The following is a 144179-nucleotide window of genomic DNA, read 5'->3' as shown; positions in this document are numbered from 1 at the left end:
ACCAGTGTCTTTTGAAGTAGCGCAAATTATGTAAACAGTCTGTAGTGAAAACAGTATGCTGCCGTTACTTTAATGTGAAAGATGGTCAATTAAGAACGAATGTTTCCGTGCACTTCCACTCTGAATCATATTGACATTACTCAGCATTTTCTCTTGAATTTCCCATTGGATCAAACAAGTGGAGTGGAAAGGGGTGCACATCCCATCTTGAAGCTGAACACTGCCCAACAGCTTATCAACTTGGTAGAACAGAACTTCATCTGCCAGCATCAGCTATAAAATTAAGATGTCACATATCTCAGGTGGAATGCAAAGGGTAGTCAGCATTTCAAAGGGACGTGTTGTTGCAAGTTGTAGCTCACTTGCCAGATTTTTTACGAAGGGTAGTGACGCAGAGCAAATTAGTGTCCCAGGTAACAGCAAACTTGTCCTTTCAGTGTCTCTCAAGCATGCCTCACATATGCCCCTCCTTTTCTGGAGCTTTGTCATTTGCATGACTTTTGTCACAATTAATAACAACAAGATCACTAATAATTTTATTATTTATACCCCACCCATCTGGTTGGGTTTCCCCAGCCACTCTGGGTGCCTTACACATATAAACAACATAGTAAAACGTCCAACATTAAAAACTTCCCAATACAGGACTGCCTTCAGTTGTCTTCTAAAAGTTGTGTGTAATTCTTTATCTCCTTGACATCTGATGGGAGGGCGCCATTGCCGCAAAGGCAGTATATATAAACTGTGTATATTATTTGTCACACACTGCAACAGAACATACTTTCACGTATGGGTGTAACCTTTAAACCGCAATGAGAAATACAGCCTTTACATTAGCAGAGAAATACCAAGGCTCCCTTGTGTACTTGGCAAGAAGGTATATTGGTGCCCCTAGTTACTTGTGACAGCCCACGCCAGTAACAGGATTCCTCCACCGAGGCACCCAGAGGAGCCTGTGCACCTTGCCCAGCTGCCCAGAGCAGCAGAGGAGCAGCCCAGGGAATGTGCAGTCAGGTGGGCTCATAGCCACTCCAAGCCAGAGTGGAGAGGCATGATTTTGTCTTCCCCCCGGCCACTGGTCTGTGCTCTTGGCAGGGGCCAACCAAGCCAACTCCTAGGTACACCCCTGTACCTCAGGGTTAGGGAACCTATAGTGCTCCCGATGTTGGACTACAATTCCATAATCCTTGACCGTTGGACATTTGCCTGGGGCCAATGGAGTTGGAATTCAACAATTGCTGAAGAGTAACAGGCAGGGCCCCTGTGGCAGAATGGTGCTCCCCCCCCCCCCGGGGAAGCTCTATTCAGTCACATCCCACCAAAGTCAGCCTGCACAATGAAAGCTGATTCCAAGCTCTTGCAAAACAAACCTGCTTCCCCAAAAGATCAGACTTCTTGCAATAAGGAAAGTGATGAGAAAATGCACTGGAAAGTGTGGGATAACGCTTGGCAGAAGGTTGTTTCACCACCCCACAAACAAATAGGATGAATGCTCATTAAATAGATGAGAGTCGTGTAATCTCTCCACAAACAACTCAGTCTGAATGCTCATTAAACAGGCAATCCGGAAGCAAGCTAGAATCCCTTTGAGTTGACTCAAGTCCTGTTGCATTCTTAAGCCCACTTACCTGAAATAATCATTGAAATTAATTGACTGGCCTCTGAGTAAACATGGCTATAGAGCTGTAAACTTTGTATAGCAATGCTGTGTCTAAATAAGGACTTATGAGATCCCTTTTGCTGTTGTGTTTCTCTGCAGTACCAATGATAAACATTGGGCTCAGCCATACATTGAGTCAGTGCTTTTTATGGGGGTATGCTGGGGTACGCATACCCCTAAACATTTTGTACTTTTGTCCATTTACTGTATTCATTTTCCCCGATTTGAACTATGAAATGGTGATTTTCTTGAGTCAAAAAGAGAGTACCCCTGAACATTTTTAAAGAAAAAAAGCACTTCATTGAGTTAATGTGAACAGTAAATTACCTCTACCTCGATTATCTGTTGTTCATAAGCAGGTTTCCTCCAAATCACTGCCTCCTCACACTTCCTTCTCCCTCAATCCATATTTTCTCATACCCCTCCTTTTGGAGGTATCCCTGGTACGAGAAAATCTGGACTGAGGAAGGGGAAAGTGTTGGAAGGAAGGCAATGATTTGGAGGAGAATGTCATGGAAATTTAAGAATTAATGGTGGTACAGGAAGCTTGCCATCCACATTAAATGACAGGGTGGGTGAGTCCTTTAACTCAGGCTACTGACTGCAGCTTTCTTGTGTTACAATTTAAAAAGCAGGAGCTGACTCCAGTGAGTCACTTGTGTGTGTGTGGTATATCTGAGGCAAATATAAATATATATCTATGACTTAGAATGACAAAGGTGACTGCCTTCCCATGGGATGCATGAACTGAACAGAACTGGAGGTCAGTAGTCCACTTGCAGATAACACAGCTAATTCTTTCAGGACACCTTGCATATCCTTTCAAGAGAAAGGGGAGCTTTAAAAACTTGACATTAAACAGTAATGTGAGAAGCAGCCCTAAGATAAAGAGACAGCACTGTCTAGCTAGGCTAGTTTCTAATCTCTGCATCTAGTACAATGTTTACACATATGTCTTTTAAAAAAATAATGAAGCAAAATAGTCACCTTTACTTTGAGACTGGTTGCTCAACAGTATCAGGCTTTCTGTATTACACTAAAAAATGTTGAATGCTTTGGCATGAGCAATGATTTTGGACATTGTGCTTCCAAGAGCGGTCACTTACAGAGCTGCCACCGTTCTATATTTGAACAATTACAAGGCTGAGCCATATGGGAATGACAGGACTGTGGCTCAGTGTAGTATGAAATGCAGAATGCACAAGGTCCCCCTTAGAAGTTTCCCCTGATGTGTGGGATAGGATGGGTGGCATTCCTGCAGATCTGATTACAAGTTAATACTATTTCAGCTTCTGGCGTTCGTGTCTGTTGCACTGCCATTGGTCTCTGCTAAGTCAGTTGTGGCAGACAGCCTGTAGGTATGTATCAGTAACTCTGGAGATTGTCCTAGAAATGACCATGAGTTTGTTTATTAATATTTATTAAACTGGAATCCTATCCTTGCTCTAAGAAGCCCTTGGTGGTGTACATGGAGTAATCACATGGAGTGATCCAGTGAGAGTGAATACTTGCCAGAGCCGCCCACTGAGCTTTGTAACTGAGCAGGGATTTACTATATCCACCTTTTCTGCATCCATATCCAAGAGATTACAGTGGTACCTCTGGTTATAAACTTAATTCGTTCCGGAGGTCCGTTCTTAACCTGAAACCGTTCTTAACCTGAGGTACCACTTTAGCTAATGGGGCCTCCTGCTGCCGCCACGAAGAGGAAATAAGCTTCTAAAACCAGTGATACTTCCATGCATTTTACCTCAGGATGAGAACAGAAATCGTGCAACAACGAGCCTTTCCTCAGACAGTATCCAATATTCCTGCAATGCCACCTCAGACATTGCTGAAAAGTAATTCCTTTCCCATTTTCTCACCCTTGCAGCTGGAACATTCTGACACTTTGGAAACATAAAACTGCCCCAATCAGGAGCGTATTTGGGTTTACACACTTCTTCCCTTTCAATTTTGGTGTGTCACACCTGCATCAAGGTGTCACCAGCTTAGGTTTGCAAAGCTGCTTGCACCCATGCCTGCAAACAGGTTTGGTGCCAACTATGTTTAACAAAAACGTTGGTACACTTCAAACAGAACTGTAATTAGCTGCAAAACAAAAAAGGATGCTATCCTGAGAGGAGAGTGGAGGAAAACCTCAAGCTTTGCACTGCAGGGTGTTCCTGATTACCTAACCATGGTTTGGAGATCAGGCAGCAGCATTTACATCTGCACCATGCCTAACCTGCCTCTTCACAAGGAATCTGGTGCAATGGCATCAGGCTTTCCCAGGAAAACTGTCCTACAATCCAAATTGTGATCAATAGGTAAGCTTCACACATACACACACACAACATAATAGAGTACAAAGAAAAAAAAGAAAAGGTAGAACAGCAGAGAGAATGGTGAAATGTGTATAGTGGTACCTCGGGTTACAAACACTTTGGGTTAGAACAAAATCGAAAATTCTTTCTAGTAGCACCTTAGAGACCAACTGAGTTTGTTCCTGGTATGAGCTTTCGTGTGCATGCACACTTCTTCAGAGTTAGAGACTCTGCTAACCCGGAAGTAGTACTTTAGAATGGGGCTTATGTGGGTAAAATTGGTCTCAGAATTAATACAATTTGTGCTAAAGCATCCTTGAGATGCCCACTAATAATGGACAGTCATGACACTTTCCATATGAAATTAAGGTTTCAATCCTGTGTCTGTTTACCTGGGAGTAAGACCCATTGAACTCAGTGGGACTTGGTTCTGTGATGACAGGCATAGGGCTATACTATAAATGTTCCCCTCACCTGTTTGGCCACCATGACAGTAAGAAATAGAAACCAAAACATTTACATCAATGCAGTTCTCTTCTTTGGGTAAAGAATGAGCGGTCAGTACTCATACACGCATTGGAGACCTCATGCTATTAGTGTGAATGGATGTATGACATCTCTTATTCATGACCTGTAAGGATGAATCAAGCATAAGGCTATATTTGGCTTGGACATGTGTTCTTCTTCAGTGAGTGCTATTCTAAGAGTCACTGTAGAACAGGGAATAGTGGGGATGAACATGGGAGACTCCCCTTTAAAATTCCTGTTCTACCATTAATGTCTCCAAGTGGCTTTGCAAATGCCATTTATCTTTTAGCCTAAACTACCTCGCAGAGTGCTTGTAGACAAGTGTTGCAGTAGCTGAACCATATATACCACAAAATAAAAGGTGCTGGAGAACAGCCTGCCCTGAGGGATTTTTCCTGGCATAGAATTCTCCTCCCCGCCTCCTGCCAGGAAGAGGTCATGAACTTCTGGACAAGTTTTTCATTAAAAGCTGAGAGTGTGCTTTGGCCACAAGAGGGAGCCATCAACATGTTGTATTAATAGACCTTAAATCTTTTTGCTAGTACTAAATTTTTGTGACATCTCTAAGGTTTGATTTATAAGAGAAGGCAGTGCAAAGAAATGAAGAGAAAGCAGAAGAAAAATAAATTGACATCCTATATTTTCAGACAGACAAATAAATACAAAATATTTATTGTGACCAATCTTTTGAATTTTCATCTTGAATTGTGCCCGGAATCCTTCTGCAAGCTGTGAAGTAATGGGGAAAATGTGCTTCCAGAAATCCAGTCACATCTGCACCAAATGTTTAAAGCACATGGCTTCTGCCAAAGAATCCTGGGCACTGTAGCTTATCTCTCATAGACCCAGCGCCCTTAACTAACTACAACTCCCAGGATTGGCGGGGGAGTCACATGCTTCAGGTCTTTGCATTATCCCATTCAGGGGGTGCAAAATAGATGGCTGTGGAACCCCAAAAGGAGTATTCCAAAAACAATTAGATTACCTATCATCCTTATGCATTAAGGTAAGTAAGACAGCACATAACAATCATTATCAAAATGGCACAGAATATCAAAAAGGGGGGGGGGAATAGATTCCCTGCTTCAGAGAGTTTACCATGTATAATGGGCAAAAAGCAAGGGGAACGTGGGGGCTACCATTGCTTTAGGTGTCTGTCTTTAAAATCAGTGGGACTTCACTAAGGCTTGATTTTGTTGGGTGTGTGCCCATGATTTACTGCAGAAAGAAGAATGTAAATCTGCCCTCTGTCTTGAAATTGCCCATTCCACCTTTTCCTCTGTCAAAATATTCATGGTCTCTGGAGAAGGGAATTTAGCTTGAGACCAACTAGGTTTATTTTATTTTTTTTAATGAAGGAGGGCATTATATTACAAACAGGTTTGAACAGAAGATGCACATATTGGAATTTTTAAGTTTACATTCCACTGTTTTTTTTTCAGGCGGGCATTGCAAGGAAAGGCCACATTGTGTGCTGGTCCCAAGGGTTACCCAAGAGGCGAAGTCCTAGTCCGGTCCGTGGTTCGTAGGTTCAGGGTAGAGACAGTCCGAAGTAGCTGAAGCTGGGAGCAGGACAGGGCGTCAGGTGAGGTCAGGAACAGGTACGTAGGTCAGGAACTGAGGCAGGTCAGGAGCGCAGGCAGGGAAAGCAAGGCAGGAACACTGGTAGGGTCTAGCAACCAAAAATGTTGCTCCCACAACCCGGGGCGGGGTCTGGCTGCCTTTTATCTAGAACGGGGTAATGGACGGCCCCAATCCCCTGGCGACTCATTCCCTCGCCTCGCCTGGAGGCGAGCACTCCTCCTGTGAGTACTCGGGTCTCTCCTATCAGCCGTCAGTCTTTGCCGCTTGGGAGATGCCTGTGGGTTACAGGACCCAGGAGCCGCCTCAGCCCCAGCTGGCAGTGGGCCAGCTGCTGGTGACGAACCTGCTGATGGCAAAGAGGTATCCCCTGTATCTGGAACCAAGGCAGACTCAGGCCCTAGACTCGGCTCAGCTGAGTCTTGTTGCAGGGGAGGCTGAGCAGACTGAGGCTCCTCAGGACCAGGCCCCAGACTTGGTTCAGCTGATGTCCCAGGCAGAGGGTCCGGTGCAGGCTGTGACTCCTCCGCTCCGTGTCCAAGCCCAAGTCCCAGGCCATCACACATTGGTGCCCAGCACCAATTCTTATTTCCCAAGGCTACTGCTTTATTTAACACACACAAAATGATACAGTGAATGCCTATGAAAAACTGAAGTAACTTTGAGTGTTATATAGCCAAAGTAATATAACTTTAACATCAGGAAAGCTCCAGACAGTAATAACTGATCTTCATATAGTATATTCTATCTGCAGCAAGTCTTTCCCCTAATTTCAAATCTAGACAATTAGCTTGCTGACCTGGGGTTGAGGCAAGATTAGAGACCCCAACCTGTTTTGCTGCTAAATCTAGAGACTACTCTGCATACTATCTTGCTTCTTAAAAATGGCTTACTCCATCCAAAATGAGCAGGAGCTCATTCCAGCACTCAAGGACATGGTACAGGACTGTACCACTTCAGGGGGGGGGTTGTAACTAGTTTAAATTACTTTATATACCCAACCCACATTTTGAAGGCTTTCCCTGAGGTGATGAGCTGCTCCCTTGCCAGACATCAGAGATGAGAGATAGGTTGGGTGTAGAATGCATTTCCTTGCAGGCACAGCTCAGTGCATTATTATTAATTGCTATTAGGAAAGAAAGGTACATTTCAAACCTCTCCAGCGCTGCAGCGCTAGAAGAAAATGGTGGACACACATTTTATTTTCCCCACAGACAGATTTGAATCTGCTGCAAGCCAAGAGTTCTTCAGTCCTCCTTCTGCAGTGCCTGCCTAGTTTGAGAAATACACAGATTAGCACAGGATGCCAGAAAGAAAGAGAGAGGTTCATATGAGATGGAACCAAATGTAAATTGTAGCTTAAGTGCTGCTGCTGCACCAGTACTGAGTCAGCAGTGCATGCTTGGCCCTGTTACAGGCAGGCCAAAGGAGCAGCAGAGTATGCAAACTAGCTTGGCTTGTTTTACTTTGTATGCAGATACTGAGTTACATAAGAGAGAGAGGGAGAGGGAGGGAGACCTGCCATCAAGAACTTAGATTCCTTCTGAAAATAGCCAAAAATATTAAGGTAACGTCAATGAATCATTTATATTTGTTCTGGAAAGGGGCCATCAAATCACCTCATGTAGCTTTCTCCACTGACTCAATTAATTCCCTGCCTTTTAAAATACCTGACTGTGCCCTTAAAGAAAACTGACATCCACTTAACCTCCCTGGAATGCCATGTCAGATAAATTGAGACTGTGCTGAACAATGGATAATGGAATGAGAAACCTGCCAAACACTTGAAATTTAAATGAGGGATTTCCCAAGTGCCCTTTAGGTAAAAAACAAACAAACAACAACAACAAACTACAGCTAGGGACTTTCCAGATGACCCAAAAGGCCAGTTTTTTGTGCTACGGTTGTGTTTGGGCTGACAATGCCCGCAGAGAAGTGGGTGGGTAATGTTACCGTAAGAATGTAGGAAGCTGCCTAGCACATAGAGGCTGACCATTGGTCCATCTAGCTTAGTATTGTCCATGTTGATCGGCAGTGACTGCAGGGTTTCAGCCAGGAGCCTCTTTCTCTTCACCCTACCTGGAAAGGCCAAGGGCTGCAAAGGAGTAGGGCTCTTATTCACTGCTTAAAATAATAATCAAAGGAAATGTGTGCTGTATTCCAGTGCCAGAGAAGGGAAGCCCACACTCTTCAGAGAATAACTAACTTCTGCAGCCATAATCAGCACTGTACATGTACTTCCCTTCACAATGAACATGAAGGAAAATGTGTGTTTTCTCAGGGTCAAAATACTACAGGGTCAAATACTGAGGAAAATAATTTACCTCATAGCAAAATGGTACCTTGAGGAATGATAGTTTGAGTCACTTACAGCAAATATAACAAGTTCACATTTATTGCCTTATAATTAGTGTAATTAATCCTGATTGAAGATGCCACATGAGTATATTTTATGAAGGCAGGAGTGGGTTGATAATGCAGGGATCATACTGCTAATCAGTTGCTATCATGGCTTTGGCAAAATTAGGCCCCGAGCTGATTTCTTTTCTTTCTTTTCTTTTTTGTATTATTCTTCACGAACAAATTCAGCCTTACTGTTTATGTATTTATTTCCCCCCACCCCTTCACCATAACGTTCCAGGGTGGGTGATCTCAGAGGGTAGGGGGAAAGTTTCAACAAATATTATGCAGTGCAATAAAGCCAATGTAGACTCTGAATATGGGATGCGCCATACAGTTCTGAAATCAAAGTACAAATATGTATGTGTAAAAGGTGGTAGCAAATATACTGAGAAATGGGGCCCACCCACACTTCCTTTTCTCCCACATTTGTAGGCACGGTTCTGGGCTTTCCATGTCCATGTTAGTGGGCTTCTTTTTTTGTGCTAGCGCTTTCCCCCTGAAAACCCAAATTTTACTGCTGAATCGGAGCAAATGGCCTTCAGATTTTCCTCAGTGGTAAAACGCAAGTTTTCCCGAGGAAAGCGCTGGACCAAAAAAGCCCACCGCTTGGACACAGACCTGGAAAGCCCAGTCCTGGCCCTAGAAAGTGTGGAGCAAAGGTAAGTGTGGATGAGACCATGGTCTTCGTTCATTTCTGGAAGTCTTACATTTTAAAAACTCTTTTTGGTGTGCCTATACATGATAAACAGACTTTGTTGGCATAGGTGTGCATATACTCCCAAAAAGCTGAGAAGCAGGGGACAATAAGGGTATGTCATTAGGAAACCTTTAACCAAGAACTGCATAGAGCAGTGGTTACCAATTAGCTAAGTACTGCGGACCCTTGTTTTTCAAAAGCCAAGCCATGGTTTTTTGAAATTTTTGATAGATTTTGTTATGTGAAAGGTGCCACAGAGTCAGTATACCACCACTTGGGAACCACTGGCATAGAGCAATGTCCGTGCATTGGGAAGTCATCAGTCTTGATCACACTGGTAGCAGTTAGACAAATCCACATCTCAGGCATGTATACATGCTTAGCTTTTTGGGTGTGCCATATTTCGGCCCAGATGCAAAAGGCCTTGGCAGCTGGCAGGTTCAGGAGGAACAGCCAGGGGGCACAGACACTTCCTCACAGTATCTGACATCTGAGGAGATTGCCTCACTCTGTCTAATGATAGGACTGGTCCTTTCCTGCTGAAACTCTGGGGAGACTCTGGTGGTCAGTTTAGACAAGTTACCGGTAGATTGCCCAGTGGCTTGACTTGATACATGGCAGGTTCTTATATGCACCTGAACGTATGATTGCAATATAGCAATGGTAGTTGATCATTTCCCCTGCAAGGGCTGCATGTACCCTTTGACAACTCTCCAGGGGCTGCGTGCCAAAAGTGGATGTGGCCACCAACACATGTGTTTCTTAACGGCTCTGCACTTAACTAGCCTGGCGAAGCTGGTTTGCATGAGCCAGCTCAGGGATTCCTTGTTGGGCACAATTCTGTAGCTTGCATTTTCCCTTCATATCCCAAATATTAGTTAGATTCTGACATTCATTAATTTATTGGGTTTAGGGGAGGTCTCCCCCCCCAAACATATAACAGTATTTTGCAGCACATGCTTGTAGTGGATGAAGCGTTCTTGCATGCCATAGCTGTGAGCAAGACTGTAGCCATAGGCACTTACAGAAAACCATTAAGTGTGTTAAAAGTAGAAGGTGTTTTTTTAAAGTGTTTTACAGTCCTCATAATCCCCTGGAGTTTCAGATGTAATATACTATAATTAATATGGGCTTTATGTTGCTATCATTATCTGAGTACCACATGCTTCTAAGCTATATATAATGAGAGAATGAAACCTAAAGTCTTTGGAGTTGAGCAAAAGCATTCACAATCTAGATGCCCTTTTTAGCCTTCAAACAACACACTGCATTAGCTCCTTGTCTAGCCCACATATGAATGTATGGTATAACCAGGATCTCATGGGCAAGGTAAGCAGTGATGAGCAAGCAAAACAATTAGCCAGCCAATCTACAGAAGAGCTTTAAAAAAGTTGTTTTCACTGATGGACTCATTCAGCTAACAATTCAAAGTTCAATGCAGACTTTTCATGTGCTTATTTTGAAATTATTTATCACTGCTGTGGGGGACCTTATGTAACAAATGAATGGCCATATAGTGCAAAAAAAAAAAATCAACACCTTGAACAGGAATTGAATTGAATTGGAATTGGAATTGGAAGGATGTGGACCCCAGATATTACACTTCCATACAGAAGAAGAGGTATCATGTAGCACACAGGGAGAGGAACAGCAAAAGATGAAAAGTGATGTGTTGATGGATGGAACTGAGGGAACCAGGAAGTAGTGGGGAACATAAATTATGTAAGCTTGGTGTCATTGCTCAAGGTCTTCTATCAGCTTGGTGCTAATGACTTGGAATTGTAGTTTCCCTGTCTTAACTAATCTGAGATGTACAATTTATCTGGAGTCAACAGATCCAAAAGACCACCCATCTTTAACTAAACCATAGGTGCACATCAGATAAACTAAGCTGCTTTTTTTCTTGCAGAGGGGGAAGGTATTGGTAAACATTTGGCATTTATTGGGGCTTTTAGCACCTTTTTGGATTGATACATTTCCCAGAAATATGGGGGAAGTCGTAACTGTTTAAGTGGTATAAAATGTATGGTATGGATGTAGCCCTAAAGAGTAGTCCTAGGAAATTCATCAGGGCAGACTCCCCCTGCCATTGGGCTATCTATGCTGCCCTCCCCCTTTCTTAATAATCTAAAATGAAATGGAGCCACAACAGTTAGTCAATTAATCCAACTGATTCATCAGTTAAATACCTTTGTGTTGTTAAAATGCTGCCGCCGATTCAATGCTTTGCACCAACATGGAGGTAAAAAATCATGAGGGTCCACCTCCTTATTAGATCTGGTTTAGAGATGCATAACTTGTAGATCTCTAGTGACAGATTTTCCTACTCTACTTGTATTTTTTTAAATTTATTTGTTGAATATAAGAATAACATATAATCAAATACAAGCAATCAAATACAGTGTTCCCCTACCCCCCCCAAAAACAGCCCCAACTACATCATTGCACATACATGCTATTGTGCAACAGGACATGTATTTCTCCCTCCCCCACATTTCTTCTTGGTGCTGTTGCATGTGCCCTTCATCTCAAGCTGAGAGCGAGAGCCTAGAGCTTGTTTACAAAAGCGCCCCTAGACAGCTCCCTGCCCCCTTGCCCTTCTCATTGCTAGTGCTTGTTCATCATCACTCTTGCTAAGGCTCAGGTCCACCCGCCCCAGCCTTTCCCAAATGTCAACACTGGCATGCTGAGATAGCCCCCCCCACCCCTAATATTCCTAGTACTATTGTGCATGTGTCTCAACCCATGTTAAGACAAGAGAGTCTTCCTGGCAGTGACATGCATGCATCTCAACTCATGCCATGGCAGAGAAATCCAATACCACCACTGACATGCCACATTTGCTGTTTGCCCTGTGCCCAGCTGGCATACATTCTCAACCCAGACCCGGACAGTTGGACCTCCACTCTTTTTAATTTTGCCTTGCTGGGCTGGAGAGTTCTGGCTAGGGAAGACTCAAGAGCCAGTGTGGTGTAGTGGTTAAGAGTGGTAGACTCGTTATCTGGGGAACCGGGTTTGTGTCTCTGCTCCTCCACATGCAGCTGCTGGGTGACCTTGGGCTAGTCACACTTCTCTGAAGTCTCTCAGCCCCACTCGCCTCACAGAGTGTTTGTTGTGGGGGAGGAAGGGAAAGGAGAATGTTAGCCGCTTTGAGACTCCTTCGGGTAGTGAAAAGCGGGATATCAAATCCAACCTCTTCTTCTTCTTCTTCTTCTTCTTCTTCTTCTTCTTCTCAAGGAGTACCAAGTGCTGCCACAAAAAAGGTCATACGACAAGGGCTCTGAGGTGTGCGTGTGACTCTGACTGAGTAGGTCTGTTGTCCTTTATGTATATTAAATACACATAAAGAGGGGGCAGTGAAAATCTCTTCCTGGTGTTGATGTTTCTCTTAATACTTAAATACAACTTTAATAATTGTACAGATTAATCGGCTGAAAATAAAGAAAGCATGTTCCCATTAGAATTATTGGTTTTATGCATGTAATGCCAGTTTAATACATGAATTATTCTGTAATTCTGTTAATTCTTTAACTGAATAACAGCCCTACTATTGATAGACACACAGCAATGCCGAAGTGCTTTAGTTCTAGCTCAGGAAGACAGTTACACCATTCTCATGGTGTAATCTAAACTTGGACTTAGAAGGTGAAACATCCACTTATCCCTTAGTACCATGATCTGTAAATCAGATTAGATTCAATTTCTCCTGCCTGCTCATTTTCAACAAACCCAGAAAGAATAAACAAGGCAGACTTGTTTCATTTTCACTTGAAGCAGGGCTCCCCAGATGTTGTGGGACTCTATCAGCCCCAGCCAGCAATGCTAATGGTCAATGATCATTGGATTTAGATTCTAACATGTGGAGGACCACAGGTCCCCTCCCCCTGATTTAGAGCATCTCAACACATTGAAAGTTGCATGGCATCCATGCAGATAAAAGATCAATGGGTTATCTGTCCATATTGGTGACATAAAGATTCACAAGCCATGTACAATGGATACTGTCCACACTGAGGGAAGGAGCGTATCATGCCTGCGCTATATTCCTGTTCTTTTCCTAGTCACTGCATCTTCTTTTATTGTGCCATTAACAATATTGTGCTATTGACCTTACAGCTCAACCCTAGAACATGCCCACTGAGAAATAAGTTCCACTGAGTTTACAGGGCTGCCACTTACATTTTGTTTTGGGCCTGGATGTACTCTTCTCTTGTTTGAAATGAGCAAACTACCTCATGCTAGCTTTGTGCAATGAAGCAGAAGGATGAAGACAGTTTGCACTGTGCCAATAGGGTGGAGGATAACAAGGAAAGTGCTCTGATTAAAGAGAGTGTCAGGAAAAGATCATGAATGAGATGAATGTCAATAGATGGGAATGCTGCATGGCACATAGCTGTAGACCCCTGGTATTATTGTAGTAAACAGATCTTTGCATATATCATCCTCTTGCTGATCACCAAACCAGTTGGAATTGTTTAGCAGATGCTGTTAATTTTCTTTTAGTTGTGTAATTTCTTATAAGGAAGTACAAAGTGTACCCATGGCGTTTAAACAAAAACCTGTCAGCAAGTGACAAAGCTGCAATAAATGTTCCGCCAGATTATCAACGGTGCTTGTGATGATAGATTTCTCGATGAGAAACCATCTCATCTTAGGCAAAAAGTGCTGTTTTGGTATTCCTCAAAAGGCTCAGAACAACACAACTAATGTACACAACCACAACGGAAAACCTATAGTATGTCAGCAATAATTCTAATTTTACATAAATTGCTCATGGACCTGAGTTTCCCCACATCAACCCTATGTGAGCAACTGCGTGGCTCCAGGCTTGCAAGGCCCTTTATGACATCAGAGCAGCTGAGCCAATGGGAAACAGCTAGTAAATCCACTTTCAAGAGTAACACAGACCCATATTTTAGTGATGATACGTAGGTGTCTAGAAGTATCTTTCATCAACTTCATCTGACAAGAAAGTTGTGGCCTCTTTTGACATTTCAGACCTGGCAAAATGATTCATGCTTTTATAACCTCAAAACAGACAAGTGTAATGGACTCTATACAGGTTGCTCAGAAGCTTCACTGAGGACAGAATGGAGCAACCTGCCCCCTGATGAGGATGGGCAACCAAGAACATGTCATACTAGCAATGCTCCAGCATTTGCACTGGTTTTCTGGGCATGACTCACAGTCCTTGTTTTGACCTATCAAATGTTAAACAACTTACGCCATACAGCACTTGCTTCAGGAACAATAATGTCTACTAAATTCTTGGTAATTGCACTCAGACTGTGCAACTCCTTTCCCCTGGAGGCAATGATGACCCCATCCTTGACGGCTTTCCTTCACCAAATTAAGACATTCTTGTTCTCCCAGGTTACTGGAGGTGCTGGTTAAATTAACTCTGTTCTTAGTGTTGTTGTCAGCTGCTGTTTTATTTAAGCTGTTTTTAAAAGTGTGCTTAATTCTTTAAAAGCACATTTTTAAAAAAATGTATTGTAGTATTGGTATTGTTTAATTGGGCTGGAAAATTATTTGGGACCACTATTGGTGTAAAAACCGATATAGAAGCAATAATATAGAAATAAATTCTGTCAAATCATTTAAGAAGTACTATACCTTTTTGACTCATCTGTTGGGTTTGATTAGTGAGGGAACCTGTTATTATAATGGATTATTTATGTAAGTGCCACCTGTATACATGGCACTTTATAAGTAACGTAAGCAAAGGAAAGGTTCACTCCCCAAGAATCCTGCAATTTACATTTAGAGTGAGACAGAGATGGGTGAATTTATTTTTATTATTTATTTATTGGATTTACTGTATATACTGCCCTATACCCGCAGATCTCAGGGCAGTTCACAGAATCAAATCAGAATCAAAGTAAAATAAAATGCAAGCAACAGATCCACACCATATGTTTCAAGTACATTCCACACACATGACTCCCCCCAAAGAGTCTTGGGAACTATAGTTTGCTAAAGGTGCTAGGAATTGTAGATCTGGGGAGAAACTACAGTTCCCAGGGTTCTTTGGGGGAAGTCATGGAGTGACTTCCCCCAAAGAACGGAAGTGAGAGCTGGACCATCAAGAAGGCTGATCGCCGAAGAATTGATGCTTTTGAATTATGGTGCTGGAGGAGACTCTTGAGAGTCCCATGGACTGCAAGAAGATCAAACCTATCCATTCTCAAGGAAATCGGCCCTGAGTGCTCACTAGAAGGACAGATCCTGAAGTTGAGGCTCCAGTACTTTGGCCACCTCATGAGAAGAGAAGACTCCCTGGAAAAGACCCTGATGTTGGGAAAGATGGAGGGCACAAGGAGAAGGGGACGACAAAGGATGAGATGGTTGGACAGTATTCTTGAAGCTACTAACATGAGTTTGGCCAAACTGCGGGAGGCAGTGAAGGATAGGCGTGCCTGGCGTGCTCTGGTCCATGGGGTCACGAAGAGTCGGACACGACTGAACGACTGAACAACAACAATGGAGTGATTTAGATGTCTGGTGTAGATCTGCCCTACATGGATAGGTTTAATTAGGCTTTGTTTCTGATGGGGACCAACAGCAGATCTAATCATGACATACAAACACACTTGAGGCCCCGACACACATTTGTTGTTCAGGTTTGTGTGTATCCTGCAACATGCCATTGACGCAATAATGATGCCTTAGTAGTGAATTTATACCGCTGTCCACACATCATTCCGCTTTATTTTTCTGCAACGCTTCCTCAATGTACAGTAATTGCATTAAATATTTCTTTCTGGAGGGGCACTCTAGCCCTTTAGGCCAACAAATGCCGGATCAAAAATAAACTGAAACATTTGTGGTATAAAAAGTTACAGAATTGTAGCAGAAACGCATACACGGATTGGAAACAAAGCAGTGTGCATGCCCGAAAACTTTTGCAGGCACAGCTAAAAGCAGGATTCCGGATACAGTAATTGCCCCAATACCAGGAATGTGAGGGAAGCTGCTTCTGTGCTTGTTCTTTTGGCAGCCCTAGGGTTGAGAAAAGCAGGTGCCCTGAGTCTCCCTACTCTTTGACACTCATCTGCACCTCTGCCTTACTTGCTGCTTATAGTCTGCCAAAGGATGTCCACATTTGGAGTAAGATGACCATACTAAGCAGTTATTAGCTAGTGTGTTGTCCATGCTGAAAGCTCTTTGCCCTAAATCCTTATAACAGACCTTTAGGGCGGTATTATTATCTCTATAGAACACAAATTGAGAGGTCAGACTGAGAAAGTTGCTTGCTTAAGGCTACCGAGCAAAATTTGAACCAAAGGCTTCTCAGCCTACGGTTCACAGTGGCTACACTGAATTACATGCCCATGGTCCAAAATAAAACCTATGCTGCAGTCCTTCGCATGCAGTACTGACCCACTAAGCTCTGTGAAATGGACTTCTGTGTAAGCATGCATTGGATTGGACTGCACTGCAAGAAAAAAAAGCAACAGGCCTGTTGGCTGTGGCTTGAGAGCCATTCTGATTTAGGCAGACAGAGATGCTCAAGCTTACCTAGCGATTCTTGCTCATAATATACCTCATGAGGCTCTGGTTGCTGGAAAAAGCTGTCTGACCCTGAATAATAAGTTCTCAGGGTTCTTAGAGGCAAGCCACTTCTGTTTAAAGTGGTATGATACTTTTTTCAATGTATAGTGCAGATGCCCTTTATGACCTTTTAAAAGGGCTGTAGTTATTCTTGGTGGCTTTTGTAGACTGGTAGTGGGGGTTTTCTGCATTACTATGTTTCAGTTACTGAGCTGGATTATTTTGTTCTAATGTTCTAATTGCTTATTGTTTTAAAGATAGCTCTAAATGTTACTGTGTTTTTATGTAAACTGTCTTGAACCTGAAAAGGCAGAATACAAATATTATAAATAAATAAGAATATGCATTCTTAACCACTGTCCCAGACTGCATTTATGTGAAACTATATCTAGATCGGAGCCTGCGAGTCTAGCCGTTAAACAGAGAAGGGATAAAGCATCTCGGATGACAGCTTTTAAAATAGGAGAGATCTCTCCAATGTGAAAGCTTGCCCTGCCCTGTCCTCTTCTACCAACACAGTCAGCCTAATCAAAGGTATAGCCTGGGTCACATTTCCTATGTGTTTTTCACTGAGGCTATCCAGCCAACACTCTTCTCTTCCTAATAATGATTTCACTTTTACCTAAAAACATCTAATTCCCATCTCTTACTTTTAGCATTGCCCACAGAGGAGCACAGTCATGATGGGAAAAACTTTGCATCTGTTTACAAATGTAGGAGAGTTGACAGTGTGGGAAACAATCTTTCACAGAGATTAGTTGCAAGGCACTGTTTATTGGAAGAGATAACACAGCCCATAGAAATGGGGGCCTTAAAGAAAACACACTTGTACTTTGCCGTATAGCAGTAGAGCTGGTGTTTACACCAGTGAGCAAGATTCACTATAATTATAAATATTTACATATCCAGTGTTTACAGGCTTTGTGGGTGTCCGCTTCACTCATCAATTTACCACACTGTGATATTTATGAGCAGAGGTGTAATGAATCGTTCATTTTAGAAGTCATATTTTGGCTGCGTACACACTAACCCATTTGTAGCAGCAAAAAATGTAGTTTTTCTCAGTCTGGAATCATTTGTGCTTGTCCTCAGCATGCTGCTTTCAATCTAGATTCATCCACAAGGGTGAGTGTAGTTACTTGATAACACATTTGAAAACCTTTCCCTTGATGAGGTTATCCATGCCTTTTGCCTCCTGGCACATGTCACAAGTGAATTAAGAAGGAAGTGGTGATTGTAGTCTTGGTCTACGGCCACCCACAATGTCATTGGGCAGGTGTGGACACCTCCCTGCCCCCCATTGCTGGGACCACCTACATCTGTTTTCAGATGGACACACACATAGAATCATTGAGTTGGAAGGGACACCAAGGGTCATCTAATCCAGCCCCTTGCAATACAGGAATCACAACTAAGGGTAACGCAGAATCAATCTGCAATGAGCTTTTACTTTCAGAATGAAACCAGTTTTTCAAGAAGTGCAAAAAAATATGCAATAGATTTAGATTGTGTATGGACTACATAGAAAAAAACAAGTGCATGGTCTCCATTGATCATAGAATCATAGCATTATAGTTGGAAGGGATCCCAAGGGTCATCTAGCTCAACCCCCTGCAGTGTAGGAATCTCAACTAAAGCATATATGACAGATGGCCATCCAACCTCTGTCCCACTGTCAAACAGCTCTTACTGTCAGAAAATTATTCCTGATGTTTAGTTGGAATCTCCTTTCTTGTAACTTGTATGCCTTGGTTCGGGCCCTGGCCTCCAGAGCAGGAGAAAACAAGCTTCTTCTATCCTCCAGGTGAAAGCCCTTTAGATATTAGAATATGGCTATCATATCTCTTCTCAGTCTCCTCTTTTTGAGGCTAAACAAACCCAACTCCCTCAATTGTTTCTCATAAGGCTTGGTTTCCAGACCCTTGATCATCTTGGTTGCCCTCCTCTGAGCACATTCCAGCATGTCAATATCATTCTTAAATTGTGGCACCCAGAACTGGGCACAGTATTCCAAGTGTGGTCTGACCAAGGCAGAATAGAGCAGTACCAGGTGGCGCTGTGGGTTAAACCACAGAGTCTAGGGCTTGCTGATCAGAAGGTCGGCGGTTCGAATCCCTGCGATGGGGTGAGCTCCCGTTGCTCGGTCCCAGCTCATGCCCACCTAGCAGTTCGAAAGCACGTCAAAGTGCAAGTAGATAAATAGGTACCACTCCAGCAGGAAGGTAAAAGGCATTTCTGTGTGCTGCTCTGGTTTGCCAGAAGCGGCTTTGTCATGCTGGCCACATGACCCGGAAGCTGTCTGCGGACAAACGCCGGCTCCCTCGGCCTATAGAGCGAGATGAGCGCCGCAACCCCAGAGTCGGACACGACTGGACCTAATGGTCAGGGGTCCCTTTACCTTTATTACTTCCCTTGATCTGGCCACTACAGTTCTGTTGATGCAGCCTAGAGTAGCATTAGCTTTTTTTGCTGCTGCATCACACGACTAAGATCTCTAGATCCTTTCACATGTACTACTGGCAAGCCATGCGTTTCCCCTCTAATATTTGTGCAGCTGGTTCTTCCTTGCCCAAGCGTAGAACCATCTGTCCATATTGAAATTCATTTTGTTGGTTTGGATTCATAAATCCATGTGGACCAATCCCTCTGCATGGCTCCTTTTGTTGATATTAATGAGAAGGTATTCTGGATGAGGGAGCTCTGTGCATAGGTCTCAGGCTCGGGATGACATATAACAACAGAAGCTCAAGCAGCCTTTCTGTTTTTCCTCTTTGGCTTCTAAATGAGATTGCATTTGGCGGAAAAGAGATAATGTCAGCCAAAACATTTAAAGAAGGGTTTGCTTCACTCCCAAAGAATTAGGGCCAATTCACACCATCTGCTTCTTCTTTTCTTCTGCTTGTGGTCATCTGAATCACTCACCACAAGCAGAATACACAAGGTTGGGTCACCCACTGGTGTGCTTGGCCTGTTCACATCTGGAAGGTTTGTGGTGGTGAGCAAAATGCCTGGTTTTGCTTATGGTGAGTAGTTCAGATGACCTGTTTGCCAAGAGCATAGGTCACCACAAGAAAAGGAAATGATGGAGTAGGCCCAGAGGAATCCAAAGATCACAGAATCCATAGGAAATCAAAGACCACAGCCTTTCCTGTCAGTGGTGCTTTAAGATTTGGTGGAACGCTTTCTACCATGGGCTACTGATGAGTGTTGCTAGGTGAACAAAATTTGACCTTGCCCCTAAATTTGTCACTACCTGGCAGACTTCTTTTGTTCATGGCCATTGATAAGGTGGAAATACACATCTCCAGCTGTGTTTGCATCAGCTACATTTCCTCAGGTAGGAGAAACTGCAACAGTGAGCTACTGCCCACTTATCCAGGAGAACTACTGTATATCTAAGATGATTTACTAGCTGGCACCATCCTTATGAAAATGTACATGCACTTGTTTTGTTCTGCTACCAGATGAATGTTAAAATGCTTTTCAAGGTATTCTGGTTTGATTTTGGAGTTCATTATGTGCCAGATTGGGTAGCAACGTTGCCTTATATCTGCATAATTGACCTCAGCATGCCACATAGATGCACCCAGACTTGCTCTGGTCCGCTGCAAGTCCTACATCCTGGTATCTCTCTGTTCATCTGATCATTGCTGCCCTGAACTAGTGCTGATGAAAAAGCAGCCTTGCATTGCTTTTAACAGCCTTGCCAGGGATGAGGAACCTCAGGTTCCAGGGGCCAAATGCAGCCCTCTTCCAGGCCTGTCTGGCCCTCAGAACTGTAGGCCACACACACTCTTTCCAGGCCACACCCATCCTCGCCCCTGCTTCGCACTCTGGGTGTTTTTTGACTAGCTGGAAAGTGCCCTTGAACTCTGAACATGCCTTTTGCTTGCCTGGATGGAGAACGGAAAGGGTCATGTGAGTGTGTTTAGAAGCTAGCCTACTGAACCAAGGTAAAATTTCCAATTATAAAATTTGCATGTGGCCCTTGGAAGGTTGTCCAGAAGGGAATGTGACCCTTGGGGTTAAAAAGACTCCCCACCCTGCCATATATCCTCCAAACTGCTTTCCTCCATTGTCCTTTCGGGCAGTCAATGGATGTGAAGCTCCAGCAACCTCACAGCCTCTGTGTCACCCCCATCTTCTAAAGATGCCATGATTAGGAGACTTGCAGCATCCTTTGTCTGCAACCTCATTTCTGCTGGTCTGGTAAAATACCGGCAAACCCATTTCTAGCTTGCCTTTTAAGGTGTATACATTCCAAGGTGGTTTACATAAAATCAATGAAATACCATATGAAAATTCCAAGATTTAAAAGAGAAGTAAAGAAAAGTAACCACATTAAAATTATAGCAACAGATAAAAGTGTGTGCAATTTCCAATACTCAGTATACATGGATTGCTCTCCTGCTAGAACTCTTTTTCTCTCTTCCACCAGCAAATCCTAAGGTCACTCTTTCATCTAAAGCTATTTTCTCTTCTACTGATCCTGATCTCTTTCTCTCTAGGCCTAGATGTAAAATGGAGGTTGTCAATGCTTTTGTTTTTTCCCAGTGCCTTCAAGTTGGTGCCCTCAGCAGCAGCATGCTGTCGAGGCCACAATTCCTGGCACTCAGGGACTTGGGATCCAGTTACATTTGCTGGTGTCATGCAGCCTCTGCAAGCCACTGTATTAAATTGACAATCTAAAAATAAAAGAGTGGGAAAAGCACAAAGTTAAAGAAAGCCAGCTTTTAAAATTGAGGGGAGCGAGTTGGGAGGAGGAAAGAATTGCAGGAGGGATTGTGAAAGACATGCAGCAGCTCCAGAGAGAAAATCTGAATACCTTGGATGGTATTTAAATTGATGCTGTGGCTTTACTGCCTTTTTAGTTTGTACCAGCCATGTGATCTGCTAATCTGCATGGGGAGCTGGGAAAGGCAAATTGAGCTGTCAGTCCTGGGCCCTTTCTGCCATCCTCCTGCTTAGAGTCAACATCAGCTACACCTTGTTTTCAAATCTGCCTATTCTCTTGAGCTAGTTTGTTAGATTTCAAAGCAAGTCAGATGCCGTCCTAAGAAGCTGTTCCTATTAGTTCTCCATGAAGAGAAAATAGGCTTTCAAGACTGCCGTTGGTAAGTCTCAGTAGAGCAGTTGTTTTCATAAACATTCCCAGATTTGTATAGTTTTGGGTTTTCTTTGCTGGGGTTGTGAAAAGCAAAAGGTAAATTTTGTCTAGAATATATCAACACTACATGCTAGGGGTTATTGCTGTGGATAATTAGCTGTGAATTAAACAAGTCTGAAAATGACTATGTAGCTATGTTTGTGCAACACGTTACGTGACCATTGTGTAATGTATTAGGTTTTAGTCTTTTGGGGGGTGGAGGGAAATCAGTCATATTTAAATATTGGTGGAATGCACATTTTCCCCCAGTGTGATGCTTGTGCTGTCATAACCACCAGGATTTGGGTGTGTTATTTATTTGAGCCATTTCTTTTCTCACCGTCCTGCTTCTATCAACTTCTTCTGAGAGGCTCAACTGCTGAGTTGTTCCTCTGGAGGAGGAATCTTTTTCATGCAGGATAATTTGATTGGCTTTTACATTTCACGCATCCCTAATAATTAGAGCATAACATTTACATTTGCAGGAATGTACATAAAGAAGGAGGGGAAAGCTTTCTTCAGCTTTTTATAGCTTTGTTGTTACAAATTACTATGTCACCAGTGTCGCTGGAGATCACTTGATGCAAACCAATTGTCTTTTATCAACATAATTGAATTTGAACTTATATGATTGGCCCTGGCATTTATGAAGTTTGTCTGACCATGTGCAGAGTTCATTATTTTCATCAGCAGAGACCTTTTCCATGCAAAGTGTGTGCTCTACCACTAAGCTATGGCCCTCCCCATAATGCAGGCAGCTCATAATGGAGGCCTGACTTAGAGATTAAAAAGTCTGGTGAATACAGTGGTACCTCGGGTTACATACGCTTCAGGTTACATACGCTTCAGGTTAAGAACTCCGCTAACCCAGAAATAACGCTTCAGGTAAATAACTTTGCTTCAGGATAAGAACAGAAATCGTGCTCTGGTGGCGCGGCGGCAACGGGAGGTCCCATTAGCTAAAGTGGTGCTTCAGGTTAAGAACATTTTCAGCTTAAGAACGGACCTCGGGAGCGAATTAAGTACTAGAGGTACCACTGTACTCTGGAATCTTCACAGCCATCTGTCCTCAGGGTGATTTTCTCCCAACTAGTCTAGCATCAGATCTGAAATCTCCTTGGGGGAGCCTTTCTGCAGAGTGATAAATAAGCCATAGGTGGCGATAACGTGTGTGTGGCTAACACATGGATCTGCCACCATCACATTTAGTATGGACCTCCATGTAAAGCAGCCTTTACATGTTCAGTTCTCATTGCAGAAGGCTCCTCCTCGAGAAACCATCACGTTCGTTATTGTTGTTGCTTTATATTGCCTGGAAATCGTAATCCTGAAATCAGTGCCCCAGTTTATTCCTCCCTCATTATGGTTTGTGTAGTATGGGAGCGAGGGTGTCGATTTCTCACCTGAGTGCAGAGAGCTTGTGCATGGGATTGACACCATAGCTGTCAACCTTCCCTTTTTTTGCGGGAAATTCCCCTATCAGTACTATAGTCTATAGTATAGTACTGATAGGGGAATTTCCCGCAAAAAAAGGGAAGGTTGACAGCTATGATTGACACAGGCATGTTAACAGGGTGGTGGAGTTAGATTCATTTCATACTTTGATTGCATTGCCAGCATAGCAATGTAAGTAGGTCTGTGCTAGTATGAAACACCCTGGGCACCTCTCATATTATAGACAATTCATTCCACTGTTTATACTGTAGCCAGGCACATGTGCAGTCTTTGGTAGCCTAAATTAAGACCCATTTCACAAGTTACAACTGGTTGGAACAGGGTCTGTATCTAATGCAGTATTCCTGCACAGACTATGATGTGTTGTTGGCCAATGGCTCATATCGCTTTGATGCAGAAGTAGGGAATCTCAGGACTGGGAGCTGAATGCAACTCACCAGGCTTCTCTATCTGGCCTTTGGAACAATCCCCAAGCCACTACCCACCTTCCTAGGCCATACTCCTCAATGGCCCTGATTTGTACCCCAGTTGTTATTGTCTGACTAGAATAAACCTTTGTCCCATCAGTGGTAAAGGCAAACCATTGGAAACTTACACCTCCTGCTGTGGCAGTAGAGACCAATACAGGAGAAACATATTTTATTGCAGGTATGGCAGATGAAGGCATCCAGTTTTGCTGTTACAGATGCACCATGGTGTTTCTTCTCTCTCTGTGCTCCTCCCAACGGTCATTTCTCTTCTGGTTACTCCTGTGGATACATGACCTGTCTGTCTGTCTCCAGGCACTGCGATTGTTTGCAAGGGATTCCCACATGGTGGGGTTAATGTTGCAAGCCTTCATGTCATTTTCACATACATCTTTATAACACAGAGTAGGTCTTCCGGTGGGCCTGGTGCCTGAAGCCAGCTCCCCATAAAGCACATCCTTGGGCATCCTGCCATCTTCCATTCTGTGGACATGATGAAGCCAGTGTAGATGTCACAGACAGGAGTGTGAACATATTGGGAATGTGGGCTTGGAAGAGCATATCTTTTTTTGAGTCTCTATCCTGCTGTATGATGCTCAAAGTTTTCCTGATGCAGCGCATACGGAAGATGTTGAGATGTCACTCCTGGTGGGTGTAAATTGCCCAAAACTCACTTCCATAAAGCAGTATGCTCAACACACAAGCCTGGTAGTCCTTCATCTTGGTATTGGTCATTAGCATCACATTCTCCCATACCCTTTTGGAGAGGCAAGCCATTGCTGTAGCTGCCTTAGCAATAATAAATAATAATAATAATAATATTTATTATTTGTACCCCGCCCATCTGGCTGGATTTCCCCAGCCACTCTGGGCGGCTTCCAACAAAAATCAGATACAAAAATATCACACATTAAAAACTTCCCTGAAAAGGGCTGCCTTCAGGTATTTTCTGAATGTCAGGTAGTTGTTTATCTCCTTGAGCTGTGATGGGAGGGCGTTCCACAGCGCGGGCGCCACTACCGAGAAGGCCCTCTGCCTGGTTCCCTGTAGCTTTGCTTCTCGCAGTGAGGGAACCGCCAGAAGGCCCTCGGCACTGGATCTCAGTGTCTGGGCTGAATGATGGGGGTGGAGACGCTCCTTCAGGTATACAGGACCGAGGCCGTTTAGGGCTTTAAAGGTCAGCACCAACACTTTGAATTGTGCTCGGAAACGTACTGGGAGCCAATGTAGATCTCTCAGGACCGGTGTTATGTGGTCCCGAAGGCCACTCCCAGTCACCAGTCTAGCTGCCGCATTCTGGATTAATTGCAGTTTCCGGGTCACCTTCAAAGGTAGACAATACACTTGTCAAGCTCAGGGTCAATTGAAAGGTTGCTAGTTATGGTGGAGTCCAGGTAGACAAAATCGTCTACCACCACAAATGTGTGGCCACTAATGCTGATGCATGGTGTGTTGGTCCTGACCCAGGTCATTGGTCTTCATCAGGCTGGTGGTAAAGTTGAACTTTCTGCAGGCTTGGGCAAAATGGTTGATGAGTAGAGCTTCCTTGGAGTGTACTGTCAAGGCTGTGTCATCTGCAAAAAAACATCTCATGGATAAGGAACTGCCACATTTTCGTCCTGGCATGGAGATGTGCTAGGCTTAACAGACCCCCGTCACGCCTTGAATCATCTCCAGTCAAGCTGAAGCCATGTGAGAACAACAGGGAAAAGAATATGCTAAAAAGAGTTGGGGCGAGAACATAGCCCTGATTCACACTGTGAAATGAACCCTTGAACTCCAATAATACCTCTTATTTGTCTGGATGGAGGTTAGAGAGGGTGTGTATAGAAATTACAAAGGTAAAAATTGCATTAATTGTCTTTCCCACTTTTGCCCTTGGCCCCACCTACTACTGGCCCTTGGAAAGTTGCCCAGAAATTAATGTTGCCCTCAGGCTGGAAAATGTTCCCCAACCTTGCTTTAGGGGATTTCCCTAATTTATGAAAGAAAAATATATCAATGGGTATTATGCATGATAGTTAAATGAAACCTCCATGTTCAGAGATAGTTTATCTCTAAGATCCAGGTGCAAGGGATTTGTCAAAAGGATCTGCCGGATTCTGTTGAAAGGTAAAAGAAAAAAGGTAAAGTAGGATTCTGTTGATGCAATGCTGGACTACCTGGATCTTTCTTTTGATGGTCTCAAGATGATAAATGAAAAGTAATTTCAGTGAAGGTTAATTGTCAGTAAATTAACTGTTCATCTAGGTAGGTAGGTGCCAAGGGATGTGAATCACACCCTAGGGCAGGCCTAGCCAACATGATGACCTCCAGATGTTGTCAGACTCCAACTCCCATCAGCCCCAGCCAGCATAACCAATGATTGGGGATGATGAGAGCTGGAGTCCAGTATCGTCTGGAGTGCACCAAGTTGACTACCCTGTACCTGGACTATAATCCTAACAGGTAGGTAGCCGTGTTGGTCTGACATAGTCAGAACAAAATAAAAAATAAAAATATCCTTCCAGTAGCACCTTAGAACCAACTAAGTTTGTTCTTGGTATGAGCTTTCGTGTGCATGCACACTTCTTCAGAGGTATGTAAATTAGTTTCCATGCAGAGCCTGACCTGTGCCCAATCACAGGTCTGAGCTTGATATCTCTGAAGAAGTGTGCATGCACACGAAAGCTCATACCAAGAACAAACTTAGTTGGTCTCTAACCATATTCACTGAATGTCCATTGACATCAGCAGGCTAATGAGCCCAGTCTGGCCCAGAACAGGTCCCACTTGGGCCTGTGTGGCAGTTTTCCTCAAACTATGCCCACCTGACATCATAGGGATGACACTGGATTGGCTGCACATGCGCTGGTGAGAGGTGACTTCAAGCCTTCATCTGATGTCAAAATGATGTGAGGTGACTGACAGGTGGATTGTCAAAGTTGGCCCTTGGATGGGAACAGATACGGATACAGCCCACTGAGCAAAAAAAAAAAAAAAAAAAAAAAAGTTCCCAGTCCTGGTGGAGGAGATAACTCAAGCTCAGACCTGTGATTGGGCACAGGCCAGGCTCTGCATGGAAACTAATTTACATTAAGTTGCCCAGTATATAATTTCTCATCTTATGTTTACTGTTCATTGAGCCCAATAAGTCATTATTGAAGTACTGCATTAAAACCCAACCCATTAAATACCTCTTAAGCCTCTGCAGCTACATTTTAAAATTGATGAGCTCTTTTCTTGCAGACATTCCAGGACCTTAAGTGGTTAGAGAAATACTGATTTACAGTGTCAGTACATTAATGGGCAGGCAACCTTGTATGTCCGTATTCTCTTATGACCTGAATAGCCTTGTTTAACCTAAATCTGAAGCCTAGTTACAGCCCTCCGGTAGTCATTTTAGGTGATGTCAACTCCCCAATCTAGTTCACGGTGGTAGGTTAGGAATTCTTTGGGTGTATCGGCCGCTTCATCTAGCTTTGGGCATGTGAGAGGAAAAATTACAGGTTAGTTAAGGCATTCAAAAAGGAAAGAAATGCAGCATAATTGGATCAGGTCATTATGATCAGTCGCACTGAAACCAGCTAAACGGCATTCTGGGAAGTTGGGCCGTGTTGCAAATTCCAGGAGAAGAAACAGGAGGGGCAGTGAGAGCTGTAAACGTGTTCTGCGCAGAGCTTTGGTTTTGAAATGACAGAAACATTTTTTTTAGATTCGACTGAGGCAGCAGATGTTTAGTTGCTACTGCATCTGGGGAAACCAAAACACAGTTTAGCCTTTTCTCGCTTGAGTCAGCATAATAAACCCAAGTTGCATTGGGAAAAAGCTACAAAGTTGGTACATTTAAGAGGAATGGTACATTTAGAGGTGGATCTAGAGTACTGTACTTGTAGCAGCAAGGCATTTGCAGCCACTACAGGTTTTATGGAATGTGAGTGTGGTTTTTCTGAGCTATGGTACGTGCAGGTCTGTCTGTCTTGTCTCCTCCTTACATGGCAGATTGTCTCCTTTGCAATTAATTAGTACTGCAGTGCAAAGAAAACATTATGGCTGACCTATATTCCAGGTTCTTAACATTTTTTATTGCCCAGGTAGCTTGCAATAAACACTTTAAAAACAACAACAACAACACTGCCCAACAGTATAACAAAGCACAAACCAACATTACAAACATATTTTTAAAAATGCTAAAAGAGTGAGAGACAATTTTGCTTGCATACCAAATGTGTGTGGTCTGGCATGAAGACAAAGTGATGGGAAAAGCTTCACTAGTTGGATGTCTGTGGCTGTTTACGCACTCCTGTTTACTCTGCATCCAATGCGTGCCCCACCACTGGCTTGTGAAGCAGTATATACATGACTTTACCACAATCTATATCTGTCTTTTATCTGTCCTGTTGTTTCTTATGAAATACTGTGCTTTCATGCATTTTCCCCAAACCAGCTTCGATCAAAATTTTAGATAAAAAAACAACCAAGCTGCATTGTAAGCTAGTAATGTGTGCACAGCCTCTGTCTTAGGCTGTTGTTAAAACCATACAAGAAGGGACAAAAAGAAGTTAGTGACCCTGTTTTAAAGGTTTAAGGCTGCATACAATCCTATAGCCACTGAACCTGGGTGCTGGCCTCCTTTAGCTCCGTGGGACTAAACAACCACAGGATTATGGTTTAAATGACATTTAAAAACCCTGCCCATCACTTACTATGCAAATTAGGTGCAATCATTAGCACATCTAATTTTAGAATTGGAAGGTATCCCACCATCATTCAAGTTCTAAGCCTTATTCTTAAGTCAAGACTCTTTGCACTTCGTAAACTTCTGAGGCACAGGTATAGACTTTTGCAAGTACCGGTATGTTAAACAAGTACCCCCCCCTCAAATCAAATATACTAACATTCTCAACAGCCTCCTACTTCACACAATCGAGAGAAGTGTTATATCACCTGCTAATGTCTGTAGTAGATCAAGTCACAATGGCAGTTGCACAACTGGCAACCCTATCACAACCCGAATTTTTGCATCATCCCACCTCACCCTGCCCCATATTGCTGATTTCATGTTCCCTCCAATTGTATCTTGTTAGTTGCTCATTGCTCTGTGGGTGTAAGGATAGTGCAATCATGATTATAAATAAATAGGTGACTGGATTCCAGCACTAGGAGCAGGGAGCATGCAGTAGCATAAACCTTTGCTTTTGAAAAGATTCATGAAGTCAGTTGCTGGATCTGAACAAAGCATCCTTGATGGTGATTGTCAAGGGAAATATCTCTCAATTCCCCACCACTGGGTACACAGCTATATGTTCAGTTATTCAACAAAATCAAGTTTTTTGGACAAACCCAATAAGGGCTAAACCACTCCTAAACGTGTCTCTATTTCCAGAAGGACAACTGTGTTAGTGTTGCAGGAAAAAAACATCAAAAAGAGTCTTGTAGCACCTTGTAGCAAATATAAACATGTTTTCATGAAATGTATAATTTGGGCCTGAGAAAGAGGAGGAAAGGGAATGCAGTAAGGAGAAGCCTTGTTTGCATGACACATCTAAAGTTAAAAACAAGCAATGGTTTAGTGTGAATGTGCAGCATTCTGATGCATGTTCCTGAAAAGTTCTCCCGGTGCCCCCCCCCCCCCAGCTTTTACTGCTGCTACACCACCAGGGAACAAGCCAGAGTCTGACTTGTCATGATGACAACCGAACCTGTGCTTGTGGTTTATTTCTCTCTAAACAAACCTTGAGTAATAAGCTAAGAACAAACCTTGGTTATTGCTCAAGGTCTTTTTTCGGGGGGGGGGGGAGAGAAACAAACCACAGGCCTGGGTTTGGAAATCAAGTCAAGCCATGCTTGTTTCTTGGGCAGAAGCAGGGCAGGGAGCAGAGTGATAATTTTTCAGCAGCATGAAGAAGCAGGCTGCATGTTCACACGAAACCATGTTTTTACCTGTGGTTTAATGTGCCATGTGAACAAGGCCTTTGCTTATTCCTCTGCTTTCTCAGGTCCAGGTTATGTGTTGCATACAAACATGCTTACATTTGTCTGTCTTCTGTTAATCTACCAATGGTTTAGTGTGCCGTTTCAACTGGGTCAGAGTTGGGTCAAGAAAGGGTGAGGGTCAAACTAGATGAGAGGGTGGGAGCTCTGTGAAGTGGTCTTCTGCACATCACAAATAGCTGGGGGTGGGTGGAATATTGGGTATTGTGCTCTGGTCCCTTTCACCAATCTAAATCCATTTCCTTCCTATCCTGAAGATGCTGTTTCCCCTGTAGAACAGGTAGCAGCTTCAGGGACCAATGATGGAAAGGCCTTCACATGGCACCAGAACCAAGACCCAGTTTTGGCTTTGTTTTTTCAATGCAGGAAATCCAGTCACAGATCTCCTGCCTTGTCTCGTTGGACTCTGCTGCTGATTTTAACCCTTATTCCAAACCTTGCATGAAGAGATGAGATGATAATGGTGAAAGAAAAGGCTTTGCAGAAGAAGTAGGTTTTAAAACAAGGAGAAGGAGCCTGATGGCTAAGTTGCTGTGGCTGCCTAGGGAGAAGCATGGCAAAAGGTGTGAATGAGCGAGCCAGTGGAGGAGAGATCAGAAAAGGGCTGACACGGAGAGATGTCAAACTATAGAAAAATAGGAGGAGAGCTTTTATACAGTACTAAAGGTCAAGTCATGTGATGATGACAGATGTGGGCCTGCCCCTATCACATGTAATGCAGGGTGTGGTAGAGTGTGATTTAAACCAGAAAAGATGTGTGTGTGTGTTTTTCTGAACCTCCTCCCGCCCCCCTCCATGCAGTCAGTTCCCCTTCTGTAAGCTTTCTCAAAGCTGGACTCTGGAGGTGAGCCTGGTTGAAAGAAAAACAAGGAAGGGTTAGTACCTCCCAGAACTTGTGCAGTCCTTTTGCACTTTAAATGGACAGGTGTGTGGCCACCTGTCATGGATGCTTTAGTTGAGATTCCTGCACTGCAGGGGTTGGACTAGATGTCCCCCCGGACCCTGTTATCTCTACAGTTCTATGATTCTATGAAATCACACCCTTCACTCTTTCCTGCTTTGTGTGTGAATGGAGCAGAACCATATCTGAGTACATGGGCCTACTGCTGTCCTGTGTGCTCAGGTGCACTTTTATCAAAGACCCAAGCAACATTCACACCATACATATAAAACACTATGATGCTACTTTAAACAGTCATCGTAAGAGCAGTTTGACAGTGGAACAGACTCCCAAGAGAGGGGATGGACTCTCCTTCCTAGCAGAGGTTGGATGGCCACCTGCCATGTATGATATAGCTGAGATTCCAGCAGTGTAGGGAGTTGGACTAGATCAGGGGCGTCCAACTCCCAATACGCTGCGATCTATTCACAGTATAAAAGAACTTGCAGTGATCTACCCATTGTCATTGGATGGACGAAAGTGGTTGTCTTTTTTTAGGAAGCCAAAGATGTTGAGCTTTTTTTTTTTTTTTTGGAAAGGCAAAGTTGAGGGGCCAGAGATCTACCAGGAACACCCAGTGATCTATCTGTTGGACACGCCTGGACTAGATGACTGATGACTATCTTACTCGAGGTTTTTTATCTTCTTTGTTTGTTTTTGCCAGTATAAAACTTGCAATGTTTGGGGGTAATGGCAAACAAGACAATTATTTTTAGACACAATGTGAAATGTGCTCATGAGCTGAGCGAATGGCAGTTCTGTTATCATTTATCTCCTTCAGAAATAGTGATTAGTCATATACAGACTGCAGGTATCAAAATTCGTTTACACTTGTTTTCAGATGCAAAGTTGATTAGTCTAACATTGTGCTATGTGAAATTATTTTCAGATGGGTTACAGAGGAAGCTTTTGTATGTACGGTTCAGATGAAATGGTGAGATTACATATGTAAACTGACTTCATTACGAGCTATTGGGATTGCTCACCGGTGGTTGTTGCTTTCAGATGCAATACCAAGATAACTCACTCTGAAGCATATTTCACAAAACTAAAGTACAGTGTGGAGATCTGCTGGGTTTCAACCTGAGGATGAATAAAATACATGCTCTGCTTTGGGTAGAGAACATATTTAAAACACCTGGAGATGTGAAGGTATTTTCGGTAAAATCATTAAGTTTTTGTTATACCCCCCTCCTACAATTTTTGAAAGCAACACACCTGAGATATTGATTCATTTTTGCCTATGACAAGTGTTAGAAGAATATTTCAGAATAGTTTTAGGTATGATAAATGACTAGTATTTCTCTGAGTTAATACCTCCCCATGGTAAGCATGTACTACTATAAGTGAAGCCAGCTGTAACCATGGCCTTATGATTTCATTGGCTGAGGCAAGATTATTACATCACAATACTTTTTTGCCAGTGCCATTCAGGGTAGAGATTATTGAATCTGAGAGTAACAGTTCTAATCCCTTCTCTACCAAAATCATTGGATAGTCCTCCTGGTGCAAGTGATTATTCTCAAGCAACAGCTTCCCATTTGTAAAATGGGAATAACAGTGCTCGTTGTTGGAAAGATGAATTGCACAATATGGTAATATGAGAGGTTGTAAGAATAATATCTTTGGATTTTTAACCTAGTAAAATAAATTGCAACCAGGCATTTCAGAGGAAGATGGTGCCTCAGAATGATGCATACAGTTGAAATGAATCTGGGTTGTGATCAATCAGATTCCATTCATTTTCTTCAAGTTGTATAAAGTATGTTGCAGATGATTATGGCCATAGACACATTAACAAGGTAGCTGATAGAGCCAGCTGCCCAGCGGTTCCATCATTGCATTGCACCTCTGCTTTAATTTCTTCAACATCAGTGAGTTTCTAGCCCTCAGGATTGTGCAAAAAAAAAAAAAAAGGTTTAAAAAGTGTGAGCTGTGTCTACTAAAGTCTCAGACAGCCTCAGCCTTTGATCCTCTTCAACACAGATGCTTGGCACTCTCCCATATATTACCCCCCCCCCCGGCCTGACTTGCCCTTATCCGTATCCACATTTTTAAACCAATAGGGTACATAAAACTCTGAAGGGGTGCATTAACTATCAAGGGTGCTGAGACTGCTTGCTTAGACACTAGATTTTAAGTAAGAAGACATTAGTGTATGTGACATATGATGTGAGGCTTTGCACCATGTTTTGTAAGTTTAAATCAATAAGCTCTACTAGATTTCGGGTGACACCTGACAATATTCAGATGAAGGAACACACAATGTTGATTTCCCCATTCAAAAAAGAAGAAGAAGAGAGAAATGAAGTGGTGTGTTCATCTTTTGGAACAGCTGATTTTCTGTCAGCATTTGTGGTTTTCATCCTTTGCAATGCTGTTGACACATGGTGTGGGCCAGTTTTGTAACATTATTCCCGTGGAAAATGATACCATGCACAGAATGTGACATCATTGCTTTCCATGCCATTTGAGTGTATAGTATTTAGGAGTGATGGTGGCTTTTCACAGCCCCCAGAATTACATCAACAGGATTTGCATCACCATAAAATATTCCACGTTGCCCAGCATAAAAAATGTGCTACTCTGATCTTTCCACACTTAGTTGTGTGACTTAGAAATCATTATAGGAAGCCATGTGCATAGAAGCCACTATTTTCTTGAGTTGACGGCTGAAGCTCGCCTAGCAAATGTTACATTTGAATTCTGTAAATGCGTATTATTAAATTTATTAAATGTATATAAATGTATTTAGTTACGAACGCTTCAGGATGCGTACGTTCGGGATACGCACCGCGGCGACCCGGAAGTAACGGAACAGGTTATTTCTGGGTTCGTCGCGTTGCACATGTGCAGAAGCGCAGAATCACGTCGCGCACATGCGCAGATGCGGTGCTTCAGGTTGCGCACATCACGGGTTACGAACGGGGCTCCGGAATGGATCCCGTTCGTAACCAGAGGTACCACTGTACTGCCGCTCACCTCAAGATCACAGGGCAGTTTGCAACATAAAAACACAAAATAAGCAACATAATAACAAGAAACAAAAAGCACCCTCCCACAGGACACATTTAAAAAGCCATAGATTCAGCCAAAGGCCTGATTGGAGAGGAACATTTTTGCCCGGCGCCTAAAGGTATGTAATGCAAGTGGCAGGCAAGCTTCTCTGGGTAGAGCATTCTGCAAACAAGGAGCCACTGCAGAAAAGGCATGTTCTCATGTTGTCACCTTCTGGACCTCTCATGGAGGGAGCACACAAAGAAGGGCCTCAGACGATGATTGCAGGCTTCAGGCTGGATCATATAGGGAGAGGTGGTCCTTGAGCTATTGCAGTCCTGAGACATTTAAGGCTTTATAGGTCAAAACCAGCAGTTTGTCTTGGGCCCGGAAACTAATTGGTAGCCAGGGCAGTTGGGGGATTGGTATCATGTGCTCAAACCGTCTTGCCCTGGTGAGCAACCTGGCTGCTGAATTCTATATTCTGGGTATTAACATTTGCCAAAAGCAAGGACTATGATCTATGGATGCCCACACATAAGTGCAAGTTGTTATGCAAGGTTACGTTTATAATCTTATATTGGAAGTGAGGCTATGACATGACAAAATACCACCTATGTGATTTCATTCATTTTATGACTGTCTGAAGATACCTTCAAACACACCTAGAAGGAGAACAGTTAATTTTGGGTGAGGGGTATAGGAGAATAGAGGACACGAGATTCTGGTATAACTTTTATGGATTCCCAGGGTGCACTGTGACTTCATAAATATAAACACCTCAGTGGGTCACAGGAATTCTAGCAAACAAATATGTAGACAACGCAAGATTGATACTTATACTTGATGATCCAAAACCTTTTAGTTTCCAAAAGTGTTTGAAATGCAAGTAATTGTTTTAATCAATTGGCCTCCTACTCTAGAAGAGTTTTGTAAAAAATAAAATAAAATTCATAAACTGAGAGAGGCTGCACTGAAATCAAACTTCCAGAGGATAACCATGTTGGTCTTTGCAAAAATAACAAAAATTATTGTGGCACCATATAAAGACTTAACAAATTGACTGTGATATAAGCTTTCATGGAATTCCATCCACTTCATTGTGCTATAATAAACTTGTTAGTCTTTAAGGTGCTATGAGACTGTTCTCTTTCATCATAAAAAAATTCAATGTTCTTTCAAAATATACACATACTTTTTTTTTTGTTTTAATGTAGGAAAGTGAGTGACCTGGCTCAGCAAAAAACAAATGTCTCTTATTTGAGACAGTGACTTAACACATGCACTCACAAATTTTCTGTGTTTGTTGTGTTACTATGGCCTATGACAGAACACCAACGTAGTTTCAGTTTGAAACTGATCCATACCTTGATGAGGCCAAACATTCTCTTCCACCAGTCCAGACCAAAAACAATTCTGAGAGAGTATGTATGTATGTATTGTTACTGCCTTCATACTCCGCAATCCATCTGCTTACATCTGCACAGAATCACCTTATGTCCTCTGTGGATCCACTTATTGCTATGTTTTTCAAAATACTATGGAACATTTTTCGTTGTGTGGTAGCAGAAGCCCTCTTTGGGTGCTAATGCCAGAAGAGCAGAGCTGTGGGGCTGAGCAGTTTAGCAAAAGTACACTTCTGCACTGGGGAGCATTGCCACTCTGTGGAGGCTCTCTCTGCGATTGAGGTTCAGGAAAGATACTGCCTTGGCCACCAAAAGATGATTTATGCTGATCACTGGACAGGGGGTATTCAGTCCTGTTGGGTCTACTAAACAGCTGAGCAGCTTTCAGTACTATTGATCCTGGAATCCTTCTGGACAGCTAAGTTGTACTGAGGTTGGATGGCAGTGTTTTATGCTTGTTTGGGGCCTCCCCAGAGGGCAGGTTCCACAAGGCAGCAGTCCTTGGCTTTTGGCCTATGGAATCCAGAAAAGTTCCATCTTGTCTTCCATGCTCTTCAGCACCTACATGAAACTGCTGGGAGGCATCATCCATGCGTTTGGTGTGTGTATGTGTCTTTAATATGTGGATGACACCAAGCTGTGTTTTTCTTTTGTACCACATTTCAGGGAGGGAGTGAAGACACTGAACTGGTATGTGGAGACGGTAATGGGCTGGATGTGGGCTAAGAACAGGCATAGGCAAACTCGGCACTCCAGATGGTTTGGGGCTACAACTCCCATCACCCCTGACCACTGGTCTTGTTAGCTAGGGATGATGGGAGTTGTAGTTTCCAAACATCTGGAGGGCCGAGTTTGCCTATGCCTGGCTAAGAAACGAAGACTTACCGGTAATCCATACTAAACAGTGCAGGAAAGTCCACATGAGGATAGGTACTTCTCCTACTCTGGATGGGGTAGCACTCCCTCTGGAAGATAGGTACACATGGTTTGAGGCTCCTCATCTCCTTACATCTGGATTCTCAGATGGCAGCTGTGGTGTGGAATCAGAGGTGTGGAAACTGTGGCAGATTCATTCAATTGAGCACATGTTTTCGACACATTCAGGTTGGACTATGATCTGCATGACACTGCTATGGAAGAGAGCTGGAAAAACTACAAGTGGTGCTTAATGCTGACACCAGGGGGTTATTGAGGGTCAGTTCCTTGGGGTCTGTTACTTCTGGACCTGTCAAGCTGCATTGGGTCCAAACAGGGGAGGCGTGTCCCATTTTGTCGCTTGGGGTGAAACAGGAAGTGCTGCCCCACTCTGCTGTGCCGCCTGCTCTGCTGCTGGCATTTACACTGATTTCTGGCGAGATCTCACTGAAATTTTGTGAGATCTCTCAAGCTGCATGAGATCTTGTGTGATTCGGATGAGATATCCCTGGAAATCAATACCTAAAGTTGTGGCACTTCAGTCTATCGCCTCATGCCGTATAATGGCATAGAATGGCTCCCAGTACAGGAAATATGTGGGCATTGTGTTTTATGATGCTGTAGATAAACAGTTACGATTACTGAACAGCTTGAGCTAGATAACAGTGGTGAGTTACTTGTACTGTACCACTTTCCCTTCCACTCCTGTTAGGAAAATACTTCTCAGCTAGCAGGGTTGCTAGTATTTGACGCAGCCCACATTACAGTAGCACTTTGTCAACTGACAGATGTCAAGATTAGCAATCTACAGTTATTAGCGGCTTGTTGACCCTTCATATTTACTGTTCCATGCCACTTTTCAGCAATAGCATGTTTTTTCTTTGTTGCAAATTTTTCCCGTAGTTCACAGTGCAAAACAAACACCTTAGCACTTTCCTTAATGAATTATACACTTCCTACAAAAACAAGTAACCAACATTCTAAACAGAAAGCAGGGCTTTAAAAAATGGCTTGCACATGTTTTCCATTTATAAAGAAAATAAATGATTTGTTTTTTATCTTAACCTTGATAAGCAGTTGATTGCATTGTTCAGGAGAAAAGCATGACACCAACATTGCTGTCCTTTGTTGGTTTCTATGGTGTAACTTGAAGAAAAATGTATCGCGGAATGAACTTGCATACGTAAGCTGTTTTCTGCAGAAGGGTTTATTGCAGGGATGAGGAACCTGTGCCACTTCAGATAATGTTGGACTACAACTCCCATCATCTCTGACCATGCTGGCTGGGACTGACACCTGGAGGCCACAGTTTCCACACCTCTGATTTGCTGCATTCCGTTTATATACTGCATGCACATATGAGAGCTCCGGGGTGATTGACAAACAGGAGAACAGAGGTGTGTGCTGTGGTGGGGATAACCGTAGTGAAAATCTCCTTCCTTGCTTTTCCTTCCACTCTCCCCTTTGGTGCCTGGTACAATCTCTTGATGCTGCCAGGCAAATCCTGCTCAGAATCTGCACTTTTGTCCCTATGGATGAGAGTGTATGGGCAGCCATGCCAGGAACAGGACTAGCAGTAGGCAAGCTTGATCCAGATTGGGATCCAAAGTCAGTAAGTACTGATATCAAGCCAGGCTTTTCATGCCAGAATCTAGATCGTAGGACCAGACAGTGTCCGAATGGCTTATAAAATAGGTAAGGTGATATCTGAAGTCCAAATTCCTGACCATGGGTGAATGGACAGACCATGGGTTAAAATAGTAGACTATAGGCAGAAGAGGAAGTGGAGAAGCTGTGGAAGTATGGGATCAAGCTGAAGGCAGGGCAGGGCATGGATGAGGTGACGAGAACTGGAAAAATGTGGTGGGGGTCCAAACAGAAACTGGTAGCAGGATAAGAGTTGGGGTGGTGATAACAAGGACAGGAAACAATAAAAGGCCACCCCTGCAAGGAACTTGCAGAAACAGTTCTCCTATTTACTAATCTTAGTTATACAAGGAAGGATCAACTTGTGGCCCTTTCTATCTGTGCTGGATACCAGATATTGATATATAACTTTATGAGGTATTGAGGCTGCTTTATCTGAAGTTGAATCTTAGGTTTGGCATTGAGTTGAACTTCAACAAGCTCTGGTGTGAGACCACGCCTTCTCCCTGCCCAATCCCATATACTTTGCTTTGTTATGTAATTACAAGCCTACCACCAAGATGTCGTCAGTCTGGGAACCAATTTACCATAGATTATATATACGTTTTCAGTTTAGTCTGCTTTAATTAGGTGAACATAAATCACGACCATTTGTGTTTAAAAATAAGCTCTCAACCATGCGCAATGACTTTCCCACAACTAATTAGAATGCATATTCTGGGTGAAGGTTAATATGCATCTGTTCCACATTACACAAACATACTAAAGGTCACAAGAAATATTAATGTATTGCTGTGGGGGTATTGCCTAATTTCTGTGTGTGCTGCAGAACAGCATACCATGTTAAATGGAATATTGTGTTACTACCTCTCATCACTAACTAACTGAATCAGTTTTCACCTGTGTGGGTTTGGCTCTACCTCTTAACTGGCCTGGTTTGCATGTAATGCTAAGCTATGGTATGTTTGACAAACCACGGATTGTCCCATAGAAATAATTTAAAACAAGCCATGGCTTATTTATCCAGAGCTTGGTCTGTTCTACTCCTAGCTTCATGCTTTTTGCTTTGGCAAGCATGTGATGTAGGATGGCCAAACAAACCATGGTTACAGAAAGGTGTTTGGTTCTCACAAAACACCAAGCCACTGTTAAAACAAAGCACGGTTCATAAGCAAATAACAAACCATAGCTTGAGATCATGGTTTCTTCACAGTATGCTAACCATAGTTAAAATGCTGGGATTTGGACAGTCACATAAACTATGGTTTAAAAAACTATGTAGTTTAAAAAGCCATAGTTTAGCATTATTTGGAGACTAATTCTCTGATAAGCAGGGATTTCAGGGAAAACTTTTTTTGGCAAAAGCACTGGAAACTGATGGCCTTATAACAGTTGGGTAGAAATATACAAGTAGATAAGGGATTGCCAGGATGCAACATTGGAACACACAAATACTGCAAGATTCACAACAACATAAGGTTGTCACATAATATCCTCAAATCCCAACCAGTTTTGAGCAAAATCTGGACCCACACAGTCTCTCTTAGGACTGCTTCATGAAAGATATCCAAAAAGGTAGTTGCAAAAGAAACAACAAAACATCGTATATTAGTCTAAGGTGCTGCAAAACTCTTCTTTGTAGTCACACAAAGCATTTTTTCTACAGAGTGTGCCAATGTAAGAAAAACCACAGTATACCATTTTGTTGAGATGAGCATGGAGTGAATGTGACAATCACATCGGGTAAGGTAAACAAACACTGGACATGAGTTTTTAAAACACATGATATTGTTGGCTTAAGAGGAGAAATGAAAGTAAAAGTTTAGTGATATTAATCAAATATCAAAGAAAAACGTTCTAGCTGATGGTAACCCATCTTGTGTCATATGCTTTTAAGAACAAAGGGAAACAGAACATGGCAGCAGTTAATAGGATTATAAATGGCCCAGCCTTCCTGGAAGAATCCAGTTACACAAACATTGCAAGAGACAAAGTGGTGCCCCCCCCCCAGCAAGGGAAATTTTTTTTGGGGGGGGTGGGCGGGAATTGTAATGCATTTTCCCCAATTTCTGGTACCATTCCAGTCCCATAGGAGCCGTGACATATACAGTATGGATAATCCAAAACTAACCCTTTGGGGTTTTTTTTAATGTTGTCAGAGCTGGAGAACAAAAATAGTTCTAGATTGATATGCCCAGGGCAAAAGAAAAGACCTAGTGTCTGAACTAGACTGTGGAGCAGGCAAACTTTTGTCTTTAAACAGAAGAGTCAATACTGAGGGCTGAAGGTCTGAGAGAGCTGCAAGCGAAGCAGGAAGATGGCTGCAGGCCAGATGGAGAGATGAGCTGATGTGGCAGGCTGGAGCTGCATGGAACAGTCTGGCTCAGCTCCATGAGAACTGTTGCACAATTTGGGAGGCCTTCATCAGGCAACGACTGAAATAACAGTTTTGATAGTGATAAAAACTTGCATGGAATTCACATGATCTTCGGTCGGCATTGTTTGCCACAGTTGTTTCAGATTTGTCAAAAGGTAAACTGTGCTGCCTGATATCAGAGCAGTTAATTGTAATGCCTCTAGAGAGGTGTGGGCAAAATGCTACAAAGGCAGTTGGATTCAATAACCAAAGGTTTGCCGGTACATTAGAATTTTTTTGTTTTGTTTAATATAATAGGCATTAAAGATACTGCACATATCATGTGCTAGTGCAAACATGACATATTTTAACTGATGTGTAACTTGAACCTAAAGATGTTTACTCAGAAGTAAGTAGATTCAATGGAACTATTTGCTATGGGAGTTTGCATAGGACTGAAGCCCTAGCCTGCAATCCTGAACCCACTTCCTTGGGAATAAGCCCCATTGAACATAATAGGACTTATTTCCATGCAAACACAGATACAATTGGGCTGTAAATGTAGAGTTCATTAAGCTTAGTGGTTATGAGATAAGTAAATATTTAACAGTGCAGTTATAATTCTTTTTGGAGAGAATAGCGCTCTCTCTCTCTCTATATATATATACACAGTAATGTTGTTTACAATGTAGCTTGCAATTCTTGCTATAGCTATCCTCAAATAACCCTATGATATAGATTAATAATGTTGATCAATCTATCCATTTGCATTTTTTGGGATCCCCGCCCCTTTTTAAAAGAACTCAGGTTTATTTCCCAGTTCTAAATATGGAGTTACAGCTGCTGGGAAACGATCCTTTGTTAAATTGATTGGTTGCTAATTGTTCGGGATGATTGGCCATTTCCTCAGTTGGAGCTAAGAGCTAGTTATTTTGCTAGAGTGAACATATTACTTGTACAGGTGAACTTTGAAACTACAGGTATCTGAAAAAGTGTGCATGCACACGAAAGCTCATACCAAGAACAAACTTAGTTGGTCTCTAAGGTGCTACTGGAAGGATTTTTTTATTTTTTATTTTGTTTTGACTATGGCAGACCAACACGGCTACCTACCTGTATTTGAAACTACTGTTCTATAGGGGCAGTTTTGTGTGTGTGAAATAGAAGTAGTTTTGAATTTGGGAAGAGAGTGAGCCAAGGTAGGCTTCTATTCTGCTCAGTTGGCACCCAAAGTCACAGAATCTATTCCAGGAGGGTAGGAGGGTAGAAGATCAAGAATTTATTTACTCCATAGCAATAAGAGTTTCCATACTATCTGCAAATTAGTATATTGGGAAGCTTAAGAGTCCTGTCCTTTACTAGGGATAAATAGTATTGGAGAAAGCATAGCTATATTTACTTATGGCACAGGCTCCCAGCCACATTTTATGCTATCCTCAACATATTTCATTGCCTTCCATCAACTTCTGAAGTTACATAAGGTACAGTGAGAGCCAAAACGTAACCATCCATCAACAATCCTAGATGACATCATTGTAAATCCAGAAACTGTATTGCCTACACTTAACCTCAGAATGAGATGGGATGGCTTGTGACCCTCCAGTTGTTACTGGACTGCAGCTTCCATCATCGCTCATCATTGACCATGCTGGCTGGGACTGATGGGAACTAGATTCCAACAACATCCAGAGGACCACAAGTTATTCATTCCTGTCTTAGTGAAAATGGAAGATTGTGCAATATCTCACCCCCCTGTGCTTGAATATTAAACATTAATGAAACATTCTACTTGTTGAAGCATCAAAGTAGGAATGATTCAATATTATTATCAAATGTGTATATATTTTAGTGAGGATAGTTTACAATTTACAATTATCAAGCATATATTTGGAATCTTGTTTTTATTTCTTACCAACTGGCTAGTATATTCCTGATCTACTCATTATACTCTTTCTTCTCTGCATTTCTTTCCCGTTGGTTGGAGAAAAACCTATGAAACACTAACTACTCTAAAATTGTCCAACATTTGATTTTTGCCTATCTCCTAATTAATTTTTATTGTATATAGCCAAAGCCCTTTACAATGGATGACAGAGAATAAGAGGAAACTGGAAATACTATTATATCATCTAAAATCATACTCGTAACCTGTGGCAGTTTACAACATAAAAAGAATTTTACAACAATATTTTAAAAGACTAGAACTTAAATCAGCAATTGATAAAATTTCAAAGAATTCCAGCCTAGTAATCCCTAAAATTAATTAAGGCTACTAAAAATAACCATTAATAATTCAAGGCCAGCCCACATACTAGATAAAGCATATTTGAAACAAATGGGCTTTAAATTGGGTTTAAAAGCCAGAACCACCACTGAAAAGGCCATGTCTCTTGCACGTACCAATCTATCTGATTTTATTGATGGTCCAATAAATGGGGCCTCTGATAACAAACTTGCAAGCTGGCCTGGTTCATATGGATGTAAGTAATCCTTCAAATAACCTGGCTCCAACTGCAGTCATTTTTGAGTGGCCAATTAAAGATGCAAAATGTGCCCTACATGCAAAACTGTAGTTCTACAAGATTTTGGACATGTTTGAGCTCTCTGTTTTTTTTTACAAGATGTCAGTTTACTTAGGTTAACTAGTTGTTAGATAAGATATACAACACAAGGAAGATCTGGAAAAGGCCTTGCCCAAGCTATGAAGGGGGGAAACTGCATAGCTCCGGTCCAAGCATCTGCTTCTAAACAAGTTCAAATTTATTTACCTATTTAGAAAATGTCTTGAGGTTTCTAAGTGTGCTAAGTGGCTACAAAGGGACCACATGGTGTGGTAGTGGTACTTTTGACCATGATTCATTCTCTCAGGGAGGTTCATCTGGAGCCTACTTGGATATCATTTTGGCACCTGGTGAAGACATTTACATTTCCTCAGGCTTTTGCACGTTTCCCCCCCTGCCCTTTAAAAAAGTTCCCCACCCCTGCTCTGCAGGAATACCTGTCTAGTTTTGTTCTTGTATTGATTCAGAGGGTGAATATTTTCGAATTCTGCCAGGTGTCTAGCAATCAGAAAAATATCTGATTTAGTGTGCAAAAATCATTGCTGTCAGTTGCTAGGACACAGATATTTTATTGTTAGCTTTTGATGTTATTTTATTCTGTTGCAGTAGTAGTCAACTAAGTTTTACTCAGAGTAGATCCGTTGAAATTAGTGGACCTATTTTAGTCATGCTTATTAATTTCAGTGGGTCCACTCTGAGTAAAGCCTAGTTGATTACTACCCTTGGTCTTGCTTTAATTATGTATTATTGTGGACTGCCATGGCTGCAGTAAAAAGTTGTACTTGCTAAAAGATTGATTTAAATGTTTTTCTTTTTTAAAAATACTTTTTAAAAAACATGCTATTCAGATACTTTCTCATAAACCTGTATTTAGGTGAAAAATCTCCATAACATTTTATTACACTTTTTAACATTCTATGTGCTTATTTAAATTAATCTGATGTGGATTATTTACCTCCAAAGCTAACAATTAGGGATGGATAGGTTAAAGAAAAGGGCTAATGCATATTTAACAATGGAATGTGGAGTTCTAAACTGACATCCTTGACTGTGCACATGGAGCCAGACAATAGGCAGACTACAAGTACCTGTATATGATACTGTGTTTATGTGCAGCCTGGCAAGTACAAGATGGTTTAAGCCTAAAGCCATTATAGAGTAATGAACCTGTGTAAAGCTATTTATGTATGCTTTGCAGTTGCAGGGGTGGTCCAGGAGGAAGAGTGGAATAGTGTATAATTTGTCTCTGGAAAATTCACGTTGAAACCCTGTTTCTCCCACAGTCTGTTGTATGACACTGAAGAAGTCACCTTAGCCCACCACTGCCTTCAAACCAGCTCCTTACAAATGTTCTGAACATAGGGGAGACACAAGACATTCTGGTGGTAGGCTTTGTGCCCAACCTACATGCATTTGTTTCAATACAACCAGCAACCCTGCAGGGATGTCTAAACTGTAGTTTTCCAGATGCTGAATTACAACTTCCATCAGCATGACCAATGCTTAGGGATGATGGGAGCTGGCAGTCTAGCCAACATGTTCATGAGATCTGAAAGAGCCCTCCTGTATTTCTGCAAGGGCATAGGGCATACCGGTATATTAACTGTACAAATAAGGGGATAGCCAGGATCGTGGCATATGGTCCTACACCCAAACCTTCACTAAGAGATGTCAAGAGAGCTCTATAGTCATCATAGTCTCTTCTACATGACTGGGAACACTTTGTACTCAGAGCTCCTTCTGGCCGATCACGCTTATCCTCTTTAGTCAAGGTGAGAATCAGCAGAATCTTGCTACTGAATTGGGTTCGCAGGAGGACAAACGCAGCATGGGCCACTTTGCTGATTAAAAACCTCTTGCTGGTGCGCGAAGAAGTAGTTCTGCACCTATACACACTTCAGCTCTTTGCCAGTTTTAGTTACGCTGCTCCCTTACACCTTCCAATTTTAAGCAGATATAATACTAAGGGGGAGACATAATGCAGAGGTAGCGAGCGGCACGTTCCCTGAATTCAACTGGAAAAGAGGAGCGGTAGCAAGCGCCGCTCTCTTATGCTCCATGGGATGCTCTGAAGGAGGAACCCCTGCAAACAAGGGACATCTGGAGAGCTTAATCCCAGTCTAGACAAGACCGGGGAGATGCCACGGAGCCAACTCCGGGGGCTGGGGAGAGCACCGTGTACTCGCTGTACTTATCCCATCCAGGGAAGGCCCCCCCCCCGCCTCACAAGGGTATTTGCGACGCCTCCCCCCCCCCCCCCGGGTAAGCAGGCGTTTGTTTCAAATGGCGGCGGCGAGACAGGCGGACGATCCCAGGGAGGAGGAAAAGGGGCCGGGCCGGGAGAGAGGGCTGCTCCAGCTATCGAGGACTCGGCGCTCCAGGCGCGAGGACTCGAGCTCCGAGAGCTTGGATGGCTTTGGAATAAATGTCTCGGTGTTAGTAAGGCGGCCATTTTAGATGGGGAGCGGAGCGGGCGGCTGGGAGTGAGGGAAGAGCCGTCGGAGCTGGAGAAGGCGGCGGCGGCACAAGCAGCGGCGGCGGCGGCGGTGGCACCCGAGAGAGAGGCGGACAGGTACCGGGCTGGTTTCGCGGCTGGGAGGGCGGGAGTGTCGCAGCCGGAGCCCCGGGAAAGGGCTGAGGTTGTCCAAAGAGATGAGGAAGGCGCCGTCGTGTCGAGGCGTGTGTGTGAGTGTGTAGTATAGCAGGGGGCTAGGAAAGCCCGGAGACACCGGGAAGGGGGCGGCCGCGAAGGAACTGCTCTAGCAGCCTCCGTTGTGCTCGGCGTCCGGATCCCTTGTGCAGACGGAGCCGCCCAGGTTGGACGGCTGTGTCCGCCCGCCTGCCCCGAGACTGAGACGGGGATGCTGTGCGCTCGCCCGGGTTCGGCGCTGGGCTTCTTCTCCCCATTCCCCGCTGCTCGCATAGGCGTCGCTTTTCTCCGGGAATTTAGACGGGGCGCTCAGTTTGCAGCTGCTAAAACTGCCTCCGTAGTCAGCTTTTGACGCTACCCGACTGTCGGGCCCTACCCACTTTTAGTTAGTTAGTTTGTTTCTTGCTTGCTTTCTCCTTCCTCATTTTTTTTTTTAAAATTTTGGTTCGGGTGCGGAAAGCGTGCTGTCCTGCCCTTTCAGGGAACGGGTGTGGGATATGAGGCAAGAAGCGCAGGCTTCTCAATTGCTGGCGTCCAATAATGTGATGCAGCAGCGGCTCCTTCGCGACGTTGACAAGGGTAGGAATGGATGCTGTCGCTGCGCAAGTCAGCGAGTCGGTGCTTTTCTTTTGCCGGGTTGATGCTTTCAGGCTGGGTCTTCGGGCTCCTGTTGTGACTAAAACGCCAGCTGATTGCAAAAGTAGCCAGCGCTTCGTCTTTTTCTGCTTTTTCTGAGTTGAAGTTTGTGTCGATTTGGGACAATGGTTTGTAGTATTATGCAGTGGGTTAGTTATCCTGAGCCGGTGTGGTTTGAAATGCGTTTGCCTGCCTCTGTCGTGGCTGCAGCATCCTCTGGAGTCTGGACGGAGCCTTTTGCGTCCTGAATAGTCTCTGAATTGCATTGGAAATAATTTGAAACGAGCGATTAGAAACTTTCAGAAATGAGGTCATCGCTGGGGAGTGAGGAGAGGTTGCGGAATGGGGATTCCCATATTTCCCCCGTGTGTGATCCAGATATGTTCTTGGTTGCTTTAAGAAAGGTAGAAAAGAGGGGCCAGTTTAGCAGCTATATCACAGCTTAATTGCTTAAGTCTGTGCGGGTAAGTGAAGGTGAAGACAAAAAACACCTGGGGAGAACTTCTTTCATCAATCTTTTGGCTATCTTTGTAGAGGTAGGAGACAAGGAGTCTTTATGCGAGCCTACTTAGATTTTCTTTGTCATGAACTGGCATTGATTTGTGTATCTCACATAGTTAAGTAATGCAAATCAAGTCAGTGATAAGCAGGCTTGTCTTGAGTTCCTTTTGTTGGCGGTGGTTGTTTTGGCTTGGAGTGGGAAAGTACATGATTTCTATTTCTGTAGTCTAGTACAGTATTTCTAAGGAGTATTAGCTGAGTCATCAATGTTTACTTGAAAGCCCCACTCATTTAAGTGGCTTTACTTTCCAAGTAGTAAGTGTCCATAGGATTGTTACCTAAAAGTCAGAATGACTTTTAAATACTTGAATAGCATAGACTTGGGAAAATTCCAGTTTTAAAACACACATTAAAACACACAAAGGGTGAATCCTAGGTAAGCAAATATTTTTGAATGTGTTGCATCTATTTTGAGAGAGGACATAGCTTTTCAGAAGATACCTTATCTAAAGTTTTGCATATTTGTTTGTTTATTTTGTACATATCTAAATGCCAAAATAGAATTCTAGGCAGTTTACAAACATATAAAGTGCCAAGTCTAATCTCTGGAATCGCTGGTCAGAGTATCTTGGATAGAAGGGCTTTAAAAAATCTCTTCTAGAAACATTGGTAGATATGATGCCAAAGTAGATAGTCCTAGGCTAGGCCATTAGTTTGCCTGCCTGAAGCTGATACATGCTGTAGTGTCCATAACTGTGTAGCATGTTGCATGAATGTTGCATGAATTAGTCTGCAATCCTATCTACACTTACCTGGGGGTAGGCTTCATTGAATTCAGTAGGACTTCTAAGTAGATAAAGTTAGGATTAATTACACTGTTAATCATGTATTCTTCTGTTTTGAAACTGAGTGTGGAATCTGTGATCCTCCAGAGGTTGTTTGACTCAGCTCCTATCAACCTAGCCAGCATGGCCAATGGTCAGGGATTGTTGTAATCCAGCAGCATTTGGTTAGTCATCCTGGCCCAAAATTAAGATTTAATTTGTAGTTAAGATTTAAATTTCAAGTGGTGTAGGTTATGCATCTTGAATAATTTATTTTTTTGTACATTGCTGTTTTGTTTGGAAAGCTACTGCTGTACAGATGTAAAATGTTTCAGTAACTGGCATATGATGTTGCTAGATGCTTTGTATACCATGCTGAAATTAAGTTACTGGAACAATGCAATAAAAACACTTTACATTATTCCAAAACCTCCTTAAGAATGAGAAGTTATATGCTGTAGTTGTATGATGAATACTGTATCCTTTCAGAATTGAGAATTGGTTAATAACCTCTTTTGACAGTAGCTGATATATTCATTGCAGAATATTGTTGCTGTCAACCTAACACTGGAAGTTTAATGCAAAATTTATCTTTGAGATTTTGATTATAATGCAAATATATCTCACTGCTCCTTTGAGAAGTGCAATAACAAATGGATCCCTAAGTTTGTTTGCAGCTATAAGTGACACTGTGTTCTGCTGTACTTTTGGAGCAGCGGTTTTTGGGTTTTTTTAGGCAAAGCCTTGACTGTTCCTTAGATGGAACAGGAAATATAAATATGATCAAAATCAAATAAAATATGACTGTTTTTAACTTGTGAAAAGTTGTGGATAGTTGGCATTTCAGTTACTGTATATTCCATTTTAGGTTACTCTATAGAGTCAGTTTGTTAGATGCTGCTGCTATGTGTGTGTTAGGCTTTTCAGTGCTGCATGAATTATTTTAAGTGTATTACAGTACTGTTGTTTAGTGCCCAACTTGGTGTTCCAGTGCAGTTGTGGTATAACCAAAATTGCTTGAGATCTGGCAAATCCTAATAAAACTATATCAATAAGCAATGTGTTCTATTCATTGCACGTAGTATCACTTTAGAACATTTGGGACATCTTGTATATTTTTAGATTGTGAACTGAGGTTGGTTCACTGAGTTACTTGATGGGTGTGGTACTAACAGTAATTAAATCTGGTTTAGGGTTTTAGACCCAAGGGCTTCAATGTGGCATTTTACTTTGTAATTTTTCAAAGGGAAGAGAGTGAGCTAGAATCTTGAAATTAGTCTTGACACTGCTTAGCTGAATAGTAGACGTGTATGCTAAGAATGTTGTGAAGGGAGAACTAAACAGAAGAAGGGAGAGGGAGAATTGCATATTTTTGTTTCTTAATGTTAGTTGACTTGGAAGGGCAAGGAGATTGTTCTCTTTACATGCTTAAACTAATTTCTTAACGAGGTATAGATACGGTATCAAAGCCTTTATCTTAAGGTGTACTTTCTACTGTTGGCTTAACCACAGCATACTGTAAATCATAGGGCTTTTTTCTAAAACACAGAAACAGTTTTTTGGTGGCTATAAGATGTATCTATCCTAGGTAATTGTGGATACAAGTAAGTGGACTCACATTTGTACCAGCAATCCTAAATACTGCATTTGATTTTTCAGCTGCTGCAATAGCTTTGGTTTTCACCACCATGAAAACATGGCAGTGGCATATTTATGGAGCAATACTGAGGAATATATATCCCTTCCCCCAAATATACTTAGTAGCTCATGAGAAATCTACCGTATTACATACTGCATTCTGTGTGATTTGGTACTATTTCGATTTCTAGTGGTTATACCATGAGTATTTGGGAGGGTACAAAGTTTCCCCAAAGTCATATTTCTTAGGAAACTGTTGGGAAACTTGCTGTAGGTGAGGAAGAGGATGCTCAACTCATGAACTGGAGAAATTTTGCTCTTTACCTTACTTCTGCCTTTCATACTGATGTCTTGCAGTAGAATAAGTTATAGTTTCCACTTCTCACCCCACCAAACTATATATGGGTCCCACCAGTTGTGGTGACTGACAGCTCCCTCTTGTTACTGAAATCCTAGGAGAAGCACAAAGTTTATTGTGCATCTGTAGTTGCATTTAATTTGGAGGATCACAAGTGGTGTTACACTGATCAATATTTGGAAGGACTTGTGGCTCTGTAGAAGTGAATTTTAGCTATGTTATGCCTGAATCAGACAAGAAACCTGGCTGGCCAAGGTCTTTATATTTTTACATGTATGTTTATTTCCTGAGATCATACAAACAAATGGCTCCCTAAATAGGATTTAATCTTGGAAAATATAAAGAGCACAGTTGACTGAAGATGCAGAGTTGAGTCTTCCTTCTCAACCTTCACAAATTTACAGTGTTAGCTGTAGTTCATATATATATGTAGCCAAAGGGTTATAAAAAGAAAGCCAGCTGATGTTGCAGTCTAAGCAGTGGCCATATAGTGGAAAGATTCTCCTTTGGCATCTTCAGTAGTGCTATTTTTACCTATTCCAATAGATCTGTCCTTGTGATTTTGAGCTAAAGGACAGTAACTGAAACTAAGTTTTATTTGCATTGCAACCAGAAAAAAACTGAGGAGGAAAAGAATACGGCTAGCAAATACCTTTTCATATCTCTAAACATTGCATAGGGCAATGTAAAGTGATAAATGATTCTTTTATTTTGTTGTGTTGCTGACATAATTTGTGTGTTTCCTTTTTACCTGTTAACCCTATTGATTTTTGAATAACTTTCCTGAAATCTGTTTTGTTTTAACAGCATTATACTGAAACACTAACAGAATCATTGTCCAGCTATAATGCTTGTATACTCTGGATTATGATTAATATACAAGGTACTTTGCATACATTATCTTAGAAATTTTTCAAGAGTGATGGTGGGTTACCAAGACCACCCTAGGGCTATCATGACTGAGGTGAGCTTTAGGTGGAGCAGGTGGCCTTCCTGGCTTACACTCCCAGCTAGTTTACAATCTCAGTACAGTATAATATGGCAGTGAATGAATTTAGGCAGACATGCAGGGAGGTGTACATTGGCTGCTCTGTTGGATGAAAATATTGAATTAATTAGAGACTTTTGAAGTATGACTTGATTTTGGAATGTGTTTGCATGTGCATTTATTTCTGGATTGACTTGTCTTGAATCTTGTCTCTTGCCGCTTTAATACTAGCTAGCTTCTTTTTGTGCCAGCTAGTTCCTTGTATATGTCATTAGTTTAATTCCTTTTCTTTTTCTTAGCTGGGCAGTGTGGTTATCTAATATCCCCATGCAATTCATTTCCTTGTAGATGCAATCTACTATGAGACCTACATTGGTGCCTTCCAAGAGTGTCTTGGAATGTATATTTGCTAATTAGAAGTTGACCTTCTAGTATCTTAGAATGTGTGCAGTGCACATTAGTGTTCATACATGTGTGTGGTCCCACACATTCCACTTGTTAATATGGATGACAACTCATAAGTTGGGTGATTATATTTATGGATGGCAGCAATTCACATGATTTGCAGCTTTTAGAAAAATGCTGCATTCATGATACAGATTTTAGCAGTTTGATTTTCTGTTTCAATTGTTAATTTTATCCCTAGGACTTGTGTCAAAGATGAAATGTGTTGTTGGAAAAAATTGTTGTGTGAATTAGCACAAACTTTGCGGAATAAGGAGGAACACTTTTATTTGCTGGCACTACTTGGGATATTACGAACTGATTCATTTATGAACTGGTTCATTTATTATGGAAAACTGTTCAGTTTAGCTTTTGGTAGGTACTGAAAGATTATTTTGATTTCATACTAGCTTTAGGCGTGATCACTTTATCCAGTGGGTTTTACTAGAGTGTGCTATCTTTTGATGTTTAAAGAGAACAGCTGTATGGACCTTCTGTGTAGGATGCCCTGTGATCACGTGCTCATATAGTATGTATGCTGTACATAGCTCCAAACATTTCATTGTCCAGAGTGCTGCTGCAGGAATGAGTAGTTTAGTTCAGTCAAGTGCTACAGAATGTCTTCTAAAACACCTAATTGATTTCTGGACTTGGCTCAAGTGCATTTGGGATCCATAGCAGATCCCATATCTTATCTGATTTATGGTTTACACTAAATAGAAGAAATGACTTTAAAAACAGAAGGAACATACCGGCATTATCTTTAGATCTTTCCTGTATTTTATTTTAATCTGTGTTGAACCATTTATTTGTTTGAATTAGACACACCTGTTTTGTTGTCTCTTTCTAGAAGCTCTAATGGTCTGAAGCAATTCTTTAGCTTCAAAGATAAATGAGCACATTTGCACACTATGCTGTCTCCCATATGTTCATATAGGCTTTTGCCATATGACTGGGGTAGCCAGAAAACTACAAAGTATAAGCATATGCTGAATGTTTTTGCTCATTAAGACCTGCTCTGAGGATTGTGGGAAATATGTTCCAACAGCTAAGTAAAAGCTTTTTAAGTGTTGATGGCTGGCTTATGTCACAGTTCCTCAGTGGATTTTCCCACTTATGAGGCTTCACTGAATTTATTAAAGAAGCTTTTGTTGCAGTAATAAATGACCACCAGACATTGTGCTGCTTCTAAGTAGCAAGATGAAGACTAGTTGCATGGCTGGACAGGGACTAGGGACTTTATATTTGACGTTGTACTGCATGTAGCTCTGCCTGTCCTATTGACCTTGTTTTGATGTTTTTATTTCCTAGTACCAACAATCACATTTTTCAGCAAGCTCCACCCATGGTATGTAGCAACATGGGCTAGTACAGTACCGGTAGATAGAGCTAGGCTTGTGATGTGTTACCTTTAGTCCTGTGTGTGGAACCTCAGTCCTGGGGGCACAAATGTGGCTCTCTGGTCCTAGGGACTCTACTCTCCCTGGCAACAACCTCTTTCCTCAGGTCACACTCTTCTTGAACAGGCTGGAATGTGCTATTGAACTGTGATGGTGCCTCTTCCTTGCCTGGATGTAGAAGGGGAGGGGGTGGTGTGTTAGAACCTCTGATTTTTGGGTAACCTACTGTAAAAATCACAAGGTGCATCCGTTGCCCCACCCACTTTTGCCTCTGGTTCCATCCATTTTTACCTCTGGCCATGACCACTACCGGCATGCACCTCCTAGAAGGTTGCCCTTAAGGGAATGTAGCCCTCATTTTGAAAAAAAAAGCCCACACCCGCTTTACTAAATTCCCTAGTGGTATCACATCAACAAAAGGCAGTTGTTTATTAATAATTTGCTGGTTTTCTAAAACTACTTTTATGGTATTTGTGTATAGTACACATAGTAAATAAGCTTCCAATCTGACCTGTTCGCTCTGGAGTTTGCATGTTCAGGGAGAAGGTTGAACCCTGGGAAGTCTCAGCAAAAACAGTCTTCATTGGCTAGGTGTGTTCCAGTGTGCTGAGAAATGGAAATACATTATACAGGGTGGACCAAAAGTAGCTATACTTTTATTAAATAAATAAATAAATAAATAAATAAAACAAAACCCAGTGATTATTTTTCTTTACTCATATTGTGAATGATGAGAAGTTGAGTCAAGAACAAAGAAAGTGGATTCCAAAGCACCCTGTACATCTCTTGATACTGCTATGGGTCCCTTGAAATCTGGGCAAAAGACGGAGTTATTCTGCCTTCTGCTGCTTGGCATAATTTGAAAGGCTATTTTTGGTAAACTTTTTAGGTGTGACCAAGTAGAAAGAATTATTTAGCGTGACTAGATTGGGCAGAATATGATTTTATCCTTTTGTAAGTTTTGCTACTTGGTATTCTGAATGGAATGTGTGTGTTATGTTAAGCATGTCAAAAATAAAAACCAAGTTGAAATTACTCTTGCTGAAACAGAGAGGTTGATTAGTCATAATATATTGACGTTTCTTTCAGAGAGGTTGGTTAGTCATTAAGTTACTATACCTTCACATAATAATGTTAAACTTTCTCTGTCTATTGGCATATGGAGCTCAGCATTATGCAAGGATATTATCCAAGGTCTGTCTGACATGATTATTTTAGACATGATGTAAGAATACATATTTCCACAATGGGTGCAGGCATTGCTTTAGTCAGGAATGGAAAGCAAAATACCGGTGCACAACAAAAGAGGTTTAAAGACACTCTCAAGACAAATCTTAAAAAATGTAACATAAGCACCGATAACTGGGAAACTGGCCTGTGAGCACTCCAATTGCAGAACAGCCTTTACCAAAGGTGTCATGGACATTGAAGAAGCACGAACTCAGGATGAAAAGGAGAAATGAGCTAAGAGGAAGGCAAGCTTTGCAAACCCTCACCGTGATCAAGCCCGGAAGCCTATTTCCCCACTGTGGATGGATGTGTGGATTCAGAATTGGCCTCCACAGGCACTTATGGACTCACTGTTAAGACTGTGTTCATGGAAGACAATTTTACTCTGCTATGAGTGATCACCAAAGAAAAAGAAGAAGAGTCAGGAATGACAAACAGGGCAAAAGCTTTCTGGCTATGTTGGTTGTTTTAAATAGTTATTTCAAGAGCATTACTTGAAAATAAATGTTAAATATTTAATTGCTGAAAAGTGGTATACTTACCAAATATCCATGTTTTATTAATCAAGGGTAGGCATAACTTAGTGTAGGGTCTCTGAATAGTGTTTTTAACTTTTTAGTATGTTTCTACTGTATGGTTTTATGTTCCGATTTTTTTTTTTATAGAATAATGCTCTATAAATATATTTTTTAAAAAATATAAATATCTTACCTGTGTAGACACAAAACCTCTGGGGAAGGTATGCTCCTGCCAGAGATGTTTCTGGATAATTCAAGCTAATGGGCCCTTGTATTAGCAAAACCCCTTATATATGTTAACTGCACTGGTAGTTTGCTCAAAGGAATGGAAACAAAATATTGTGGTCCCAATTTTTAAGAAAAGGGGGCAAACCTCTCCCAGTCAGTTACCATCCAGTGAGCCTTTTGGATGTTTCCTCCAAGTTATACACAAACTATCTATTGGACAAGGCTGAAGATTGCGCAGATAAATGGCATTCTCTGTCTACTCTGATATGAACTTTGGTGCCTTGTACATCCCAACTCTCCATAGTTTTCTCCATAAAATCTATTTATTTATCCTGTCAAAGACTGAGATCAGGTCAACAAAAGCAGCATGTATATTTCCTAGGGCCACCTGCATCTCTCTCTCAAATGATTTACAACAAAGCACTGATCTATGACTGACTTCCCATGCCAGAAGCCTGCTTATTCATCCCCAATATTATTGTCAGAGGAAATTGGTTCAACCAGAGGGGTAAGACCAAACAGTTTACTAGCCCCCTTTTTGCTCAGCATGTATGTGAATGGCATCATTGATCAACTAGCTGATAAATGAAACTTTTAGCAGTTGTTGGCACATGGAAACTAAATGTATTGCTATTCACAAACAATGTGGTTCTGTTATCCCAGACCCTAACTGGCACGAGGATATTGTTGAAATCATTTGGGGAAGTATGCAATCATTTGGGGAAGTATGCAACAAGGAACAGTTATGTGTGAATTATGCCAAGACTAAAGCAATGGTATTTGGTAATTGAACAGTTAAACAAAATGGCAACTAGGCAGTAATCAACTGGAATAATCTAATAGATATAATATAGATATATAAAATTTGGGGAAATGTTTTGCACGAATAGCCTATAGAACTGGTAGATTAATAAACTGAAAGTTTAATGTAGTCAGTGTTAAAATTTGCCAGAATGAAGAGTGTGAATTTTGCTGGTTTTTAATTATTTTTGCTGATTAGGTTATTCCTTAGTTTTACATACAAGACAAAAATCTGGGGCGTTTCGGAACCATATTAGTTGGAGGTAGTACAGAGTAGATTTATTTATACTTTATTGGGTCTCCCACCAGGAATGCCACTGTAAGCAATTACTGATGTCAGTGGTGTAATGCCTATGATGTCTTAACTTTTCATTTCCATCTGTTACTGTCATAAGAAAGAGGGTATGGTGGAAATACTCCAGATCCACAGCAGCCAACATGGTGCTTTCCAGATGTTGTGGGCTATGACTCCCATCATGCCTGACCATTGGTTATGTTGGCTGGTGCTGATGGGAGTTGTAGCCCACAACATCCAGAGGGCACCATTTTGGCTACCCCTGTGCTAAACAGTAAGGTTTAACTTTCCTTAGTTTTTTGTGAGATGTAGATCTTTTCCAAATCGGCAAAGGCCATTCCATGTAGCATTTACAATGGAGTTGTCCTACTCATCTCCTTATTGTTATTGCTAACAAGGGCTCTTTCATACCTTATAAATATCATGAGAGGGATACAGACTTGGGACTAAAATCCAGCAGAGGGTTATGCAGGGTGAAGAGAAGGAAGGCAATTTTATCTGATTTCCCCTGCAGCCCCCCATCTCCCCACTATTCCACCTCCCATGCTGTTCTGGTCCCTCATTCTTCTACTCCAGCGGAAAGGAGAAATCAGTGAAAATTACCTCTCCCCACCCCTGCCTAAATGGAAGTGTCCTTTGAAATGGAAGTGTTCTGCTCACAGGATGCAACCCAATATGTTTCTAGCAATATAATGATTGCTGCTATTACAATAACATGATATAGAAAACAATATTTATACAGGATTATACAGGATCTTTCATTCTGATTTGGAAAGACAAATGCCTCTGAACCCTAAATATATTATAGCTAGCTCATTAGTAACTAATCCAAAATCTATACATGTACATAATGAAGACTGTATAACTGAGGGGAACTTGCAGTCTAGCATGTTTAGGATTTCATTGTAACATTGATGTGAATGGTCATAATTTTATGGCAGAAATAGTAATCTAATTAAAATATTTTCATGACTACATTATTTGGAAATTACTCTAGAGAAGTAAAACATTGAATTATACAAGTTTTTCAGTGTAGTATTACCGGTAGATGTTAAATGTGGATGTGCTGAAAGGCTTCTATAGTACCTCTGAATTATATTTAAATCTGTCCACTAAGACCAATTCTTTTCTCTATAGAAAAAACACATTTAAAATACAGGCCTTCAATTCTGAATAGTTGTATGCGTATATAGAGTGAGGATTTTAAAGGATTTCTCCAGACTTCTTCTGGACATGCTAATTTATGCATCTATTAAAATCTGGTTTGAAAGCCTACAAATAGGTGACTAAGGCATCTGTCATCACTTTGGCAGTGCGGATGTTTTGTCTTTGGCTCAGCTTGAATGACGCTAACTTTTATCAACTTAGACTCTGAATATTTTTATATTACTACATTTACAATCCCACCATTCTTTCAAGGAGCTCAAGGTGTTGTATATGATTCTCCCTTCTCTATTTTATCCTCGCAGCAGCAGCATCCGAGGTATGTTACACTAAGTGATTGTAACTGGCTCAAGGTCACTTATTGAGCTTCATAGATGAGTGGGGATTTGAGCCCTGGTCTTCCAGGTCCTAGTTCAACCCTAATCGCTATGTACGTTGGCTCTGATTGACTATACTGACCGTTATGACTGGAATCCCTTCAGCGATGAAAGCAAACAAACCAGTTTCATCTAAAAAAAAATATTTTTTCAACAAATCATATATGAAAACAATTCAAATCTAATGCAGATACAGTCTGTGGATACAAATCTCCTCTTAAAAGGACTTGTTGGAAAAAATGAGGGTCTTCAGTAGTCACTGAAAAGATAACATACCGGTATGTAACGGGGGGGGGGGGGGGAGAGACGGAGTCCAAAATATCTGGTTCCCTGCTACACTATACTGGCCTTGAATCTTCCAAAAGTGTGTCTGATCAGGATTCAGATGGGAAATGGTAACTCTAGCTGTGTTTGTTTTTGGAACCCTTGTGGCATATTTCAACTAAGTATCTGCAACCCCAGAGCTGAGCAAATTTCTTTCAAGCTTCTGGATATAACATCTTAACATACCGTATATCAAAGATCTCAGTTAAATGGAGCTGCCTAGAATCTAGAAACCAAATGTGTATATTTACCTTTTAAAAAAAATGTATATAGAGGTAACCTCCCCGTTGTGCTCTTAATGAAGCTTAAGGTCATACATATACTTCAAAATTAAGCTGTGTTTCATTATGTGCTGATGATTAGCAAATATTGTCATTGAACACGAGTCCATAACAGAAAAATTGGAAGGGCAATTGAGAATTATGTGCTAAAGAATATAGCCAACTTGTATATTTTCAAAATATTATCCATAGTATATGAACTTACTGTATCTGGTGTGAGCCTAGTTATGATGGACCTATTGCATTTGGTGTTCTTAGGGCTGGAGCACATAACTACGTTTGCCATGGCAGTGATGCTGCTGAAAACAGGAGCATGGAAATTCATAACATGATCGTGGAGGTCCACACAGTAAGTACTTCTCTATGTTATGAGCAGGATGATGGTTGTGGCAGCATCCCAGTGGCAAAACGTAATGTGTACTCCAGCCCTTAATCTGGAATTATTACCTCAGTTGTGAAATACCGGTATTTGTTAGCTGTTGAATATAGTGAGGGTTGAAAAAGAACTCAGAATTTTTGCATGTGTTGGATTTTCAACTGTTATCATGTGCTGCCATGTTCATAAGAATGAGAGTTCAAAAATTTAGTACAATTATTGGGTTGTTATGCTTTGACATGCAGGAGTTACAAGAAATTATAAATATTAGTTTATATATGATCTTTGAGCTATACAGCCAGTATCCAATTAAGTAGTTCTGTTAGCACTCCTATATCACCCCTCCCTCTCCTACATCACCCCTAAATCTGTTCAGGGGTTTCCCCAACCCACTGGAGCAAATTTGGGAAGGTGTAGGGAATGGAGAGAGAGGGAGTTCTGTTGCTCAGCTAACTATCTTGTTGCATATTGTCCTGTTTTCCACACCTTCTTTAACTCTCTGTGTGCGTGTGTGAGTGTGCCTCCCCCCACTGTGTAACAGTAAACCTTTCAAATTTTAAAACCCTATCCTATTGTGTTTTTGTGCTTTTTATGTTGTAATTATATATTGTGAACTGCCCTGAGATCTATGGATGAGGGGTGGTACAGTGGTACCTCGGGTTATGAACAGTCCTGCTTATGGATGCTTCGGATTATGAACTCTACAAACCTGGAAGTAGGTTTCCCGGGTTGCGAACTTTGCCCCGGGATATGAACGCAATCCGTTTCCGGAGCCGCAGGAGGCCTATGTAGGGAATGTGCACCTCGAGTTAAGAACGCTTCGGGTTAAGAACAGACTTCTGGAATGAATTAAGTTCGTAACCCGAGGTACCACTCTATACAAATTGTAGTAGTAGTAGTAGTAGTAGTAGTAATTAATGTCATAGGGTTTCATTAGACCGCCTGCCACATTCAAGTCTGTTCATTTTAGTGATTTTGTTTGTTAGCTACCTTTACCTCTCAGGAAAAGGTGGGATGGTTTTATTAGGGATATGTGAGTGTGGAGGAAAAAATGTATACTTCTTCCCACTAGTCATTATTTATACTTCTGTTTATAGTTTGTTTGCAAGCTGCATTGCTTATCATCTTTCAAAAATTCTCATATATAGAGACTAAGTTTGCTATAAGAGTTCTGTACAGCTTTTAGGGAAATATATTTGTTGTATTTTAGAATGTAGACCCCACTGTAGAATTGCTAGCTGTCACCTCAGTGCATAAAGGTAAAGGTGCCCCTGACCATTGGGTCCAGTTGCGGACGACTCTGGGGTTGCGGCGCTCGTCTCACTCTATAGGCCGAGGGAACCAGTGTTTGTCCGCAGACAGCTTATAGTCATGTGGCCAGCATGACTAAGACACTTCTGGCGAACCAGAGCAGCGCACGGAAACGCTGTTTACCTTCCTGCTGGAGCGGTACCTATTTATCTACTTGCACTTAATGTGCTTTTGAACTGCTCGTGCTAGGTGGGTAGGGCTGGGACCAAACAATGGGAGCTCACTCCATCATGGGGATTTGAACTGCCAACCTTCTGATTGGCAAGCCCTAGGCTCTGTGTTTTAGACCAAAGCGTCAGTGACATACACACATAAATTTTCCCACAAATCTTTTAAATTAGCTTGTGGGTGTTGCAGTCCGAGTTAAACCAGTGAAGATCTACATGCTTCCCCAAACCACATGCAAGTATGACAGAACTTCTACTAGAAATGGCTTTTCTTTTTCGAAGAATGATCAGGAGCAGAAAAGTGGCAAGAGCATTTAACTCTGTCCTTGTTCCAGTTCTCTCCTTCCTGATAGTTTTCCTGCTTTGGCATTTTCCCATATGTGTATTGGAGGTTTTTCTGTAGAGAGCCAGTGTGGTGTAGTGGTTAAGAGGGGTAGACTCGTAATCTGGGGAACCGGGTTCACGTCTCCGCTCCTCCACATGCAGCTGCTGAGTGACCTTGGGCTGGTCACACTTCTTTGAAGTCTCTCAGCCCCACTCACCTCACAGAGTGTTTGTTGTGGGGGAGGAAGGGAAAGGAGAACGTTAGCTGCTTTGAGACTCCTTTGGGTAGTGAAAAGCGGGATATCAAATCCAAACTGTTCTTCTTCTTCTTTCTGTTCTAAAAGAGCCATCAGATTAATGTTAGGTGTATTTTGTGTGGTGTGTATTTTATGTGTAAAGGGCTTAATTTTGAGGCTTAACAAAATGCTAGTTCATTTTTTGGCTCTGTTTACAAGTTTGTTTAGGTTTAAAATTTTGGATTTAGCACAGCAATCCTTGTTCCTGCCGTCCAGCCTATGGGGCACTCCTTAACCATTTGTCTTAATTCGGAGTGTTTAATTGGCATATTTTGGAGTTGAGCAAGTGCTGTGAGTTTTCTTCTGGTACATGAGAAAAAGGGAGGGCTGAAAATATTTCATATTTGAATGTGTTGTTATCACATATTTATATACCTGAGGAAGACAGGATACTTTGATTTCCCCCCCTGCCTTATAGCTAAATTTTTATCCCAGTCCTGCCCATGGTTGCTTGTAATATCAGTAGCAGTTCAAAGGGAATATCTCCTATATATGGCATATCATCATGCAAAATTGACAACCAGAAATAATGTAGCAAAGGAAAAGGTGGCAAGGAAATTATGGAGTACACAAAGAACTGTAAAAGAAAAATAGTTTCTTTTGCATAATGCAACCAAACTAGTAGTCTACAGGAAGTTTTAAACATGACAATGTGCCAGGGTTGAACATTTTAAGACGTGCTTTTGTCTTAGGAAAATTGCAGCTTTGATACTTGTAGATGCCATAGTCTTGTAGATTGTAATGATCAAAGAACTGCCTCCATACTGGCTACAATGACTTTTTCCCCAGAACTTGTATGACTACTTATGGGGACTGTTGCCTGGCTCCTTTCATTGTGCTCATTGACCTTATCTAACTTTTTTAAATGCAGAGTTGAAAAGAATTACTAGTCTCCCAAGTGCATACTGACAGGAGCCTGCTTGAGGTGAAAACTCATAAGTGAAAGTAGACTCTGGATTCTTAATACATTGGAGCCCTGCTCTACAACTAGTTTGGTAGGTTGGCTTCTCAGGGAAAAGGGGTAGGGTTGACAGAGAACCAAGTTTCATACTCTCAGTGTGAGTTTGTTCTCAAGCACCCTCCTCACACAGTAGCTGCTGCAGCTGCTGCTTCTCCCTTGGCATGGATTAATCTTGCTTTTATTTCCCTGGTACAGTTTCTGACATGGAGGGTTGAGAATTTGCATGGGGGAAGGAATTATAGATGCCAATTGTCTAGCAATAACTTGCTGTGCTAATCTACTTCCTCCCTCTGTTTGCAGTACTGTGGGGAAGGGAGTCAAGATTACACGAATGAGAAAGTAGCTGCCCCTCTTTTTTTGACCTTCTGCTCTTGCTGTCTGCTTTATTTATTTTGGATATATTTCGGCTGCATTTCAGGACAGAGTCCACTGAAGGTGGCTTACGGAACATAAAACACAAGAAAATCACAATTCCAATAGGACACAGTATGAAACTGGTTACACAATGTGAAATCAAAACCCATAAATAAAAAGAGCAATAGTCTAAAAGCCAGCACCAACTAAATAAAATAATCTTGGTTGAAGGCCATTTAAGAGAGAGGCCTTCAAAACCTTTTTGAAGGCTAGAACTGATGGTGCCAACTCATATCCCTTGTGTGGGAGTTTGATAGATTAGGGACCACCACTTGAAAATACAGTGTCTCTGGTGCTTGTTAGTCTAGTTGGCAAAATTTCAATGGGTTTACTCTTGAGTAGAACTTAGGTGGGTAATGAAGAAAAGAATCTGTCAGTGGATTGCAGTCTGTAATAGATTGAATTTGGCCCAGCAGTCAATGCTTTCCAATCACTATGTTTGAGACCTTTGATTAATTGATTATATTTCTCTGCCACTTTTCATTCAAATTAATTCCAAAGTGGCTTACAAACAATAAATAACAGTAACATAATAAAACATCATAAATACAGCAGAAATCATATAGAATAAGTAACAAACCAGTAAAACAATTGCAAATCATCAAAACAGCTACCATCTATGAAACACTTAACAAAACTACTAAAAAATAAGCTAAACATCACAGTTGCAACAAAAATAATATTTTAGGATTCACAAAGTACTACAGCTAACTTTTTGTCTTGTCATTAATTTAAGTTATTCCAACTGTTTGCGTGATTATTCTGTTGTATTTAAAAAATAGCATATCAGACTCCATTTTAAACTGGTGTCATGGATGAGTAATCATTAAATTAATCCAGAGTGTGTGGTGTTTCAAGTAGGGAGGTGAAATCCCTGTTCAGCTTTGTTTTGTTAAATTTGTGTCTTATGCTCCCCCACCCCCAACTTGTTCTGCCTGGTTGGGGAACCCTCTGGATTAGTGTGGGAGGGTTGTACGTGGGAAGGGTATTGGTGAAAATTGCCACCTCCTTCTGTCTGTGGGAACCTCTGCTGCACCGAAGGCCCTTTCATGAAGGAAGGGCAACTCTGAATCCCAGGACAGTGGTTTTATATCAATCAGGATTTGAACTGCAGAGTCATACATTTGAATGAGCCAGCACAGCCATGAAGCTAAATGGTTGGCCTTCAGCAAGTTCCTCCCTCCCTCCCTCCGCCTGCTAGGCTTTTGAGATTGAATTGAAATATTCCCATATATGATGGGAGCCCTGGAATTATGTTTGGAATATTAATGGTACAATATGATTTACCGGTAGTGGTTAGAGTTTCAAGACAAGGGCCAGAGATTTTTGGGTTTAAATCCCCATTGGATGATGGCCTTGGGATGATCATTGAATAAAAGCCTACCTTTCTTCAGAGAGTTGTTGAGAACTATAAAATTAGGGGAGAGCCATGTATGCCTCTGTGAGTGCCTTAAAAGAAAGATGGAATGTGAATCTACCAAACAAGCAAGAGACAAATAAAGTTGATACCTTCACACGCTGTAGTAATAAGTTGACATTTGAACATTGATAATGTTCTACCTCTGTTGCTGACCCTGATAAGGAAAGTGGTTAGAGCCGGCAGTTCAAAGCACAACTGTTTGTTGTCCACTTTTTTGACCTGGAGAAATGTTGACACTGGCAAGGGCAACAAACACACCTACTGTAGTTGGTTTTCTATTCCAGTAAACACAATTTGCAGATATGTGGAGGATCTAGATTAGAAGTGGGAAACCCGTGGCCCTCCAGATGTTATTGGACTCAACTTCCATCAGCCCTGGCCTGCATGCCCAGTGGTGAGGAATGATGGGAGATGTAGTTCAGCAGCATCTGGAGGGCCACAAATCCCCGAACCCTGATGTAAATTTACAAGTTCGTTGATCTGCAAACACTTCTGAGATTTGCAGGAACATTAGTGGCAATATGGCAATGGGAAATTTTGCGTAGCTGCTTTCTTCTTGAATCTTATCTAATTAAGTGCCTGTTTAATAGCTTTAAAATCTGATTGGACAAGAAAACTGTCTCCATAGACTGCTTCAGCCAACTGGTTTCTTGGTGCATGAAAGATGTTTGAGTCCAGGCATGTCCTCTCCTCCAATTTGCCCTCTTCTTGTGTGCCTGGATTCAGTTCTGGTTTGTAGGGAGTTTTTAAACTGCACTTAGCTGGCTCTGTTGTCACAGGAATTTGGTCTCTCTATGGAAGTAAACAATACAAGGAAGCATCTACCAAATGAATCTCCAAAGAGAGACACCACTTCTCAAGAAGCTGATAAACATTTATCCTAGCCTAAACCAACTAATAACTGTTTATTAGTACCTTGAGATGTCTCTATCTTTTTTTTGTACATTTCTTATGCAGGTAGTTAATGGCTTATTGTATCAGATGCACTTGGAATCATTGAAATGTGCAATATGAGTTCTAAATACTAACTTTACCAACAACTCTGAACTACACTTCAGATTTCCTACAGATTACTGCCTCTTTTCCTTCCAACTGTATCCCTTTGCCTGCATTCTTCTGCTGCATTGCCTCTGCTCATGATAGGGGTCCCTCATTGTTTTATTTATGTAATTCTGGACAGGTATATGCAGTTTGGAATGTTTTGAAATGGAAAATTTCCTCCAAACTTTCCAATATAAGTCTGTTGGAATGTGATACAATATGTTTGACAAATCCCAGGTCAACCATGTAATTCATTGTGTGACCATGAGAAATAACTGTGTCTCAATTTTAACCTATAGGTTGTGGTAATACAATTAAATGATTTATTTATCACCCAATAAATAGTGGGAGGGAAATCTAAATGTTAACCTGCTAGCTTAAATATGTTTAATCAGTTGATTAATCAACTTCAGCTTTAACCAATTAAATGTCAGGACCCATTTTTGATTGGTGCAGTTGAGGGATAAAGGCTGTTTTTCTCTTTAGTCTGGTTTGATTCTAGTATGTTACTGTAATAGTGACTGAAAAAGAAAATATACAATAATTTTCCGACAGTAAATGGGAACTTCTGTTAAGCTGTAAATCGTATTAGACCAGGATCGGAAAAAGGACAAGTATCCTGAAATTTTTATACGCAGGCTTACTTAAATACAGATGAAACTCAAAAAATTAGAATATCGTGGAAAAGTTCATTTATTTCAGTAATTCAACTTAAAAGGTGAAACTAATATATGAGATAGACTCATGACATGCAAAGCAAGATATGTCAAGCCTTTATTTGTTATAACTGTGATGATTTTCTGGGAGAAAAGTAGTTTACATTAATTAAAATAAAACATTAAATTGATACAGTATTTAACTCTCATATACATATCTGAACATCTGATTCTATGGAGGGTTAGAGAAAGTTACATTGTCTCGGGATTGGCATCCCTTTAGCTGTTCAGTGAGTGAAGGTTTCTAATGTGCAGAGTCTAAGAATCTGTGCTGTGTCACACATGCATTGCACAGTTTTCCTTACTGATGGACACAGCATGCGGTTGCAGAAATTCAGGTGTATATCTGTGCATATGAACACTCACAAAAGAAAAATAAGCATAGCTATTGACAAGATTTTCTTGCCCTTGACTGTACAAATTATAATTCATTGGCCTATACCTGAGTACCACAAATGTTTCATTTATAGTTGAACAATCTAACTGTTTTGGGTTTTGCCCTTAAGGAGACTTGTTTTCAGAATGTGTTTGTACTTCTTTTAAAAGGTTTTACTGCTTCGACTGCTTCAATGGACCACATTCATGGGGCTTGGAAGGCTCTAACTGATGGAATTGGATTAAAGGATTCTGTCTTCAATGGATCCAACTGTATTTCACCTACTATTGTCCAGCAGTACAGCTATCAGCGTAGAGCATCTGATGATGGGAAACTTTCAGATTCTTCCAAGACAAGCAATACCATTCGTGTTTTCTTGCCTAACAAGCAACGCACAGTGGTGAGTCTGTTTCTTGTTTTGTGCAAGATGAAAGATTGGCTGTTTTCCCCCCACTAGTGCATAAACATTCCAGTGCCCCAGTGGGCTAATAATGTTTAAATGTAGATGCTTCAGGATGGATACAGTGATGTTTTGTTCAACATGTTGACCCAATATACACATGCATAATTTTGGGAAGAGCAATGAGATTTGTATCACTTCAATGAATATGCAATCCTGTCTTTTATGAATAGGCCCTCTGCTGATGGATTATTTTGGATACTAAAGCAGTGTTTGCCAGAAAAAAGGCATCTTGGTTTTCTTTTTGCTTCTGACTTTAAAGTGATTCATAAGTGTATCCTAAAGGCTTGCAAAGTCGTATTAAAATCGTAAAATCAATATGCAGATTGTTAAATGTCAGCAGCACAAGTTACATCAGCTCAGGTTAATTGCAGCAGGCCTAGATTGGATTCTGTCAGACGTTTCAATAACCCTATCATATGACTTTCTGTCCTTGCTTAAAGGTACTGCTTTCACCAGCCTTGTAAATAAGCCACACAAAAATTATTAGTCTACAAAATATTTACTGGCCTGCTAGCAGAGGATGGATGGAGAGCTCTGACTCCCCTCCCCAGCAGCCTGCTGCATTTCTATGCTGAGTGCATAGGAGGGGAACTCCCTTTTTGGCAGTCTGCTTAATTTCTTTGCTAGATATAGAATGGGAGAATACAGCCTTTGTCATTCTGCTCACTTTCCTCCTGAACGTTGCATATGTCGACCAGGTGAGTGTTTACAGTGCACATACAGTGCTCCTGATTTCTTTATCAAGATTAAACTAGTAGGAGCAGATTCACTCCCAATCCCCGCCCCTAACATTCTTCCTTGTTGCCTTACCATGGTTCCCACTTATTCAGTGTTTCAACCGATGGGAACACTTGTTAGCAGTAGCCTAACTAACCATGGCTAGTGCCAGTGCAGCTGTGACACTAAAAAACCTGATTAATTGTTTTAGGCAATGCCATTCATGTCTACAGTGCAATCCTATTTACATCTGCTCTGAATGAAGTCCTGTGGATGTCAGTGGGGTTTACTTCCAGGTGTTAGGTTTAAGACAGCAGCCTCAGGCAAACAAGGAAAATGTGGGTTGAATCTGCAGTGAAGAAGTGTTGGCGACTCGATTCCCTTTGTTCAGTTTTTTTTATAATGTTTATTAGTTTTCAATTACATTCCAGTAATAGCCTCATTGTAACAATGCCAATTTATAATACAATTATTAATACCAATCATTGAAATACCAAATTATATAATTTAATTAAAGTGCCCCCCCCGCGTGCTACATTTGATGACTTTCTGATTTTCTTTATTTTTACTTTCCAAAATCTTATTAGTTTCAATTACATTCTGGTCATAATAGTCATCCCTTACTGCAATATTAATAACTTCTATTCGTGTTGACACATTAAATGATTTCTAAAACTTAATATGAGGAACTAAAACTATATCATTGTTCTTTCCTGTGTGTGGCAATTATTCAGTCCGTGATGTTTCTTCCTGACCTTGCAAGATGTTATGTCTTTCTTTCCCCCGATTGTTGCTGTTATCCATCATGCCATGGGCGGAGCTGATATCCCTTCGCTTCAGTTTTCGATCACAGAATTAGCAGCATTACGAGTGTAAAACTCCATAATGACAATTTTCAGTTATGATAGTATTGTGTAATTGTAGTCATCCAGAGTTTGATAACAACACTGTAATTCTTACTCCGTGACTGAAGAATGAAAATGTTTCAGAATTAAAACTACTACTTTTTTAACAGGTGAATGTGCGTAATGGAATGACCCTCCATGATTGTCTCATGAAAGCACTCAAAGTCAGAGGCCTGCAGCCGGAATGCTGTGCTGTTTTTAGATTACTTAATGAACACAAAGGGTAAGAACTGAAATACCAAGTTTTACGAAACCATTCAAACTGTTCCTTCCCATAGTGTTCCCTGTATTTTGTTTGCTTCATGTTTATAATGTTCAGTGATTCAAACAGTACAAAATCACAAAGGGCCATAGATTCTAATGGAGAGAATTCAGTATAAGCTTAACTGTTCTTTTGAAGTCAGCGGGAATGCAGAGTATTTAATTTGTTTTGCTTATTATGAACTTTGGAGGAAATAAAGCTAGAATTTTCTTCAGTTCATAGATGTAGCTATTTTTATATAATACTTACAGAGTGTTATCTTTTTAGGTTTAGCTAATATGTTGGAAAGTTTTATCTGCTTGAATAAAAATTTCAGTTTGGATAATCTCATTTTATCCTGTGAACCACCCTGAGATTTATGGATGAAGGGCACTATAAGACTTAATAAATGAACACACATTTCTCTGCTTTTTATAGGGCCAGGTGTGTACTATTTTTAAATACCAAATGATTCTTTAACAAGTTGAGGGAATGAAGGTAACTTAATTGAATTCACACTACTGATGACTGGTATTAAGCCAAAATCCTGGATCATTTGTGAGATTTTATTTTTGCACATGAATCTGTTAATTTCAGGCAACTTCGGGACTCAAATCCATTATACAACTTCCATATCATTAAGGCTGCCATTAAAATTTTGGTATCTACGTCTTTCTTTTATTTTGAATGTTGCCACTTATTAAACTAGTGTATGTTCACACACATTTCAGGTAGCTCCAAACTTTACTCTTAAGCGATTTGGTTTCAATACTATTGGTTAAAAGTTAAAAACTGGTAGCTTTTTTGTCTCATATACTTTGAAAATTGAATTCATTTAAGCATATTCTCTCCCCACCTTTTCAGTAAAAAAGCACGGCTGGATTGGGGTACAGATGCTGCATCCTTGATTGGAGAGGAATTGCAAGTGGATTTCCTGGATCATGTTCCGCTTACGACACACAACTTTGTATGTTGATCTCTTTTGTGTGTATAAAATATTTGGAATTACCTAATGGGAGTACAGCTGACAAGACTTTATAAGAAATTATACAACAGTAGTGCTCAAAAGGCTTCATAATACTTTGACCTCAAAACAGCACACAAAGCAAGTGATGCAATATGTCTAAGTGTTCTTACCTTTCTAATCTTGGCAGAAAATCAATGACGTTTTTAAAAGCAGTCCAGACCCTTAGGGCATTGACTTCCCCAAACTAGTCCCCTCCATTATTATTTTTTACAAAATCCCATTGGCCAGCGTGGCCATTGGTTGGGGATGATAGAAATGGTAGTCCAAAACATACAGAGGGCATTGGTTTGGCAAAGGCTGCCTCAGTTAACACCCTTTAGCTTTTTGTTCTTTTGTTGTCCCTGTAGCTGTAGACACTGAGGTATTCTTCTGAGATCAGGAATCCAAATGCTTGGAGGTCAAGACTAAGAGCATCTCCTTTCTTGGCCTGGTTCACACATCATGGTAAACCTAACTGTGACTGTACTGTGAATGAGCAAACATGCTGGTGCATGCTGTTCAAAGCATGCTCCTCCCTTCCCCAAGTCAGAAGGAAACAAAGCACAGCGCTTTTTTAGTGCTGTGTGTTTTGCCTCTCTCTAAACAAACCGCAAGAGGGATAAATAAAGCATAAGTGCTGGTTCATATGTAACACTAAACTAGTGCTGGGGGCTGTTTCCTGCAGGATGGGTAAGTAGAGTTGAGCAGCATACACCAGCATATTTGCTTGTTTACAGCAAAATATAGTTTGGTTTGCCCATGACATATGACCTGGTCCACTATGGAATATAATGAGAGGGGAGGAGAGCAAGAGTAACACTGTGAGCGAATGCACTTGCCTATACTGTCTAAATTGGGAAGGACAACTAAGGGGTCAAGGAACAGTTTTCATGGAGAAGTTGTGTTTTGATTAGGAGATTGAGTTCGCTTTCAGTTCCTATGGACATGAACTATAAATGTAGTTAACACTGTGGCTACAAAAGCTGCTCATTTAAACTTACCCAAATGCCAGGTTTTGGTTTCTTTCTAGTCTAATCTAATGTATATGGTTGCAAGTGAAAATAAAGCAATTTCTGAAAATGTGAATAATCTGAATCCCCCCCCCTAAAAAAAGTTTCTGCTGAAAATCACCTGTGTTTGAAAACTAAAATACATTAATGTTGGCTGTTTGTGAGACAGTATATTTTGAGCAAAGCATGTTTAAAGCTACAGCTTTATTCATAAAAGTTAATTCCAATGGTAAAATGTGAAATATTTAGTGGTGATGTGGTAACAAGCAATTTGAAACAAATATGTAAGAAGCTTAATAATTTGGCTACCTCATACAAACTTAGATATGAAATTTATTTTCCAGGCACGGAAGACCTTTCTAAAGCTTGCATACTGTGACATCTGCCAGAAGTTTTTACTAAATGGATTCCGGTGTCAAACCTGCGGTTATAAATTCCATGAACACTGCAGCACAAAAGTTCCTACCATGTGTGTGGACTGGAGCAACATCCGGCAACTCTTGTAAGAATTATTTTTAACTTAAAAACAAAATAAAAATGCAGCTATTTTAAAATTAGAATAAATGCACTGGTTCAAACATAAAGGCCTATTGAATTTAGTAAAAATCTGCTTATTTTTTTCTTTTTTGCTCAGCTGCATGCTTTTGATTTCAGATTGTTTCCACACCCAAATGTTGGTGATACTGGAGTCCCTGCGCTACCTCCCTTAACGACTCGGCGAATGCGGGAGTCTGTGTCCAGGATACCCGTTAAGTGAGTTGAGCTTTGGTTTTTGTTGTGTTTTGCTATACAGTTGTACCTTGGATCCCGAACACCCTGGAACTTGGACGTTTTGGCTCCCGAACGCTGCAAAGTGAATGTTGATGTTTGCGAAAGTTCTTTTGGAACCTGAATGTCCGACGGGGCTTCCACAGCTTCCAGTTGGCTGCAGGACCTTCCTGCAGCCAATCAGAAGCTGTGATTTGGTTTTCGGACGTTTTGGAAGTCGAATGGACTTCCGGAACGGATTATTATTGTTACTGTTATTAATAATAAATTATTTATACCCTGCATATCTGGCTGGGTTTCCCCAGTTACTCTGGGCGGCTTCCACCAAAATATTAAAATACAATAATTCAGTAGCTGGGAAACATTCATCCAGTAGGTTTATTCAACGATAGCTAATTTTTTCCTATAATCATCCTCACATCTGAAGGCAAGCTAAGTGCCCGCTTATGGGATGGACAACATTATGTGGAGATTTTGGGAAAGGTTGTGCGAATCCTCCTCACTTTGCAACGACACTTAATGATGGCAAATTGAACAAACCTTAATGAACTGATCTGGTTTGCTATCTTGGTTTAGAGATAGCAGTTTAGAGATAGCGGTTTCTCAGTTTGGATGCATGGGAAACCATTGTTTCAAGAAGCCGGGAAGGCTTTGCCAAAGCCAGGCACAGAAGTGGGAGGAAATGACTGGAGGGATGAGATGGGAGAGTGTGGGCACATACGTGCCTGGTTCCCAGTCCATTTAAACTCTGGTTTGTTCAACTGAGTTAGTTACATCTGAACCAGACTAAACAGATTAATATATGAATTTTATTTCAAGAGAAGTAGACTCTACAGCAGTGATATCTACTAGAGAACAGCTTTTCTGATGCTCAACAATGAATCGCCATTTCCTAGTAGCAGAAATTAAAAATGTTTGTTTCCATGCTTTAGTTCTCAACACAGATATTCTACACCTCATGCCTTCACATTCAGCACATCAAATCCATCTCCCGAGGGCTCCCTTTCTCAAAGACAGAGATCTACATCAACACCAAATGTCCACATGGTCAGCACAACTATGCCCGTGGATAACCGAATAATTGAGGTATTCCTATTTCTGGGTATTTAGCCAGTTGTTTCTGAATTATATATTGGTTTAATACTTACTGCAGGTTATAATGGCCACATTCCTTTGTCACATTCATTGGACAATGGGGGATGAGCTGTTTTGCATGCTCTTCTTCATTCCCTTATGTACCTATTTTCATTTGTTTGCCAAACCGCAGTTCTCAGCTGATGTTCTAACTCCCCATAGTTTGTTACCAATTCTTTACTATGATTTGAAGGATCAGAGAACATGACACTTGTAGCCAATATGTGACCAACTTAGTGACATCTCATTTCTGTTGCTATCACCTTTGCTAATCAGTTAATATTTCCATAGAAGTATGGCCTGTGCAAAGTTAATCCACTTAAAACAGAGAGTTTCTGTGCTACAAAATACAACAGTTTACACTGAACAGAACAAAAGATCCACTCACATCTCCTTAAACAGATTGCTTTTTAATATCAAGATCTTGAGGGTTCAGTTGTGTGCATTCCCCCCCCCCCCCCATAAGCTGTAATTTTCTTTTGGCTTTTTATATTGCTTTTCTTGTCCTCCTACAGAGACAGTATGGCAAAATAGTAGGTGACAGCATGACTAATATGTTCTTGATAACTTGTAGCACAGATTAGGTGTTGTAAGTAGTGATGGATAAACTCACTCAAATTCTGTTTGGAATGATATCAAATTTTTTAGTTTGGGTCAGAGTCAGACTGACCCCAAATCAAGCTATGCTTTATCCTCAGTTTAAGGCTCCATCACTCTTCCAGTGTGACAAGCCTGAGGCACCTCCTCTGCCTCTTACCTCCTTTCTCAAAATTTATTTCATCATCCTAGTGAGTTCCATGAATCCTTGTGCCGGGGATGCTTCCATGACAGTGCTAAAATTTTAATGGGGGCACTAAAGTGAGACTTTCCTGCCCCATCTTGCTGGTAAATCAAAATAGAAAAGGAAGTGGCAGCACAAGTGATGGTGTTAGGCTAAGCCCTTTAAGAACTGGACCCAAACTTGTAATGGGCTTGCGGGTTCCTGAGCTGGGAAACATCATTGCTTGAATGTTGCCTACCCCTGCTTTTGAACTCTGGAGCTTATCACTAGTTTGAAGACAAAATTACTTGGTCGAGCCATTAAAGCTTTGCTGGTAAAGTTCTCTTCCAGGAATTTTTAGAGAACCACCCTACATTATTAGAGTTCCCTTACTGGTCCAGCTGACTTTCAGTGTGCCAGAAAGTAAACACCATTTTGCAGCTGAAGTTTTGTAATGTGGTAACACTCTTTTCATCAGGGATGTGTAGGTATCGCATGATTGCACAGTTGTGTGATATCTCAGAAAGTGATTCAGAGTAGTCTTCACCGGTGTGTGGTCCTCCAAATGTTGTTTGACTACAACTCTCATAATCTCCAGCTACTGTGGCCATTTAGAGGGCAAGGCTGGTTTAGGACATGAAATTCAGCAAGTGCTGAGTTTAAGACTGCAGATACTGACTGAGTGACTAGGAATCGTGAGAGGTTGAGCAAGATTTCTAATGAGCAAGGGAAGGATTTGAGTGCTGATAGTTTTTGACCTTTCTCTTTGATAGCAGAAGAAATTCTGCAAAGTAAGATGGGTATATGCAAATTTGATTTATATATGCAAATATAGTTTTATTTGTGTAAAATTTGTTACCTAGCTGCAGAATTCTGGTGTTCATTGCCTCATCTATAAGTATCATGAAATCTGTAGCCCCTAGCTTTCTGTTCTCGTACTTTAATATATTGGATGTTCTGATAGGATGAGTGGGATGAACTTTATTTTGGGCTCCCAATGATTCTTATGTACATGCTTACCTTTTAGGATGGTTTAGGTTTTTGATAGTGGCAATACCTTTGTTATCTCAAACCATGCTAGGAAATCTTCCCTGGAATTGTGTTTTCAGTTGGAGAGAAGAAAACCATGGTTGTTGTTGAGAAGAAAACCATGGTGGTGGTGGTGGTGGTGGTTGTTGTTGTTGTTGTTGTTGTTGTTGTTGTTGCAGTTGCATCTCAGGCTCCTGAGTCCTAAGAGTTCTCTCTTTGGATTTTACCCTAGAATAGTGAACCCTTTGTATATAATGGTATCTAGCGTCTTGTTGAATTGCAGATCTGTTTGATTAGATTAGCTCTGCTTGGATCAGTATCAGGTATAATCAGATTCTCTATACATCTGCCTTGTAGAGATTAGAATCTCATAGCCCCTCTTGAATTGTTCTTTACTTGCGAGTCTACTTATGACAGAACTGGAATACTATAATGTTTTGAAAATGCGGAGAGATGATTTCCCTGGAGTATATTTCATGGTTGGTGGAATGTCTGCCTGCCTAACCTTAAGTGTTATTGAGCATTCTTGCATCAGTTTTAATCTGCAGTTCCTATATAAAATAACATTCACATAGCTAATGTGATAACTCTCTTTTCTTTCAAGTTGTCTTCTTTCCTTGTTGTTACTACTTTCCTTTTTAGCAGATGAAAACTATTTTTTTACTACTTCCTCTGTTCTTTTCTTATTTCTCACTGTTTTGAATTAGAATAACAGCCTGAATGCTTCTCCCAGGTCCTGGTGCAGACGATTCTGTTTAAGGGGAAGAGTAGGTATTATCTGGATGCCTTTGCTTTCTTCAGTTAACAGGATTGCTAAGAGAGTTGGCCAAATTAGTGTGAGTTAACATAACTGTAGCTTAACAGTTGCATTTGGAAAGACCAGTGTGGCATGTTTGTTTAGTTCTAGTACTAAAACCCCAGAGTTCGTAATACAAAATAGAATTTGCACTACACAGATGAAGCTTTCAGTGGTACAGAGCAAAATCCATAGCTTCTGGAGTAAACCTGTTCCTTTTAGCATTGCCTTCATGGATATGGTTGTATGTTAAAATGGTAAGTGGGCATGCTGGTTGAATATTTTTATTATAAAAATCCCAGAAATGTCATTCTTTAAACTGCTTTCTAGGGTTGGTGGATCTTAGTGTGCTCTCAACAAGAAGCTACACAGACATCTGAATAGTTTAGCTTTATATAAAGCAAGCATTCAGTAAACGAAAGCTTGTGATTATAGAAGAAAGTGCAGAAGCAGTGCTTCAAAAATACTTTGCCTGGTGGAGATGAGTACTTTATTTAAGTTGAAATTGGGAGAGGAGGGGACACCCAGCCTTGAAATGCAGTGAATATTTTCTTCTTAGAAATTCAGGATTTGGATTATGTTTTTTTTAAAAAAAACAAAACAAAACAAAACAAAAAACAGAGGACAGCCTGTGCCTTTGTGGCTGCATCCAAGCCACAGCAAGTGCATGAAAGCTCTTGTAAAGTCCACATTTTAGCTTAGCTGGCAGGGATCCAAAGGCCTATGTGCCGAATATCCCTGTGTGGGGATTTCCCCATCCTCCTCCCTTTATGCTGAAGCCACTTGTGTCTCTGTAGAGCTGCTTCTGAAGGTCGGAAGACCCGTTGGAGCACGATTTTATGTGGCAAAAGGAAATGCAAGCAGAAAGCAACACCCCACTTCTCTTGCGTGAGCACACACAATTCTTGGGATTCCAGGAACTTTTCCCAATTGCCCATTTCCAAATGAACCTCCTTGGAATGAAAGGTGATGAGCAATTCTCACTGAGCTATACTTCTACAGTTGGTTCTTACTCAGTGTTTTATCTAGCCCAGCCTGTTTTCTGCCTTGACTAGAAATCTGTCTGAATCCTCATTATTTTCATTTTGTTGAATGTGCTCACACACTACTTTTCCTTCAAAGAGCTCTGAGTAGTTCAATTTGACTTCTAGACAGTTCACAGGGTGAGACCAGTTTAGCTTTGGCAGAAAAACGGCATTCTGGCTATTTTCTGGCCTTTCTTTTGACCTTGCATTTTGCTTTGTGTCTTTCTATCCAGTATACAAACCGTGCATTGGATAATGCTAGACAAATGGGAACCATTCTAAAATTGCCTTATATCAGAGCTTTGCATGTTTACACAGGGTAGCATGTGTGGCATGAAGTGAGAGAAGGAGAAACGAGCTCAGCTGCAGCAGTGGTACAGTGGGGGCCATGTGGATTTCCACTTTTACAGATTCAATTCATCGCAATGTTTAAATATGACCAGATGGAACTGGACTTGCTCTATATGTAGTAGGTTATGCAAAATACATGTTACACCACTGATGTGATTGGTTAATGGTGGCCTTTCATGAAATGTTAACTTGAATGCTCCTGTGAATACTTCAACAATTAATTTGAAAACTTCATTTTAAAAGCTAGGCATACTTAAGTTTCCTTGCATTTTAAATGGCCAGCATTTCCAAATGATGTGGTGGTTTGGTGTCTACAATTAAAGCTGCTGAGTCAGTTTCTCGTTAGCGAGAAATCTTCTGCTCTATTCCATCTTCCAGAGCAATTATGCTGAAGTGTTGATACCTGTTCTTTTTGTTTCAGGATGCAATACGTAGTCATAGTGAATCTGGTGAGTGTTTGACTTAATCATATGTGGGATACTGGGAGGGCCACTTAGGAAGCTGCCTTATGTTGATTCAGACCATCTAGCTTAATGTTGTCTTCTCTGACTGGCAGCAGCTTTCCAGAGTTTCATCAAAAGGTCTTTCCAAGTCCTACCTGGATATGCCAGGGATTTAACTTGGAACCTTCTGCAGGGAAAGCTTGTGCTCTACCACTGAACCTTTCTACATAAAAAGTGCTTCCATGTTAGAATAAGCATGCAGCTGGAGCACAGAACATCATTTATGCGGTAAAACATGCTTAGGGGCTTTGCACAACATGGTGTCATACCAGTTCCCACATGTTTTTCTTGCTTCTGATATGGGGGTTGTCTAATGTTAGTAAGCGTCTCTTTCATCTTTCTTCAAACATGTGAAGCATCACCCTCAGCTATATCCGGAAGCCCCAACAATACAAGTCCAACAGGATGGTCCCAGCCTAAAACACCAGTTCCAGCCCCAAGAGAGAGAGCTGCAGGATGTAATTCGCAAGAAAAAAAAATAGTATGTATCAGTGTATTTACAGCCGGAAGATAATCAAGAGTATACAATGTGATTTTCAAATTTATTAAAGCTTGTCACTATGATTTGCATGTATTCTGTGTCATACTCTTTATGTTGCTGCCATAGCTGAATAGTGTGTGAGCTTCTAAAAAAAGCCCAAATGTTTGTCAATGTTATTTTACATTCTTCACTAATGCCTTCGCCCTGATTCTAAAAACAAACACAATGCAAGTCTACGGCCTAACCTGTGGGCCTTCTCAGATGTTGCTAGACTACAATTCCCTTCGTCTGTGACCATTGGCCATGCCAGCTAAGGTTGATGGGAGTTGTGGTCTAGCAACATGGAGGGCCATGGGTTCCCCATCCTTAGTCTCCAATTTGCAATAGCACCTGTCTCCATATTACTCTGCTCAGTATCATAATACAGCACCTAGATCTTTACATCTTTACATACGAGTAAAAAATTACAGTTTCTGACTTTGCGTTGTTACAGCTGATAAGCTGTGTCTGCTGGCGCAGGAAGTATTAGAAACAGGCTGTTAGCATGGAGATGAGAATATGACCACATTTGTATAAGAGGGAAATCTGATCGTCATTAAATAGAAAAAAGTTATTGGGAGTGATGTTATGGCATAGATTATTTTACAGCTGTACAACAGATTTAGAAATATACAGATGCCCATTCAGTCCTTAGTTTGCTTAAACATATTTCCTGTTGACATTTTGTTAAGTCTACATTATAACTGTGTATGGATTGCGTAGTCAGATCTAGATTATTTCCAAATATCATTAATCATACTTGCGGCAAGCTTTAATCTGAACCTGTGAAACTTGGTTTCCAGGCCATGCTGTCTGTATTGTAAATATTTACTTGCTTTCCAGAGATCTCGTGGACAGAGAGATTCAAATTATTATTGGGAAATAGAAGCAAGTGAAGTTATGCTCTCTACCAGAGTAGGGTCAGGCTCTTTTGGGACTGTTTACAAAGGAAAGTGGCATGGTAAGTATCAAGTATTCCTACCACCCTTGTTGGAAATTGCTTAACATAGTAATACACACACACACACACACACACACACACACACACACATTTGGCTCTGTGTACATGTTTAATATTTTTGCTTCATAGATACCTGCTAAGAACTGATCCCATAATGATATATGGGGCAGAGAACCCTTCATTCCAACTTTTGAACCAGGGAGGTGATGGGAATTGCTGCTCAGCTGCAGGAACAATCCCCTTTCACCTCTACAGTTTCATTTCACCATTTTTATTTTTTGAAATATTTCTCTGTCATTTTATTTATTTTTTCAAGTTTTTATTGAATTTTTGTTACGTACAAAAACATGTAGACACCAAAAAAGCAGGTAGATAAAACAAATGTAAAGGAAAAAAAGATACTTTATGGAGTTGCAGAATGAAATAACAGCAACCCAGTACACCAAATTACAATTATGCTCATTCAGTTTCAAAATTTGGAGAAAGGCTGGCCACGTGTCCTGCTCATCAGGAGGTGTCATCGCACATGCCATGCTGAGCAAACTTTAGCAGCCGCATTTCATAATCTTTTCCATCATCATGTTTACAACAAGTTATAAACAGCTCTTCCATTATTCTTATAAGGTGTGTTTGCATTGGTGGAAGGGAAGTGGATATTTGGAAATAGTGGCCAAGATTCAAAGAACTACTTAGTGTACTCAAATGCTTGGTCCTGCCTTATGGGGTATTGTATATTTTCCCTTTGAGCAGACCTCTGTGCCACAGTGTAACCCTTTAGAGAGTTCCCCGGTTTACAGTGTGATAATCAGGATGGGTGTGGGTGCCTGCTGCTTATTAAACACTGTGGCCCAGATTCAGCCAAACAGTTGCGCTAGTGAGAACTTGTGCAATGAGTCCTGCTAGTACAATGGGGCTTTTCCATCCTCCTCCCCCCTGCATGCCCCTGTGCTCCCCAAATTGGCTCTGGGGTTTAGGAAGAACCCCAGAACAATGTGTGGGGGAACGAGAAAGGCAGATTGTTTGTGTGGCAAGCAGAAATGCTTGTGCTTGCAGAATGTTCGTAATAGCACTACGGTGAACTCAATCATATCCCAAAGTCCTTTGGGCTTGTGGAACTAGTGGCCCAGAGTTCCTACTTCTGGCAGCGTCTGCCCTTGGGTTTTTCCGCATGCAGACCATACTGCTGAAGCTCTGGTTCCTCCCCGCATGTAATTTGTGTGCAGACATCAGTGGACTGCTTGTCATTGTTGTAAGAATGTTGGCATGGTGCTTGAGAGACAATTGTTGTGTTATGTTTGCAGGAGACGTAGCAGTAAAGATATTAAAGGTGGTAGATCCAACCCCTGAGCAGTTTCAGGCCTTCAGAAATGAAGTGGCTGTGCTAAGGTAAGCCAACATGGTGACTTTAAAATGCTTGTCTAGTACTTTTATTAAGTTGTCTCTTGTCTAAAGTGGCTGGATGCACAGGCTCATTGTGTTTTCAGTAGAACTCTTTATTGTGTGAAGTTATCGCAAGGATAGTAAACTAAACAGAACTGGAAGATTTACCAGACTCTCATGCTGCTGCTTCCAAATTGTAGACTATCCTGAGGCAGGGATATTCAGTTTGTTAGCTTACAATTCCTTGTTGGCTGGAACTGTGATCAATACTTGTCAAGGCCGGCCCTACCATTACACAACATAAGCCAACTGCCTCAGGTAGCAGGTGTTGAGGGACAGCAGCAGCCTCTTGGCTATTCCTCCTATGCTCCCCACCCCCCAATCATTCCTATCTTTTGGAGGGCAAGTCTATGTATTTTTCATGACATGTCCTGACCACTCTAAAAAGTAGCCTTCTGACTCAAGTGTGGCGGAGGATGCTATCATTTTACCAGTTTGGAGAAAGAGCCAGTTGTCAGCCCAGTCAGCTTCTGTGTATGGAATGTGAAGGGAGTGCCATCTTGTCCTTTGTCTCAGTCAGCAAACTGTTTTGGGTCAGTCCTGCTTGTTAGTCTTCAAAGCTATTCACTGGGCGACAGACTGGTATAGAAGTGTGCACAAAGCACTCCTTTGCATGCAAAGGGAAGGATTTGCTGATTTACACCCCCCATCCCCTCTCTGGCAGCAGCTGCTTGTGTCTCATGCCACACTAGAGGGTATGCCAGCCTTCAGAACAGTGTTCCAGGGGGTTCTGCCTGACTAGCTGAAGAGGGACAGCTTCCCCCCCCCCCCGCCGCCCAACAAGCAGATACACAGTTTATATTGGATGCTGCTCAAATTCACCTTCAAATCCAAGCAGGGAAGACTGCATAGCCAAAATTAAAAGAGCCACATATGCACAGGGAAATTCAGATTCATTCATTATTCTGTCATTAGTAAAAGACATTTATTTCTATAAATAGACATTTCTCTTTCTCTGTTAAATTTACATCTCCCTGCAAAACCTTTGCTATAGAGAAAAGCAGTTGAGCTTCAGCTTGGGTTCAGAGGTACTAGTTTTTCGGAAAGCTTTGGATCAGAAAAAAACCCACTCCTCTAAATCAATGGAGATCTAAATCTCACATGTTTGTTTAACTTACAAAGCTAAACACACACTCCATGTTTATATGTTGATTCCTATTTGTTTCTGTTAGGAAAACCCGGCATGTTAATATTTTGCTATTCATGGGCTACATGACTAAAGATAACCTGGCCATCGTCACACAGTGGTGTGAAGGAAGCAGTCTGTATAAACACCTGCATGTCCAGGAGACCAAGTTCCAGATGTTACAACGTATTGATATTGCAAGACAGACAGCACAAGGAATGGAGTGAGTAATCTGCCTGCAGTGGCAGAACTTGTTGAATAAAGAATGGACTGAATCATTGTAGCTATGGAAGTGGCGTTGACTACTCCAAAGACAAAATAGTGCTAGAGAAAATCAAGGTAGTGCTGTCTTGGGTCCAGGCAGACCTTGATAGTGCCTGTAAAACTTGAAATATAAAAACATTGGGCAGTCCTCCAGAGAAAGTAAAGGTTACAAAGATGTTTTCCTGATATATAAAAATAGCACTGTCTGATTCTAAATTGATAAAATGAAAACTTTCTAGCTACAGTAGATAACTACTGAGGAAATGATAATCTTCATTGTGTTTGATTAAGGATGTAGTTTGTTGCTTTGTAACTTGACTTTTGACATGTCAAATTTTCTTTACAGCTACTTACATGCGAAGAATATAATACACAGAGATATGAAATCGAATAGTATCCTTTTCTTACTGGGTGGCATTCTGATGGCCTGCCATCATTAGATCAATATGGAACATGGGGCATAGTATTTCTAGTTTGTTCTGGTGATTAAGTGATATGAAGACCTGTTAGTTAATGGCAATGTTGAAGGTTACTTCTGCATTCATTAGCTGTCTTTCGTTTGCAGATCTGAGTTGAAAACTTGGGCTGTTTTCAAGATCTCTAAATTCATAACACACAATTTTATTTTATTGTTTAAAAAATAAACCTTATAATGTATGGTCTGCATTCTTTATAGGTCCTGTCTCTGGAAAGCTCAGTGTCCTTTGGAGCTTTCAGTGGACAGGGCCCTATAAAGTGCAGCTGACACTCGGAAACTTAATTAAAAGAGACAAAATTGTGTGTTTTGAGAGAACTTAAAAATAGTAGCAGTCTGCTGATGGACTCAAGCACCTCCATTTTACCTATAGATGGGAATTCAGTGCTGAGAGTAATAAAAATCTGGGGAGTGGGGAAGGTGTGGGAGAAGAAAGGGTGCACCTAGGTAGGGTCTGGCACCTTACCATATCTTCCTTTTAATACCAAATATTTTACAATATATTTATAAACCTGGTTGGTCACTGTGAGAACAGGGTGATGGACTAGATGAGCCATTGGCCTGATCTGGTCTTGATCCATCTTGTGTTCTTAAAACACATTCATTAAAAACAAGTTTAGAATGTCTTCTGGAAACAGGCTTGGATGCAAGGATGACTGTGTTTGGTAACTCAAGTGACTGTCCATGTGTGTTCCTTAAGAGTTATGTAGATATATTTCTTCATGAAGACCGCACAGTAAAGATTGGAGACTTTGGACTGGCAACAGTCAAATCTAGGTGGAGTGGTTCTCAACAGGTAGAACAACCTACTGGATCCGTTCTCTGGATGGTAAGTGACTTAGAACGGAGCTGTTGCTTGTAGCTGGTCTGACATTAAAGTTATTCCTTTTAACTTTTGTTTTTAATGTGCAGTATATGGCAAAAACATGTTTCTTATCCTTTAATCCAGGGGTGGGGAACCTTTGGATTGCTTTTGGGCTACAATTTCCATTATCCCTGACTCCTGGCCGGGGATGAGGAGAGTGGAATGCAGCAATATCTAGAGAGCCAAAAGTTCCTCATCCTTGGTTTAATACCAGAGAACTAGCACACAGTACTGCTACTCTGCAATTGGCATGGCTGCTTCCTGTGTTGCAAAAGAAGGTGCATATCTGTGTGTGCTTTTAGAACTGCAGTTTTCTTTTTAACATGGGAGGGGCAAACTTTGAGTAGGTAGGTGCTGCAGATAGGCTTTTTGACTAGGCTTCAGGATACGTGGCCTTTCAAAACAAAGTAGGGTTTGTATGAGAATGTCAGATGTGTGCAGGCTCATTCTTGTAATGACAAACCATAGTTACTTGTTTCTGTACAGCGTGGAAATGAGTGCAGAGGAACGATCTTGTGTTCCCCTGTATTTTCCCTGATTTAAAAAACCCCACATTTTTCGTTCCATTCTTTCCAACGCCAATTTGAATGTTTGAGGAAATAAATTTAATTCAGTAGCTTAATTTTGTTTTTTATTGTGGCCTTAATGCTGTCAGACTCTGTTTTCTTTTTCCCTCCATGTATGAATTCTTAATCTGTTTTTTTTTTAAATAAATAAATAAAGGCACCAGAAGTGATTCGAATGCAGGATAGCAATCCATTCAGTTTCCAATCAGATGTGTATTCTTACGGAATTGTACTCTATGAACTGATGACCGGAGAGCTACCTTATTCCCATATTAACAATAGAGACCAGGTGAGAAACGATCATTTTTTAAATGCATTGCATTGTATTTCCAAATTCATTATTTTCAGGGTTTCTGGATTTTATTAAGAAGGTTACGGATCAAAGAACCATGTAATTTATATTCCACTTCATCCAGTCTGCTGCGAAGATGGCAAATTATAGAAGTAGATCTTGGCTTGTGCATATCTAAGCAGCAGGGCATCCCATATAAAAGCTTTTGCAGAGGGTATCTGTTTGCAGTAACATTGAAATGTCAGTATAACATCATGTATACTTCACCCAAACTGCTTATTTGCTAGTGCAGTGTTCGTTAGCACCAGCCTGGTCAGAATGTTGAGTCAGAGTTCTAGAGGACTGAAAAAAATCTACATTGTTAACACTTGATACAGGGGTCAGTTCATCAACTAATTCCCTTGTGAAATCTGGGTTGTGTGTTCCCATTGGTCTCCAAGGATCTGTGTCTTCTCAAGGGTTGGGTTGAGTGTTAGGAGAGCCTTAACATGAGAATCAAAGGCAGGATAGGCTAACACTGCTTGTGAACTCTGCCTTAATTGTTTCTTAAGTCTATCTGCCCAGATGGAAATAAGTAATTGTTAATATGCTAGATGAAAGAAGTGCCTTGAACTTCAAAGTAATATGACATGCTAAAGTGGAAAGCACAAGGTTCCTAACTGGTCTAGTAGCTGTAGTGCATGGTCAGTGCTACCTTAGAGGCAGTTACCATTCACTGTGGCAAGTGTGGCACTACCCTCTGGTGAGCATGGTGGGCAATTAGCCTTCTGCCAAACTTTGAAGCTGCAGATGTGTCTCAGCAGCTGTATGGTGGTCCCAGCCCTCTCCCAGCACTAAAGTTGGTAAGGATGCTGGGAGTGGTTAGGCAGCCAAACTGGCAAGCCCACCCTCCTGTTTTATTATGGGGCAGCAAAGGGACTGCTGTTTGGCGATGCCAAGCCTTGGGTGAAGTTGGAACACCTGTTTTTCTCACAGAAAATGTTGGAGGCTTCATGGCTGATTTAGAAGCCTGCGGAAAGCTTTTGATTGTGCGGTGAGCCTCCCTCCACAAGGAGAAGCTGCTTACTGCATAAATGACCCTTCTGAAAGTGCAACGGGAACATGGTAGAAGGGCTAAGGCCAACAAGTGCATCTCCACTTTCTCCCTCACAGGATTATGGTGGTGGTGGGTGCTTGGAAAGGCTTCTGGGGCTGGCTTCTCAATTTAAGAGATAAATAGAGCCATTAGAAGGTTACACATGTTTGTTTCTTGTAAGTAAATTACTTTGGAAGCACTGGGGAAGAAGATACAATGACGTGCTATAATTTGTACTAAATTAGATAAAATGGCCTGTTTATTACAATGCAGATCCCTCACCAGTCTGCAGGAGGTTCCCATCTGGCAAGCAGTTTCCATGTGCGTATATTCTTTCTTGGGCCAGAATGTATCTAGCAATTAATTTTGGTAGTTGGCAGTGAGTGAGGGGGGTCTTGAGAATATGGGAAGCTTCCTTAAACCAAGCCAGGCCAGTGGGCCATCTAACCATAGCCCTTCTGATTGTCAGACAGAAGTCTTTCCCAGCCCTCCATGGTATCACTTATGAGTGATGTCCCCTTCCCCCTTGAAACCACATGCAGCTGCCCTTCATATTTTCCATGAGAACAGTGAATAGTTTACATTAAAACTATTTTCAACATAGATGCTGCCTCTCTAAACTTCTAAGGTTTGCTTGTTTGCCTGTTCTTAGATCATTTTCATGGTTGGTCGTGGTTATGCATCACCAGACCTCAGCAAACTCTACAAAAACTGCCCCAAAGCTATGAAGAGACTCGTAGCAGATTGTGTGAAGAAAGTCAGGGAAGAAAGGCCTCTCTTCCCCCAGGTAAGAATTAAGTTTGATTTTAGAGCTTTACAAAACGAATAAACTTGTGTGTGTGTTTGAATAAAGCAAGAGAGAGAGAGAGAACATGTTGGTTCAAATAGTGAAAAATAATGGGGAAACTGATCTCTTAAACTGCAGGCAAGAGAATATTTTATTACTTTATTTTATTACCTTTATACTCCATAGAAGTCAAGATTAGACCATGTAAGTGTTGATAGAAATTATATGATGAAAGAGAAAGGACAAACAACTTGTCATTGCAGAGGCTGTCTCTTTTTCTTCTCCGTCCCTCTTGATTCTTCAGAAGTCACTTAGGTGGCATTTGGAGTGGGGAGAGAGGTCTCCATGGGGAGCTAGAGGCTGGCAGCTTCCTAACCCGTTTCTGCTGCTTCTTCCCACCCCTCATGGCAAGATGGACACATTATACAGCTGTGTCTATATAATAGCTGTGTCGATATAATATTATATATGATTTAATATATACAAGAGAAGGGTAATAAAATACATAAACAACAAGACAGATATAAATTTTACCCTTCCCTCATGTATATATTTGCACTTTGAGAGGGCGGAGGAGAGAGGTGTAATATGTTTAATCGTTCTCTCACATATACATAAATATGTATATAAATTATAGAAAAATAGACAGATTTATATCTTTGTTTATCTGTTTCCTGAGAGACACTAAAATTCTCTATTTTATGTTTCTTGCTATTTCCTGCCTCTGATAAGACCAAAATGTTTCATTGGTGGGAAATAATGAAACAGTGTTCCAGATAACCATGTTCACTTTTCTTTACTGTTTTTCAGTGACGCTGAGATACTATAATTTGATTTTTTAAAAGAATGTATTTTAAAACAGGGTATTTGTGTGGTAGCCTTGTAACTCCCAAGCTACTGCCAGGAACCTGTGGGTATCCCTGCACATAGATTTGTGCTTTGGGTGTGTAATGTGAGCCACTCATGCTTTCCACAAGGCAGAAAATAAACACTGTCCTGCTGCTCTTTATTTTATAAACAGGAAATAAAGGGTCACAGGGAAGTGGGTGGGGCTGGCAAGAGCTTCCACGAAATTTGCACTTGTAGCCTTGTCTAGACCTAGGAAGTTGTCAGTAATTAAAGATAGTCTTGCACAGAAATTGGACAGGCCATTATAATTCCCCCCCCCTTCCCTCTTTACTTTAGATATTGTCTTCCATTGAATTGCTGCAGCATTCTTTACCCAAAATCAACCGAAGTGCTTCAGAACCTTCTCTGCATCGTGCAACTCACACACAGGACATAAATTCGTGCACGCTGACTTCGACAAAGCTACCTGTGTTTTAGGAGACCTTTGCGCGCTGCCCACTGCTCTCCAATAACAGTTCTAGCAGTTGTGCTTTTGAATGCCTCAGTCTACAGGATTGCAGAGCCAGCAATGGGATTCAGCTGGACGCCAGTTTTGAGAATGAGCTGCTATGAATTTCTACCGTTCTAATCCTACAGGGACAAAAAAAACCTCCATGTTGCCTTTTTCTATAGGTTATCATATTGAAATAGTTAAGAGACAGTATACAAGAGGTCCTATTACTATTTTTATAGATGCACTTGAGCCTTACTTTATCCCATATGCAAAAAAGGAAAAAAGAAAAGAAAACAGGTTTCTTTGAAATTGCATTATGCTGAATAGACTGGTATTTTTCTATAGCAAAATAATAGCTTAGCATTTGAGGAAAGTCAATGCAGATGGTGCTGTTCTTCTGATATTCTAAGACTTTGTGCCATTCAGGCTGGAGGAATTTTAACTAAAATGGTCATCCACAAAGAAGACTTAAGGGAAGAGGGGAATTCAAGCTCTGGAAAGTTTCCACTTCTAAGCATTTCTCAAGATCGTGAAACGTTAAACACCAATATTAAGTCAACACAAAACAGTTTTGCACATATGGAAAATGCTAATTTTGAGGCAAGGAATATATTATAACTAGTACTGTCCAGAGAAAGAAGCTAGCACAATCTTCCTACAATCATCTAACAGTAACATAAGAAGCTTATTGGGTACTTCGGACTTGTTTCTTGCGGCGCCCTGAGGGTCTGGTGAGAAACTATAGTTTTTTGGGAGTAGAAGAGGCAAAATAAGTAATTCTGTTAGTAAATTTCTGCAAAATAAAGTCTGTTTTGAAACTTTTTTCTGAGATGCACTATAAAGAAACTTGGCATATACAGGTTTTCCCTCGCTGATTTGGGTTTTAATTTTGTTTTCATTGCCCCTCAGAGAAAAGCATTTATTGTAAACCCAGGTTCTTCTGATTATCTTATTTTAATAAAATAAATTAAATTTAAGTTTCTCATTCAGTCGGTTTTTAACCGATTTTCCATATTTGATGTGTGTGCAAAATGTTCTTAAATGTGTGTATTATGTAGCCGTGGTGCCCTGTCTGCAATATCTAGTTCACTGTGTGCATAAAAGCAAAGAAAATACTGGAACGATTCCCCTCTAAAATACCATTTTGGAAAGAACTGTAGAGCTATTAACTGTGTATTTCCTTGTGCCGTTATATTCTCTGAAGAATGTTCTTTGTAGCTTCAGCATCCTTTTGAGAGATCTTTAGATGTGATGCAGTTTTCAAGAGCAAGTTTATCACTTTCAGGCACAGCAAAGTGCCCCATGGAGATGTAGGTAAGCTGTTTTTTAACCCATAGACCTATATTTCCCACCACTGTAAGTGTAGATGTGCACCTGCAGTTGCGGGTTGCTCTCAAATCAATACATTTAGTTCACCACACATCCAGCAAATCCCTATTATCTAGTTCCACATGGATTTTGCTACATAGTGATGGAAAGACTCACTTTACAGAGAAAGAAGAAATCATGCAAATTCATCCTCTGCCTCTTGTCCACAGGCCTGGAATGGAAGTTACCGAATTCACTAAAGAGCCAAGCTAGATATGATATTAAATGCATCTTTGTATCTAACTCTAGGTTTAAAAAATGCTTATAGCATCAGCTGGGTGAACACTTGATAATTATTGAGATTGTGAAGGGCAATTTGACCCTTCCTTCCCCTGAAGCTAGCATTTCCCAGGGAGGGCGGGGGAATCTATACTGGCTGTGTTACTATAAGATCAATAGACATGTAGTTTGGCCCTCAGGTGACTCCTAGAGGTGGTTTGTAGAGGTGACATAGTCAAATCTGCAGATTCTTTGGAATAGGATTTAAGATTTTTTAAAGGCAAATTGACAATCCTGTTTGTAATAAATGAGGGTGTTAGACCTCCGGTTGACTGATCTCACACAGTACCATGTTAGGCAACTCACTAGGAAGTTGTATACAGTAGGCTTTATTTCTTTTTAAGGCATAAAGGATGTCAGTTACTCAGGAAGTAGTGATGAAAGAAAACTGCTCAGGGATTAAGAGTGAGAGGTAACTCTCTGATTGATAATCCATGCAAAGGTGAGGAACGTCATTTCCCTGGGTTGCGTTGCATCACTGCTAACATAATTTCAGTTGTGCCTTTCAGCTTGCACTCTCCTTAATCGTATTGAGTTCGGTATGCGAAGACTGGCTTCCATTTTGTAGCTGTCCTCATGCCAATGTTCGTTTGCTGTTCATAAACACTTGCTGTCACTTTCCATGTGCTGTTTACAAGCCTCTGCCATTTGTAGTGCATGCTGAGCTGTTCAGTTCCCCTGATCAGCTGCAGCTGAAATGACACCCAGGAACTGAAAAGCACCCCTGCTTTCCAAGGACCTTCCACCCTTTCTGTAATTCATATTTTCTGCTGCACATTCAAAAATGTCCCCTACAATAAATGTATTCAGGTGCCACAATAGCTGTACTGCAGTGGCTTTGAATGCTTGGCGCTTCTGTATTCACTATCATAATACAAATATTGGGTGAGTTATATTTATTTCTGGAGTTAAGCTAATGCATTTTGTGTGCTTTTAGGGTTTCAGGAGCAAACAATTGAGAGGATGTGTGTGTGCACAGCATCCAAATCTTGAACAGGGTTAGGTGTACTTAAGCCTGTAGATTTTCAAATTCTTTGTTATTCCTCGCTGCTGGCACTTGTTGTTGCCCAGTATTGTAATGAACATGTATTATACAGTTATAAGACTTATCGTATACAGTTTGAAGTCTGGATTTGTTGGTGTTTTGCATTAGCATTACAGCATCAGAAAAGTGCACCTGGTAGAGTGCATATTCTGATCAAACTTCATATGTTGAGTGAAGAATGACTGAAGTATAGTGCATGAAAAGCAAGCTTTTTTCAGTATGTATTTTCTGCCTTCTCCCAATACCTTGGGCTCGATCCTTATTTATGTGGCAATCATAACCATGTCTACTCATTAGTATATCCTGTTGACCTCAGTGGAACTTACTCCCAGGTAAGTGGGTTTAGAGTTGCAGCCTTAGTCATTCTTAGAGTAGATGCATCATGACTGTCTGGATCCAACCCAGCTTTTGAACTGTACAGTCCATATTGTGGGTTGAGTTGTGGCATTCTGGAATGAATTCATCTGGATTTCTTTGGATATGTCCACATGGATTCATTTGATTTACAGTCTGGACTACATTCTGGGCACAACTGCTTTAACTTTAGCCCATTTAGTGGCTAAACAATAATGGGCTAAAGCCGAGGTGCAGTTAGCTTGCAATGTGAGCACAGCATGGTATGCCAGGTGCAATAGTTGACCCATGAAACTTCCATTACATATTTTATGTAAAGAGTACTGAGATACTGTGTAAAACTGCTTTCAACACTAGTATAAAAGTACACAGTTTAAGCACAAGAGTTAGTGTGCTTCCACATGATTACACAAGTGCCTTAACTTCGGCATCCTTTAAGGAGGAAACATGTTCTCTACCCATAAGATGGTGTGTTGGATTTAGATTCTTTTAAAAAATATTTTAAATTTTCCACTATGACAAACCAATCAAATCACATTAAATATTCCAAATTATACATAAACATATCAAATAGTCCAAATATTCTGCCAAATCATATTTTTTTTGTACTTCCTATGCTTCAAAATTTGAGAGGTCTGATCAACATCAAATTTCTGTTGCTTTCCATAGTCCTTTCCGATGATTCCCTTAATTCTTCTTGATATTATCCTTCATTCTTTCGCAGCCTCTGAGTGTTCCCACAAGCGAGACAAAACAAACCTAAATATGTTACTGTGTGGATTTAATATCTACGATTCTTCCATAAATTGCAGTGCCTCCTCACACATTGAATCTTCTGTCAAATCCAAAAATCCTTGCAGCTGGCAGCCGCCATCTCACGTAGATCTGATGAAATCCAAACTAAGTGACAGCTCAGTAACTTTTCCAGACTGGCTGCTTCAAACTTCAGCCTTTTCAGGGAGGATTACCATGTCGAACTGGATATACAAATGTAATGAAATATTAAAGGCTCACCTCCCCCTATAGCTTTGTAGTTCCGCAGCCCGATCTCAGTCTTCAACATGGGGGATTTTCTAATTAAATCTGCGTCATTCTCCATAAATCAAGAAATGTCCAGGAAACTGTCCAAAATCCACTAATAAGACATTCAACGGCTAATGAGGGTCTGCCTCTGCCTGATATCCACATACTGGAGAACCTTTTATCCTCTTCCAAGCAAATCAAACGTCGAACACCTTACTATATATTTTCATTTCCACAGTTTTAAAATTTTAAAACCATCTTATGTCCATGAATATCAAACTTTCAAGTCTCGCTTGTTATAAATGAAAACAGTCCTGGGGGGGGGGGGAGGATTTTGTCCAGTAATATAATGTAATGAAAAAAGATAGTAACACGGAGGGCTCACCCCCCCCTTTCCGTCCTGTTCCCACATACCAATTGGATGTTAATCCTTCCTCTCAATCTTCTTTAGCACCTCAGAGGCTGGGTTGTTTAGCAGAATATTTCATCCCTCCTTGTTTGAAGCATGTCCAAATCCTAAATCCAATATTTCATCTTAAGATATGGAACTTGGGGCGTTCGGGAGACAGTGTCCAGGAAAGCCGAATTCTCTCGGGGGCTTTGCATCCAGCGCCCCCCAGCCCCAAAATCGAAGCCGGGTTAATGAGCAACCACGGATGAGGCAGTGTCTTCCCATTATCCCTGGGAAGATTTGGCAGGCTGATTACTCCCATCTCAGCCTCAAATTACCCAGTGAGAATTGGAGTGATGGAATTTTTTGGCCATCGTCCTTGGTGCCCCAAGTGGAATTGGATTTAGATACTTTCTCTAAGGATGAGGAGATAAGGAAAGCATTGGTTTGTGCCCCTTAGCAAATACTGAGTTATCTTCATTTAAATATATAATGTAGAAGCAAAAACTGAAAATGCAGTTCCTTCAGGTTCTGGAAGTTGGAGGTGTAATTTGAGAATTTGAAGAGTTAGCAGAAGCATACTGGGCAAAGCCCACTTCATCTTCTCTGAAACCCTACTGGCTCCTGTCCAAGCTAAAATTACTGCCTGCTTTAAGCTTTTAGTTTCTTCTCTCCAGTGCAAGTCATATGCATGCCACTCAAAAAAGATACTTAAAGCAACAGTCTGGCATGTTTCCAGTTTTAGAAATGTGACCTGAAATTTAAACCCACCCATATTCTACATAAATGTAAGAAGAGTTTGGATTTGATATCCCGCTTTTCACTACCCGGAGGAGTCTCAAAGCGGCTAACATTCTCCTTTCCCTTCCTCCCCCACAACAAACACTCTGTGAGGTGAGTGGGGCTGAGAGACTTCAGAGAAGTGTGACTAGCCCAAGGTCACCCAGCAGCTGCATGTGGAGGAGTGGAGACGCGAACCCGGTTCCCCAGATAACGAGTCTACCGCTCTTAACCACTACACCACACTGACTGTAAGTGGAAGAGTAATTCATTCTGCAAATGCACTGCACCTTAAAACACTGCAGCGTGGTTTGGCTTAGCTAGAAATGAATGCTGTTTTTATAGCAATTATGGGATTCGTTTTGCCTCGTTTGCTGGTCAAGTAACTTTCTTTAAAGCTATTCCCAACCTTGTTAGAGAGCAATGCCAATACATTTTACTTTAGGAATAACATTTTCCATAGTAACAAACCAGATTAGTCTTGTTGACCCACTGCTGCATGTGGATGGTAGGAGTCCTGGTGTAGCTCTGGGTGGCCTTATCGAAATCTCCTCTCCCGTTATCTCCTACTCCCTTGTCCAATAAAGTAAGGATAGTCTAGGTGCAGCTGACATTTAGTAACATTAATTCATGCATTTACTCAGATGTTTTAATATAGTGGCACTTAACAATTAGCTATGTAATAAATTGTAGAGTAGATTGATCTGGCCTCCCAAGAAGCATTTTTTTTTGGGGGGGGGACCACACAACCACAGAAACAAGAAATTCCTGCAGTTATTGCTACTCTCCAAGCGGTAAGCTGCTGTTAACAGACATTTTTCTCTCCTTCCCCCCCAAATGTCACTGCTGTAGATGCTGACCAAGCATTGCTTAATAGTCCCTTCCTGGAAATGTGCTCAATTATGTGATTGCCAATTTCAGTCCAATTGCAGACCTGGTTTTATCGTATTACCTTGATGGATGACCTGTTCAAGGAGGGGGACCATGGGGGGGTGCCCCTGCTCATTCTGCTGGACCTTGCAGTGGCCTCTAATGGCATGTTATGAACCACCCTGAGACCCACGGGTATAGAGCAGTATACAAATTTAATAAATAATAAAAATCAACCATGATATCCTTCAAGACAAGCTCTCTAGCTTGAAGGCAGTGTTTCAGTGGTTGTGGTTGTCTTGGGACAGCTGCTCTCAGAAGATAATAATAATAATAAATAATAAAAATTTTATTTATGCCCCGCCCTTCCCAGCCAAAACACCGGGCTCAGGGCGGCAAGGGCTTTTACTGCTTGGCCCATCATGCCATTTATCCTATGTGGTCCTGCAGGGGCCCCCTGTATCCTTTCAGTATCTTCATGATGCGTCTTGAGTGAGCTGTGAACTCTTCTGCACAATACTGACCTAGTTATACCCTTTTGAAGATCACTTGGAAATGGCATAGTTAAAAATGTGGGTTCTGACTGTTTTGGTAATAGAAACATATCTTGCAGGTGCATTGGTTCATTTCCAGGCACTATTCAAAGTATTAGTGCTCATCTTCCAAAGTCCTGGTGGACGCACTGGGCACCTAAAGGGATCACCTTTATATGAAAAAAGGTGGGCTACATTACTGAGTTTTCCAGCAGAGACCGGATATGGATTTCAATAGAATATAGTCTAAGAGACATACAGTGGCTTGAGTAGTGTAGAAATTCCTTAAGTGGTATTTCTGTACCAAAGAGATGTTGCCTGCTCCATCTGCATGTACCTTTTGGCTTATTCTGACTGGACTTCCATTATTAGCAGTAAAAGGAGTACAGTCAAAACAATGGTAGCATAGATGGGTGTTTACTTTGTTAAAATATCTATATTACTTATGAAATGGAGCCTCGTACTATTGTTCATAACCAAATTTTAAAGAACATTAAATAAGGCATTCAAAAACAAGATCCATTTAGTGTTTAACATTAGTCCTATATAATTTTCCTAATTTTTTTCTTGTAAAAAACCTCCCAACAACCTTAACCACATTAAGCTATACTGGGGTATGCTGGTTTGAGTCAGGCAGAACATTACAGGATGATGCTTGATGTTCACTACTGCCTGCCCCTAGCTTTACTTATGATTTGTTTTCTAAAAAATCAACTCTCAAAATCTGGAAGTTTTCCTTTACTTTGGGGAACATACTGGTGTTCTGATTTCAGAAAAACAGGAGTTCTTCTACTTATGACTGTACACTGACATTTTTATTTAAAGCAATCATTTTATTAAGCTTCAATTGTTTTGCTCTACAATGTCAGGCTCATACTAGAATTTCACCAGGACTTCAGTCTCCATGGCACAGTAATTCTAAAGTGGTAAACAGTACAAAGTTATTTAAGGAACAGAAAGACTGATACAGAAGAGTACATGGTAGAGATCTTGTGGTGGTTTAGGGAGGAGCAGCAGGTTCAGCATCTGTTCCAGAAAGATGCATAAAAAGCTCTCCCATCTCTGTTACATCATTGTCAGCAGCTGGCAGTGTTCTGTTTTCTCGATCTTCAATAAAATCCCAGAGGCGAACAGAATTAAGGAACTAGAATAAAAAAAAACAAAATACAGCGCTCACGAATGACTCATACCTGAGAAGGTATCTGCTTAAATACTGCATACATGTGAACTGAAAAGCAGGGTACTGCTACAGCTAAAACAGCATCCTCCTCAGTGCAGTACAAGTATGATGAGGCTTACTTCCCTTGGTACCAAAAAGATCCCAGCTGTAGAGGCACATGGGTCACTGCCTCTTAACATCAGCACTGCAGCTTGTAACATCTTGGGGATTTTTGCTGCACCAGCATGTGTCATAGTAACAGCACGGCTGGCATAGGTTTAATACAGTAAAGTGCCAGTTCCAAAATACTGAAGCCAACCTGTGCCATGCAGTTCAGTTCATCCATGACCAATAGTCAACAAATCCCCTCAGAAATACAAGTAGGCCATAAATGCCTACTGAATATTGTGATCAGTAGTCAGAACAGAGTATATAGCATTTAGCTGTGCAGATTTCACTAGTAGCAATTACAATTAAATTTTCATGCACACTATGGCCTGAGCCTATTCTGTCATGTAGACTGAAAAAATAAGTTTCAAAAAGGTTCTTACAGTGCTGCACAGCCAGAGGGGTGAGGCTGTCCTGGAGCACAAATTCAGTACCAAGCAACTGTATCATGCTCAAACCAAGTGACTACTGCATGTAAACACAAAATGCAAACTTTCCCTCTTCAGAGGCTCCAATCATATAGCAAAAGTAGACACACAAAATGAGCTCTGAGGTCCAGGACTTCAAAGCGTGCTGCTGTGCCTGTGCTGCCAGCAAGGGCTAGAGCACTAGCTGTGTAGGTATGTGTACTGATCTGACAAAACAGCAATATACTTACAGTAAAGGTTATAAGCAACAAGTGCACTATCAGAAATACAAGAGTCTTTACTGAAAGAAGCCTACTTAGATGATCCAAACAAATAAATGTGCAATTTTCAGGGCTATTTAAAACCACACTTGCTAGCTAGGCAAAAATGAACAAGTACACACAAGCATTTGTGTTTTAAATGCCAAGTAAACTAGATTCTGAAATTGAAAGAACTCCATTGCCAAAGTGAGATTCAGTACTTGGGATCTTAGGAAAAGAGCACCCTGTTCCCCAAACGGGCCAGCTATGCTGCAGTTGATACTCTGAGGCACTTTTATGAATGTATAAAAGTGTCAAAGTCTTCAGTGGAAGAATGTGTCAGATCACTGAAGCCCAGTGCTGCTTCTTTATTTGAGAGAAGACACATGGCTGGAAATCTTACCCGGACAGTCCCCTCAGAGCTAAGCTGCTTTCGTGGTTTCTCTGGTTCAGCCCGTCTCCCGTCTGGATAGGCATGCAGGTACAGACACTTCCCCCCAAATGGGCAGGTCCCCTTACCCTGGTCAAAATACTTGCAGGCCTTCCTCCTGAACATATGAGAGAGAGAGAGAAAACACAAAACACAAGGGCATTCATTTATACCCTAAATCTCAAGGTGGCTAATGTTGCTAAAAACAAGAAAAAATAAAAGTAAATACAGGAATGAAAACCCAAAGTTAAGGCACCTAAGACACTTCAATGCAAGGGGTGGGGAGATTCAGTGGCATTATTGCAAGCATCAAGTATTGATTGCTTAACCGTAACGTAAGAGGAAAGCAATTAAACACAAGGAGCTTGACTAATTTCCTTCAGCACCCATCACTAACTCTCCCTCCAATTAGATTTGCATATGACTGCTCAACAAAGCTTTAGGTGAATATAATGCTTCTCCATCAATCTCTACTGGAGCAGAGCAGTTATGTACAGTCCCTGTGCAGATCAGATCACCAGCCCTTTGCAGCCACTCTTTCTCCCATGTATCATCAGAGAAAGGAAGCTGGGTATGATATGGCAGCGGATGTGTGCATTAATTTCTGGTCCTGTTCCGACTGTAGTAGTATACCAATGTGAGACTTATGCTTCACTGGGAAGTGTTGTGGTAAAAGAGGCTTAGGACAATGTTAAGGAATTGGGATCTCTTCTGACCCAATGGCACACTTTAGTTTCTTACTAGAACAAAAACGGAAGCAGGCAAGAATGTAAGACATGTGGCTTCAGCCATAACTTACTATACTATAGGAGACTTGTTTTCTTATTATAAAATCTTTAATTTAAAATTTTAAGTAAAATTTGACAGAACAATCTGAAGCCATATTGCACTACTCAGCAACGCACCAATATCGGTATGTACATTTGAGCATAACACAGTAACTTTAACCAGCTATTAAGTTCAACGGTTAAAATACGAAGCAAGAACAAAGGGGACTAGATTCTTTCTGAGAGAAAAACCCACTCACAGAATTGGTTTTATTTATGACAAAAAATTCTGTTCAGACATAATTTTACATTCTGAGTCACTTAGATGGGTCAACTATCCAAGCCTGTGATACCACAAAAGCATATTAACTGTACTTCCCATTAATCTGCATTAAGGAAGCTAATTGTCCAAACTGAGAAAGGCAACTTGCTTCAAATTATACTTAATAGGGCAGATCTTTCAAACTCCATGTTATGCAGTTACTGCAATTTGAAAGTTCTATTTGGGTGCTTTAGTTGAGATTCATGCAATGCAGGGGGTTGGACTAGATGACCCTTGGGTTCCCTTCCAACTCTACAGTTCCATGATTCTGATTCTATAAAAGATGGTTAAAGACGGAAAAGATTTCAGCTTCAGACCATGTAAAAAATGCTAGTAACTTTGCTATTATGTATTTTTACCAATTCTCTCAATTCCTCTATCAAGACAAATCGAAAATTATTTGTTCCATAAAAGAGCTGCAAAGTCAGGAGGTTTACTGCCAGGTGCTTTCCCTTCCTGCATATAGTCCATTTTTGGAGCTGTCACGCTTAGATTTTCCACAGAAGTATATAATTTATAGCCTTTAGACACAAAACACCGTATCATAGGCTCAAGCTGCTTGTTCTGATCAGCAGCTGCAGATTTCAGCTCTAGATGTATTAATAGCACAGCCCCTGATGTGACTGATAAGCATAAACACTGCATAAATAAAGAGTAACACAATGTAAACAATAAAAGCTTTGCCTTTTGAGGCACACACATCTCAGTGAGCAACAGTGAAGGTCACAGAATGACACAGCTGGCATTTGGTTAATTACAACAAGCATTTAACCAAATGCTAGATAGATTAGTAAGATATGTACACAATTCACTGTTAGCTCACATAAAATGAACAATTCACCACATGTGGGTTTTTGTTTTGTTTTTACAAATTTTAAGGGGACAGTTTGATCAAAATAGTGTGAGAAGGTTGAAAACAAACTTTCATTCTAGATTTGCTGCACTTAAAAATGTTGTCCTGGCAAAGTAATGATTAGAAAAAGCCTTCTTAAATTTCCTGATGTATTTCCCACCCCACTATGGGTAAAAAAATCAGGGCCTTTAGCAATTTTAGAGAAAATGGATATTGAAATGATCTGTGGTCTGACCTTATTACCAAGTTACAGCCTAAATGCAAATAGTCAACAAGTATTTCCAGATATTCCACTTCATTAACCTCAGAAATGAGGCCTTAAATTTCTATATATGAGATTGAAGATGAATGCAAACAGAGGATTGCATTCTCCAAAAAGACACAGTAGCAAAGTCCCAGGCCAAGCTATCTGAGGCCCGAAGTGCAGCTTGATGGAAATAATAATCATCCAAGAGTCCCCACTTGAATTCAATATGACATACATTTAAAAAAAGAGAAGAGATGGCCTTTTCCAGATGCCAATACTCACTTTCATTTTGAGGGATAAAAAAGTGTGAGCCTGGCCAAGTGGAAGAATGCTAGTAAAACAAAAAACTAAATAGGGGCAGGTGGATCACCAGTGATAATTTGTAATGGGACACACAGCTTCTTGCATTTTTATTTTGTGAACCACGCCGAGATCTTTTGGTGAAGGATGATATATAAATAGAACTAACTAAATAAATATAATTATTGTGCAAAAGCCATGGGTCAATTTGGGCATAAATGTTGCTCGATAACCCCAAACCAAAAGGATTGGGAACATGTAGTGGGCTCACATTGGCCTCTATTTCCATACCCCCACCTACACCTGCTCTATTGGCAAACCAACTTTGCCTAGAAGACAGAATTGCAAATTATGGTTTGCAGAAACCAGTGTGCCTACAAACCAGAACTGAAGGACAGATGAAGAACAGAAGGCCATAATGGGAGGATGGAGTGTGTCAGCCTGGGGCGTCTTCATGCAAAGCAAGACTTTGCCTTTCATCTGAATCAAACTACTAGTGTGCTAAAGGGTGAAAAAATAGCACTATTTGGAGTAGCATAGACATGTTACCAAACTCTTAACCAACACATCATGGAGTTATTTTAATTTGGGGGGGGGGGAGGTATTTCATCCCACTGATTGCCACTTATATTATGTTTAACACAGTGGTACCTCACTAGACGAATGCCTCGCTAGATGAAAAACTCGCTAGACGAAAGGCATTCGCTAACGAAAGGGTGACTCGCAAGACGAATTTCCCTATGGCCGCGACTCGCAAAACGAAAACGTTTTGCGGTTTGTTTTTTTCGTAAAGCCGCGTTTTCTCCGACCATGCTTCGCAAGACGAAATTTCCGCTATATGACAGCACTCGCGGAATGGATTAATTTCGTCTTGCGAGGCACCACTGTAGTCTGATAGACATATTCACAGAAACCTTTTTAACTACAGAAGTATTCTGTATACTGCTCTAGATTGAAACAACAACACAATATGATGATGATGTAGATGATGTAACTGAACTTCTCATCAAACAACTCTGGTCTCACATAATAATAATCATAATACTTACCCCACTCCCTGCTTAAATGCTTCGATCAGCTCGTTCTTTTTAGTCTGATCTTCCACCCAATACACACTGGGAATTACAAACTCTGATATCACACGACATTCTGGACAGGACCTTGGATGAAATTTAAAAAGCATATGTGTAGTTTGCTGAGAAGAAGCAGTTTCATCCAATTCAAGAGCAACACCAAGCACTTCTGAAGTACAAATCGGCAGCCTGTGGCCTGGAAGCAATATCTGGGATCCAAAGTGATTTCTGGCAGCTCCCAAAGCTTCCCCACCCTAAAAAAAAACCTAACTTAAAAAAAGAAAGTTTTTTCTGAGGATGGGGGAGCTTAAAAAAAAAAGAAAACCTAGCAGGGCAGGAGGGGGCAGTGTTGAGCTCCAATCTCACACTGGGGTGAAAAGATGTTTCAACCTCTCCCCTTAGTGTGATGATGGGCTCCATCGTAAGAGCTGATATGAGCAGAGATTTCAGCTTCTCTGCTCAGATCAGTGTGGTAATTGGGATGCAAATTTCTGTTTCTCAAAGCTGATGCAGGTCACAGCAATGCAAAGCACAGTATTAAAAAGAGATGGCCTCATACTCCCCCCTCTTTTGCCTTCACCCCCACTTCCAGAGCTGATCCAGGCAAGATTCTTTCCCACCATTTAATTTTTATCCGCATTCAATGACATGCTCAGTGGCTACAGTATGGTGAATGTTGGGATGGCAATAACGGAAAAAATTCAGTATTATCCAAGGAACCAAATTTTTAAAATGCTAGGTTTCAGCATTTTCTGTACAAACACACCCACACACCCACCATTTCATTTTCTGAGGTTCATACTGAAGCCAACAAACAAGATATTCTGTTCTCATCAATAACCCCACTTACATATCCCATAAGCAAGCATAGCTGTTAACTTTTCCCTTTTCTTGGGAGGAATCCTATTCGGAATAAGGGAAATTCCCTTAAAAAAAGGGAAAAGTTGACAGCTATGCCCATAAGATCTTTTGGTTGTTGTTACAAATGGGGGTTTCCCCATCAATTGAAAAAATTCCTTAACACTGCAATAACAAAAAACCGTAAGCAAAATTTCCTTAGTCAATCCTCAGCTAAACTACACCTCATTTGAAGGTACAAAGGAAAGGAATAAGAAAAAGATCATGCGCTGTATTCTCAAAGTAAAGGTTGTTAGGAACTTACTTTATGATTGGATTCTCAAACTGCTTGACACCCCTCCACTGGCGGATACAGGACAAGCAGTATGTGTGATTGCAGTTGGAAAGGATTCCAAATCTTCTTTCGGATGCTGATGGTTTGTCATATACCACTTCCATGCAGATACTGCATACCTTGTCCTGACTTGCCTGAAAGGCAAAGGCCTTCTCCATCTCGTGTTCAAACGTAGCCATGCACATCTATATATGTAAGAAAAGCCCAAAATATATTATATATTTTTAAAGGAAGCAGGGGGAAGGACTGCTACTATAAGTTTCTGTCATGGAGCCACTACAATGTTCTGACAGTACAGTACAGTCCTAAACCTGTTGATTTAGAACTGGCAGAGCAATTCAAAGCCCTCATATGCCTTGCTGGGGGTTGTGCTGGGAGTCGAGGTTCCCTCCACCCAGTCCTGCCTGGCTCTGTCAGCCTCAGATGGTGGAGGAGCTCCACCAATGAGAAGCACTTGAATATGCCCACTTACACAGCAGGTGCAAGTTACTGCCAGCAGCATCCCAGTGGAAGCAGGACTGGGCTTGCCCTGCATCTACTAGATTCTGTGCAGACCTTGCTGTTGTCTGTGTGATGGCAAATGGGTGAGATCTGGGCCTGTTCACTACAGCAGCCTGGGAGCTGGCACAGCAGAGGGACATTTTCTCTGCCTCCCCCTCCTGCCCCAACTGGCACAAGCACCAGCCTGTACGTGCAGTGCTGGCATTGCTGCTCCATCAAGTCCCACTGCTACCTGCCAGGAACGTAGGGTTGCAGCCTAAGTTCCATTAAATCAAGCTTTTTCTAGGGGTTCCACTAACCTTCCAAAGCAGATTTGTGGAGGGAGAGGAGAGGGACAAAGGTTTCCTTGCTAGACTGATACAAGTTTTCCTTTGTAATAAAACAAACAATAATTAGGAACCACCTCACCAAAAACACAGTAGCTGCTTTGTTGTTGTTGAAAAAGAAGAATATAAATACTAAACTAAACCAAACCCACCAGCATAGGACTTCCGGCGGCGACGCCTTCGCCGGGTGGTCGAAGGCTGCTTCGGGTCCGAAGCGCCTTGTCCATCCCGGGGGTTAGGAGCCGCGCTACCGCAGCGCGCGGCTCCGGTTGGGGTGCGGGAAGAGCGTCCCGCACCCTGGGCTCCCCGGCTGCGCCCGCGGAGGCTCCGAACCCTTCCCCTGCCCCCCTGTAAAGGGGGAGTGGGGGTGAAGGGACAACCGGAGCCGGGCTTCGGGGACATGCCCCAACCGGGATGCAAATGCGGCGACAGAGCCCGCGGTGAGCGTCTAAGTTCTACCTGTGAAGAATGGAGCTAAAGGAACCCGGTGGTTGTGAGTAAAGAATTTGAGTGAAATCGTGCTTTTGGGACGATCCGGGGGGAAGGAGAAGGGCAGCCTGCCTCCCTCCCTTCGAGCTCAAGAATCTAACCAATCTGAGTGATTGCTGCTACAGAACTGGCTATAATGTATTTAAAATTGACACATGAGACTGGCAAACTTTTCTTTCGGGAAGCTAATTAGAGGAAAATATCTCCATTTAAAGTTGCGGTATTTGCGCTCCAGCTCAGGAAAATGGCGACGAACAAAGAGGGGAGTAGAAATATGACACCCACTTCCTCCTCCTCTGCCAGTATGCTGGGTTTCGTCCTTGAACTGGTATTGAACTCTGGATTAACGGATGAACAGAGACTCACTGCCTTGAAGGTGGAATTGCTTTGTAGAAAAGTCAAAGTCTTGTGTGGGGGTCTGAAATGGAACCAATTGCCCACAGAGGAGGCTTTTAAAACTTTTGACACTTTGGAAGAATCCCTTGCCAAGGAGCTGAGAGGGCTGATGAGTGAGCTACTTCGGAGAAGAAATTCGCTTTCTGGGGGTGGCAGCCCCAAGGCGACGTCAAGATTTTTTATATCCAGTCCCCGAGGTGGGAGCTCGGGGGCCAGGGACAGAGAATTAAGGTATTTACAAGAAGAAAAGGAATGTTACAAAGAACCGAAGAAGCTGAGAGATGATGAGATGGATACCTCTGAACTCGTGGCAAGGAGAGGTTTGGACTGTGCCTGGATCTGTGGACGTTTGGAGAGGGAAGCTACATGGAAGTTTAGTGTTGAAACCACCAGGAGAAGAATAATGGACAGAGGGGGTGTGGGGTGAAGCATTAAGTAATACTTAAGGTAGCCTGATATGGTAAACTGAAATCGGAGGGTGAATACTGTCAACAATTTTCTGTTATATTTTTTATTTGAACATGAAAGGAGATATTTCAAGTTATCATGTTATTAGCAGCAATCTTAAGGATAGAAGAGATAGATTTGATCGAATAAGCTGTGAAGATCAGTGAGGTGGAGTATAAGTAAAGTAAATCTAAGTGGATTATGTTTATGGAATAAGAGGATTGAGATCAAGATGTAGTGATGTATTTTTAGTAAAATGTTGAAGATATAATTGATTGTAATTATACAACTGAATTTAACTTCTTTTTTTTTGTTAGGAGAAATGGTTATAAAATAGACTTAGGATATAAACTCGAAGGTGAAAAGGCAGGGGAAGTCAATAGTCAAGATACGGAAATAGAAATTTTTTTTTTTTCCTAGAAAGATGCAATAAGAAAACTTGACATTGTTTGTATTTGTTCTATGTGTTTTGCATTTGTTTAATTGTAGGTGTGGGTGTGGGTATATGTTGTTATAGAAAAATGCCAATAAATTCTTATAAAAAAAAAAATAAACCAAACCCACCAGCATAAAGACCTTGGACAGCCAAGGGACTGGCATTAAGCTATAATTAAGCATGCAGCTGACCTTGGATTTAAAATGGCAACTGGATACAATTATGTGACAGCAGAATTTTACAGATGAGGCCCACACAATTTCAAACCCATTAAGCTTAATGAAGCCTACCAGCAACTATGTAAATGCCCTACTTTCACAGACCGGGAGGTGGGGCAGTGGGAGAGCTGTCAAGCACCTGGTGATCACATCACAGTGTACAGCTGGTGAGCTGAATTTGGCATGATGGGTCACAAGTTGAACAGTCCTGATATATGAGAAGTTAGCAGCATTTAATTTAATACTGATGAGTAATCTGTCTGAAGAGGGTGAGGGGTGGGGTGGGAGAGGAAGTGGGCTTGGTTTTGACATGGGACAAAAGAGGAAGTGGGGTATGTTGGGCCAGGCCCAATGATCTCTGCCTGGAAAGAAGTGGCATAGGATTCTGTCCCATTTGAGCACTGGGTTAACACAAAGATTGTCCATTGCCTTAGCATAGCATATTGTAAGAGAGCCATCAGGCAGGAAGGGTCAGGAAAAGAAGAATGGAACTACAGTAGTATTCAACTACTGCATCCCATCAGTGTAAGGATTACTGCTTGTGCTACAGGGCATTTCCTCCCTCCATGCATGCACCACATTCTCCCAAATCTGTTCCAGAGGGTTGGGGGAACTCCTAGAAATTTTTAAGGGGGCACGTGGGGAGGGGGGGGGGAGAACATTCCACTAAGAAAGCAGAAATTATTAGGCTGAGGGAACATTCACTTAGCATTACCGTTGGATACAACCCAGTAAGCAAGGGCAGAGAGTGAAGGCTATGGTTTTGTACTATCATTTTTTAAGAAGAATGGAAACAGTACAGGAAACATTCCCAGATATGCAATGTATAGAATACAGTATGCAAGAATATTTATATAGATACATTCTGCGTTAAATATTTGAGCTACTGAAACCAACTATATTATTCAAAGGAAATACAAGACAATTCATTTAAAAGCATCAATCAAATCTAAAAATAACAGTACGGCATTAGGGAATTTCATTACTCCTAATCAGTTACACTTAAGAATTTAGCAGCAGGTTGAATTCTAAGGCTAGTTTCATGAGACTGGTGCATTCAACACCTACTTTGGCTTTAGATTCTGATAATGCTACAATAGACATATTTTAATATATCTGTGAAAATTATATTTCATAGCTTCACACACTGATTATACTGTATTTTAAGTATTACTTTCCAATGCAATTTTACATACTACTTTATCCAGTAATTCACTCAAGTTATTATAATTTTTAAAGCCACTTGACTACTCATGGAAGGTGACAAAAACATACTTGTAGATACCTTAAAATGAAGCTTACCAATAAACTAGAGGAAAATATGCTAGCAAAAACGTAAAGGCTACACTGACACAATAGCATTGTCATGGTTTCCTACTATAATAGTGAATCACATTATTAATCTACATGGAGTAAATTTAAAGCGGAAGCTTTCCAACTAACCTCCGTCCCCCACAATGTCTGAACTTGAGGATCTGTGGCTTGTTCAAACTATGCCTAGCGAGACCAAGCCAGGATCTGGAAATAAAAGTCAGCTGCAGCATAAACAAAACCACAGTCCACCAAGTTCAGATGACACAGGTAGTTAGTTTAAAACCAGAAGCCAAAGATTCCAGTCTACTTGATGAAGGCATGAAAGAGCAGAAGAGGGAACCCGAGACCTAGGCTTACTGCAGCTCACTCTCATCGCAGGAAACCATAGATTCTAGCTAGATCTGTAGGACTCTAAAAACCAAAGATAACATAGATCTACGAGACATTTCAAGAAATACAGAATCAGGTTGAAATTAGTTTTATTTTTAGTCATGTTTACCTTTTCATGCATCTTTCTCTGTTCTGGGTCAAAGGGATGAAGTACTTGCAAACCACAGATTTCACACACTTGCCCATGGAGGTAGAGACATCTGTCACCAAACTGGCACATGCCAGCTGCTGCATAGGGACATAACTGTTCGCCATCAGTGTATGAACTTCCAGGTTCAGCATCATCATCTTCAAGCCCACTGCGGATAGCTTCCAAATATGAATGGGGCTTTGCTTCTAGAGCATCTGTTGGAACACTGCAACATGCTGAATCACTCTGAGTGCTGCATCTCGTCCTTTCCTCATTTGAGCCACATAAATCTTGGGAGAGGAGAAAATAGCATGTGATCATGTGAAACAGAAGAGCTACGGTTAGCTGCTCATGAAATCTCCCATCATAAGGTAATAAAGCAGCTGGCAGGCATTTCTAATTTGTAATTAAATTCAACTTGCCTCCACTAAACACAGGGAACCTACTTTCATCTTCAGATCGTAGAAAGTTTTATCATCTCCAGTCATGCACTTTAATTACTCACACCTAATTCTTTCTGGACAAGCACCAGAAAAACATGCATCTAAAATTAAAGAATGGGTGAAAAATAACTGCAAATTTACAAAATGCCAGTCATGGCAGCAGGCACAGTGTGCATGAAGGGAGGGCTTGCAAGTTTCCAGGATCCTAGAGGTGAAGATTGAGTAGCTCTTGCCCTCCCTTCACAGCAACAGTCTCCCCAAGTGCAGTGCTGTATCTTTCTCCATATGAGTGAATGGCAGCCATGCACTGACATGGGAGAACGCAAAAGGGTGCACTCAGGAACATCATGGTGTGTGGGTGTGTCCAAGCGAAACCAACTTTTTAAACCCCAGCCATTAAGAATCAAGTCTGCTCCTATCTGCATAGTCCAAAGTTGGGGCCTGTTTCTTGGTCAATGAAGGCCAGAGCTTTCCAAACTGTGCATTGTGACATGTTAGTGTGTCGGTTGCCATGTGTGAGTCTGTTTATGTAAGGACAAATGCTTGGAATCATTTAGGACCAAATAAAAAGCAGCAAATAAGCAAAACAATAAAGTGTCAACAGAAAAATGGGGGGGAAATCCACTCTTACCTCTGTCTCTGAGCACTAATGTTTTCTTTTCACGTTTTCCAGGCTCATGTACTTTACTTTTTGTTACAGGTGTATTTTGCTCTGGCTGAGTGTTAAGGCTGTAGAATGGTGGTGCAGAAGCGCAAAGTGTCCTAGTACCCACTATGGCACCTGATGCAGAAGGTCTAACATGATCATATCTTAAGAACAAATAAAAAGACCACAAATATTAACTGTAGAAGACATTTATTTCAATGCATTTGTGCTAGTACAATAACCCTACTGTGTAATTCTCAGGTTTTTTTTGGGGGGGGGGTAGCCACCCTTGCAAAAAAGGACCTGTTTCAATAGGCAGGCTGTTTAAAAGCAAGTGAGTTCTTCAGAATGAGTGTCACTCACTGAATTCAGCAAAATCTATACTGAACATACAATGAGTACGAGTTACTGCACTTTTAACGTATTCAGAGTACCATCCTATGCAAGAATAAGTACCACTGATTTCAATTAAGTGAGGGGCAGGGTTGCAGTCTTACAGCAGAATTCTACTCAGAAGTAAGTCTTATTGAATTCAATAGGCCTTAGTGGGGTACGGACTGCAGTCTAAATTGACTTTTTAATCTTTCTACAGCATAACTAAAATCCCCTTAGTAGAGACTACATCCCTCATCTAGTTAAGACCAGAAAGTACTCCTAACAGTAAAACTAAGATCCTAATCCTATGTATGTTTACTTAGAGCTCTGCCAATTTCAAAAGAAACTTACTTCTACTTAATATTTAGGATTGCAGCATAATCATCACAATTCTATGCACTGAGTTCAATGGTATATACACCCAATAAATGTATATATGGGATTGTAACTTTAGATCAACCAGTTGGGCTCCACACAATGCAAGCTTTAATCCTGCAAGCTTTTTTTTTTTATAAAACAAGCAGCAGCACAGATTCTAAGAACTAACTGTCCAGCTGCAACCAGGATATTGGAACATTAAGCTCTTCCTCTGATTTTAATAAAAATCTAGATACTACAAACCAAATAGAAGCCAAGCCACAAGCTGTTCTTCAAGTCTAGAGGATAAACAGCTTAGGAAATATCATTGGCATGACACACCCCCCGCAAAAAAACCCTGTATGTTTTATTTTAAAAAACTACCAGCCCATACCTGCAGCGAGTTCCATAGGCGCATTGGCCTTTCTGGTAAAATTTGCAGATAGTAGATGGTTTACTTGTAGACAAATCATGTGAAAACAGGCACCTACTTCCTTCACGGCATACCCCTTGCATAAAATACCTGCAGTGACAAAGAGAAAATACCAACAGATGACAGGCATTTAAGCTATTTCTTGATGTTGTTCAGACATGACCAAAAAATCAACCACCAAACATTATGCATCAACTATTACATGCACCATAATGTGAAACCAGGAAAGGTGAGACAGAAATTAGAGCACAATTTCAAAAATGAAATGAACTTAGTAAAAATGCAAGTGTTCAAGAGGTTGGAGCAACTCTTGTATAAGGAAAAATAATATTTAGGGCAGACATAAGCAACCTCGGCCCTCTAGATGTTTTGGGACTACAACTCCCATGATCCTTAGCTAACAGGACCAGTGGTCAGGGATGATGGGAATTATAGTCCTGAAACATCTCGAGGGCCAAGGTTGCCTATGCCTGATTTAGGGCTTTTTTAGTTAGAAAAAAGGCAAAGGGGCAGAACCTCAGGTGTGTACCCTGTTTCTCCTAAAATAAGACATGGCCATAAAATAAGCCATAGCAGGATTTCTATGCATTTGCGAAATATAAGCCGTTCCCCGAAAATAAGCCATACCCCGAAAATAAGCCATAGTGATGCGGCACCTCCCATTAAAACAGCCTGGAGAGGCGTGGCTATACAGTGTACTGATGCGATGCGGTTAAAATAAGACATCCCCTGAAAATAAGCCATACTGTGTTTTGTTGAGGGAAAAAAAATATAAGACGGTGTCTTATTTTAGGAGAAACACGGTATTGATTTTTACTGATTTGGAGGGCAGCTGTTCCCGCCTCCCCCTTGGCTATACCCATGGGGGGCCACAGGAAGGAAAGAAGGTCGGGAAGGGGGCCACGGTTGGAAAAACTTTGGGAAACACAGGACAAGAGCATATAACACCAATCCTGGCAAAACTCTACTGGCTGCCAATTACTTTCCAGGCCCAATTCAAAGTGCTGCTTTTGACCTATAAAGCCTTAAATGACTCAGGAGTGCAATACTTTAAGGACTGCCTCTCCCTATATGAACCAACCCAGACCCCGCTAAGACCCTTCTTTGTGTGCCTCCTTCACAAGAGGTCTGGAAAATAGCAACAGGAGAACAGACATTGTTTGTGGAGTGCTCTCTCCAGGGAGGTTCACCTGGCACAATCATCATATAGCTTTAGGCACCAGGCAAAAACTTTCTTCTGTAACAAGGCCTTTGACCTTTAACTATCTGTGGCCTTTTAGAAGTCGGATGGGTTGTTTTTAAAGCATTTTCCTCTTGGTTTTAATGTATTTTTGGATTGCCCTGGGCAATATAAAGCAACTGACTAAATAAATAGCAGAAAATGCACTTGACAGAATATGTTCTTTAAAAAGGCTTACTTTTAAAAAAATAAACAATTCACTCTCTCTGTTTGGGTAATACTACAAACTGGCACATCCCATGAAGCTGAATCATAGGAGATTCAGGACATACAAAATCTGGAAATGCTTCTTTTCAGAGCATAGCTAAACTATGGAATGTCCTACCACATAACACAGTGAGGACCAGCAATCAGGGTATGAAGTTACAGGTAGGTAGCCGTGTTGGTCTGCCATAGTCAAAACAAAATAAAAAATTAAAAAATTCCTTCCAGCAGCACCCGTATCTGATGAAGTGTGCATGCACACGAAAGCTCATACCAAGAGCAAACTTAGTTGGTCTCTAAGGTGCTACTGGAAGGATTTTTTTTTATTTTTTATAGGGTCATGAAGGTCAGCATCCCAGGCAGCATATGCCTTTGAATTTCCATTGCCGGAATTCACAGGTGAGGAGAGCGCTGTTGTGCTCCTATTATGGCTCCGTGTCCGCTTGCGCACTGTTGAGAACGAGATGCTGGACCAGAAAGGGCCACAGATCTGATCCAACAGGGCTACTCTTGGGTTCCTTCTCTCGCACAACTAAGTTTCTGTTTCTACTGGGGCGAACTTCAGCTGCTCAAAAGCAAGCTAAACAAGGAGACGCACACAGGTGCGTGCGGAGGCGAGCTAGGTAGGGATGGGGGGGGCAGGATCACAGAAGTTGCCTCGTCCTCTTCCCCCAAGGAGGCCAGATACCAAAGGACCCCCTATACACCTAGTGGCTTCTAGGCCTACGAGGGTCCCCTTGCGGGGCTTTGGGACCAGCGGGGCTGCAGGCGGGAGCGGGGTGTGTCCGCCTGTCACCAGGGAAATGGAACAAAGGTAGGAAGCAGAAGCAGCGACGCCCGCCTCTCCTTCCCCTTCCGTTGGGTGGGGGAGGGGGATGGGGATAGGGATATCGGGAGTTTAACGGGCCAGAGGCAGGAGGGAGGGAGCCCGGTCGCCTCTCGACCCCTCCCCGGCGAGGGGCGGAGCGTGCCCGCGCGCCGTAGGGCGGTGGGTGGGGGAAGGGAGAGGAGAGATCGCAGTCCTCGGCGGCTCTGACCTGCAGGTCACGTCCTTAGTGCTGCTCATGTCTCCTCCGGCTCCGCTCCCGCTTCGGCGTCCCCTCCCGGCGCAGCTCCTCGCATTTTGGTTCCGCTGAGCCCTGAGGAGCTTAAGGCGGCGGGCGAAGGGAGGAGGAGGAGCTGTTTGGGAGCCCTGCCAAATCTACCCGGCCTCTTCTTGCAGGAACTGGTTTCCGGTCGGAAGGCATTAAGTGAAGTACGCGCGGCCGTATTAGAGGCCGGATGCTTTTGGCTGTGGCGGAAATGGATGCCGGCGGCGGACGTGGAGACTTGCCGAAGCGCCTTGCCAGCCTGTGGAGCTAGAGCGGCCGCGCGCCTGAAGCGCCAACGCGAGCGAGGCGGCGCGCCCTCTAGCGGCGCCTCTGAACCAGACAGTCGTTCTCAATCCACGGCGGCTCCGAATTGTTTGGGAGCTGCACATCACCCTAGCAAGGAGGGCGGGAAACGTCACAAACACCAGGAATCATAGAATCGAAGAGTTGGGTCATCTAGGGTTACGAGGATCATCTAGTCCAACTCCCTGCAAGGCAGGAATCTTTTGTCAACGTAGGACTCAAACCCATGGCCCTTTAGATTAAGTCTTATGCTCTGCCAACTGAGAGACAATATATTTCCTTCTTTTGCTTTCTTGTCTCCCCAAATGCAATATACAAGGCTAAGTAGATTTAATCAGAAGTAAGGCTATTCTCTGTTTAGTGTGCTTAGGTTTGCAGTCCTTGTAAATAATTTTCTAGAGGCAATATGCAGAAAGAATTTAAACGCTCTTCAGCAGAACAGCCAATTTGCCAGGACACACCACATTTGCAGCATCTGCACTACAGACTTTCAAACGTTGGAGTTGAAATATATACAACAAAAAATTAATCAGTTTGAATCGTGTGACTCAATTTGAGTGTACTAGACCCCAAAATTTTAAGCAACATGGACTGAAGTCACTTATGGGGCCCGTCTGGGATTAGGGGCCCTGAAATTTAAGCTTCATTAGTTTCATAGTAGATCTGCTCCTGGGTGTCGTCTTCTTTCTGTTTACAGGTAGGTAGCCGTGTTGGTCTGCCGTAGTTGAAACAAAATAAAAAACATTGGTGTGAGCTTTCGTGTGCATAGCAAGAACAAACTTAGTTGGTCTCTAAGGTGCTACTGGATGGAATTTTATTTTTTTAAATTTTGTTTCTTCTTTCTGTGCAGCATCAGCTTTGGGGTTTTGGTTTTATATGCAGAGAAACAAAAGGCTAGCCACTAGCTGGAACTGACCCAATATTGACCACGGGAGTGGACAAATTACACCTGCCATACCGTGTGAATCTACAGCAGAATAACCTCATCATGATGTGAAAAAACAAATACTGGCTCTTTAAGGGAATGTCCACCTGAAAACCCTCCCTCCCTGCCCCCTTCCCTGCTTCCTTCTCTGTTAGAGGAGTAATTGGATCTCTGATCTGTCATTCTCACCTGCACAGCTAACAAATCCCACCCACTTTCCCATGCCCATTTCAGTGTTTAAGCTCTGCCTTTCACCCATAAGCCTGTGCCAGGTAGAAGACCAGCTGCATTTGCACAAGGAGGAGGCAGAAATCATGCAGCCTTTGGACTCGGAAAGAGGCTTAATCAAAATCAGCCACTGTAAGAGAGACATCTTTTGTTCCTTTGTGCCCAAGCATTGTCCCCTGTGTGGGCAGAGCCTGTTCTACAGGAAACTGGAAGAAGCACCTGTCACTATCCCCAGCCCATTTGTTAATGGGCACAGAGAAAGATGTTCTTTTTTACTTAAACCTACTACAGGAACCTTTCTAAGGTAGGATTTTCTGCTCAACAGTGCTATGTTTAGTATTTATGTTCATTTTGCTTGATTGATTGCTCAGAAAGAAGACATATGAAAGCTACCTTACGATGGATTAGATCAGTCCATCTGCTGCAGTCCACTGATTGGTAGCAATGTTTTCCCAAGATCTGGGGCTAAATTCTCACTCATCCTTGCAATGTGGCAGCAGGATTAGAGGTGCCAAGGAATGAGCAGCATGTAGTGCAGAATGCTGCAGCATGATGACTGATAGGAATGAGATTTTGCCAGCATGATGGTTGTTGTTGTTCAGTCGTGTCCGACTTTTCGTGACCCCATGGACCAGAGCACGCCAGGCACGCCTATCTTTCACTGCCTCCTGCAGTTTGGCCAACAGCATGATGGTACCATTGCTGAAAGATCTATATTGGTTGTCAGTCTGTCACTGGGCCATGTTCAAGGTTCTGCCATTCAAGGCCTTGACTGCTTTGATCTGGGGAACTTGCACTTTTACAAGTGCCATATAATGTCTGCTCTGCCTTTGCAAGGAGTTGATCATTAAATTTGGCAGCACCCTCACTATATTTCAGACATGCACTGAAAAAGTTTTTATTTTAGTAAGCCTACCTGGACATATGATTTAGTTACCTCTATTTGTTTTAGAAGTTCTATGGATTTCATCTGTGTCTTAATAATTATTATTTCATGTATATGTTTCTTAATAGTGGATTTTGGCTGTGTTAACCTACAATTTTATTATGTACACTGCTTAGAGAGTTCTTGGATTAAATGGTTTGTAAAATTTTAAAAATGAAATAATCATGGCACCTTCTGCAGACAAAGCTCTGGTATAGAAATGAGTAAATTCTGCATAATTTACTAAAGTGAGTCAAAATTTATTTTGAAACCAAATTGACGGGTCAGGAGAATTTAGTGATCAACCGTAAACTGCTTTGAGATTTTTTCTTAAAAATATAAAGCGGTATAGAAATGAAAACAAACAACAGCAACCTTTATAGAGTTACAAATCCCACAATCAGTTTAGAGCAGCGTTTCTCAAACTTAGGTCTCCAGCTGTTTTTGAACTACAAATCCCATCATCTCTAGCTATCAGGACCAGCGGTGAGGGATGATGGGAATTGTAGTCTCAAAACAGCTAGAGACCAGAGTTTGGGAAACAGTGATTTAGAGCAAGGGTAGGGAACCTCTTGTGCTTCAGGCCAGATTTGGGCCAACGGGAGTCCTGCTTCAATATATGAGGCCATTTCTTGCAAACTACAACCAACTATCCCACATCTGTGGTCATATGTTGTGCCATGGGACCCACATAGCTGCAAAGGAACAATGGGGAGCTTAAAGGTTCCACATGCCTGGTTTAGAGGAATTATAAAAACTACAGAACGTGGGGTGCAACTTGATGAAAGTATTGATCAATTACCTGCATGAGTTTTAGTTAAGCAATCTATCAATAACATTTGCATTAGGATGAAAATAATTGCCGAAGTTAACTTGTTATTGTGTTGATACCTCTTCTAATATGGTTCTAACTACCTGCAGTTTTTATAAGTGCTTTTTTGTATGCATATTATGTATAATTTGCTGCCAGATTGAGGCAGCCTTTTACTCATTTAGAAGTTTAATTAATTAAATGGAACAGTAATTACATTTGATAAGACTGCAGTCAGTCTTTTCAGGGCAGAGAGAAGGAACAGGACATCTCTCTATATTGCAAAAGTATAGCATTTCCCTCCCCAATACCTGGATTGTTTTCCAACATGAAAAGATATTAAATGTCTTCTTTCAGAGGGTATGATGGAAGTTCTGATCTCCATGTTGGAATAACCAATAATAATGGTAAGAGACATTTGTAATTCACTTTCTAAATTAAGATTCTCTATATATGTCTATTGGTCTCCTTTCCTTCTCTCAGGTTGCTCATCCTTTGCTTATTGCCTACAATGTCTCCCCCTTTAGCCTCCTGGCATTCTGGCCCTTGATTTCTCTTCCTTTCCCAAGATTTCAGGCTCCTTATGTGAACTGCAATCCTTCTATACCACCAATCCCCTTTCCGCTAAGTCTACACAACCATTTTTTCTGGAGAGAGTTCTCATATAAGATTGCCTGTAGCTAGAGCTCTTTTCAGTTGTGCCTAGGGATGTAGGAAGGCATATTTTTTTGTTCCACCTGTATTGGTTTTATGTGGCACTGCTTTGTTTTCTGCCAAAAATGTTACAGTGGTACCTCTGGTTATGTACTTAATTTGTTCCGGAGGTCCGTTCTTAACCTGAAACTGTTCTTAACCTGAAGCACAACTTTAGCTAATGGGACCTTCCGTTGCCGCTGCGCCACCAGAGCACGATTTCTGTTCTTATCCTGAAGCAAAGTTCTTAACTTGAAGCGTTACTTCTGGGTTAGTGGAGTATGTAACCTGAAGCGTATGTAACCTGAGGTACCACTGTACTTGTCTTGCTTTCTGCTGTGGCGAAATTACACAATTTACCGGTAGGTAATTAATTATGCCACTACATTGACATTCATAGGACTACATACTCAGGGTTCACATAACCAAGATTTTTAGAACTACTGTTCAGATGAGCCTGTAAAAGAAATGGGAATGATATTGCAAGTGACAGCAATTAACAGAATGGAATGAATTATACTATTGGTCAACATGTCATAACTAATCCTTGCATTTTGCATTTCTGATTTGTCCTGCTGCTGTGTATTCAGGTTTAGTGTATAATTACAACGAAACTGGAGTTAACATAGCTGAGCATGGATGGGAACAATGTGTACGTGTTCAGCTAGTCCAGCCTGACATGTATGGTCTGCTTAACCAATGGGATACATACCTAGAACAATTCTCTGCAGCAGAAATCTGGCTTCCACACAGGTAAGACGCTCAGACAAATGTGTTTAAAGGCAGCTAAACTAGATAGACATCCTTTGTTTTGGAACTCTGCCTAAGTGGTAACTCCAAGGATCTGATGTAGTCATTTGGAGAAATGGCTTTAGACAAAATTACTCTTGAGGCCTGTATCTTCATTAACCCTTCTTTAACCGTTTCTGTATATTTTGGGCTTAATTGAGAGATTCTGATAGTATGTATTGTATGAACAATACTAGAAGGGAGAGGTGACTCGAGGCATCGCAAGCAGTTCCATGTAACTTTGTAGTGTTATGGTTTTGCAGAATAAATTATCACTGGAATCCCATCCAATTCTCAGTTAAAGCTCATCTGTGCAACCAAATATATCGTTGCTGGCTTTAACTGCTCTTCAAAGTTGTCAGATGTGTTCCATAAGGAACAGGAATTGATTGGAATGTACACGACCGTTTGATACACTGATAAAGAAGAACGGGATGTAAGCATGTACAGAATTGCACATCTGTCAGAAGATGAACCAACAAAACCAAAATTAAATACAGGCAGGTTTCACTGCTTTCATCATTTCTGTCAGCCTCTCTCAACCAGGTGCTCTCCAGCTGCGTTAAACCACCACTCACATCAGCCGCAGTCAGCATAGGCAATTGTCAGAAATGATAGGAGTTGTAGTCCAAAATTTCCAGAGTACCAGAAGGCTAATCTAGGCCTTAGCAACATTTCAGTGTCCATTTTCACTGATCCAATGATTATTAGGATGGATTTCTCTTGGAAGTATATTCCAAATAGTCCCTCAAGTACAGCCTATGGTTTCAGTGTGGAAAACAAAAAGTATTATGTTTGCTTTTCAAGTACTTCTAGTGACAGGAACGTCATTCCTATAAAGGCTTTAGTCAAGCTATTTTTCTGCGACCCAGCATAATCTATACAGTGATGATTACAAATACCAGAAAGCACCAACAAATGGTAAAGACCTGATTACTTACAAGTTCTGGAATTTTGAAAAAAATTAATGTAAACGTAGAATATATTCTCTCTTACTTTAATTGAACAAGAGCTTTGTGCAGGTTTCAAGTAATTCAAGAAGGGACTCATTGGCATCCCCAAGCTATGGAAAAGTTACAGGCAAAGACACTACTCTGAAAATTACAGCACTCTTTTTGCTAAGAGTGTGTGACATAAGAAATGTTGGTGGTGAGAGCATGTGCCTACCATGAGATTTGTAATTTTACTGCAGTTCGGTAAGGAAAGAAAGACATAAATCTTATTTTCTTTATTTAAAAAAACACCATTTTGTTCTGGATCCTAAACAGGCAGTCATAAAATTTGCGGTTGAGCCCATCATCTGTTTTTGTTTTAAGCAAAGCCCACCCAGTAGTATGTTGCCTAAGAATAGGCTGCAAAAGCACTCAGAGCCACTGTCCTTTTAAGAAACCTAAACTTGTATCTCATAAAAATTAACTCAATACATACTTTGAATTTTAGAGAAATAGGTTTTCAAAGTGAGAAACTTACAAAAATATCATACAAGGATGACATTCCCTGGCTTTTTTTTGTATTTTGACCAATTTTAATGAATCAGCACTGTTTTAATAATAATTAGGAACACATTGCAAAGTTAACCTGACTACAGAGTTCCTCAGTTACACTTCAGTTAGCATATGTAAACCACATCCTTCCTTACAGCTCCATATGCCATATATGCTTGTTTTGTTACCCACTGGAGAATCGCAGGACAAGTAGAATCTTGGGCACATGGCAATATGCAAAAAGAGATTAAATGCTATTGCTAAATTCAGCTTTCCAAGAAGAGAAAAATGTAAAGGTGGTAAGAACTGCATCCAAGATAAATTTATGGGTGAACCAAATATAACTGAAGGAAAATTAAGCCTCATACTGAAAGTTAGAACTTTAAATAGAAGGCAGAAGTTTCCACTTGTGTAGTTGTTTTTTTAAAAAAATATGAGGGCAGTGTGATGTAACTCACATGGCACATGTCATGACATGAAAGTTTTGTCTAGGTGGGGTGGGAGGCGATATTAGCATCTGCATCTTTCCATCATTTCCATGTGAACTTTGTATAGACAGAATGAATGTGACTAACCTCAGCAAACATAAGACACTAACCAATGGTGGCTTTGCTCCACCACATCCCCAAGTTCCACCATTTTTTAAACCCTTCCATAAATGATGTTCTGCTGGTGCATGTTTCCATTGGTCAAGGATTGCTCTGGCATAGTGGCCTGCCTGCACCATGATCATAATCTAATAAAATGTTTGTATCACATTGGTTTCTTATGCTCATTTCTGGTTCTCTCTTTAATAGGTATGAAGAACATCTCCATAACTGTTACACCTATGCACTAACATTTATTAACTGTGTGCTTAGTGCCCAAAAGAAGCAGCAAATGAATAAAAGTGAATTTACAGAGAGATTTGTGATTCCACGAACAAGGAAAGCTTCCAAGTATATCACCATCTACAAGGAAATATGCAAGAATGGCTTCTATGCGGTTGACCTTCCTGCTCAGGAGGGCACTGCCATTTGAATTTATAATGAGGGAACTATACAGCAATGGAAGTATAATCCTTATGTTAAAGGCACTTATATTTCTTGTTCCTATCATCTCACAAGAAAACATGAAGCTGGGACTGCAACACATGTATTAAATCATGCTGCACTACTCAGAAGGCGGTCCCACAGAGATTGAGGATTAATCTGAAGTATCCATCAGACTATGGAACATTGAGGCTGTTCCAATAAACTTCTACTTTTCTAAACAATGACATTTGGAAGAATGAAATAAAATAAAGACATTCTCTGCATTCTTGCGTGTTCTGATTTTTCTTTTTTTTTGCATATTGAAAGTAACCTTCAAAATCATTAAATCATTTGCACGTTTACTCTATAGCAATGTTAGTTTATAAAGGTAGAAAACTGAAAACATTCCATCCTAGGTGTGTTTCTGATTCGAAACAAACACGGCAGGTAATTAACCAAACTTTAGCTCAGGGATGGGCAAGGTATAGCTCTACAGATATTGCTGGTCCCCAACACCATGGGCAGTAGTCAGCTGTAGTCCAGCAACCTCTGAAGAGCTATAACTTGCCCATCCCTGAGCTAAAGTTTGGTTAATTAACTGTAGCAGAATGGCTAAAGTTCACAGAAATATCAAGACAAGGTGGACCAAGAACACAAATTTAATGTTCTCCATGGACAAAATAGATTCAGAAGAAGAAGAATCTTATTTGTATCAGCCACTAGCCATTGCAATAAAATAAAATGTACTGAAGACAGGGGTAAAAACTACAGAAAGTACATTTGGGGGGTTCAGAGAATATCTGTCAGTATTCATCTAGGTTTTAATTTAAAAAACAACAACAGTGTGTGTGTGTGTAATTCAACATGCACAGACAGCTCTACAAGAGTAAAACATTTGACATTTTATTTAGTTGTCATATTTCCGTAATCCATTTTATCACAGCTCTTCTTGTTCACTGTGCTCATGGGATGAGACCCACCGGTTTAGAATCAATTCCTAAAAAAAGTCATTGATTATTGACGACTAAAAAGGTATAAATGGAAAAAGTATGTTCACTGATCTTGTCCCTAGTTAACCCAGTATGATTTAACTGTAGCAGAAGTGCTTTTTTTGGCTTTCCAATGGGATAAGGCAGCAGCTCAACGTACATGCATGTCCACCACAGTAGCACTCCCTGTCCCATTCACCTTGTTTATCCTTATCCCTCAATCACTCACACACAACTATTGGGAAAAACAAATAACTTTGGTCTCTATTGTTCTGACACATTTCTAACCCTCACTCAAGAAAGATTTCCTGACTAAATACCAGGAAAACCTTATGGTGGTAAGAGCTGTTCCATAGTGGAACTGACTCCCTCACAGGTGGTTGTTAAGCAGGGGCTGGGTGGCCATCATGGAGATTCCTGCATTGCAGCTGTTTGGACTAGAGGACTCGGGATCCCTCCTAACTGCAATTCTATGATTCTACGTAAGCACACCACCTGTTTTCAGTATGCCAAGAGCTGAGCCATGTACAATATGATTTTGGTGTTTCAAATGTCTTTCCCATATCAGTGAAAGAGGTGTATTATGTGGCATAGTGGGCTGATGTGCAAGATCCAGGAGCCTGAAGTTCCCTTGGGTGTGTCGGATTAGGGACTTCAAATTCTGTGTTTAATTCTGACCGCACTAGAGCATTACTACTTATTACTGCTTTTTCAAGAGTAATTCACCTGCTGCTGAAATGGCATAGAAAGCACATCAATTTAAATAGATGCCTCATCGCTCCTGTAACATCTATAGGAAGGAGCCTCATAAGTTAGGCAAATGATATACTTGTATCTCATTCTGTTCTTTTGAGATATATAATTTAGCCTGAACAAAATAAATTTAAAAATTCCTTCCAGTAGCACCTTGTTGTCGTTCAGTCGTGTCCGACTCTTCATGACCCCATGGACCAGAGCACGCCAGGCACACCTATCCTTCACTGCCTCTCGCAGTTTGGCCAAACTCATGTTAGTAGCTTCGAGAACACTGTCCAACCATCTCATCCTCTGTCGTCCCCTTCTCCTTGTGCCCTCCATCTTTCCCAACATCAGGGTCTTTTCCAGGGAGTCTTCTCTTCTCATGAGGTGGCCCAAGTATTGGAGCCTCAACTTCAGGATCTGTCCTTCTAGTGAGCACTCAGGGCTGATTTCTTTGAGAATGGATAGGTTTGATCTTCTTGCAGTCCATGGGACTCTCAAGAGTCTCCTCCAGCACCATAATTCAAAAGCATCAATTCTTCGGCGATCAGCCTTCTTTATGGTCCAGCTCTCAACTAAGTCTCTAAGATGCTACTGGAAGGAATTTTTTATTTTATTTTGTTTTGACTATGGCAGACCAACACGGCTACCTACCTGTAATTTAGTCTGAATAATCAATTGCTCAACAATTACTCTAACAAACTCAGGCACAAGCAAAAATATTTTTACTCCATTCCCAGATATTAAGCCTAGGTTCTCAAATCAGATTGCCATGTGTGGTATACCCAGCTCTAGTTACTACATTTAAGGTAAAGGTAAAGGGACCCCTGACCATTAGGTCCAGTCGTGGACGACTCTGGGGTTGCGGCGTTCATCTAGCTTTATTGGCCGAGGGAGCCAGCGTACAGCTTCCGGGTCATGTGGCCAGCATGACAAAGCTGCTTTTGGTGAACCAGAGCAGTGCACAGAAACGCCTATTTATCTACTTGCACTTTGACATGCTTTTGAACTGCTAGGTTGGCAAGAGCTGGGGACTGAGCAACGGGAGCTCACCCTGTTGCGGGGATTCAAACCGCCAACCTCCTGATCGGCAAGCCCTAGGCTCTGTGGTTTAACCCACAGTGCCACCTGCGTCCCTAGTTACTACATAGATCTACTGAGTTAGGAAAGGTTCAAATAATATTACAAAATAAAATATTAAAATATTATCTACATTCTATCCAGAGAACTGGATACCTTGAGGCAGTCAGTGACTTTGGAGAACAAATCAGAGCAGGACTTGCATACCTGAACTTTAATTCTTTTGAGACATTCTGGTGATAACATTTCTTTTGCAGTCATATCAGATGGCTGAATCAAGTAGCAGAACATGAGTTCCTGGTGGTTAAAAAAAATCCATTAAAAATGTACGAAATTCATGCCGTGTAAGATTTGCTCTTTACATCTGCAGTGGTAATAAGGCAAAGTGTGCTTTGATGAATATAACGCTGAACGTGGATCAAGGAGATCTGGGTTCAAATTGTCATCCAACCACAATCACATTGGGTGTGGTCTGCAATTGGATGGCTATACACAGGTCACTCGCTTGCTCCCTAATTCTAAGACCAGGGTTCATTTGTGGAAAGCTTCAGTGGACACAATTTGTAGCCCTACCTACAGCAATTCTTCTTGCTGCATTGGGGGAAGCTCCAAAGAGCCTCAAACTCGGAGTTTGTGAAGTGAAATTTCACAAGAAATTGCAGCGATGAGAGACATGACTGTGTGTGTGTATGAGCAACTCTAATCAGAAGTACTAGGCAGAAGTACTTTATCTCTAGTTCTTATCACTCTGTTGCATGTTTCCAGAAAAGTACCCTTCCCAGTGTGTATAATGGGGATTATACCCATTAAAAGAATGCTGTGTAGGACAATAAATAAATAAGTGTGTTCTAGTTAGGTTACTAAAATGTGTAAGGTTTCAGATAAAAAGCTGAGAACTGATAAGCAAGTATTCCATCACATCCCAACTACTAGATAAGTGTTAAAATGGAAATTTGAATGTGCTTCCCTTGAAATATTTAAAGTACTTCCCCTTAAGCTAGAAATTTGAAATTCAGTATGTATGTACACTAACCCCGCAATCTTACTTCCACCTCTCTACTTGGAAATAAGTCCCATTATGTTTTTTGGCCCTTACTTTGAGATAAGTGCACATAGGGCTTAAGACACCTTGATTATTGGAATTGGGCGTTTCTTCTCTCTTCCCTAAAACTTGGGAAGTTCCCTGAACTGTCTCTTATCAGTGGCTAGCACTGAATAAGAAAAGGTGCAGATGGCCCAGAATGTAAGAGTTCCCCATGCAAATACAGTTGTACCTTGGTTTTCGAACAGCTTAGTTCTCGGATGTTTTGGCTCCCAAACGCTGCTAACCAGGAAGTGACTGTTCCGGTTTGTGAACTATTTTTGGAAGCTGAACGTCCGACAGGGCTTCTGATTGGTTGCAGGAGCTTCCTGCAGCCAATCAGAAGCTGCAATTTTGGTTTTCTAAACGTTTTGGTAGTCGAATAGACCTCCAGAACCGATTCTGTTTGACTTCCAAGGTACGACTTTACTTGAAGTGGCCTCGGTGACACTAAGAAACACAGCTGAACCCAGGATAGGTCACACACATGGAGGATCAATCAAATCAAACTGCAATTGATCAGTATCTCATTTATCATATTTATGGCTATACAGTGGTACCTCAGGTTACAGAGGCTTCAGGTTACAGACTCTGCTAACCCAGAAATAGTACCTCAGGTTAAGAACTTTGCTTCAGGATAAGAACAGAAATCGTGCTCTGGTGGTGCAGCGGCAGCAGGAGGCCCCATTAGCTAAAGTGGTACCTCAGGTTAAGAACAGTTTCAGGTTAGGAATGGACCTCCAGAACGAATTAAGTTCTTAACCCGAGGTACCGTGTTTCCCCGAAAATAAGACACTGTCTTATATTTTTTTTCGTCAAGAAAACACACTATGGCTTATTTCCGGGGGATGTCTTATTTTAACTGCTCGTCGGTACGCTGCATAGCTACGCCTATCCAGGCCGCCTTAAGGGAGGTGCCGCGTCACTATGTCTTATTTCCGGGGTATGGCTTATTTTTGGGGAAACACGGTACCACTGTAATTGACAACTTCACATTATCGCTTTTTGTGCCCCAAATGTAGCACCTTTCCTTTGCTTCACAATGCTTTCCCTTGTAGCTTTGAAATGCTTAGCTGATTCTATGTGTTACCTTGGAAACATTTGCTGTAGTCCTGTTCAACCCAGACAAAGACTTCCAGCTGAAAGGTCTGTGTGGTGACCCTTCAAAGTCATTGTTAACTAATTCCACAATGACAGAGTAACTGGAAGACAAAGCAAAGTGAAACTTTTTTAGGGTGCTGGGGGTGAAACTGGCTTTTAAAAACTACGTACAGTCCACTAGTCCTCAGCTAAAATTTACTTAAGTGCTAAAGCTTCACTTTAGCAGAGTGAACAAAAAGAGCAACAAGTGCATTTTTCATACTTTTAAAGGGCACCATTTACCAAAAGTTTCTGCTATTACAAGATACAGCCAGCTTGCAGGCTATTTTACCCAAACTCAAAGCGCCTTTCCAGAGTCACTCTGTTAGATATCTTATGAGTCCACTAAGGAAAACCTGTACTCAAACTTGCTTTGTACCCCAGAGTGCTTATTAAAAATGCCAATCTCCTTTCCTTTCCCAATGCAATCATGTTTCCTTAAGTGCTAATGATGCAAGAATTAAGCATAATACTTAAGCATATCTGCCTGCCTGCCTGCCTGTCTATAATATCCAAATCTGAATGCTATACCTGGCATGGTAAAAAGGAGGACCTTTTCGATACAACACTGCAATGGGAAGAAAAGAAACAAAACAAGCGTTTACTAGAAATATCATGCTTTCTTCATTTTGAATCATATTAATGTAGGACATGTGGCTTTCCCATTACTCAGCTTTGAAAGTCTAAACCATAATATAATAGGATCAGGGTAGTTTGTTTTTATTCTAACCACAGTTGGGATCTGAAGCTGCTCACAATAAATAAAAATCCTAATCAGGTAACTGGGAATAAAGATATTTTTGACTACTTGTACAGTGCCACCTTCAGGAAAAAACCCCCCATACATGTCACTCCAAGTCAACCAGGCAAACATAATGCATAAGGATCTAAAAAGAAGAAGAGGAAGAAGAGTTTGGATTTGATATCCCGCTTTATCACTACCCGAAGGAGTCTCAAAGCGACTAACAATCTCCTTTCCCTTCCTCCCCCCACAACAAACACTCTGTGAGGTGAGTGGGGCTGAGAGACTTCAAAGAAGTGTGACTAGCCCAAGGTCACCCAGCAGCTGCATGTGGAGGAGTGGAGACACGAACCCGGTTCACCAGATTACGAGTCTACCACTCTTAACCACTACACCACACTGATCTATTCAAAGAGATGGGTTAAATCCAGCCTCTGGCTGCTCCCTTGCTTGCCAACAATATTACCAAGGTTGCACCTGCTCCTAGATGAGGTTCTTACGCTAGGAAAACATATGCAGAGGAGGTCACAGCTGCATGCACAGCATTTGGGGATGTAATGTGCAGAGCTATTTACTCAAGAGAGCTGCCAATGGTCCTGGGAACCAAAGCATACTGGCACCACTCAAAAGACTGAATGTGGACCAAGAGGAATCTGGAGCAGCAACTAATGCACCACAGTTGATGCTGCCAAATGATTACCAGAGTAATTAACAGCAAGTTGGTCCCGCAGACTAAAAGAGTAGTGAAACATTCTTTTATTGGGAAAACTAATTGCTTAAAATGTTGCATTATGTTATCATCTTTTGTGTTCAGAGAGGGACAGTGATATAAATATTCTTGCATGCTCAGGCAAGCCAATACTTTGCTGGGTCTGTTCCTCTTAGAAAGGAGGTGGTGAGGGTAGGTTATGGGAGGTAAATCCCCACCAGGACTTGCCCAGGTAAATGGTTGGGGTCTCACTCCCCATGCTCATAGGCCTTAAGGGCAACTGGAAGAGATGAACTGAAGAATGATTGTAAAGAGCTCTGTATAGTAAATGTGCTCCACAAGACAATAAACACCCCCAGGAGATTACCAACTCTTTCTTGCCTATGGTAAAAAGCATTTCCCTCCTACAGATGACAGCAGGCCATCAATTAAACATTTCTTTTAAAAAAATACTGCTGTGTGCACATCTATTATTCAAAAGAGGCAACAAAGAATGGGAACACCAAGACATTAGAGCTCAAGATTCAAGGAAGCTACAGTTAAATGAATGGGCAGCACATCTGCACAAACAAACCAGACAATGAGCAATAGCCTATTTAAGTTGGGGAGCAGGCTGACAAAACTAGGGCTCAAAAATAACTTTCTGCACTGTGAGATGATTAGCTGAGCCAATCCCCCACCCCACAAAACTCCACCAGCTTTCATCACTGCAATATCCATTTCATCACACAGTTCCAGTGTGTGGCCTCTCTTGCGTTCTGCAATCTGCACTAACCATATTTGGTCCAGTGGTCTGTTATCAAATAAGGGGGGAAAATGATATCATAAAGGCTATCTATGGGTCGGTTTGGGTGATAGCAATCTAGTGAACATGTGGAGGGGGGGTGCAAAAGTACCTGCCCACCCCTTTCCAGCACATTTTCTTGCTTCTGCACACCAGTATGAGGATGGCACAGATGAATTATAGCCTGCATGTCTCACATCAAATGCATGCAGGTCAAAATTGGTCCCCAGGTCTTACCTGGGAATTGACTGCACCATCCCCTACTTATGGCCTGTGCTTGCAGGCCGTGAGTTGGAAAACCTGTCCTTGTGGAAATGGGAGGGGACAGTGCATCACCCCATAAAAAGACCTGGATCCGCATTATGGGCACCAGCCTCTGCTGCAAACCATAATCAATGAAAGGAAAATACTCACAGAGATCAGTCCCATATTTCAGGCCAACTTTAGGGACCCATCCTTTACTACGGAAGTAGTGATATGCCATGTATGTAGCCTTAAATTTGGGTTGTGCTTCGCTAAAAACTTCCCATAGCTTCAGAATAGATAAAGGTGCCTAAAAACACAACCAGATGCTTTCCTATAATTACAGTGTACAAAAGCAACCTACTATTATTGGCAGCTAAGTCAAGAATCTTAGCCACTTCTAGAGCAGCGTATTTTATCTTTTATTCAAGTTGGGAGAAGGCACAAAGAGGACAGAAGCCAAATGTGAAGTTTGTCATGCAAGTCTAAGCATAAATGCCATCTAGCTTTTGAACTGTGGTGCAGCTAAAGCAATTAAAACCCCTAGAGCTGTATAGGTTCCAGGGCATATAGTCTAGGGAACTCAGCAGTCAGAAATGGAACACCAAACAGTATACTCAACTGCACAATGCAGAAAGTGTTAGGATAAAGCTTTATTCTCATAGCATTATACAAAATCCTGAGCTCTGTTATACCCACTTAAATGAATGGAACTTACAACACAATGCTATGCATGTTTACAGGGAATTAAAACCCACAGAGTTCAAAGGGCATATGCAACTAATGCAGAATTGTAACCAATGACTGTCTACGTTTATGCAGAGAACATGAGATTATACGAGAAGGAAAAATTGCACACCCATGGTGCAAGTTGCCTTGGAAACTATTACAAAGTGTTTGTTGTTTTATGCTAACGAGCAACACACGCAACAGGTTAACTCACACCCAGCTTACTACTACAGACTAAAGGCACCCAATTGGATCTAGCCACCAATTGGATCTATCCAGGACTCCAACTTTTATTGCCAAGGAATCCAGCAGGTACTTTGCCTCCCTTATGGCATATCTAACTAAACTTGAAGTCCCTAAACACCGAAGGACTTTTACCCTGCCTCGATGTCACGCCCTCCCCATGGCTGTCATTGAAGGTCGATACAGGAAGACTGACTAACCGGGAGACAATGTCCCTGTGACTCAGGAGAAATAGAGACGGTAGAGCATGTCCTTCTCCAGTGCCTGTATTACAGAGACATTCAAATTAGCCTGATTCCCCCACTACTTCTTAAGTACCCAGGGCGCACAGGGCAATTCTATACCTCCCTGCTGCTCTCAGATACCAATCCTGCTACAACATACAGTGTTGCTAGATTCTGCACAGCAGCGCTCAAAATTCGTCGGATGATGACCTGTGCCACAAACCAGATTTAATGAACATAAATCGAGTGCTCCGTGAATTAATAGTTAAAGTCTTTTATAAATCAACCTTTTATGCCCTTCCACACCTGTCCAATCCTCCTATCCCTTCTTTTAGCTTCTTTTAAATTCTTATAGACTTTTATATTCACCTTCTGTTTTAATACCTTTTAGCTTTCTAAAATGCTTTTCAGATTTCAAATGACTGTATCCCACCCTTTTATGCTGGTCTATGACTGTAATAAAGATTTGTATTGTATTGACTAAAGGCACCATCTTACCTCATTGTAAGAAATACTTAAACATCCCAGAGCATAGACCAAGAAAAAAGCCTAAAAAACAAATAAACAGTAATCAGAATTATTTTGTGTATACATTATTACAGAGTACTGGCACCAACATGTTTTGCATAGCAAGGGTAGGGGGGTAAAAAGGGAAGTGGGAAAAGTCAAACAATGCATTTGCCCACAGGAGATCATATTTAAAGACAATCATACTTTTCATCAAATAATAGGAGCTAAGTTCTCATCGTATAGTTAAACCTATGGTTTTCCCAGTAGTAATGTACGGAAGTGAGAGCTGGACCATCAAGAAGGCTGATCACCGAAGAATTGATGCTTTTGAATTATGGTGCTGGAGGAGACTCTTGAGAGTCCCATGGACTGCAAGAAGATCAAACCTATCCATTCTCAAAGAAATCAGCCCTGAGTGCTCACTAGAAGGACAGATCCTGAAGTTGAGGCTCCAGTACTTTGGCCACCTCATGAGAAGAGAAGACTCCCTAGAAAAGACCCTGATGTTGGGAAAGATGGAGGGCACAAGGAGAAGGGGACGACAGAGGATGAGATGGTTGGACAGTGTTCTCGAAGCGACTGGCATGAGTTTGGCCAAACTGCGAGAGGCAGTGAAGGATAGGCGTGCCTGGCGTGCTCTGGTCCATGGGGTCACGAAGAGTCGGGCACGACTGAACGACTGAACAACAACAACAAGTTCTCATCAGTACAAACAGGACTGCTGAAACCTCAAATAATAATAACATAAGCCCTTCCATTTACGCCCAAGGTTGCAGTCATTTACATGCTTGCTTCTGAGTAGACAAACAAAAGATTTTGCTGCATTCCACCTACCCCATGTGCACAATCCTTCAATAATTTCTCCTAAGTAAATTCCACTGAAAACAGAGGAACTGAGCAAGAGCAACAAGATTTATTCAGAATCTTTCGAGAGAGAGAGAGAAAAAAAACCTTCACTAGAATATGACCTTAATTCTTCATGTTGTCAATTGTAGCAACAGAAGGGGAAAGAGCTTAGCCTTGGGATGGAGGCAGTCCTTAAAAGGAAGAAAAATCACCACCTGGAAATGTGTACGCTAGTGCTAGGTAAGAGGAGTGGACTGCTGAAGAAGTTGGGAGGGGGGTTTAAATATGCCAGGGAACAAGTTTTCCAAAATGAAAGGAGAGGTACAAATGATTATTCGTGAAGTGAGGGGGGGCTTGGGTAGTGACGTCCTAAGGACCATCAAGGAATGCCTGGGACTCTGGAGGAATCAAAAAGGACCTGCAACAGCCTTAGCAGCTACCACAGTTTATCAGAATTATGAGCCATATTAAATATGAATCCAACTGGAAGGAAGTGGTGGGCAATATCATGTGGCTGCTCTAGTGACACCCCCCAGTAGAACAAATACACCTGGAAAGGCCAATCACGTCATAATTTTGCAAGACTGAATTTATAATTTTTCCTCTTCCAAAATTTATCCACATTTTCTTAAAAACAAAAACCATGCAAATACCTTTTAAAAAGTTATATATTTACATTGGCAAATTACTAAGTATGACAGTCTTCCAAACTTACCTCTTCTAGACTGAGCTGCAAATATTCCAAGATCCTAAATGGATTCCTTCTGCACACTAACCTTTCTTTTTTGATTAACTGCAAGGAAAGTAGCAAACAAAGACAGTCACAACTCAAGATACTTTGTATTCCTTTTCTCCTATAAAATCTCTTTCTGCCATGCCTATTCATTCCTGAAAAAAAAATCTCTCTCTATTTAGCACACCTCATTTGATGGCATTGGCTTATCTTCTCCCATGTCCCAATGTGCCACGGGCAGGAGAACCTTAGAACTGAAATTCCAAGATTCACAAGTTACTTGTTAAACTGACCTGTTACTACTGCATAAATGCCATAATGGCTTTCAAATGACACCTTGCTGATGCAGATCAGCTGAGTGATTTCTTTCAGTAGACAGGGATAAATGATGACACCTACTGCTTATGTCAGATACATGTCGCTGAAAGGGCAAAATGTCATTTTAATAATCTGTTAACAAAAGTTGCCCCTCCAAAAACAGCAATGGGCTAATTTGTTACCTTACATGTGATTTCTTACCTCTTTTTTCAGACATAAATTTGTGTCTTCTTCTCCTCCTTCTTCTTCTTGAATTAACACATACTCATAGTCTTGATTAATACAATCTTCTGGCTTGCAGTTGTGATGCACACCGACTGGGCACAGTTTTGCCAAGTGTCTTTTAGCTAAAGGTTTAGATTCTGCTACATCTGATTCATTAGAGTCATTCTTGGCTAGCGGGTCAAAAAATGGATCACCTTCCAGGCCAGCTACTTTATCACCATTTGTTTCAGAAGAAGTCGCTACATGCTTTGACTCATCCTCAGCCGTCTCCATTTTGATGGTCTCCTCAGACTCACTATTTCGCTCAACTTCTCTCAGATTAACGGGCTGGGTATAATTCAGAATGGCTGCATCAACTGTGAAGTCATCCAGCCCTTGCTCCCGCATGAGGCTTTTAGTCCATTCTACATGACGCTGGTACCTGGAATAAAATAAGGAAACACAAAAGTTTTGCAGTAGCCAGCTTATTAATTATACCTCAAATTTATTTGTTTGTTTTGCAGGCAAAATTATTTATTTATTTTTAATTCTGCCCCCCATTTCTCACTTTCGGAATGCTAGTACTTAAATCAGGGGTTGCCAACCTTTCCAGGGCATGAGGACACACTTGCAAATGGGAGAAACTGTTTTTAGCACCACATAAGACGTCCCGCAACCAAACACACACCAAGACCTTTGCTGTTGGCTACACAATAATGCTTCTTTTGCGCTTAATTTCAGCGGGGGGGGGGGGCCTCCCTGCAAGCCCATGGGCACCCTCAAGCACCACATTAGCCACCCCTGACAAACTTCAATTTCACTATTGATTATTATAATTATTAAGTTTGTATACTGCCCTATGCCCATAGGTCTCAGGGCAGTTCACAGCACAAAACGACAATATAGAAAACACAAAAGTACATAAGAAAAAATAAGAACAAAAACAAACCAATAACACCCCCCTCCCTTCCACAACAGATTTAAAAGGGCATCGGATATCAACCAGCCGAAGGCCTGGTTAAAGAGGAACAGTTCAAGCTTCAGACACAGCAAAAAAAAAAAAAGGGGGGGGGAGCTGCACTTACTTTTTTGATGAGATTATCGGCATGTTTAACCCGACATCTGCAATAAAAACAGAATTGTTAGCTGTTGATTCTGCACAAATATTCAAAGTATTGGAAAGTTAACACACAGGGCAACCCAAACCCCGGCTGGAAGCAGCAAGGTGGAATGGATCAGCACCACCACATCAAAGTCCTGCTGCTTTCACCTGCCTTTCTGGGCAGAAGGTTGGAAGGAGATTTCCCTTTTTTGTGCACCAGCTTAGGCTGGCATAACTGAGGGAACAAAGAATGGGACCCCTCAGGAAATCCATACCATTTTAGATTTAGCCCTGGTAGCTTTCTGTCAGGAAACCCCCCTCGCCCAGGCAGGTAGCATTCCCGGGTCATTTGCGATACAGGGAACCACCATCCCCGGTGCGCAGTTCGTCGTCTTCCTCAAGCAGAGGAAGTGACCGATCCTCTAGTGGGGAGGGGGAGATGGAAGCAAGAAGTCGGGGCAGGGGCTGTGGCAGTGGCAACGTCGGAGAGCCTCAGCACCAAGCAGGAAGTGGGGGACAGGGACCTTTTCCCGCGCCCCGTTTTTGCAGGGAGGAAGGACGTGGAAGGGGGAGGCGGGGGTTCAGGATCCTGCGCCTCTTATGTTGGACTAAAAACCGGAAACGGACATTCCCGGACTCTGCAGAGGGGTGAGCTGGACGTCTTTACTGTTACTCCACTGTAAATATCTGCACAATAAAGAACTTAGTTTGTAGAAGTTCGGAGTCAGCCTGTTTCCTCAGGAGCAACCACTGAGAGTCCTTACACTTTCCATTCACTAGGGTGAAACTTGGGTAGCCGTTGTGGCACAGCCTCGCTCCCTGCCCCATCATCAGCGCTTATCTCCACTAGTGGAAGTGATGGAGAGACACATATGGGCCATTTTATCTCCCCTGTTCCCACCTCCCCAAGCTATCTATGTGGAAAGGGGGATAGCGTTGTACTGACACCATTTGGATTTTGCTTCAAATAATGCATACCTGCAGAAAAATGTGTCTGTCTTTCTGGCCACCCTCTCTGCATAAGAGGAATCCAAACAACATTTGCTGCAATATTGTGTCTGCAAATGCTGTTTTCCAGGCCCTTAAGGGTTTGAGGACCAAAAGGGTTCATTATGCACACTTTATGCCTTTAATTCAGTTTCAGACTAGCTTACCTTGCCACTTAGCAACCAACATAGGATCTGAAATATTGTATTCCGGCCGACTTCTGGAAAGAATACCTTTCCCAAAAAATCCCTAGAAAAATGTGACATCTGTGTTACCAACAGTTCCACAGTTGTGCATTTGATATTCTTTGTGTTATTGATCACACACACTGCCGTATCTTTTTAAACTAGAAAGCTTCCAGCATGCATGAAAGTCAGTCAATAAACACAAGCTCTCTAAGCGCAGTTACTCTGATACTGAAGACAAGTTATCCTCTATGTAGTGTGGAGAAAAAGCATTAGGAAAAGGTTTTCTCCTCCTCTCATAACACAGGAACTTGTGGACTTCCAATGAAGCTGAGTGTTGGAAGATTCAGGACAGGCAAAATAAACATGCATATAATGCATAAAAGCTATGGAATTCATTCCCACAAAATGTACTGAGGGCCTCCAGCGGGGATGGCTTTAAAAGAGAAGCCCACACTAGCAAGTTTCTATGAAACACACAATCCAGTACAGTATAGTGCTCATGAATATAAACCTTATTTTGCTGTTGATGCCTTCTCAACCATTCCAGATAGAATTACAGGACCCATGTGATTATTTGACTGATTTGCCCCTCCCTACCTCACGCCTTCACACACACACACACACACACACACATACTAGATTGACAATTATTTGGTTCGGAATGTTAATTACATTTTTAAAAATCCATTGTGTTGCCAACCAAAGTGAATCTTTTCAATGTCAGAAGCGTCATGCATTAGACAGATAAACAAAACAGTCAAGAATACCATACTATATAGGTGTTCTATATCTTCAGGATTCTTCACAATTACATTGTTATTTATAATTTCAGCCTGGCATATTTTGTAATCTCTTCCGTAAATTCCCTCTCCGGTGGAAGAAATAGGAAACGGAGAATTATATGATTCATATACTCTTCTCTTCCTTCTTGGGGGATGGAAAATTGCTTCTGCCATTTTGTATTATCCTTCTACTTTAACAACAGTCATCTAAGGACAAAGAACAGAAAGGGAAGGAAAACTTGTGAAATATTTTTTAGAGTCAGACACTTATTGGGTATACTTGATGAAACATTAAAGTAACATTCTTTCCCTTGAACTGGTCAGAACAATTGATTTCAGTGGCATAAAAGCAGGACACCAACTCAAACTCTTTCTGGAAATATATATACAGGTACTCATGCCTTGATTCTCAAACATACACAGTAACTCATGGGATTCATGGTCTTAATATTCCTGCAGAAACAGCCTCCTCCCATCTGTTATTCCAGATTAACGCAAGACAATTTACTGGGGTTACTTCTTGGTGAGCAGCGAGGTAGTACTTGGCCTTGTAAACAATTCACCTTGAGTTACAGAGGCCAAAAAGGCTTAACACATTGGAAGACGATAAGAGTTGGAATACTGAAAGGGTAGAAATATGAAGGTAGTATTTTATCAGGAACTCAAAGTACTAAAACCAAACAAAATTACAACACACATATTCAGGAGAGACTCTGGGAATGTTTACACTCTCTTCTGTACCAAGTGTCTTAACTCATTTTCTTGAGCTTTCTTTGTGTATTCATTTAGCTGTTTTTACACTGAAAAATACTTTCTGGCATGGGGTACCTTGATAGTTTTTCTCAACAGGGACTGGCAGTCCCCAAAAGTGGTGGTATTTTAAGCTCCATCTCCAGCCTTGCCTTTACCCACACCCACAAAAAGATGTTATCACACAAAGAGAGCTTTTGGGTAAAGTACATTTTGGCATGCTGCATAAAGAATTACTGTCTTCCATTATTTCCCCCTCCCTGAATGATTAGCTGGAGACACACTTCTTTGGGTGCCAATGCCTCCACCATCACCAATTGGGGCACGACAGACCATCACCAATTGGGGCACGACTCTCTGCACATTCACAGTTCCTTTCCCTTAACTGCGGCATTCCTCCCCCCCCCCCCCAAAAGAGGCAGTTCTTGCTAGCCCCCTTGCTGCACTGAGGGTTCCCCCTCCACACTTTTTACAGCCTTTTCAAACACAGTGGGTGTGAAACGGGAGTTTGCACAGCCAAGCCCCAGTTCTGCCACGCGACTAAGAGACAAATGGGAGGGAGAAAAAGCTCTTGACAGCTCCCGGCACAAAGCTCGCAGCAAGCTGGCTGGCTAGCTCTTCTTCCCTCTTGCAAAGAAGGTTAACCAAAGCACCTCTCTGGCCACCAGGAGCGAACTTAACCCGAGTAGCGGAAACGACGGAAGCGGCTCTTCCCCCGCCGCACGTGCAGAAAGGGCTCCTCCGCCTCGAAAGGAGGAAAGGCCTCTCGCTTCCAAAGAGGTAAAAAATAAAACCGAGCGCACCATGTAACCATCACTTCCGGTTCTTACTCGCGTCGTCCATATGCGAAGCAAGGGGCAGAAGAGATGCAGCCATAAATTCAGACTTTAAATGGTCATCATCACCATGCTTAACTAGGCAGTGCTGCTCAATGAGTGAGTCTCTCTCTCTCTCTCTCTCTTTGTTCCTGCCTATGTCCTGCCCTAGAAAGAAAGCCTCTAACGTTCAGGGGTGTCAACCTTCCCGTCGTTTTTCGGTTCTTGCGCTAATCCCCGCTATCGTTTCCCCGCATATGGCAGACTCTACACGCTGCGATTGGGAACCGGAGGTCTACATTAAAGGAACGTCGTAACGTTGGTTCGTTGCGTTTTTATGGGCTGCGGCAATACTGTAGGGCGAATCGAAAACTACGCAGCCAATCGGCAACGCGTAAGGAAGGCGGGAGTTGGGGAAAGAAAACGCATGCGCTGTGTAATCTTTCTCCCTTCGTGCTGGGAAGGTTAAGAAATCGGAACTCCTCCCACTTCCTCGGTTGGAAGTTGATTCCCAAGCGCTGGGGGCGGGGGAGCACCCTGGGAAGGGGCGCCACTTGGTGCCTGAAGACTGTAGGCTGCAGCCCCAGCGCCTATTCACCTGAGAATAAGCCCCCGTTGAAGTGAGTGGGGTTTGCGTCTGAGAAGTGTGGGATTCTGTTGCAGATTATTCCGAAGTGCCCCAGACTGTGCAAATCCTGCACATGCCTGCCATGTGGGCTTTGCTTCCGCATGAGTGTAGATAGGATAGCGTGTCTGCTCTTAAGAAGTGGATGTAAAAGAATGGCAGCACCAGTGTTCATGCCCCTCTTCTCTCCCCGCTTCCTCTTGTTCCGTGGTAGAAGTGGCAGACCTTATTTTTTAAAGGTGGCAGCTAAGTTAAGAATCCTCGATTTTCCACATCAACCTGTTCTCTAAGGTGCTACTGGAAAGAATTTTCTATTTTGTTTCGACTATGGCAGACCAACACGGCTACCCACCTGTAACTGGTTAAGGAACGATTTGCAGTGTAGGGCAAAATGAGGGCAGGTTTAAAGGTATTTGAAAAACAAAACCAGTACTTCTTACATTTGCTTATTGGAGGAATCTTATTATCTGTTATTATTATCTATTATCTGTTCATAACAATAGTACAAGTAATCTTAAAACCCTGCTAATGTATTAACATGTGTACATTGCTTCTGTAAATATGCAATAAACATCTTCCATGCTTACTTAAATTTGTTGTCGTCTCTTCCTCTTAGTTTCATAGTCAATTCTGCTTGATAAACTTTGTCATCCCCCTGTTCCAACCATAGAGATCTAGATATCGTTGATGATATGTAACTCCACTATCCCTACCATTTTAAAGCTAATTTTTGAGGGGAGCTTTATTTTTTATTTTTTAAATAGCATATTTGGTCACATCCACACCACATATTTAAAGCACCCAGCTTCCCCAAAATAATCATGGGAACTATATTGTTGGGGGGATGGAATAGGCTGCATGCCCGAGGCCCTTCTAATTCCTGGATCCAACAAGGATTCAATGGCTCGAATAGCCCAACAAATTTCTTAGTAATGGCTCAAGTCACGTGTAGGTCATTAAGATAGCAAAGGAAGTGGCTATGTGACAGAAAGCAAATTGTTAGATCCCGCTCCCTTAACTGTCTGTTAGTTAGAAATACAAAAGCCAGAGTTGTGTGTGAGAGCTAGAAGCAGGCTGGGCAGCTGAGAGCCACAGCCATGCCTGATTTCTGCTGTAATCCAAGATTTGGGTATGGGAATGTTAATGTTGTGAGCCACCCCACCATAGGCTCAGGTTGTATATAGGTGTGAATAAACCATATATCCTAAAGATCACAGTTTCCACTGTCCCTCATTCAAAGGAAACCGAACCCTGGGTCATTGACTGGAACTCCTAGAATCTCGCACTGCTTGGAGATTGGGATGGCATGCAACAGTAATTTACCTCTCACAGAGCTTCAGTTCCTAGCATCTTTAATAAACTACAGTTCCCAGGATTATTTGGGAGGTAAGCCATGTGGCTTTAAATGTGTGATGTGAATATGACCTGCATCGCTCTAAAACCCTGAAAAACAGTAGTTATACTTACCACTTTGGCAATTTATGAATCCGTAAAACTTAAAAAAGCAAAGGCTTTCAAAATGGATGGGGGAGGGAAGGGGAAAGGAAATGAAGACATGGCTTTTCTCTCTCTAACCCTGAAGTAGCCATACTAATAACAACTAGCTATTTTCAGAGAATGGGATAATCATTCTGAATAGGTGTCAGGATTGCTGTCCTACAGGTCAGAGCTACCCTTTTCCCTATTGTTGAAATGCCTTGGAAAATGGTAAGCTGGAGTTGTTCTAGATACAGTAAATTTAGCAATTTAATCTGATTTTGTAAGTGCTAAAATGTTAAGTGCCCATTTGTTGCTGGAAATAGACATGTGTCAACAAATTCAGTTTAGGCTGACAGCAGTTCACTGACCTCTATGCCATGAGTTTTCTTCCTTCCAAAGTAATAAAGCCATTGTCAAGGGTAATTACATTCCCCTGCAGAACTGTCAATGGCAGAAGGCATAAAATATGAATTTACTTATCCAGCTCACATTTGACAATAGTTTAACTTCCCCATAGTTTTATTGCAGTGGGCTATAGAAATATGTGCACTGAATTGGACTGAGAATGAGAATAGGTTGTTTTTAACTTAAACAGAGTGGACAAAACATGTCAACAACTACATGTCTAAATAGCTTATGTGAACGAAAATGTTTTAAACAGGTGCCAAAAACAGTACAGCAAAGGAGCATATTTAAAATGTCAATAGGCAGGGAGTTCCAAAGTGTAGATTCTATACCTTATGTATAGTTTATATGCCTAAATATCTCAGCCCATAACTACAGAGTCCTCAGGAAGGCTTACAACATTGCACAATAATTTCAACATCCACAAAAACAAACCCTAAAAAATTAGAATCATAATTTGAGCAGCAAATAAAATGGCCTCAATTATTGAAATTTAGTCCGGTTCACTGTCTCCTGCCCCAAAATTTCTGATGGAATAAAAAAGTTTTTATCAGTTTCCTAAAAGCAGTGTTAGAGCTGGTCTACTAAGCATCACTGGAACAGAGTTCCTATGATCACCTGGAGCAAAGTTGTTAAGGGCTTTTATGGTTAAAACCAGCACTTTAAATTATGCTGCACTACAACTGAACTGGGAGCTGCTGCTGTTATTTCAGCATAGCTTTGTCCTGTGATTGGTTAACTGCGGCTAATAAATGGGCGTCTGCATTTGGCATTGAATCTCTCTTTGCACATCTCTGAGATGAGTATTAAAAATAATAATTCTGCAGCATTGATCTGTTTTGCAGGGCAGTTACATATATTTTGTTAGAACATTATTAACCACATGCTGCATTGATCTGTTTTGCAGGGCGGTTCTTAAATAGCACAAGACTTTCTGTCCTTCAAGCAATGCTATAATAACCACCACACCCTGCTTATCCACTAAGCCAATGAGGAAAAAAACAAGCAATCAAAGCCTCCCAGCAGCAAATCAATTCTCAATACTGTATTGTCAATACGTTGCCTGTAATAATAGGTGGAGCCACTAGATGTCCACATTTTAGCAAATTTTGTTAGAAGGCTCTGAATTAAGACTGCATTTTCCTGCAGAGCCGTTCCAACGTTTTATAGCCGGCTGAAAATGTCAACACAAGGCGAGGCATGCCAAGTTATTTATTAATGAATGGCATTAAATATCACACAAAACTCCAGGAATAGCCTCAATCTGATTACACCTGTAAAACCAGCAACATCAAAGGAATGTTTGATTCTTGGGACAGGTCCACACTAGACTTTAACTGCAGGCCAGTGTCATTTTGAAGTCATGTACCCAACATGCTGTGTGTCAGTTGTGACACCCTTCTGCTGCCTGGTATAATCCTCACCTGGAGCATATGGAAGGTGGTTAATAGCAGTGTAGCCTGTTGTTATGATGCTACAAATTGCAGCAGAGTGAGGAGGGGGAAAGGTCCTCGTTTGCACTTTCTCATTGAAGAAATACCGGTAATGAGAATCTGACATTGTCACTTTTGCCCTTGATCCTTTTCTTCCCTCCAACCTCTTCAAAAGGACAGGTGTTCAGAATTTATGACCGATCAATATATAATAGCCCCCAAAACTTGTGTGCCTAACCATCTTCACTCATTTCATTTAAAAAAGGTGCAAGAAAGCCATTATTTGCAGCAATTTTAGACAAATGAACGGTAATGCAGTCCCCACTGTGTGATTGGTACATGCCAGGCTCTCTGACTGCATTACTGTTATAGCTGCATGGGCTGGAGGCTGCAAATTTGGCAAGACTGAGAAACCTTAAATACATAGCACTGGGTTTTCTAAAAGACTGCATGTGATCTAAATTTGCCCTTGGAGCTCACCCATTTGCAGAAGGTTGCCTCCAGACAGCCATTATTTTGTGGAAGGGATTCAATCGCATATTGAAAATTTTAGGTTTATGCAATTAACGTGGATTAAAGGGTAGGAAAGTGATGGGGAAATGCACTAAAAAGTGTGGCTTAAATGAATGAAGACCTGCAACCACCAAACAAGCAAACCAGGATAGCATACATACCTCCCCATAAACAAATCAGAATGAATGTTCAATAAAGACTATACATTGCCTAACCTCAATGCCATGTTTGTACAAGAAAATCAGGATGAATGCTCAGTAAGCAAGTCTGGAGGAGCCCTGACAGTTGTATTTGATAAATAGTCCTTGAGCAGATTTTTCACCAACTCTACAATTCTATAAAATCTATGAAACTAGAAGAATGGTTCAGTTGCTTCAGAATAAGCCCAGAACTTCACAGAAACATTTTCAGTAACACAATGAGATTCCTGTTACCTTAGCTCTGAACCAAACCTGGTGAATGGGCTAGAACTTAAACATTTAGCAGTAAGGATGGAAACATACTTGAGAGGCAATAAAGGATCAGAATAGAATAAAAAGTTGATTTAAGAAATGACAATATAAATTTCTGGCTTCAGTTCAGCATTGGCAGAAAAGCTCTTCAAGTTGCATTCCTTTTACCTCAGAATAAATTGGCCTCTGGTCTTTTCTTTTCTGCAGGAATTTTAAAAACAATGCATGGACCTGATTCAGCAAGGTACAGCAATCAAATACATGTTTTAATAGGCCTTTCTTTTAATAGATCCATTGTCTACAGTGTTATGAATCTGGCACATGCTTAAGATTCATGTTGACCTGGTGCCTGTTTATTGTCTGAAATGTACAAAAAATTAAGAGGCTTCCCAAATTATGATCCTTCACTCTCCCCAAAGATGGGATAATGCCCTAAATCATCACATTCTTAAATGGAACGAAAGCAAAAAACCCCTAATTTTCTGCCAAACACATGTTGTCTTTTCTTCAAACAAAAATAAACTAAAAAACATCCTCTTGAGAAACTTTAATATTTTCTTTCCGTTTTTTTTCAAAACAGGAAAAGGTTTGCTGTTCCTTTGTTAAATTTGACATACCAGCAGCTTAATATTCCCTTTTTATTATTTTAACCGTAAAATGCTGCACGCCAAGGCCTATACTAGGAAGTGATCTGTTTATTTAAAATACATTTATGAGCAAGCAAATGCAAACAACTGTTTCTCATAAACTAGTAAGCCACTCGTCCCTTATTCCTGAGCACTCTGGTTTCACATTCTTCCCTGACAATTTTCATTTCTTGGTTCATCAGTTATTTTTCTCTAGTCTGCTTCCTCTTCATTTCCAAACTGTAATCTCTCTAATTTCCAATAGTCTTTTTAAAGCCCCCCTAAAATGCAAATTCATATGCACCTCATTCATGTCAAAAAGGTTCAACATCTACTCAGATTTTAAGCTAACACTTCCTTGATAGTTCGCATAACTTGCCATTTAAATAAGCATCAAATTCATTCCTGAGACACAAAAGCAAGTAGTTCTTCACAAGAATCATTTTGTGGTGGCGAAAAATATATTCAGATTTAAGCGACTAAGTGTCCTTTACAATAGCAGTACTTCCTTATCTTCCTAGTAAGCCATAGAACGTTGCCTCCATGTTTTGCTTTCTAACTTTCTTTATGAATGTATGATTGACTAACATTTTTTAAAATGGAAGCTAAGAGCCTGGGCCTCCTGCTTGGGGGTGGGGGAGTGGAAGGAGAAGGGAATAAATGTGAAGATGAACTCATTCAGTATTCTACCCCAAAATGAACTCAATTGAGCTTTAGTTCATCTGGCAATTAATAACTGCTTTCAGATGTAGTTCAGAGATTTTGAACTAGTTCAGTGAACTTTATTCAGTTCATTCCAAGAACTGTGAGTGACTGGTTTCTCATCATTACTTGTAGGGCTAGATGTTTTTTTCCTGTGGATGGAGAAGCTTTAAAACTGGGAAACTCCTGCTACATTATTTCCAATGCAATCCCTTCGATGGCAACCATATGTTCTGTGGGAATGATACAAACAAAGGAACTTTGTGCCTTTGTTCTTGGGAAGGAAGCTCTGGTTCTGGAGAACTCACAAAAGTTGGAATTAAGTTAGCAGTATACCGGTAATGACTTTTGTAAAGCAAAATGTTATACCAGCAGAAGGGACTCTCTGGAGTCTCTGGGAAGATGTGATACCAATGCTTTTTTCCCTCTGGAGGTACTTAAGGGTATCAGTTCTGGCACCTCCTCCCCTGTTAAAAGTGTGGCACTTACTGTAACAACTTTGTGGTACGGGCACCTTTTTTCTATATAGAAAAAGCACTGAATAGGACCTATAGAAAGAAAACGAAACTTCCTTCAGGCCAAAGTCTCATTTTAAAAGAAAGCATTAAGCTTATTTTTACCCCTCTTTAGATTGATGGCTGGCAAAGAAATTCCTTCTACAAATGCAGAAAAGCAAAATGAAGGCAGACAGGGAGTGTAGGTGGCAGAAACTGAATGCTGCCACTCTTGCCAGAGCAGTTCATCACATTAAGACACATCTTGTGCTACCGAATTGATTAACTGTCTGATTAGTCATGAGGTATCGTTAAGATCTCTAATCTGAATTAGGACGCATTGTCCCTGTGAGTGTTCCTTTTTGTATCGATACACAAATACAGTTTGACAAACTGGGAATAGATGTTAGAAGAAGTGGAACCTATTTCTGTTTTGGATACTCCACCCCCACTTCCACCTGACTGAACCACCCTGAGATCTTCTGTGGGAGAGTGGTATATAAATCTAGTAAAAATAAATAAATAAAATTTTAAAATACAATCTTAAAATTAGTTTAAAGCAAATGACAACCGAGAGAACAGGGTGGATCCTAAGCTTATATATTTCAGGTGCCAAAGGCCAAGGTGAATAGGTTTGTTTTCAATGTATGACAGAAACTGCGTAATGATACCTCTGTGGGGAGGGAGTCCATATCAGCATCATAATCACCACGATTTAAACCCCACCCTTCCTCTCATGAGTGCCAAGGATGGCTGACAATACAAATACAGGATTAAAAACAAAAGTAGAACATGCAACATACAATGTCAATATGACATTGTATAAATCATGTTACTCCTACTGTGCTCCACAGACATGCCAAAACAAACAGGTCTTAAGATGCTGTCTGAATGAATGTTGTTTCAGGCCACCCCAATCTCTGCTGAGTGGTAGCTCCAGGGGTCCTGGCACTTAACCAGGGTTTGTGTTTCTTTGGGAAAAATAAGGCCCAGCAGACACTAGTACCTTCAAGAAATATAGTCCATCTGCACATATTTACACCTGAGTTTTATGGAGGGAGAGTTCACAGCATTTGCATCTCAAGAAGTGCAGTAATGGATTCAGAGGCATCTTCCATGTCTCTCTGTTGCAGCCTGCTCCAGCCAGTCAGTATGTCTGCTGCCTTCCAATCCTTGCATGGACTTTTGCCTACCTCCTTCTCCTCTTCCTTCCCAGCAGCCTTTGCAGAAAAACAACTCCTTCCTTTCTGCTTCCCCACCACCCTGTAACCTCCATTTCAAAAGCCTTCTGCACCCCCTTTTCCTATTACTCTGGCAACTTCTCCCTCTGTGCCTGGCAGAGCCTTCTTCCTGGTTGATGACTCCCACTGACGGGCTAATGGCTGGCCATCAATGTCATTGCTTCTTCAACTATCCACCCCCAGCGAGTCATCACCAGGCTGGCCCCATGAGGAAGTTAGCTAATTCATGCATGTATGGAGGTCTGCCCTCCAGAAAAAAACTCATAACAATATCGTGGGGGGACGACGACAATCTGATATCTGCAGAGAGGGAGTTTCAAACCTGGGGGTTGCCACTGAGGAGGCCCTGTCTGTTGTGGTGACCTCCCCCAAGCCATATTACTTGGGCTACCACAAACTGGGTCTCCTCTGCAGATGGCAAAACATGGGTTGGGTGGTGCCAGGGAAGGCACTCCCTCAAGTACTTGGTCCTAGCAACAACAACAACAACAACAACAACAACAACAACAACAACAACATTTATACCCTGCCCACCTAACTGGGTTTCCCCACCCACTCTGGGCAGCTTACAGCATATATTCAAATATATTTTGCTAAAAAACCCATGAAGGGTCAGTGGCTATATCATGTAATGTATGTATTGTGTAAACACCCTTCTTGAGTTTTGTATACAAATTCATCCCTCATTGTCCCTGCTTGTTGGCTTACTCTGGCCTTTTGCCTGGCTAGAATGTGTTTCTGAATGGTGGTAGTTTCTTGCTTGCGTAAGCGGAGGTGGATGTGTAGAACTCTCTGGCTTTTGCCTAGCAGGAATATCGCCTATTATACAATGATAAGAGTCACATCCATTGCTGTGCCCCACTTATACTTCTCAACCTGGCTGCCTTGGGCATGAAGTGCACAGAAAGTTGCCCAAAAGGGTATCAGGCCGTTGTGCTGGAAAACGCTCCGCACCCCTGCTTTAGAGTGCTGCTGAAAGCAGGTAATATCCACAACAGCATTAAGAAGTGAGGAGGAGGAGGAGGAGACAGGATTTTCTTTGCCCAAATAGCTTGACCTGAAAGTATCTCTCTGAAATCTCAGGTTTTGGTGAAGTTATCGTTCAGCTCTTTAGCCAGCAATACTTTGGGAATAATCCGATAATTGACCAAGTAAGGATGGGTGGAATCCCATTATCCAGAAGATTGCAAAGTTCATGTCTGTTAATATTTGGTTAGGGAGGGCAACCTTAAATAGCCCCTTACCTAACCATCTGACTGTGATGTTTGTCAAAAGCACTGTTGCAACACGTGCGAATGGCATGGCTATCACATGATAACTTGATGTCAACAATGCATATTAGTAGGAAAAAGAAGGACTGGCAGCTAATAAAACTTCTCGCTGTAAGTTTTGAGACAGATTGAATCAGCTTTTGCAATTAGGCACGTGATTCCCTTGAGTCAACATTATATAGTGAATCAATTACTGCATTCCATCTGAGTTCTGGTTGGATTTCTCTGAATACCAAACAGCTTTGGGGTGTTATGTAAGGTCACTAGCCTCTCGCCGATATCTTTTCATAAGGCCACTACATGTCTGACACCCTCTCAGTTTGCTATTTATAGGCAGCCTGGCAGAGCAGCAGACAGAGAACTGGGGCAAGTTTAATGGCACCTGGAACACAAGTCACTCAGATGTCCTCATTTTTTGGCTTAGCTGCCATCCATCTCAATGGGGCTGCTTCAGGGGAAGCTCTTACAGTGGATTCTCTGCTTGGATACTTTCCTGTAGTCTGCCACTGATTCATTGTGTGACTTTGGCCAAAGTCACTACACTTCAGCATCTTAGGGGCTGAACTGCACGCAATAGATGCAAATAGGCCTGGCCGACTTATGAGGCAGGGTGATGCGCCTGCCTCGCTTTTGCTGCCCATCCTGCTGCCTCCGCCACCAGCAGAGAAGCAGTGGCAGGGCAGCAGTGGCATTGGTTTCCAGCGAGTTCTTGCAAGATCTCACAGGAAGTCAGCGCTGCTGCCGGTGCATCGCGGGCAGTGCCACGCAACACAGGTAAGAGAGATACAACACTATTGTCAGGACAGCAGCTAGGAGGCGGAGCGGGGTGGGGGCAGTGAAATGGAACATGCCACCCCTGGATGTGAATGTGTGTGTAAGAATACAGGAAGAGCCATCTAGTACATTATACCATTGTGGCTAACCAAATGCCCATAGGAAGCCCACAACCAGGATATGAGACCAATAGTTCTCTCTCTCTCTAGAGTACCGGTAACTCAACAACTCCACAAAAATACACCTTTTGTGGAAGGAGAGGGGAAAAACTGCTTCCAAGGTTAAAGCTGCTCTGTGTATGTGTGTTTTCTTTTCCTCGGGGCCCCAGTCTTATCTGGATTGAGCTTCAGTTTATTGGCTCTCACCCAGTCCCTTACTAAGGCAAGATAGTGGTCCAGCACATCCACTGCCACACCTGCAGATGTAAAGGGGAAGTAGAGCAGTGTGCCACCAGTATACTGCTGACAAGACACTCCAAAACTCTGCATGATCCCACTTAGTGGTTTCATGGAGGAATACAATTGAACCTTGAGGAATCTTGCATTGAAGGCTCCACAGAGCCTTCACCCTCTGCTCCATAGAGCATTCCCCTTTGGAAATGGCCTTGCAAGTAGGACTGGAATTGTCACAAAGCAGTGCCACCCACCCACAACTCAGCGAGCCGCTCTAGAAGGATACCATGGTCAGTGGTATCAAAAGCCACTGAGAGGTCAAGGTAAATTAACAGGGACACATTTTGCCTCTCTCTCTTCCAACTGAGGTAATCATATAGGGTGACTAAAATAGTTTCTGTGCCAAAAGCAGGCCTTTTATAGGGAGAAACACGGGGGCTGAGAAAGAAGCAATTCGCACAAGGCCAGTCTACAATTTTTTATATAAATGTAATTATTGTTAAACTATTGGGAATATGGATGGGGAAAATTTCTATTCAGTTCCTTTTAAAAGGCAAACCTACTGAATCCACACTTTCTGAAACAAAATGCAGGCTGAAACAGCCATCTTTTTGCACTTTTCAGAATTTTGCAATGCAGTTCTCCAAACAAGTCATGTTTACAAAAAAATCGAGATGCTTAGTTAAGCTATGCATAAAAATGAGTGAAAATAACATAAAAATGCATTATATTAGGCAAACTGCTTTGCAGAAATGTGTATTTTAGGAGACATTCACAGTAAAATGCTGAATGAGGATTTGGGGGGGGGGGAGAATCCACAAACTGATGTGGAAATCTGGCGTACAAAATTTAAGATTGGAAAAAATGAGAAACAAAGAGAAACTGAAATTGACGGATAGACCCATCCTTGGTTGAGGGACAGAAGGACATATGATGCAGCTATATTTTTGAAGCTAAGCAGGCATATGCAGACAATCTCCTACCCAGTAGATCCCAATGCACCTTTCGCCCTCCCATTTCATTGTATATGGCGTCCCCAAGGTATCTTCTCATTAGAATTAATTTGCCCATACCTTGTGGTCATATCATGGCACTGAAAGTACAAATATTTTTATGGATTTTAAAACCTTCTTTTGCCCCATGGGCAATCTTTGGATTTCATTGGCATTTGGAAAAATGTCATAATCATGTGGTCTCTTGGAAAAACAACATGCTTCTTGGTACGTGATGAGCATTATCGGAATGTTCTTGGAAAATTCCTCCCCATCCACCCCCAACGTCCGCGTTTTTTTTACTTTAAATACCCACCCACAGGGAAACAAAATGATCATTAGCCCACACATTGGAATGCACAGGGTGCAACAATTTGGAACGAAGCCTTTGGAAATAACAGGAGAGGGAATTAAGCAGCGAACCAGCCTTCATGAATCATATGCTAACAACAGTGAGAGACACTGCATATAGAGGACATGAAAAAGTCACGTTGTGACTGGCAGTAAGGCAAATGGCTTTATTTGTTCAAAAATAAATGAATCTTCTAATATTAGCCATAGATGGCTACTGACCTTTACATGTCTTGGCTAAACATCGTGGCAATGAAAACTTGGCAGATGCTCATTGAAGAAAATGCCATACAGACGCCATTTAACAGCCCATGACTTTGGGTGGCAGGTATGTATTATATAAAAAATAAATACATCCATGGTATTAATTCAAATGTCATATATTTAACAGTGTAATCCTATATGTATCTGCTCAGAAGTAAGCCCCATTTACTTACTCCCAGTGGGACTTACTCCTAGGTAAGCAAACCCTACCAGCTGTTTCCCCACTGTTACTTGCTGAAGATACAGTCATGTAGGGACATACACAATCCAACACAGTTTTAGTTGTTTTTATTACTATTGGGTTTTATAAACAGGAATAATGTTATACAAATAAGTATACCATATTTTCTCATGAATAAGAGAATCCAACACAGTTAATTGTTCTTAAGCCTATTAAAACAAGTGGATGAAAATTCTCAGGGAGTTGGGACTCTGTATCTTCTGCACACTTGCATAATCTCTCACTGGTGGGCCAAGGCCAGTATACTCACTGGCCCACAAGTTGACAGACCAAGTGGAAAAGACTACTGTTCATATTGCTTACAACTCTGTCACTGTTTCAAGGTGAATGTCAGTACCAGCCAGAACCCAGAACTAGTCAAGGCAATTTAGACTCCAGCCCAAAATTTGCATCTAGATAATGCCACAAGTGTTTATTCTGAACAACAAAAATTCAAGGAAAGTGCAGTTGTTTAGTCTTGGCTACCTCACACCAATGTATAATAACT

The 144179-nt window shown here is 41.4% G+C and overlaps 4 protein-coding genes across 16 annotated transcripts; 2 read left to right on the top strand and 2 right to left on the bottom strand.

Annotated features, from left to right (window-relative positions):
* Nucleotides 1-45134: 45134 nt before the first annotated feature.
* Nucleotides 45135-86049, top strand: RAF1 (Raf-1 proto-oncogene, serine/threonine kinase). 8 transcript variants are annotated; one of them, XM_033140801.1, is made up of 21 exons: nucleotides 45141-45164; nucleotides 57508-57598; nucleotides 60595-60718; nucleotides 64822-65051; nucleotides 66847-66959; nucleotides 67842-67944; nucleotides 69338-69495; nucleotides 69648-69746; nucleotides 70694-70847; nucleotides 73392-73451; nucleotides 75278-75305; nucleotides 75716-75840; nucleotides 76723-76840; nucleotides 78142-78226; nucleotides 79453-79629; nucleotides 80017-80063; nucleotides 80856-80974; nucleotides 81734-81865; nucleotides 83217-83264; nucleotides 83596-83730; nucleotides 84916-86049. In XM_033140801.1, exons 4-21 carry the CDS (start codon nucleotides 64845-64847, stop codon nucleotides 85054-85056), a joined length of 2049 nt encoding a protein of 682 aa, XP_032996692.1. In that variant the 5' UTR covers nucleotides 45141-45164; nucleotides 57508-57598; nucleotides 60595-60718; nucleotides 64822-64844; the 3' UTR covers nucleotides 85057-86049. The 8 variants fall into 8 exon arrangements, with proteins under 8 accessions (XP_032996693.1, XP_032996692.1, XP_032996694.1 ...); XM_033140802.1 differs by lacking the exon at nucleotides 60595-60718 and having other exon boundaries at nucleotides 45135-45164; XM_033140803.1 differs by lacking the exons at nucleotides 57508-57598; nucleotides 60595-60718.
* Nucleotides 86050-92508: 6459 nt separating this feature from the next.
* MKRN2 (makorin ring finger protein 2) lies at nucleotides 92509-108472 on the bottom strand. The gene is made up of 8 exons (XM_033140797.1): nucleotides 108276-108472; nucleotides 105756-105884; nucleotides 104615-104793; nucleotides 103520-103830; nucleotides 98864-99078; nucleotides 97678-97788; nucleotides 94113-94257; nucleotides 92509-92859 (listed from the first exon to the last, which is right to left on the bottom strand). The coding sequence occupies exons 1-8, from the start codon at nucleotides 108302-108304 to the stop codon at nucleotides 92716-92718; spliced, it is 1263 nt and encodes a 420-aa protein (XP_032996688.1). The 5' UTR covers nucleotides 108305-108472; the 3' UTR covers nucleotides 92509-92715.
* A 1050-nt stretch (nucleotides 108473-109522) lies between these two features.
* MKRN2OS (MKRN2 opposite strand) lies at nucleotides 109523-115786 on the top strand. 2 transcript variants are annotated; one of them, XR_004426003.1, is made up of 5 exons: nucleotides 109523-110089; nucleotides 111879-111928; nucleotides 112805-112967; nucleotides 114014-114199; nucleotides 115285-115413. XR_004426003.1 is itself a non-coding variant. In XM_033140798.1 (4 exons), the coding sequence occupies exons 1-4, from the start codon at nucleotides 109779-109781 to the stop codon at nucleotides 115505-115507; spliced, it is 747 nt and encodes a 248-aa protein (XP_032996689.1). In that variant the 5' UTR covers nucleotides 109532-109778; the 3' UTR covers nucleotides 115508-115786. The 2 variants fall into 2 exon arrangements, 1 of the variants encoding a protein (XP_032996689.1); XM_033140798.1 differs by lacking the exon at nucleotides 114014-114199 and having other exon boundaries at nucleotides 109532-110089; nucleotides 115285-115786.
* A 357-nt stretch (nucleotides 115787-116143) lies between these two features.
* Nucleotides 116144-131377, bottom strand: TSEN2 (tRNA splicing endonuclease subunit 2). 5 transcript variants are annotated; one of them, XM_033140792.1, is made up of 12 exons: nucleotides 131276-131377; nucleotides 129858-130079; nucleotides 129070-129151; nucleotides 127899-127935; nucleotides 126811-127255; nucleotides 126274-126351; nucleotides 124701-124751; nucleotides 123178-123316; nucleotides 121060-121096; nucleotides 120479-120590; nucleotides 118515-118604; nucleotides 116144-116497 (listed from the first exon to the last, which is right to left on the bottom strand). In XM_033140792.1, exons 2-12 carry the CDS (start codon nucleotides 130044-130046, stop codon nucleotides 116438-116440), a joined length of 1320 nt encoding a protein of 439 aa, XP_032996683.1. In that variant the 5' UTR covers nucleotides 130047-130079; nucleotides 131276-131377; the 3' UTR covers nucleotides 116144-116437. The 5 variants fall into 5 exon arrangements, with proteins under 5 accessions (XP_032996683.1, XP_032996686.1, XP_032996685.1 ...); XM_033140795.1 differs by having other exon boundaries at nucleotides 129903-130079; XM_033140794.1 differs by lacking the exon at nucleotides 131276-131377 and adding an exon at nucleotides 130701-130932.
* Between the last annotated feature and the right edge of the window lie 12802 nt (nucleotides 131378-144179).

Source organism: Lacerta agilis, chromosome 2 (genome assembly GCF_009819535.1).
Source record: "Lacerta agilis isolate rLacAgi1 chromosome 2, rLacAgi1.pri, whole genome shotgun sequence".
Lineage (NCBI taxonomy): Eukaryota > Metazoa > Chordata > Lepidosauria > Squamata > Lacertidae > Lacerta > Lacerta agilis.
This window is presented reverse-complemented; position numbering and strand designations above follow the sequence as displayed.

Excerpts from the sequence above, each read along its gene's own strand:
- RAF1 (XM_033140802.1), top strand. The coding sequence starts at position 64,845 with ATGGACCACATTCATGGGGCTTGGAAGGCTCTAACTGATGGAATTGGA. Across the intron at positions 65,052-66,846 it reads CTAACAAGCAACGCACAGTG|GTGAATGTGCGTAATGGAAT; the intron begins GTGAGTCTGTTT and ends CTTTTTTAACAG. Across the intron at positions 81,866-83,216 it reads ATATTAACAATAGAGACCAG|ATCCCTCACCAGTCTGCAGG; the intron begins GTGAGAAACGAT and ends ATTACAATGCAG.
- MKRN2 (XM_033140797.1), bottom strand. The coding sequence starts at position 108,304 with ATGAGCAGCACTAAGGACGTGACCTGCAG. Across the intron at positions 104,794-105,755 it reads GCCTATGGAACTCGCTGCAG|ATATGATCATGTTAGACCTT; the intron begins GTATGGGCTGGT and ends TTTGTTCTTAAG. Across the intron at positions 97,789-98,863 it reads TTTGAGAATCCAATCATAAA|GTCCTGTCCAGAATGTCGTG; the intron begins GTAAGTTCCTAA and ends ATTTCATCCAAG.
- MKRN2OS (XM_033140798.1), top strand. The coding sequence starts at position 109,779 with ATGCCCATTTCAGTGTTTAAGCTCTGCCTTTCACCCATAAGCCTGTGC. Across the intron at positions 110,090-111,878 it reads ACTACAGGAACCTTTCTAAG|AGGGTATGATGGAAGTTCTG; the intron begins GTAGGATTTTCT and ends GTCTTCTTTCAG. Across the intron at positions 111,929-112,804 it reads TGGAATAACCAATAATAATG|GTTTAGTGTATAATTACAAC; the intron begins GTAAGAGACATT and ends CTGTGTATTCAG.
- TSEN2 (XM_033140792.1), bottom strand. The coding sequence starts at position 130,046 with ATGGCAGAAGCAATTTTCCATCCCCCAAGAAGGAAGAGAAGAGTATAT. Across the intron at positions 129,152-129,857 it reads TAGAACACCTATATAGTATG|GGATTTTTTGGGAAAGGTAT; the intron begins GTATTCTTGACT and ends ACATTTTTCTAG. Across the intron at positions 121,097-123,177 it reads GAAATATGGGACTGATCTCT|TGTTGTATCGAAAAGGTCCT; the intron begins GTGAGTATTTTC and ends TTCCCATTGCAG.